The following is a 144,179-nucleotide window of genomic DNA, read 5'->3' as shown; positions in this document are numbered from 1 at the left end:
ATGGCAGTGAGTCAGTGAGCAATGTTGCTGAAAATGAGGTAAAGCAGAAGTTTTCTTGCAACATTCTCTTCACTATAAAGTGATTTAATCTTTTTTCTATCAAGTTTCTGTAATTTATTACTGTTATATGTTTCTTATTAGGAGGCCCATGCTTGACGCTTTAGGCCATAGAAGTTCATATTTTTTCTAGTCACCTTAAATATACTTGAGCCAAAATCATTTACCATTTTCATTTCAGACATTCACTACAATCCTCTGTTATAACAGGATATTCAGATTCTTTTGAACCAAAATAGAAAAGCTCAGTGAAAACGAGAATTTGTCCCTCTGGTATTTTGTGGACTTTAATGTTCTTTCCATTTAAATCTTAGAAAAATTGTAAAACTTTAATGCAGTTTATGTAACTATTTTTATTTTAAAAAATGTTTAACCTATTCATTACTAGATTCTTTATTACAAGTAAAGATGGGAAATAGAGGGCAACTCGAATAGTTACATATGTTCACATAGTAGTTAACTAGTATAATTCATGTACTGACAGCCTTAGGGAACTAAGTGTAAACTGGTTAAAATTTCAGGGCTCAAAATAGTCGCACGAGTCCTGTGGGCAGCTGCCTGCCAAGTCAGTGTTTGTAAGGCTGTAGATTGCTTCTGAGTTCAAGGGCTTGACAAGTGCAAACTGCTGATGAAAACTCCTGCTCCACCTGTAGGCTCCATTTCTACTGAAAAACAGTGCAAATGAGACATCCTCCTATGGGTCACAACTAAAGAATAAAATTTGGCATCCACTCAATGTGGCTCACCTTTAAGTCTATGCAGAATAGCTACTCTGCAAAAATTAAGAAGAGAATTCAATTCCATCGAGCATCTAATAGAGTTTCCAAAAATCTGAGAATTGAGAGAGAACCTGAGACTAGTAATTCCGGCAACACTTAGTTGCTCCAGGTCTTTCCCCTAGCCCTTTTGCCTGGGACACCAACACTTGGTTACCTACTTACTACTGGCTCTCTTCCATTTGGTTCAAGAGTCTGTTCTGAATTCCCAGGCAGCTAGTCCCACTGGGATGCACCACAGATACCATTAGTCCCTCTCCTCGATGATTAAAAAAATAAAAGCATCACTTCCCACAAATCCCAATCTAATTTTAACTCTTCCCCGGTCCTCTTCCTTGCACGCACATACACACGTACCCTTCTCCCTCCAAGTGACTCAAACTTGGGTAATGGAGTGTGTGGAGATCCTGGAAAGACCGTATCTCAGTATTAACCCCAACTGGGGCTCCCTACAGCAGCTTGGTCAGCAGCAGGTCAACAGCCGTGGCCCTCACCAAGGCTTGATGGTTTTCTCCTTCTCCCAGCAGTTTCTCAAAAAAGCAAAACAAAACAAAAAACAACCCCACCCCCAGCCTCAGCATCTGTTTCCCTGTGGCAGCTCTTGCCAGCACACAAGGGGTCTGGCTTGTTCATCAGTCTCTTGAGTTAACTCCTCAAGCATCCTGTCAACAATGTCAGTACCATTATTACCAGGAACTCAAAGTGCAGTACGTGTTCTAGTGAGAATTACAGTGGTGAAATTCTCTTAAAAAAGATAGAAAGTGTACTTGATCCTAGAGTTCTATTACACCATCACTCTTCCCAAAGTTTCCAGAAAAATTCCACTGATGACAGAGAGAGGATGTGTGACCTTTGAGGTTTTGAGGCTTACTATGAAGTTGTGTAGATTTATGAAATTTTGCAGGCACAAATGTTATGGTGTCTTATATATGAAGCCTCAAAATCAATAGGATTTAAAAAATTTATTTCATGATACATTTGTGTATTTTAATGAGAAATGTGTTTCTTCCCATCCCAACTCTTTGATCTTTTAGTAAAATTGACACTCCAGAAATAGATTTCTGTCTTAATGCTTTGCTGTCTTGGAAGACTTTACATTACAGTCCAGGAATGATGATGATGAAGAAGAAGAAGGAGAAGGAGAAGAGGAAGAAGAGGAAGAAGGAGGGGGGAGGAGAGGGGGAGGAGCTGATGATGATGGTGGTGGTGATGATAGTGATGATGAAGATTACAAAATCTATGATGACCACAAAATAGCTAGTTTTTATTGAGTGATTACTTTGTGTTAGAGATTGTTCAATGCCCCTGGCAAACATTATCTTATTTATTTCTTACAACAACTTTGTCAGTTACCAAGTATCCTCAGTTTGTAGATGATTAAATGAGGCACAAGGAAGTTAAACTATTTGTGCTTAGAAACTTTTAGCTGGAAAGTTGAGGATTCACAACATGAACCCCCACAATAATGGAAATTATTGATTCCTTTTTCTTATTCTTCACCAGGAAAAGGGACTAGCAGTTTCCTACCATGAATCCTAGTAGGGCGAGGTACCCAGAAATTCAGGGAGAACTCAAACCAATTAAGAGAAATGACCCAATGGTAAAGAGGCAACCAGTGTTATCAGAAGGGCTACTTAGGGACAGAACCAATTCCAAAATAAACTGTCTGTTAGATTCTTTTTCAACTCTCCAATATTTTCAGTTCTTACTGAGTACTTATTGAATGTTATTTCATGGATGACTTTTCTTTTGGACAGCTGTAGAGCAGGTATCTTCATTGGCTATAACAAGAGCCATATGCTCTGAGGCACATGTGCTTGGCAAGATTTAGTGTCATGCCCTGGCTGGTGTGGCTCAGTGGTCTGAGTGCTGGCCTGCAAACCAAAAGTGGCAGTTTGATTCCCAGTCAGGGCACGTGCCTGGGGCGCAGGCCAGGTCCCTGGTTGGGAGAACACAGGAGGCAACCGATTTATGTTTCTCTCACACATTGGTATTTCTCCCCCTCTCTTTCTCCATCCCTTTTCCTCTCTCTAAGAGTAAATACATAAAATCTTTAAAAAAATTTAGTGTCACACTTCATCATGGCCACTCAGGTCCCTTTTATTTATGGCCTAATGCATGATTCAGGTCCTTTCAGGTCTTTATATGTCTCCTATGTCTCAGAAGTAGCCTTTCCCCTTCAAGTTGCTCCCTCTACATTCATCAGCCTCCCCAGGCCACAGGTCAGCTTCAGGCAACTCAGGAAGTTGGCTAAAGCTAGGAGAGATCTTTACATTATCTCTTCATGGAACACTAGGGCACCTGTGCAAATCAGGTCTCGGGAATATTCCTGGACACTCTCTCTCAGGTCTCCTGGCTTCTTTACCTGGCTAAAACTTTCCTTACAGACCCATTTTAAGAATATGTTCTCTACACCTATAACAGGTCTCTGTAAAAAGTGTTCATGAGAGCAACACACCAGTGTCTTTTGTAAGGACTTGGGTGAAGCCCCAAGTCACTCTTTAAGACTTTACATGAGAGTCAGCCCAGGAAAATTAAAGTTTTAAATTCCATTCCAGAAATATGCCATCTCTAATTAAGTTTTATAAACTTCATTTAGAAAATAAAAACAATGTAACATGTTTCCCCTTCAAATTAGCTGCCAGAAACTTTGAACCCACTTTAATGTCCAAATGGGCTAATATGTTTATTTCAGGTGCTTGCTAACATCTATTTGAATATTGCAATTTCCTTTTGTAGCTCTCGAGCCTGGCTGAACATTAGAATCCTCTGTTCAAAAAATGCCGGTTGTCTGGGACAGAGGCCCACCCAGATCTAAGGTGGAGGCCAGGTACTGGAATATTTCAAATGCTCTCTGAAGTGAATCAAATGTGGAGGGAGAGCAGAGAACCATTTCTATGGATGCTGTAAGTTTGTAAGGGTTATTTTGTTCCAATTCTAATGGTCTTATTTATAAAATAACTTATTTCCCTTAACTCAAAATTTTTTTGAAAGAAAGGAATCATCATATATAAATACATATATCATCTATCTCACAATATTGAACAAGCCTACATCTAACTAATCTTTCTCAAGACTAGTTGTCTGTCAGTATCATGGAGCTGCTAAAAATCCTGGTGCCCGGACCATACCACAACCAACTAAACCACAGCCTCTGAGGAGCTTAACGAGGCATGGATCTTTTGTAAGCTCCTCGGGTGATTCGACTGTGCACCAAGTCTAAAAATAACAGATCCGTACTCTCTCTTCACTCATATCCGTATATTAAAACATTCATTGTTCATGGACAAGGTTATTGAACAAGTCGAGTTTATGTTTTGTTTCCAACCTAAGCTCTTTGTGGCCTTCCTCTCCTCTAGCTGGCCAGCATCTGGGTCGTGGTTTCGGTATTTCAAGCTCACCCCAGAGACACTTGCCCTCCTCACCCTGCATCTCCTCCTTTCTCACGGAGTACGTTCCCGACCCACAGAGGCGATGTTCTTTCAGTCCACCGAGGCCTGACCAGCTAGCGAAGGGCTGCTGGTGTGCAGGGAACACCTGCTTGTTGTAACAAATTAAAAACGGCAGTCCATGTCATCCGTCACTTTTCAATTGTCTTTTACCCCCATATTTGTAACTCTTTCTGATATCTTCTTGGAGAGCTTCTTGCACACCTCTTTTAACTAACTAAAATTTAATTGGCTGAACAATTTTGCTATTTAATTCATTTGTTGACTTCTTTATCAATTGTTTACTCAAAACTTTCTAAATTTTATAGCTAAATATTAAATTCATATTAAGAATCAACAATATGTTTTGACATTCTAAAACTAGTATTGACCCAATTGCATAAGATTTCTTTGAAATTTCTAACTGCTTCTAAACATCTACCTTAAAACAATTGATTGCTCTTCAAACTCTACCATCTCATTATGCAGTGATTTGTCATTGCTCTTATAGAAATTGAGCACAGATTAGTGTTTGCCTGGGCGTAAAAGGGAGGTGGAAGCTGGAGGAAAGTAAATATAGGTATAAAAGGGTAACATGTGAGATCTTTTTAGTGATGAGAATGTTCCGGATCTTGACTGTATGAATGTCAATATTTAGTTGCAATAGTGCATGACAGCTTTGCAAGATGTCACCAATAGGGGAAATTGGGTAAAGAACACAGAGGTCCAGGGGTTCCTAGTCAAAATGGCAGCAGGGGTAAACATGGTGTATGGAACCTCCCACAACCACATCAAAATTACAACTAAACTACAGAAAAAAAAAAAAACATCATCCAGAACTCCCTGAAATCTAGCTGAACAGATGTCCTATAACCAAGAATAAACAGAAGCCACTTGAAGACTGGAAGGAAGGGCCAAGACACAGAACAAACTAGCCCCACACCCATGTGTGCCACTTAAAAATTGGGAGCAACATCTCAGATGCAGAGGTCCTCCCTAAAAAGCCAGGGTTTCCAGCCTGACACCAGAACCCTCAGTCTAGGGTTCCAGTGCTGGGAAAAGATCTTCATGACTTCTGGCTGAGGAAGATGAAGGGCTCCTGGAGTCCCAGACAAGTTTTCTTAAAGGGCCAGCACCTGGACTTACTCAGGCTCACTCTCTCTGAGCTCCAGCAGTGGGACACCAGCTCAAAAGGCATGAGAGACATACAGGGAGACCCTGAATTATCTGGCTTTAGGATGAAGGCTAGAGGGGCAGCTTTCTCCCAAACAGAAGTACTGGCAGAGGCCATTGTTCCTTTGCTGACCTCCTCCTCCTGGCAGGTAGGCACCATATGTGAGTCTCCATCAACCTGGCTAATACTGTTCACCCCACCCTGGTGACTCCCTGAGACCCACTCCCATCCAACTTATGGGCCAACCCAAGACCCTTCCAATAGCTTTCATATAAACAGGTCATTCTGCCAAGTTTCCTAAAAACTCTCAAGCATCATCTGGTTTCTGCATATCCTCTACCTCTTAATAAGTGGTCTCAGGCCTGATACTAGTGGCAGTCAAATTTGGTTCATAGCTTGTCCTTTCCTAGGCACCTCCAAGCTCAGTGCATATAGCAGGCACCTGCACATTGCTTTGTAACTCATGCTGGGTAGTGACTGACATTTACCTGTACATCCCAGCAGGCCCCAAAGCCAGCACCCCCATGGACAGTTTCAGATTCACATGGAAGCACCACTCAACCACTTTCACAAGCAACACACTCAAGGGGTGGACTCTGCAGGTCCCTGAGTCCTGCTAAAGTAAGTTCTGCTCTGTGGAGTTGGCCTCTGAACAGCTGACCCTCCAGTTGTTATGCCAGTTCTTGAAGTTGTTAGGCTGAGAGTAAATCCCTCCCATCAACATGCCAACAGCATTCAAGGCTCAACTACAACAGGAGGGTGCAAACAACCCACATGGGAGGGCATACCTGGAGGACCCAGCTTAGGTGACCCAGGAGGCTGCACCACTGGGCCCTATAGGACACCTACTACCTAAGGCTATTCTATCGAGACTGGGAAGTGTAGTAGCTGTAACTACTACATAGAAAAAACAACAAAACAAAGGAAGCAGCCAAAATGAGAAGACAAAGAAACATGTCCCAATTTTTTTTAAAAAAGGAACAAAAACTCCCAAACAAAATGGAGATAAGCAATCTACTATGTGCAGATACAGAATTCAAAACAGTGATTATAAAGATGTCCAATGAATTTAGGAGAAAACTAGAAGAACTTAGTGAAAAGTTCAACAAAGAGATAGACAACATAAAAATGGAGAGAGAAAGCATAAAATAGAACCTGTCAGAAATGAAGTATACAATAACTGAAATGAAGAATACATTACAGAAAATCAACAGCAGAGTAGATGAAGCAAGGATCAAATAAGCAATTTGGAAGACAAGAAAGCACAAAACATCCAATCAGAACAATAACAACAAAAAATCTTAAAAAATGAGGATAGTGTAAGGAACCTCTGGGACAACTTCATATCTACCAACATTCACATTATGGGGCTGCTGGAGGGAAATAAGAGAGCACAAGAAATTGAAAACTTATTTGAAAAAAAATAATGATGAAATTTTTTTACCCTGGTGAAAGAAATAAACATACATGTCTAAGAAGCACAGAGAATCTCAAACAAGATTAAACCAAAGAGGACCACACCAAGAAAAATCATAATTAAAATGCCAGTGGTTAAAGGAGAGAATCTTAAAAGCTGTAAGACAAAAGCAGTTAGTTACATACAAGGGAGCTCCCATAAGACTGTCCACTGATTTCTCAGCAGAAACTTTGCAGACCAAAAGGGACTGGAAAGAAATATTCACAGTGATGAAAAACAAGGACCTACAACCAAGATTACTCTACCCAGCAAAACTATAATTTAGAATGGAAGGACAGATAAAGAGTTTCTCAAACAAGAAAAACCTAAAGGAGTTCATCACCACCAAACCAATAGTACAAGAAATGTTAAATGGTCTTATTTAAGAAGAAAAGGAAGAAGAAGAAAAGATCAAAATGTGAATAATAAAAGGCAATAAATGAATGTCTATCAACAATTACTTTATATGCAAATAGATTAAATGCTCCAATCAAAAAGACATATATTGACTGAATGAATAACAAAAAAAGACCCTGACTTATGCTGTCTATAAGAGACTTGCTTCATATTAAAAGACATACACAAACTGAAAGTAAAGGTATGAAAAAAGATATATGAAAATGGAAATAAAAAGCTGAAATAGCAATACTTATACCAAACAAAATATACTTTAAGACAAAGGTTATAACAAAAGCCAAAGAATTTCTCTTTGGGGTATTTATTTAAGAAAAAACACCACAAAACACTAAATTGAAAAGACATATATATTTATATGTTTGTTGCAGCATTATTTACAATAGCCAAAATATGAAAGCAACCTAGTGTCCATCAATCAATGAATGGACCAAGAAGATGTGGTGCGTATATACAATATACTACTACTCAGCCATAAAAAAAGAATGAAATTATGCCATCTGCAACGACATGGATGGACCTAGAGGGTACTGTGCTGAGTGAAAAGAGTCAGGCAGAGAAAGACAAATGCCAGATGATTTCATGTATATGTGGAATCTAAACAAACAAACAAACAAACAAACAAATAAGCAGAGCAGAAATAGACTCTTAGATACAGAGAACATTTTTATAGTTGCTAGATAGGAGGTGGGTTTGAGGGGATAGGTGAAAAAGTGAAGGGATTAAGAAGTACATGTTGATAGTTACAGAATAGTTATGGGGATGTACAGTACATCATAGGGAATATAGTTAATAATATTATAATAACTATGTATGGTGTCAGGTGAGTACTGGATTTAATGGGATAATCATGGAGTTGTATGCCTGAGTATAATATTGTAAATCAACTATAAAAAATATTTTTAAAATAAAATAAAGAATATACAGGTTCTCTCAGTATTATTTCTCACAAATGCACATGAATCTACAATTATCTCAAAATGAAAAAAATTTAAAAATCATCCCTATGGCTTACAAATCTCTACATGAACTAACACCATCTTATCCCCAGACCAACTTGGGCCTCTCTTTCCCTTCACTTTCTGGGTACACAATGTTCCAAGGAATGGAATATGTGTATAAATTGCACACACTCTCCCTGTGCTAAATAAGGGCACACATGTACCTCCCTCCCTCATCCCCATGTATCATTCAGCTCCCCTTTCAATGTCATGTACTCAGGAAGTGAGTCACTTCCCCGTGCCAAGGATAGCTAAGCCAGAGGATTGCTAGCACCAGCTGTACTGTGCCTAGCGCTAGCTTTCTCAAGACAACCAGGGCCCAGACTGGGGTCCAGAATATCCGTCTGGGCCTATGACTCCCTCGTTGTAAGTTTTCCCTCAGGACTCCATGTGTTTGTTTTTCACATTTCAGCCATTTTTTTCTTTTTAAATATTTTTTTTCTGCTGCTTGCTCTCTTCTCTCCTTTTGGTTCTCCCATTACATGGATGTTGGTAAACTGAATAGTGCCCCACATTTCTCTGAGAGTGGTAATGTTTCATTGTTTTTATCTGTGGCCTTCAGACTGCATATTCTCTATTGATCTATTTTCAAGGTATCTGAATCTTTTTTTCTGCCACTTCAAATCAACTTTTGAGCCTCTCTAATAAAGTTTTCATTTCAGGTATTATACTTTTCCACATTAGAATTTTTATGTGGTTCTGTTGTTTAAAATAACAATTTCTGTCTCTTTATGGTCTCTTTTTGAATATGAGACACAGTCATCACACTTTCCTTTATGCCATCAGACATGGTTTTCTTTTATTCTCGGGCCATTTCCATAATAGCCACATCTAAGTTTTTGTCTGCTAAGTCTGACATCTGAGCCCCCTCACAGGCAGTTTCTGTCTCCTGCTTTTCCCCTGTGTATGGGCATTTCAAATAAAATACTTTAACAAATGTATTGATTCCCTCTAGGCCATACTATTTTTTAAAAGATTTTACTTATTTAACTTTAGAGAGAGGGGAAGGGAGGGAGAAAGAGAGGGAGAGAAACATCAATGTGTGAGAGAAACATCAGCTGGCTGCCTCTCACACACAGCAGGGGATCAGCCCACAACCTAGGCATGTGCCCTGACCAGGAATCGAGCGGAGCCTGCAGCCCTTCACTCTGCAGGACAACACCCGATCAGCTGAGCCACACTGGTCAGGGCAAGGCTATATTATTGCTGCCGTTTATTATTTGTTTAATGATGGAGCTGTAGATTTTAACAGTGTCTCTTTCCACCACAGCCTAAAGTCCTGAATGTTGCTCCTTGGAGAGCACTGCCCTGGGCATGGCAGTAGTTTAACCGGGCTCATTTTGACTGTTTTTCCACTGATCTCTTTGTTAATCTGTCCGCCTCTCTTAGTATCGCAAGCACCTGTTGGGCTCCACTAATTGCTGACTGATTGCTCTGTTGTTTAGATTATGACTGGGGTATATGAAGTCTGTCCAGAAGGTACCTGTATGTAATATGATGTAATATGCAAAACAGACTTTTTTTGAAGAAGAAGATGCAAGATACAAGAAACATTGTACATGGGACAATGGTGCCTCAGTCCCCTTCCAACTAGGCACCTTGGGACCTCACACAGGTCTCCCAGTCAACATCAGCTGCACCCTAGTATTTTCCTGAATCTCATCAACAGTCTGAAATCTCTTCCCTTTCAAAGGTGATTTTAGTTTTGAGGAAAAGCCAGAAGTTGCAGGCACCAAATCTGGGCTATAGGAGGGGCTAAGTCACTTGAGTGATTTGAAGTTTTGGCAAAAATTCTGCACAAGACATGATACATGAGCAGGCATGTTGTCATGGTGAAGCTTCCAATCACCAGTTGCCTACAGCTGTGGTCTTCTGAATTATCTGAATAGTTTCCACGGAGGAACATTCAAACAATGCAAAATTTCATACAGATTCTTGATGCAGATTCATTGTTCTACTCGCTCAGTCATTTTGATACAACAGCCACACAGTACACATGTTCACTCATCCCTATTGACTAGGACAGTGAAGTCATCACTGTCCATGCATGTGCAATTCCAGTCCACTCTCCTTGGCTGCCAGGTTACATCAATGTCACGCCAACCATTCTTGTTCCATTAACAACAGCTAAACTTTTTCTGACAGAACTTGTAAACTCCTTCATAGCCTGATCTAATTAAAGGTTCCTTTGCAAAGGTGGTTTTTGAGGTCAGTCTTAGATTCATGCTGGCCTCTAGAGTTTTTTTTTATCTCTCTCTTTCTCTGGTTCTCTCTGATAGAGTAGCTATTGTCTCCATACTCCACCCATTCCTTTGGAGAGATTGTCAGTGCTCTTTGTTCAATGGCCTGCTTCTCCATTCTAGGTGAATCTGTGAGCCACTCCTTCAGGGTTGGAGGTAGGTATAGTGCCTCCTGCTGTCAGAGGGACACCTCTGCTGTACAATCAGGGCATTAGGAACAGACCGTACCCTCTGGTCTTCTCAGCTTCCCTCTCCTGGTGGAGCTCCTCCACCCCGTGAGCAAGCCTAGGCAAAGGTAACGGGGGCCCCGGTGCCCCCAGCTTGCTATGCCTGGTGCACAGCCTCCACCCAGCTGAATGGAGACTGAAGAGAGGAAGGTGAGCCTTCAACCTCTCAGCCAGAATGTCCCTTCTGCCACACAGAGCTGGGTAGAATAAAACTGCTGATGGCCTACCTCTCCTGAGGGAAATACAGTAGCCCTTGACTGAGGGCTGGGGTGATGGGGGTTGGAGGGGTGGGTAGAAGAAACCCTGTATTTTTGGCCACACCCATCCAGAGTGAGACTTCAATCCTCATGAGCTGGGGGGTGGAGGGGAGAGGGACTAGGTCATAATGCAAGTGGCACAGACTCTCTGTGCTAACTGAAATAGGAGATTTCCTTACATAAATTTGCCTTCATTTTCTGTATGACATTTACAACAATTTTCACATTTTTTCTACTAATTTTCACCAGTTATGATGTGTCCCAGGGGCACCATCCTGTGAACGTTCTCACACAACAATTCTAAAAGCAGTTCCTTTTAGGGCAATCCTGATTCATCAGAGAGTTCTAGCATGATCCTCAGAAGAGGAAGACTGAAGTTCTCGGACCTTTTCCATCCACGAAGTTTCTTAGACCTTTATGCAAATCTCCAGTACTTCGATACTATGTGGAGAAATGGCCTTTGTCCAACGCAAAGTATACTTTTCTGTTCTTCCCACAAGACAGTAAGTATGTACTCCAATTATAGCTATATAACCAAAAATTTACATTATCCCCATAACAAAGAAACTATAGAGGAAACTTGAAATTTTCACCACAAGTCGAAACTGGAAGGCAATAATTAAATGGAGGTTTTCCTAGCTTAATTTTTCTCATGTCCCACAGTATCAGTCATGCAACTGTATCAGACCAGCTACATTGATTTATCAGTCAGTCTTGCTATCTAGCATGTAAGCTCTATGGGGGTGGGAATCATTCTGTCCATAGCTCATATCATAGAACATCATACATGGCATATACCCAATAAATACTAGTTGAATAAACAAATATTGATTATAAGAATTGGAATCACAACACTGATGCACTTGAATATTTGGGAGAAAACTAACAATCCTGCTAGTTAACATTTTAATTTGAAAGTAGCTTACAGATGAGGTCATCCTTAAGAACGAAAACAAACTAAAATACCTTTGAGGGGTCTGACCTATTATGTCACTACTCCTGTCCCCCTCTTCATCTCCTCCCCTCCCTTCAAGTGAAACCAGACAACAGTTAACAGCAAAGTTAGTCCTGAAAAAAAAATATTCTATCACAGAAATCTGGGAAGAAAAAGAAAAATTCATCCGTTTGCCTTAGTGATAGTAAAAGCCCTATGGTTTGATGTGCATTTGACAAACTCATCTATTTTTAAACTATCTCCTGGCCCAACCCATTCCTTTTCATCATAAGCTCCCTTCTTTATCCAAATCTCAAGACCCTTAGCTTTGGATGAATTGAAGTTGAAAAACCAAAATTTTTACAAGGTTTGCTGTGCCTGCATGCTCTGTGTGGTCCGTTGTCAGAGGCACTGACTCTGTTTTTATCCCACCTGATTGATGGGAGAACAAATAGTCCTGCTCTGAGGGCAGCTGACATACCAGCTTATCAACACCGAGCCTTTGTTTTACAATCACTGTACTGAGAGCGCAGAATGGAATTTGTTTAGGAATTATTTCACTTCTCTCTCAACACTGAGACTCAGCGCAAGTCCCAGGAAGCTCATGATATATACCAGAAACAGTGTACATCATCCTCAGGGTTATTTTTATGTGGTTATATTTCTTAGTATCCAAATGGTAAAAACTGGAAACAAGAAAAGAAAGTAATAAATGGTAAAATATTAAAGAAGCAGTATAACATGTGGTATATATTTTATTATTAAATTTACTCAATTTCTAAAAATGTTGATCATCGCCACTTTAAAAAAAGTGAAAATATAGGTTCTTATGCTACCTACTAGATAAAATGAGAGGAAGGGAATGGAAATTTTCAAGTTAAATTGTGAAAAGGGAAGAAGAGACAAACACACAAGTCAGACACACCTGCCGATGCTCAAAATAATGGCTACAAATATTCTAATGGAATCTCTCTCCCAAAGGGTCATGAATCCCGTTTCACCACTCTAAGACATTTTATGTTGTTTTGATTTCTATTCTGATGCCAAAGCTACCGGCACGATATTGAACTAGCCGGTTACTGGTGTAATGTTAGGGAAATTCATCAATTGGTTTGACAGAACTAAGTGATGCATGTCCAAAAGCAAATGACCTGCCAGAAAAATCAGTTCTCAATTTACAGAAGCCTTAATAATGTCACCAATTAATGGTAACTCCCAACAAGAATACATGAATTTAAAAATGCATAAATAAGTTTCGTGTCTATAAAGATTTTTACAGTTTGGAAGGTACAATAAAAGTGATGTGTCTATTCTGGAAGCACCACAAATCACAGACAGACTACAGATTAGTTCCAAGGAAAATAGTGAGCAAAACAATTTCATTTTTAAAAAATGTATTCATCTCATCTTTTTTAGATTATTTTGGCATTTAGTAACTTCAAATTTTTATTGCTTTTAGCTCTAGGATACTAAACAATATTTTCTAAATTGTCCATTCCAAGTAAATTTTGTTTATTTATATTCTGAGATAATTAACAAATGACCAAAACAATAAGTGTTACTGAAAATTACATTACAAAAATTTGCTATGGAGAAATTATCTGTCAACACACAGCATATTGTTCACATCAAAATGACTTTAAAATTCAACCACCTAGTCTGACAAGACTTTACTCTTCCAGGAAACTCTTGTTCAGGAAAGCGCAGTTGCAAATAACTTAATTGCTTTTCAGAGGAACTTTTCAAAATTACATTTGCTTTCATAATAGGCTATTCAGCTGGTCCCCTTCAGAGCAAACACCCCTTCTCGGGAGACTGGATTGCTCCACTGAGCTTATCAACCAGTGGTTTACTCTTCAAGACTCACTTTAAAACCCTCACCTGTGTCCACCAATTCTAAACTATTTTATTATAAACTTTCTTCAGTCCCCACCAGCCCACTACCCGACACTGAAAGATGAACCCTCAAAATCCTATAAATATTTCACATATCCTTACTTTTCTGAGACACAACAAAGACTTTCAAGGTAGAAGTCTCCTTTACTGAGGTAATAAATACTTTGCTTTTGCATCATCAGCAACTTATTTTGGTAGTCTTTTCTGGGATTTATGGACTCAGTAATCAGCACTGTAAACTTTAATCCTACTTTATATTATAAAATGATTTATATTAATTTTGTCTATTATTCTCATTTATGTACTACATTTATTATTATAACTTTAGTAAGTGTTTTATTGGACCAAGTGGACAAATCTAACATAGAAGCTTAAAAAAATACTACATGAGAAAATAATCTAATTACTTTTTATAAGTTATAAAGTATTCCATAAAATCACTGGGGGCTCATTATGGTTTCAGCCCTGGTTTGTCTCATATACTATTCTTCTAACTTTTGTTACAATGCTATTAAAAAATCTGCAGCTTCTCTAACTTGATTAATTCATGATAGTGAGCAAATGTCCCTATGCTTACAGAAGGGGTACAGGGATTAGACTCACCCTACAAAACAATTCAACGCCTGGTAAAAACTTGTAGACATCTTCTGATGCAATGTAAATAGAGCTAGCTGCTCGTCTTCTAAAACTGAATGCCAAAAGACTTAACTAGATATTTCTGTTCTTCAGGGGTTGTTCTGTCATGTAAATTTATTCCGAAATCCTCAATTTCTATTAAGTCATTCCTGGAACACACTGTATTAATGGGTGTTAGAGCATGCCGCTGATAATTTATGTAGTTTCTTTTCTTGGGTCTAGTCTTCGAGGACTAATAAAATAACTCCACTTTTTCTCATCCACCTTCTGAGTCACGTGAGAGAGAGATGCAAGCGATGGAATTCACAGTATCATCTCTAGTACCGACAAAGCTCTCTGAAAACACAGCTTTAGATCTCTTGGTCCTGTGGACTTCACCAGCAATGCTTACCCTGAGGAGTAGTACTTACCCCTATAAAGTCTCTAAGATGAAAGCAGCTAACACCCCAGATCCTCAGGAAAAAAGGTTTGAACTATATTCCTTGTGAATTTTGTCTACTTTTTCTTCCAGTCTCCCCAGTCAAGTTAGTCCCTTCACCTCCCTTGGAGAGGCCTGAGTTTAGGGGTAGAGAAGACAGGAGGGTTTATTTCCAGTGGAAAACCTCCCTGTGCAAACACAAAGCCAAGGGAAAGCAGTGTGTCCCTCAGCAGAGACTACCTAGATGGTATGGTTAGAGAATGACTATAGGTAACTGCTCCTTATTGTTATACAAACTACTATTTCCTCTGCCATTTGGGGAGATGCCTGAGATCATCATCATATATAAATTTAAATTAAGTTAATATAGCTCCAGAAATTTCCTGTTCACTAGAAAATATATGTTAAAATATACCTTTTAAAGGGTAAAATTTCAACTCTACACAAAGATAAAATTAAAACATGTCAAAAAATTTCTTTAACTCTGTAATAAGATATAGCAACCAGTTCAAAAAAGGATTAAAAAACACACAAATATAGCAATCAGGAATGCTAAAATGAATGCATAAGTAGATTTAAAAAATGGTTAATACCCATAGGAAAATATTAAGTTGCATTTCCACTGATAAAATTTATTTGCATTTCTATGGGCAAAAGTTACTTACATCAGTATGAAATTTAGATTGTAAATTTGCTTAAAGACAATGAATGACATAAAAAAATCCAGAAGAATGCATAAGACAGGATACCCAGCAATTTTTTTTTGCTACATTTCAAAATCTCCCACAATATCCTCTGACATTTCTATGAATAAGAAAAGCTAGTAGACTATTAATCTCTTAATCTACATTATCACATTGGCATATACTATTTCACAGTAAAATAACGAGATGTAAACTGTCATCCTATTTTATAGTATACAGCACCATCACTTCCACATTTCCTCTGGATTCACATCAGTAGTATCCATTCCTACTAGTACCAGAAGAGTATCCTCACTCCCTAACCGGGGAGAAGGAGGGCAGGGCTGAATGTGCGATTCCTCCTTCACTCTTAAATTTTTTTGGCTCTATTTCCTATTTCTTTTTTAAAATATACTTTTAATTTATTGATTTTAGAGGGGGGGGAGAGAAACATCAATTCTGTTGTTCCACCTATCCATGCATTCCTTGTCTGAGTCTTGTATATGCCCTGACTGAGGATTGTACCCATAGCCTTGGCATATCAGGGCGATGCTCTAACCAGCTGAGCTGCAGCGCCAGGGCTCCTCCCTATCTCTTAGCTGCCCAAAAGCAGTTCTCAGAGACATTATGTCGCTCCTCACTGCTCTCTTCCAAAGACAGTCCTGAACCCATTAACTTTATTTTCTGATTCCCCCAAGGCTTTGCTCTTAATACTCAAAACCAAACTTTTACTACCCAAAAAACCTTGTGTCTATCGAAAAGCCTAGTTATTGAAAAATGAAAGGCCTTGGCATTCAAAATTTTCTTTGCTTTTAGTTCAAGGCAAATTTTAGTTCACTACTTTAAAACTGAAATGATGAATCCCAACAATTACTTTTTCTTGTCATCTCCACTACGACACTTATAACGCATCCAGGACAATGGATACACCTGTTGGAAAAGGAAGATATTTCTGTGCAAGAAAGTGTAAGACTTTATTCCAAGTACAGGATTGGATTTAAAAGGTATATAGTACTTGAAGATATACAAAATATATTATTTTATAATGACATAAAATCTAAGCCAAAGGTATTTAGAACTTGACCAATAAATATATAATATTAAAATAATTACAGAAAGAATAAACACTATGCTAATAATTATTTTTAAACCTGAAATAAAGTCTGTGCACTTGCCAATTCTTGCAGAGTATAATGTAGACAAATTAGGTCTGCTAACATAATAAGGGATAGTTTGTTACTCAGATAGATGTCAACTATATTAATGTGCTATATTGCCCTCCAAAGAGAAAGTCATTTATTCCTCTCTGAAAAATATGATTTCCAGGCTAGCCTCTCCTTTTTTCTTTTTAAATGGTTTGCATTTGCACTAACTGTGTTGCTGTTAGTAGACTTTGTTGGCTTTGGTTCCTAATATCACCCAGCGGCTATAACTCACAATGGTCACTACTGTCATTTACAAAAACTTCAGGCTTTCGAATTGCCATTATATCTAAGGCAGTTTGGGCAAAATAGTTAAGGTAAAACAGGAAGACAGGGTTTACAGTTAGCAGAAGCAACAGCTGTTGGATATCTGGGGAAGGGAATTAAGGACAAAACACAAACTTCTGTTAATCATACAGGCAAGCCAAGGAGATCATTGGCTCAGTGAAATGACTCACTTCATTTTAAAGTAAACTTGGTAGCTGTGGCTGCTCTACTACTGTGTTAAATATTTAAATTTACCTTTAATTATAGCTAAAGACTAAACATCAAAACCTAAATCATTCAGCCTGCTGCAGAGAAGACATTAAATGCTTTCTTCCAACAATGACTTTGTTAATTCTGTTAGTAAGACAGAGAGCTGGCCACTGTATCTGGTGGCCAGATCCCTTGAAAATAACTACTGCAGGGATCAAATCATCTAATTATTTTAGACAAGCTATAAATGAGTTTTAATGGGCCAAAACTTTAAAATTGTTGGAGGCACTGAATAGTTTTTGGGGGGAATCAAGTTGTTTTGTGTATATATGGCTGTTAATAATAGTATTTTATGTACTCAGATAAAGCTTGGAACTATACACAATATATGGTCAAAGAACTCTTAAAGTTGAAAAGAAAAATAAAGCAGTTATGATTAAGCACCTTCAAAATATTTTCATTTTTCTATTTTTGCATTAGCTTATTTTATTCTTCATTCAACCTTGAAAGCCTCCAAGCAAGAAAAAGAAGAACACGAGAATAGCAAGGAGGAGGGGGAAGGCTGGAAGAGGAGGAAATAGAAGGACGCGAAACAGAAAGGAAGTAGATGAATGGTCGATCAGCTGGACGCCATTGGATGTAAGCAATAAAAACTGAAAAAGTGAAATTATTGGAAGCATACGAGTAGTTTATAGAATAGCGGGTAAAGCTTAGAATCCAGGACTTTGAAAGGACAGGAATGAGGGCAGAAACTAGTGGCCACATTCTTCCAGAGGGAATGCATCAGTTCCAGTGATATGCTGTCCTTCCAACACCGTGCCCTGGACAGAAATACCAGCGCAAGAGGGGCTGACCAACCTGGTTTGAGCTAATGCCTGTCCCTTGGCTAACGGAGATGCAGGTGGACTGTCACCCTCCAAGACTGCTCCTGTTCAGTGAATGTAGAAAGGAGAGTAGAAGACAATGCGAAAAGAAGTAAGAGTGAGAAACAAGTAAATAACTATGAGCCTGAGGAAAACAAATACTGAATTATTTGAACGTGTACACATCATTAAACAAAAGCACATTTGTTGGGCTTTCACTTGTTTTGTGGAGGGATGAGGAGAGAAAGGGGTTAATGAGGATGACCAAAGGGTAGGAAGGGACTGATATATCTCAGAAAACACATCAGTAACTGCTTTTTCAGAATTTCTAAGTAGTAATGTGAATAAAATATACAACTTCAAATTGAAAATTCTGTCTTCATATTGATTTATATATGCTGGATACCAAAGCAATTTGTAAAATCAATATGAATTATAAAATTGTTTTAAAGAAAATCACTGTGTTTTGCTTATTTAAACATAGTAATTGAACTAAATGGCCAAAAAATCTGGAGTTTCTAGAACTCTGCTGTTTCTGTAACTCTATGTTTTTATTATTATAGTATTTAATAATATACAAATAATATACTTAAAATAGTTTATTCTCTCAAAAACTCCTATCAGCAATTTTCATTGCATTATTTATTCATTCATTTTTAAGAATCCAGAAAAAGTGAACTCCAACTCAACCTGGATGAAATTTCCATGCAGTTATAATTAGTAGAGTCCAAATTTCAAAGGTTTTATGTTATTTTAATATAATAACAATAGACTAACATTGCATTTAAATCTTTGCTTCTTTTCACACAGGTTTTAAATATTTTAGAAGCAATTCCAAATATTGGTTTCTTTTGAAAAACTTAGCTTCAAATATTTGAGCCTTTTAGTTTTTACTTATTTTTTGTAAATCTATCTTTTTGTATTTTTTAATTACCATTTCATCCTTTTTTATACCTCCCTCCCCCCTCCCCCCAGCAATCAGCACACTGCTGTCCACATCCATGAGTCAACAATTTCATGAACATAGGATCCCGATAAAACATGAAACAAAAAGCAAAATTATTTTGAATGACTCATATAACTAATGTCATTTAAATAGGAGCCACTTCAGTAAAGGACATCTGGGTATTAGAGGCAAGTGAAGGCAATGGGAATCACATTGACTGTCTAGCCATCACCCTACTGTTTCTGCTTCCTAGTGATGTGACCATATTATGCCATGTAATCTCTTCGAGCCTCAGTTTACTTACCAGTAAAGTGGGAATAATATCACTGCTTACCTTGTGGGTTTCCTGTGATGATTAGATAAATAAATGTAAAGTTTATATTGTGATGCCTGGCACATAGTAAGTATTGGATAGTTATTAAAATTACTAGTGTGGCACCACATAGATGAAAATTTATAGTCTGAACAAAAAGAAAAAAATGTCATCACTCCAGATATGAGGTAAAGATTTTCCAAACTATGGAACTGCATTTCTTATAACTAGGCAATTACTATTTATCATTGAGCTTTTATATAGTAAAGTCCAAGCACACCAAAGCATCACTGTAAAGTCCCCATCCTGTTCTCCTTATCTCGAATCTGGCAGATGGTGCTAGAATAAACACTGATGGCAGGGACAGGCCTTTCTCTGTTCGTCACCCACACGTGGTTGTATGAACTGCTTCCTGATGGGAACTGAGAACCCACAGGCCTCCTTCCCGGTCACTCCATGCTCAGTGATTGCACTGCACTTCTCCAACAGTTGAGTCTGTCTCCATTTTCATGACTGATTGCTAGCTCTTCCAAAACCCCCAGCTTCAAAGGCACTGCAGACAGTAACTCCAACCCCAAGTGTTCTGCTCAAAAGCAGCCGCCACCCAGGAGTGCTCCGCCTTGGTGGGCAGCTGGTTAGCTACTTGGGTGTCAGCTCTTTGGTGAGCACTGCACTGAGGCCACTTCTATCCGCTAAGCACCCTGGGCTCAGTGTCCAGGGCCAGAGAACTTGGCAAACCCTACAAAAATGTTTGTGACCTGGAAAAAACTTATGAACTCCAAAATGTAAAGAAAAAAAACAAAGTTGAATAATAAAGGTTTAAGTAAAGCCCTATTTCTCTTCCATTGCTATTTCTATTTAATTACTTGTGTAAAATAATATGCATAAAAATTTCATTATAGTTGCAAAACTTGCAGATTAGGTTTTTGTACTTTACATAACTTTCTGACAATTCACAATGATTGCCAAGAAATATCAACCAATCATATATTAAATGTTATAACCAAGTAACTTTAAACTCTGAAAAAAATTGTACAAGAAAAATAATTATTTCAGTGTGGAATATGGGTGCATTGAAATACATGTGCAATAATATAGCAAACATGACTCCAAAGTAGGTGCTTAGGAACCACTAAGGTCTGTTCTTCTGGCTAGTAGGCCTTGGGAATACAAGGACAAGATACCTCCTGCCCCCAAACTGGCACCAAGTCTAACACAAAAGACCGACAAAGAAACATGAAAGGTTCCACAACACAGGTCAGCACCAGTCGTGGGCCCGTGCATAAGAACCATGTGCACAGGGTATGCTCCCCCACACACACACTCACACTCACACTCACACTGGCAGGTGACGGGGATGGAAAGCATGATCCTCAAGCGACATCTTCATGGATCTAGCAATCCCAACTTTGAAAAGTGGAATTTTGGTCTAGTCAGGGAGCGTTAAATTGGTATTAACACGAATGTGGTTCAAGTATGATCAGGATACATGACAGAGCGGTCCTCCACATTTGGTTCTCATCCCACAGCACACGGATGATGACTTCTTGTGTTATTTTTTTATCAATGTATATTGAAAAAAAGCAAGCCTGTTCTAGGTATTAGGAATACCTATTTGGGACTTCCCTATGATTTTGAGGACATTCCTGCAAAATTTGGAAAATAAAGCTAATAGATCTGCAGACTTCTTTTTTGCATATGATATTGACAAAGCCACGGATTAGTAACTTGCTCTCAGTTTCAAGCATAGGTAAGATCAACTGTGAATTGTGGTCATGCTCTAGTTCTTGCTCCCCATTCAGAAAAACAAGAAAAAGCTGGTGACTGATAGAACATTAATCATTCTTTAATTGTAAATTATTTCCAAACATCTGGTCTAAGCTTATATTAGCAACACCAGACCCCAGAACACTTTTCCCTACTGCTTTCAATTACAAAAATGGTAACCGTTAGGTCAGAAAGGAATGTTGACAGGTCGTTTGACTAAGAGGAGGAGGGCAAGGACCTGTCCAGTCCCCAGGGCCACTGGCCATTTGAGTCTCAAGTATTCTGAAGGACTAAGTGATATTCAGTGTTCGTGGGAGTCATGGGGGGAATGTAGGGTTCCATTAGGAAAGAAAGAAAGGATGGAAAGCCAGAGAGGAAGGGAAGAAAAGAAATAAGGAAAGAGAGGAGGAAGAAGGCAAAGAAGGAAAGAGGCAGGTAAGAAAGGGATGCAGACATTATAGTGTGTCTGGGAACTCGGTGGCTCTGAAGTTTCCTACCCCACCGCTCCCCGTTTCTCCCCTCTACTGCTAGTTTTGCATTTTGAAACCAACAGCAAAAAGTCATAAATACTTTCTTCTCCCTCCAAGTTCTTGCTGATGATGTGAGAGCAAATGGGGTAACAAGTATCTCTAAGTGAACTGAATTCCTGGTCTGAGTTAAATCCAAAGCCTTTTTTCCCTCTGACCTTTCTCTTTCAATTTACTTAAAATATGGATTAAAAAGTGTATCCTCTTTAGTTCTTGGGAGTGAGTGCCATTTGCTATGATGAGTCGTAGTTTTGAGCCCAACAGCCACACGGAGAGTGTGGTTAGCATGGCTTTATAGAAAAGTGCTTGGCAATCATAAAGCAAATGCATTGCTAAATCAGAACAATAGGTACATGAATCCCCTGAATAAATTAGTATTAGATTCAGTATCCTAGATGGAAATGAACTAACAGGATATTTCTGTATTTGGCTTGGAAAGATGTAACTGAAAATGTAGCTTCAACTGGCAAAAGAAAGGGAGATACCATCCGGTTTTCTTTCTCAATGTTCCAGTGCTGTTTTGAGGTTGAAAAAAAGACATTCTTGTAATAATATGACCTTGTTAACCTTCCCAAAGAAGTTAAAGATTAACCAGAGGGGATATTACTTACAACAAAACATTAATAATATATAGTGCAATGAAACAGACGCAAAAGAAGCCAATAAGCCCACTCAAAACTAATTATTTAGTAGGCAAAACATTAAAACCGAGTGGAAAGATGTACCTGACACAAGTTTGCATTTGTGCCCAAGCCACTGGGGCCCAAAAGGATCATCGCATTAGCCCGCTGGCAGATGCATCCAAAGAACTGGCAGTGTTGTGTCTTGTCATCACAATGCTTCTTTCTGTTAAATGGCTTAAACTGTTTGACAAGCACATTACAAAGCTATCCAAGGAAACGCTTTCCTTCTAGGGATTAGATTCTTGCAGCCAACCATTAACACTGGCCTTTGTCAGTGATTCGGCCCACAGTGGGGGCAGGGCGGGCGGGAGCTTCTTACAGAGAGACTGGTGTCCAGGAGCCTCTGGGGAAACACTAAGGCTTTGTTACTGCTTCTTCACACGTTATTAATGGCGGTTTAACTGAGGCAAAGGGATTTTTCCTTGTCTTCAGCAGTTTGTCTTTTTTTTCCAAAGATTTTATTTATTTATTTTTAGAGAGGGAAGGGAGGGAGAAAGAGAGAGAAAGAGAAACATCAATGTGCGGTTGCTGGGGGCCATGGCCTGCAACCCAGGCATGTGCCCTGACTGGGAATCAAACCTGCGATGCTTTGGTTCGCAGCCTGCACTCAATCCACTGAGCTATGCCAGCCAGGGCAGCAATTTGTCTTTTTTAAAAATAATTATTCTAATCTTTATCATAGTTAGTAGTATAATCAGATGGCAATGAGACTAATCACTTGATTCCTAATTAAATGGAAAGAAATCATCAAACAAAATGATATTTTTCTCAAGTGTGCATACCTACCAAAAAAGCCTTTGGCCAAATTACTGTCAAGAACACTCAGAGCCATAGGAAACAAGGTCTGGCCCCAGATTAATATTTCTCTACACAATAGGGCAATGGTACGAGAATAAATTCCTAGACCAGCTCTCCTTTTCATTCAGTATTTATTACCAGGGAGTAGCTTGACTCTCACTTGGTTTGCAATTTGTTTTCATGGAGTCTTGTTTCTAATTAAAAATTGACCCTGTCTCATCATTTGTTAATGCTCTCAGGTCTTTTCATCTTCTTATTTTACTTCCCACCTCAGTTTCCAGAAATCATCGACTACACAGAGAAACTTCAGTAGCTCATCATCGTCCTCAAAAATGGTCCCCCCTCCCCACCCCGAAGGCAGACACGACCATGTTTCAGGTGGAAGTTGGCTACTTGACCTCACACATCTTTCCCTACATTCAATTCTAGAAGCACAGTGAAAAAGCACAGTTTCTTGCTCTAAATCACGTGCTCTGTTATCACCCCTAGTCCAATCTAAAGGCACATTATAGAGCCAGTACAATACCAGACATGCTATAGTTAGGTCATTTCCCCAGCCTCCACCCATGGGAATGTTTGGGGCTTTAGCACACGACCTTTACTGACTCGATGACACAACTGGGATTTATAGATGACACAACTGAATTGGAAAAGTCATTCAATGTAGGACATACATGTGTATATACAAACACATTGTGTTTTACCTTAATATTGCTGCACACTGATTCTTCAGTCTTCCGTTGTAGAACCAGGGTCTTTTGAATTTATTAACTTGGGTGGACTGATTGAATCTATTCTCTGCACAATTCCATTACAGACGTATCTATGAAGTTCAAGGCTATTTTTAAAATTCTTTTAAGCAAATTAGAATTTACCAGTGTTTGCAAAGAGCACACTTAATGAAAAATCACTAATTTTAATTTTTCTAATATTTGACAACTAATTCACCAATGTTTAATTCAATATAATTGTTAAAATGACTCTCTTTTGTGGTGTTTTTTCAACTTTCTGAACTCATTTTCCACATAAAATTTCTTTCTTCTCACATTTTGTTGCTTTAAATATTTAATTAATTATATAATTGTACAAGTGCAATAACAAGTGTATCTAAAACAAATAGTTTATGGAATATACACAACTAACATACAAATTTCTTAAATATGGCACAAAAAGCAAGATCCATTTTAAAATCTGATAAATTCAACTTTAAATTAAAATCTTATGCTCTCCAAATGACACTATTAAAGAAATGAAAAGATAAACCACAGACTGGGAGAAAGTATTTATAAATCACACATCTCATAAACCATATATATCCAGAATATATGGAGAATATTTATAACTCAATAGTTAGAAAACAAACAATCCAATTTAAAAATGGGCAAATTTTTGAATGTTTATTTCACCAAAAAAAGGGATATACCAAAGTTTAAGAAGCACATGAAAAATATAATTTATTAACATCCCCATTTCATGGATAAAGAAACTGAGTCAGATAGGAGCAAAGTACGTGTGAAGCCAGACCCAGACAATGTGATTTCAGATTCCGGTCTCTGAGGTGCTGCGTGTGTGCTGTCTCCCGACCAAATAGTCAGCCTGATTGCTTCATCTGGACTAAGTTTAATGAGATTTGGTGCCTTCTCTATATTTTCCTAGACTCCTGCTAACACAAGGTTCCTAACACCTTACGTATTCATGACCTCAAAAATGGCAGTTTCACGTGGTTCAATCACAACTTTATTTTTTTTCAAAAGTTTCTGAAACTAGAGCTCATAGGTAAGTACATGCTATTTTAGATTTTAAAACATTCTCATACGAAGGGAGACAGGCTAGGCAGAGCTGGGGAGAGGAATGGGGGAAAAATGGGGACAACTGTAATTGAACAACAATAAAAAATTTTTTTAAACATTCTCCTAAATAGATTCATGCATTACCTAATTCCTATTAGTACTAATTCCATAACGACTTTGGCTTTTTATATACAGTCACTACAGATTGTTCAATCTGTTAAAATCTATGACCCACACTATCACTGTCTACACAACCTCCTAGTGCTCATGTCTTGGTATTTGCTCTTTTTAGATTTTTTTCATTAGTATTCCTGAAGACATCTGCTTTGCCTGTTCTCATCGTTTTCAAGAGGAGTAGGTGGGTGATTGTTTACCAGAGGCAACCATGAAGACAACACCAGTAAGAATCTTTGTTTTCAATGACACAGCATTTGATCACCACTGTTTCTTGAAAATGTTGAAAATTACTTTATAAGCATAAAGTTCCACATGTATTCTCTTATTTCTGGATCTGTTTCTGTAAATTTCTAGATTCATGGTAAGTAAACAATCTTCTATTTTTTAGGTGCTTCCACAGAAGCATAGAGAAATATTGTCCTGTGTTCTATTATTGATAAACTGTTCGAAATCCTTTTCTAAATAAACAAGAAGGTACATTTTTCTCTTCTACCCTCAGATTTTTGGAACAAGCTTTTTAAACTTTTTGTTTCCTATTTCTATGGCACTTCCAAAAACACATAAGTATATAAAAAATAGTCCACTTTAAAATATGCAAATTTTATTGTCTAGTTGCATATTACCTATTATTTGTTTCACACCAAACTTATTCAATACGTAGGAAGATTCAATTTTGTTTGGTCAGGATCAGCACCCTGTTAGCACCACTGCTCACTCCTAGCTCAAGATGTAGACTCTTTAAAAAGAGGGTCTAGGTTTAGGCTGCCTCTTTTGTGGGAAGCTCTCTAAGAGCACCCCTGTTTGCCCTGTGGAACAGCCTGTCATTCTCCAAAGACTGGGGGTCTCTCCAGACATGTACGGCCCGGGACTGCAGCCATTAGCCACAGGAGGCTCCTGGGAACCTGCAATGTGTCTAGTCCAGATCACTATGTGCTATGAGTGTAAAACACTCACCCAATTTCAGAGAGTTGGCATGAAAAAGAATGTAAAATATTTCATCCATGGTTTTTATATGGATAACTTGTTGAAATAATATTTGGGACAGTTTTTGTATATGGCACCAACAAGTGTTCTGCAGTCTCATAACTCACAGCTTTGCATGCAGAGAAGAACCTGGCTCAGTTAAAAGATTCCAAAGAAAAATACCTATTGATCCACCTTAGGTCAACTGTTCTGCCCTCAGGACAAATCACTGTGGCAAGTAGACAGGGTTCTGGGATTGACACGCACGACCTGAAATACATGGATTGACAAAGCAAGATAGCTGTTCCTCAGAAGAATGGGGGTGCTGGGCAGACGAAAGTGTTCACAGCAATTGGAAATCTCTTTAATCAGGAAATTTTCATGAGTCAACCTTCCTGATCGTCTTCAGTATAATAAAAACAACAGCATATGTAAAACAGGAAACACCACTATATGCTCTTTTAAGCTCTGTACTAAAATGCAAGCAGGGGTGAGAAATTATAACAAAATGGCAAACCCTTAAGTAAGTAGGGTTTGCAACAACCCTAGGGGGTGATCGTTTTATTATTTCTAGTCTACAAATGAGCAACTTGAGTCCTAATTTATCAAGTCACTTAGTTACTAGCAGGTTTTGAAAAGCAGATAAGCTCTCAGGAAGCTTAATTCCAGAAGCTGTAGTTTAAACATTATAATATACATACAGTAAAAATATTCCAGGAGTCTTCTATATGTTGGCTCCTCTGATACTTAAAAAACAAAAACAAACTCCATGAGGACAACATTATTATTCCCACTTTATAGACAAGGAAATTTAGGCTCAGAAAGATTGTACAACTAACAAAGGGTAAGTGTTTGGGTGTAGATTCTTAATCAGCTCTGTCTGGCTCCAAGATTATTAGAGTGAATTCTGAACAGTGGTTGCCAAGGTGTGGAGATATGAATTGCTGGAGTGTTGGGGACCGTGAGCAGTTTGGTAAGGTGGGAGTACAGTGTGCACAGGAGAGAGCAACAGAGGGTGGGACTAGAGAAGCCGCACTAGGGTGGGGTGGATTGAGAGGTCATTTGTTTCATGCAAGAAAAGTTTTTAATTTATCCTGACAGCAATTTAATTTAAGCCAGAGATTAATACAGTCAATCAGATTAAAATTGAAGTGGTATATATGCTGTGAAGATTTTGACTGTAAGAAAAAGTTCACAGTAAGTTTTCTTTTTAGACTTGGGGATGAAGGGGAAGGCCTTGCTAATACCTGGACTTCATAAAAAGGGACTTCTTTTATCTTGGTGTCTAAGTTTACTTGCATCCCACAGTGCTTTCATATTTCAACTCGTACACAGATGTCAGTAACAACTGATCATTAGTTGATTATTATCCTTTGACTACTTATCAAGAATCATATTGTATTAGGTATCTTCTTTCCCAGTTATCCTCATTTGGGATAGTTATAAAATAGTGTGCTTAATTAAAGAAAAGAAAAAAAAACAGTGATACAGATGAGCCTGAACAGCTTCAGGTGTCAAATCCCAATGCAGATTTTACATCTAGTATTACAAACTGAAACAAAAGAATGTCCTCCCAAAATGCTGTTCCTAGATGATTATTGTTATTGTAACGACTTTATTATTATTATTGTAGCCAAAAACTGGCCTTGTGGCTTTTACTTTATTTAAGTCGCCATCCCTTTTATTAACTAACGGGTCTTAGGAGCAAAAAGGCAGGCAGACAGTGTTTGACTCTCTGCTGCCTTGCACAGTATCAGCACATGGTAGGTGCTCACCAAACACTTACTTAGTGAACCAGTGAGACTCAATGGGGGTCTTCACAGACACTGAGAATTTTGAGGATTTTTTTTTCGGTTACCGTTCTGGAAGTACAAAGATGGATAAGACATAGTCTTTATCGTCAGGCACAAATATTTATTGAAATACTAATTTGGTAAATGCAGTAACAGAGCACCACACAAGCATAGTTCAGCCACCGAGCCCTGGGGCATGAAAAGATCAGAAAAGATTGTTGGAAAACGTGAAGCATTAGCAGACTCTTAAAGAGAGGATCAGAGCTAGGAAACCAATGAGGGAGATGAAGACAGCAATACGTGACCAGTATTAAATTCTCTCAACACTCCAGGGATAAAAGTTGAACATAAATTCACTTGGAGGATGGGGCATACTTCACCTGCCAACGCCCGGAGACCACCGGTTCGGCCCTCAGTTACCTCCGCCCACTTCCGCTCCGCCTCCACAGTCACGGGCAGTCTTCAGGAATCACAAAGAAATTGCTGGCGTTGATGAGATTTAGTGTGAGAGTCAGGCGCATACAAAGCAAGCAAGGCCACTGGCCTGGAAAAGGCCTTTCTTCTCTGTGTGCTCTTCCTACCCGTCTCCTGTAGAAAACAGAGCTCCTTTGGATCAAAGAATCAAAGAATCCTGGAGCAAGAAAGAAAAGACTTACTTTTGTTTTTGTTCAAAACAGTTCCAGTAAACCAGCCCCAAGCTGCACATCTCCAAGTCATGAATAATTGCTGTGGTGTGCCGTAAAATGCTAGTGCCTGGCGCCGTCACTGGTGTCGGAGCAAGGGGAAAGATGGAAGTCTGCAAAAGAGGGGGCATAAACTTATCTAAGCATGGGAGAGTTTCTTGTGGATACAGCACCAACGGAGGACGATTAGGGAAAAGGGCAAGGACTTTGCAGTCAGATACAGGTGGGTGGAATCCTCCCTCTCCTGCATAAATAATTATGTGGTGTTGAGCAAATCACTTGACATTCTTGAACTTTAGGGTCCATATCTACAACATGAGAATACTAAAACCTTCCTTGCATGGTTGTTCTGCAGTTTAGTGAAAGTATACTTTAATTTTCAACACCAGGCCCAGCACCTCATAAGTAGTAACTGGGAACTATCACTGCAGCATGGCCCCAACTCCAGTGGCTCAATATACAAAGCTTTGGAGAGGAGGGTGCGGCACCAGAACCAACCCCGATCATGTTAACATGCTCAGGGTCACTGTCCAAGGCCAGACTTATCCCCCTTGCTAATTGTGAACTAATAAAACATCCAGCTAGACCTTAGAGGACATTCTCTTCTAGTCTTGCAAACCCCGATACAACACCCATGTGGCTTGTTTGACTGGATGTGACATCAGCTTTTCCTTGAGAACGACCCTTCTCCCTGACCAAATTGGCTACATCACAGCTCAAGGCCTTAGCCCAAAATCTGCAAAAAGGGATTGATAGAAATTTGGTATATTAGAACAAAAAAATGTTTTTAAAATCAATCATTAAATAAAATATAAAATAAAATAGAAAAAAAGGGCAATTAAAGTTGGTTTTTAAGTATTTTGTTTGGTTTTGTGTTTGCTTTTGTTTTACAGGGTGTAGAATTAATAGGCAAGGCACTTTCAAGGAAAAATTGCATTAATAAGAAGAGTAGTCACCTTCTAGATTACATGTTAAAACAGAATTTAAGCCCTTTTATGGGAAAGTAGCTTCAGTATTTACTTTAGTCTATCTTTTGCCCAATAAACATTTCTGTGTTTCTACAGTATCCTGTATATATATATATATATATAGAGAGAGAGACACACACACACTATGTGCACACACATATATGTATATATACACACAGATATATATATATATCTTTGGATGATATTTTTCTGTAACTTGATATATCACCTGGAATCTCTTGTGCACTGAATGTTTGTGAACAGATCCCAAAACTATAAAATAAATATTTGAGGGTTTTTTATACTCTATTACAATCCAGAAAAATCAAATTGTTTTTCTTCCAATTTGAATTTCTTCTTCTTTGGGAAGAAGAAAAAACACATTAATATTTTATTTATGTAATATAAAACAGTGGAAGAGTTCATCTATTTTACATTGTAGTAAACCAAGTTAGATACTTCAGAGTAAAAAATCTGTTCAGTCTATAAGAATCTGAGGTCTACATAAATGAAATTAAGCAGTTAATTGTCAGATCTGGAATTACTTTGTGTATTGGAAGCAATCTAAACACTGTGCTTAATAATTAAAACTTTTGCTGTTGTTTATGATGCTGGCCTTGTTCTCAAGCATAAAGCAGCACTGCAAAGGTTTACTTTGCGGAGCAAAGGATTTTTAATGATTGCAATACCCTTTTTCTTGTTCTCCAGACATTCCACCGTGCTGCGGTGTATGGCAGAGAGAGCGCTTCACCCTCACTTTTCTCAGTGGAGGGTTGTTACTCTAGAATGGCTGCCCTGCCAGAGACCACACTTCCCAAACCCTCCTTCTTTCATGTACATACGGACATATGACTGAGTGGCCCCATGGAATGGGAGCAGCAGAAATGTATGTCACTGCTCCAGTGGGGTAGTGACCACTCACTTTCCGTGGTAGATGTCAAAACCCAAAGAGACCTGGGATGTTGAGGATGGCTGCCATCTACTTGGCCCTTATATAGTTAAAGGAGGCAAAGCACCTCGTCTCCCCACCACACGCTCCTGCAGTGCAATGTGATGTGAACAAAAAGAAATCATTTGTCTGGTTAAGTGACTAGAATTTGAGGATCTGTTCATTACTGCAGCTAGCATTACCATTACTAATACATGGTAGATATGATTATTCAAACAAAGAAACTGAATTATACAGCAAGTAATTACACAATATACTTACTACAGATGTCAGTGCAAATAAAGAATTGGGAAACCTACCAAAATTAAATAACAATGTGTAAGAGGCCAGCTCACAAAAAGCTTCTTATTGTGTGGTATCTTAGTGGATTCATCAAACTATAACTTCTGGCGCTCTATATGGAGGGTGCAAAGTTAACTTTGCTCAGACGACTTAACATATATTAGCCAAACTCACAGGAGGTGAATATATAGGCCTGAACATCAATGTAGTCATTTACTATGATAACTGCATCTTTTGCACTGCCGTTGTTACTGGTGAAAAATGAGTTCTTGTGGTGTTGAGAGGAAAAGAATTTCCTGAGACCCGCACGGGAGGATGGGGCTCTGCGGTATGGTTTATCGATGATGTAAAATGAAGGGGTTTCCCCTCTTGACATCCCAGCATCCCATCCTCGTCGGCCTCACCATGGAAAAAGCTCAATCCTGTCTTCAGTAGGGCCACCACAAAAGCCAGTGTCCAGAGTTTCTGCTTCATGTTGCAGTCCAGTCCAGCCCAGTCCAGCTCCTGGCAAGCTTGGCTTGTGTTTCCAGCTGCAGTCCGTTGCTGCACTGCGGTCTTCCGGCTCCCTCCCGGAGCCTGCGTGTGGAGTCCCCACAGTCATGGGCCACACAGCTACTCGGGCCACATGGGTATGGAGAAAACGGGCAAGTGCACCATGTGCATGTGAGACATCAGGAGAGAGAGAGAGAGTTTAGTCTTTTTGGAGCCCAGCAGTTTGCCACAGGCCCCAAGGGCTGCTAGATGCACATGGTTGTGTGCTCCTGTGTGAGGGAAAGTGTGCGAATGTGTGGATGAGTGCATAACCAGGTGAGGAGAGGGAGAGAGAGAGAGAAAGAGAGAGAGAGAGAGCAAGCATGAGTGTGCTTCTTTGTTCCCCTGGGATTATATTCCCTTGGGCTTGGGACAGACAGTTGTCTTTTCAAAATGACCCATGAACTTCCCCAGTTTTCATGGGCTTTGGATGGGTTTCCATTGCCTAGTTAGACTATAGAGCCATCCGGAACAACCCCCTGAACCCCCAACAATCTGGTACCAGAGGAGGGGAGGGAGGAGTGTTAATCCCCCTGGTGGAGCAATGCTGTAACCCCCTGGGGTGTGGAGCTATAGCTTCCTGGGTACCAAGCATGCTTATGCTTCACATTTTATCAAACTCAATGTCTAATTCCCTTTGCAACCCTTTTCTAGCTAAATACTGACAGTAACATCTTGAGCATCTAGGGTAAATACTCCTAGAGACAGTCACCAATCTTAGTTTTACCCCAGATTATATACAGACCTCAATCCTGTTAACATAATTACTTTAAATCATCAAGTTATACCAGAAATGAGTAGATAAATGTAACAATATTCTCTCTGCAGATATATCTGGCTCACCTAGTAGAGACTTGGAAGTAATTTATATTGAAACAATTTCTTAAGATGGATTGCTACACAAATGATTATAGAAATCTTCTTTATGTGGATATTTGCTAGTTTTACTCTAAATGATTGACCATTTTCTCTGTTTGAAGGAACCCATAGAGGACAAGAAGTAGGAATAAGCAAGAGGATTGAACAATTGTGTTGTGAGAGATGAATGGCCCTGAAGAGAGATGCACACATCAAGTTTAAAAGGTATTTCTCGTGACGTCAGTACCTGGATCCATAGCCAAGAGAACTGAAGTAACTAAGTTACCTGCAGACTTGTTGTGCTTCTGTGTGTGGCATGCATTTGGCTATGCCGTCCCGCCTGCCTGAAGCTGATGAACCTCTAGCTTGTATTTGCAGAACACCTGCCCCACGTGCCATCCTTCCCGAGAGTCCAAATTTAAGTAAAAAAAAAAGTTCCATGAAAAAGAAAAATTTACTGGGCCAGGAAATTAGAAGGCCATTTTAAGTGGATAGATTTTTCAGAATAGGAGAAAAAGAGAAACCTTAAAATAAAAAAAAGTTCCTTTTAACATTAAATGTAGGTGATTCCCAGAGAATAGCATATACCTGTGAAAAACTTCTAAGTGTGCTAGAACTTATTGTAACATGAGAAATAGCTTACTACAAATCAAAGGTTGTAGACAGTGAAATGTATTTTAAAATCTGTGTTTTTAAGAAAATTCTGCACAGGGACTCTCTTCTACTATTCCACACCATAAAAATACTTGTTCTATCATTTTACTTCATTGTATTTATCTGGCCTTCCAGTTAAGACCCCCAGTCCGTGAAGTGGGGACTGCATCTTATTCTTCCTTTATCCCTTACAGCCGAGGCTCCAGAACAGAGACAAGGGCGGCAAGCAAGACAATCTCCTGGAATGCAGGAGTCAAAATATTTGAACTTCTATTAACTTCCTTAACTTCATTGTTCCACTTATCAAATGTTGTATAATATAACATAGTATTTTATTTATCAATAACAATTTGGGGGGCACACGCACAGAACTTCTTAATTAATAGTGGTATGGGACTAAAATTATATAAACCATTGCCATATGGAAACTAGCATAAGAAGAAAAAGAAAAAAAATTATTAAAATAATGTGCTGACTGGGCGCTTGCCATGCCAGGGGTGTAGCTGCAGAGGAAATGAAATGGATGCCCTTGAGATCGAATTCATTCTTTCATTTAGCAATTATGCATTGGGCATCTACTATATGCCAGAGGCTGTGTGGGGCAGCGGCCACCAGAGAAGCGATTGGGTTGTTAAAAATAGAGTTAAGTGACAGTAAATCCATGACCATTCTCCCCACTGGGGACCGGCTTTCCGTTTCCTGAGCAGTTCTCTGATCCCTCCTCTTCAGTTAAGGACATCCCTGGGGGGGCCCCCCCCGACCCTGTGTGGCTGAGGAGCTGTGATCTCCGGGGGTCACTCAGTGAATACTTCCTGACACACTGACAGTGGGCTTGCCAACACAGAAAAAAAAGATAAATTAATTCAATTATTTCAGTATTGCTCAGGATTTTCAAGTACATATACTTTTCAGTTATATGGGCCAGGATCCCAAGAGAGAAAATGTGATCCATACACAGTTGCCGTGAATGGCAGTTAATAATTTCTCACTATATTCTAACAACTGTACTAACAAATACTGAGGAGCCCGAGATGCTACATTCACATGTAACCATATAATTAAACAGATATAAAAACATACTCATAGAGCAAGACTGTAATGTAAGACCAACACTGTAGTGATCCCTGAGTTTAATATACAAAAGAGAAAAAGTCATAATTGACAAATCACACACATAAGGCATCCATATGATTTAGAATAATATGCTGCAAAAAAAGAAATATCTGACACACGTTTGTTTTTTCTTTTCTATTTTTTTTCTCGTTAAAGAACATTCACATGGCTTGCTTAGTCAAGTGATTTGCTGTCTTGAAGACATCTGGCTGAATACATCATAATGTTGTAATTCATTTTGTGTCTCTCAAAGAGCAGTGTTTCTCCTGAATTCAGTCCCTGTTTAAACAAAAGTGACATTTTCTCTCCATATTAAAATTAAGATCTAAAGAAGCCAACCAGCACTTTCCATGTGTATAAGTAAAAAACTTTATAGCAAGATGTGATCCTTCTTCAAAAGATCCATGGTACTCAAAGGAAGTGTGTTTATATGCAGATCACGATGACAAGACGTGGTTTATTTGATTACCTCAGTTGAGGGAAAAGGGGGAATCAGTCCACTCTCCTCAGACATGTAATGAATGGGGACTCACAGCTAAAGATCATTACCTTTCTCGGCTCACAGGATCTGCCGGAAACATTTTCTGCTATGATATATTAGGGGAACAAATAATTTTGAATGCCACTGACTTTTTATCCATTATCCTTTACTTAGTCTGTCTCACAGCAATTTTCAATAAATTCTTCAATAAAATTACCAAGCACTCTTATTCTATTTGATCCTTAGAAATGGGATTCAATCTGATTTAGATTTGTGTGTTAATATTCAAAGATATCATAATAATTTTTCCTATGGAAAGTAACTAAGAGTTAGCTATCAAATGAAAAAGAATATATTAGTGAAAACATAAACCTATTTCTCAAAAATTAAGCATACGTTTGAACATAGCTCCATGGATGTGTTTACTTAAAATGTGGGTGTGTGTGATGAAAATAATATAGACTATGCCTAAAGATATTTAGTCTTAAACTCTCAGAGTCACAAATTAAAAACCCTAGTAGACTCTCAACACAGTGTTGAAGGAAGGAACAGTGGAAGCAAGCCAGCTTGGGAACTGATTAAGCATTCAGCAGGGAGTTTTCTGTGGCTCTGTCAAAAGGCTCTGTCAGTGAATTTAACTGTCAGGACAAAAGGGTGTTGAAATCACACAAAGGACTGTCCCCATTCAAATGCTACAGATGAAATGATATTCACACAGAAGCACACCAGATCTTCAAAGCGTAATAAAGGCCACATCTACTCATGGTATGGCTTTAACTTACAAGTGGAGCAAGAAATTGAAATAAAAGGAGCATTAAAAAATCTCCTTAGGAATGGAATTCCTACTTTTGCCTTACATATTTACTCCCAAGTGCACGTTCAGGGAGAGGGCCAGTGCCAGGGTAGACACGAAGCGGCGTGAGCAGGTTCCTTTGCCCGAGAGCAGCATCCGTTTCTCTCAAGCCTGCAAAGCCTCATTATGTGAAAAGTGGGCAAACACTTTTGTGTTGGGACATTAGCAGAGAGAGACCTGCCATTTAGCAGAACAGTCTGACAACGCACATTCAAAGCAGCCACATATTCAAATTTGGATGAGGACTAAAAAGTAAACAAAACAACTTCATGTACTTAATGGCTCTTTGATAAAACTTCTTCGCTTTCATGGGTCAGTGGGTACGACAGCTTCCATCAGGATTAGCTCAACAATGAAGGGAGGAAAAAAGCAACACGTCAGATCGCCTCCACCAGGTGAGCCTGAGTTCTGTGACCTTCCCGTTACACTTCTGTGCTGGCCCTGTAGTTGAATCACATAGGGTCCAATTAGAAAGAACTCGGTAACATCTAAGGGAGAATTTCGGGAACTCTGCCCCACAGACTCCTGAGCTCCACAGGAGCTGGCAGGGAAAGAGTAAAAGGGTAGGGAAGCCATCAGGGCAGGAGCCCCAGCCTGGCCTCCGGGCAGCCAGAGCAGCTTTTGTTTTCTTTCTTAAACCACTTTATGGACATATGATCGACATGTGAAGAGCTGCACATATATCCACAACCTGACGGGTTGGGAGATAAGTATACATCCACTGAGAAACCATCAACCCAATCAAAGCCATAAACTTATCCATCATTTCCAAAAGTTTCCTTCTACCCCTTGAGTTTATTTGTTTTATTTTTAATTAATGAATTTAGTTTTACTTATTGATTTTAGATAGAGAGAGGAAGGGGGGAGAGAGAGACAGAGGGAGAGAAAGAAACATTTGTTGTTCCACTTATCTATGCATTCACTGTTTGATTCTTATATGTGCCCTGAGTGGGGATAGAACCCACAACCTTGGCCTATCTGGACGATGCTCTAACCAACTAAACTACCTGGCCAGGGCCTATCTGTTTCATTTTTAAAAAAATATTTTGTGTTGGTTTTGGTCCCAAGTAGGGTCAACCAATTGATGTTTTTCTCTCTTACATCAATGTCTCTTTCTCTCTCTCTCCCCACCGCTCCGCCCCTCCCACCACCTCTCACATCAACAAACATATCCTTTGGTGAGGATTTAAAAAAAATAAAACTAAGATGCAAGCAGCTACAGCATGATTGAATTAAAAATAAAATATTCTTCCCCCATTGGAATCTTAATTTGTCTTTCAACGACAGGATGCAGACTCAGAGTCTAGCCATCTTTCTGCATCTTGTTCCTGACTATGGTTGCAGAAAAACAAACTCTTCTGAAAATTCCTGACTGTCATTGACATGACTCAAGCATGTGGGAGTTATTATTATGTGTGACAGAATACAAAATATTTTCCTCAAGCTAAAGATCTTTACTGAACATCACTGCCAGGTTAAAACCACATACATTTTAACTGAAGCTGCAAAGAGCATATTTTGTCCCCAATCTGGCTGGTGGGAGGTGTGTGCACCTGCCCATTACTTAGAAGAAAATAAAGGAAAGAACTTCATTCAGACTGGATCACTCCTGCAAACAGCTGTTGACCAGGCTATAGAGCAGTAAGCTCCTGACTTATTAGGGAGGTGAATGGCTGGGCCCCAAATAATTCCCTGAATAAGATGCACTTTTAAAAAAGGAAACTAATTAATAGAAATCAAAATTACACAAAGGAGAGCTTAGTTTCAAAATGAAATGACTTTTTTGTATGAGTCCAGTACTTTAACATTTAAAACATTTATCAAACTAGCATTTTTCTTCAAACGCTTTCTCTTCTTAAGTGGAGTAGTAACCGATGACCAAAAGAAAGTGGCCAGGTCCTGGCAGGACCTGAGCCTGAAGAAACAGCACACATTGTTGCCCACAGGAGCAGTGTATTGTGTCTGAAGGAGGTTGCCCTTTGTAAATTACGATCAGGACTGAAGTGTCATAATCTCACCACTGACTCCTCAGGTTAAGCTAATATTCTGTCCACGAAACTACAGCCCTGCCCATGGCTAGAGAGAAAAACTTAGTCCATTTCACTTCTTCCTAAAGTTATCACTCAGCAACTATTGATAGATCAGTCAGGCCATCTAGGTTTTACCTTCTCAGACTACCTCACAGAAAACACCGATGCAGAGCCGTTTTTAGGACTCAGACTTACAATTAAAAAGATGCTAAACAAACTCTCAGTGTTGGGAGGTTTCAAGCAATTATGCAACTGGAGTTTTTCTTTGTCTTGCACATGACAGACGTGAGAAACCATTGTTCTATGTTGCTAAAAACATCATTTCCTATTTTAGCCACAGGTAATCAGCATATTGAGGAGTGTGAATACAGCAAAAGGCTCTTTTCATTTAGGAAACTGCCATCCGGTTATTCATAATCACTATAATCACTTGTACATCCTCGCCTGACTCCTTTAAATATTTTGTCTATCTCCACCCACTTCTCTGAGGCAGTGCAGGTTGGCTAGGTGACTTTTTAATTCCCATAAAATGGGAGTGAGCTGGCCACACGTCTCCTCTTGTTTTCATGTATGGCATGGGCTTGCCTAATGAAGTAGACATGCTAGGAAAGATGACAAGTTCCAACTGCGTGGCAATGTGGCCAAATCGGAACTGCAGGGGAAGATGTGAGGAGGTGGATGAATCAGTAAACTGGATGGGCAATTCGGAGTGAGCACTTTGCAAACACATCCTGCTAGACACTGAAACTCCAGAAGCACGGCGCGCGTGGAGAATGAAGAAGGGTGGCCGTGGAGAAGAATTAAGAATTGTGGATGAGTCCACTGGATGGAGACAGTTAACAGAGGGAATACACTGAAGTTTCCAAAGTGAGGACAACTGTCTTGTTAGCACTTAATTAGGATGATAGGTATATCCCTGGTACCCTATCAGGCTTCTTTTTTACTTTTAAATTGTAAGACTTGGGTTATTAGGCATGGTCTCTTTAATTACCTTTATATTCACTTGTCCAATAAAACTGATAACAGTCATAGTGTCCTTCAGACTCAACGCATTAACTCTACCAGCAGGCCAAATGAATAAGAGCGAGAGGACCCTGTTCACCTCTAATGGGGCTCTTCAGCCATCCCTCTCATCAGCCCTACAGCCTGCTTATTGCTGTGAGCCCTGAAGATTGGTAACAATTACATGAATGCTGGAAGGGATGCTTTACTTTGTGCCTCTTATGCCGATGCCCAGTCTCGCCCGACACAGCATGTGTAAGCTACTCAAGAGACTTCTAGAAAAAGAATACCTTGCTAGACCTGCATTCAGTATCTAACATTTAGTCTATTCCATAATATATGCCGTAAGTCAAAGTCATCAGTTCTTTTGGCAATCAGCATTATGGGGCTTCATTAATTGCCACATAATTCTGGAATCCAAGAACCAGAAGGGATCTTACTGCATCATCTAACTTAAAGTTCATTCCACAAGTACTGTCCTCCTCAACCATGTAAAATGGATGATGATTTATGCTCAACAATAAATGTACAAATAAATAGATAAAGATGCCATTTGTTTTTGTCAGCATTAGTGTCCTTAGTTTAGCCTTGACTTGATTATAAGTGTCTTTTGTAAGTCAGTTGTGAATAATATAAGTACCAAGCTCCTTACAAGATGCTCTGGGTAATTAAAGTGAAGACGTAACTGCTCACCTCAAGAAACTTGCTGTGGAGTGACAGAAACAGAACACATAGAGGCACACTGCATGTAAAAAGAGCTTGCGACCCTCGATGTTGTTTATGCTAAAGTGTTTATCCTGTGGCCAGGTGGCTACATTGAGCTTCTCCTCCCAACCTCTATTAACTGGTGTCTCAGTTGGCTTATCCGTCACATTTGCCCCTCGGAATGAACCCTGCCCCACCCCGCAACCATGCCTGACCCAGAAGAGTTCTTGAGATAAAAAAGATGCTCAGGATAGAAGAAATTCAGGCCGAGGGATCAGAGAGGAGCTGAGACAGCAGAGGTTTTTACCTCACATTATTTCCCCAGTGAAAATGAGTAAGCAGTACCTGTCACACCATAAAGTATTTATTAATTGACTGCTCAGTCCACTACTTTCATTTTACATTATCTTAATTCTTTTAAGGACCCCAGGAATTTCCCCTACTTCCAATGCTGTAGTCACTTTTAAACTTTAGGTCTTCCATACAACTCTAAATGTATAACAACACATTTTTATAGCATAAAAATAAAGTTCCAGCTCCTGTGTGCTATTAGAATTATAGTCATAATCTTAAATGATGAATGCATTGAGCTGGGTCATGTTTTGGTAAAGTCCAAGGATGTGCTGATCTGGAAATTTATTCGGTTAGGTTCCTGTCTATAACTATGTGAGGGAAACTCATTTTATTTGATTTAATAAGATGAATAACTTACTTACGCTAAACATGATGGAAAAATATTGGGTATGCCTATGCCTGCATGGAAATCTAAGACTTCAGTTTAAACAATTAGCACATTATTAAAAGTAAATATTTTAGTAATGTTTCCATGTCTATGTCACTATAAAATATGTCACTAAAAAGATCTTTAACCATCCTATCTGATGTCTGTATGGTGGTTACATCATCTATTAACCTTATGAGAAAATAACTAGAAATACTATTTACCTTGAACACAATGTAATACTCAAGGATACTCTCACCCTACATGTAAGAAATATAATCGTAGATCTGGGTGTTATGCTAAAGGACCTGAACTCTCACATTCTGGGACCTCTGATGGCAGGGAATGCTCTTCTCGAACCCTAGGCTCCTCCGGGCTGTGAGAGCTCACTGGAGATGAGGGAGGGCAGAGACCAGTCCCCATCTGTCCTCAGGACAACTGTAATAGCCAAGATCTCAGCAGGAAACAGAAGTCACTCCTCAGATTGTTCAGATGAAGAGACTTTAATAAGGGAAATAATTATAGAGGTGAGGGCAGGTTTAAGGGAACCAACAAGAGAAGTTCGGGCACTGAGATATTAGCAACAAAAGGAAGTCAGAGCTATCACTCTGGGTAAAAGAAAGAAGAGGAAGGAATAGAATTATCAGCGCACAGCGGCGACTGAAGCAACAGGAGAGGATCTGCCAGACAAGAGCTGTATTGCAGCCATTACCAAAGACAGACCACCAAAGGGAGGAAGTGGAGGAAAAATACCCTGATTATCTCCCTTCCAGCCCTTTCATCTCCTGCCAGTATTTGCCAATGGCTGGACCCAACCAGAATCCAGAGAAGCAGCAGTACCCAGGGATCAGTTTTGTGAGGCAAAAAGCAGGACAAAAAGGAAAATAGATTACAGGAAGGGCAAACAGAGAAGATCTGGTAGAACTACCAAAACCCAGCAAAACCCAAGATAAAGCAAAAATCTGTGCAAAGTCTCCCAGGCAGTCTTCTCCAAACTTTTAGAAACTTCAGAGTACATTACTAAGAAAACGATATCCCTACAGTTTTCACTAGAAAATTCATGGAGCCATTTCAAATGGCTCTGGCTTGTACATACCAGGAGAAAACAGCCACAAGAGGTGAGCAGAGAGTACTTGAGGATGTTGACCAGAGACCCTTGGGAACAGAGACAGTGATCAAATGTAGTCCTTTGGTGGCTGTGGCACAGAGCTCAGGCTCAAGAACACTGAACAGACAAGGACCCGGACGAAGATACATGTTGCCATACTTCAGGGACCTACCGAAACTCAGAAGACCAATTCTATATCGTCCTTGCTGAACCATCAGCATTTCAAACTCAATGTGTACAAAAAACATAATTTCTCCCTCTCCCTAAACTCTTCCATATCATTTTCAACCTAAGCCCACTACCAAACTTACACACAACTACCACCAACCAAAAACCCGTTCATCTTTCTATCTTCCTTATTTCTGGTAAAGTATTAGACTTTATATAGTATTATAAGGTCTAAGGAATCTATTTCTAATTTAACACCTTGGATTCCTCTCTGCCCACTGAATCTGGGGCCAACACCTCTAAGAGACAACCTGCCCTCACGTGAGCCCCCAACCAGAGTAAGCACCAAGCATTGTGTTTTGCTCACTCCATTGTTCTGATTCGCATTTGTTACTCTTATTCAAGTCTATTTTTACCCTTTCTTGCCTGCATTCAATTCATCTAATATTATAATGCTCTCATATGAAACATCAGTGAAGCTCAGCCGTGAACACTGAATTCATCCACGCAAATATCTCTTGTCTTCCCATGTCCTGTAGACGGTAGACAAAATTACTTAGCATAGTAGTCAAGTTCTGGCCTCCACTTAACTTTCCAACTTTTATTCTGTTTTGTCTTTCTTTCATCCACCTTAATTCCAGCCAAACTCATGTATAATTTATTTCTTAAATATACCATGTATTTCTGCCTCTAAGACTGTATTTCCTATAATGAGTATTCTACCATCTTTATATATCCAAGTAATTCTTTTTCATTATTCAAATCATTCATAGCCTTGATCAAAGGCCACTTCCTTTTCAAAATATTATCCAATACCCTCAGATTTCAAAAAGTTATAAAGTCACTGGAATACAGCAGGACATAAATTTGTATGCCCTATCCTACCACCTTTTCTTATTTGCAGAGTCAAAAGATATGATATGTTCCTCTTGTGAGAGTCATTACTTTCTAGCTTATATTATGGTTACTTATATATTTCATGTACTTCACAAGGTTATATTCATAAGAGAAAAAAGTAGATGTTACTCAATTTTGTATAGTCCACAACATCTAGAAGAGAAAAATTCTTAGTAAGTATACCTTCTACTTTGCAAGCACTGTCTCATTTAGGCTCCATAACAACAGCAACTGGTCCTAATGGCCCTGCTTTACAGATCAGAAAACTGAACCTCAGAGTGGTTGATTGACTCGCATAAATCAGAGTCAGGACTACAAACCCCATCAGGCTGTGAAAAAGCTCTTGTTCTGTTTAAGACCCTCTGCAGCATTATGCGGACAGCTCCTACATGGTGCCGTGATGAGTTCAACGGAAACTAAAGACCCTCTGGTCCGAAGGGCATTTCAGTTTAGTAGCCATCTGCAGCTATAGCTCACCACCAAAGAATTTAACAGTTTTAATGATCCCAATGCAAGCAATATCAAGAGATTTGCTTAAAACAGAAATCTAAGAACATTACAGATTTATAAGGACAATCTTTTTTAAAAAATGTTTATTCAAGTATAACATACATACAGAAAAAGGCACATATCATACATGTCCAGTTCCAAGTGACTCACCCACTTATCAGCGCCATGATCAAGAAACAGAATATAATCATGCCCCAGATCCACGCTGTGTCCACCTCCAGTCTCTCCTAGCATACTCGAGAATAACCACTCTCATGACTTCCACCACCGTACACTAGCTTCAACTACTCGAACTTTATGCAGATGGAAAGAGTATGCTCTCTTTTTTGATGGCTTTCTTCCACTCAACACCATGCTTCTGAAATTCACTTCTGTTGTCCCATGTAGATGCCGTGTATTCATTCTCATTGCTGGACAACAGCATTATATTACACAGAAATACTTCAACTTATTATTGATAATGCCATTGGTGAGCTACTGGAGAAATTTTCAGCTTGGGGCTAATATAAATAATGCCTCTATAAATAATTTTACACATGTCATTTCTTTGGAGACTATAAATAGAGGTGGAATTACTGGATCATTGGATATGCATATGGACATAGCAAATGTTTTTCCCAAGGTATCCCAGTGATTACTTCTACTTATATGCAACCAAGAGTGAACAAGAATTCTGGTTGCTTTACATCCTAAAGAGTACTTTGTATTTCTTGGGGGTTTTTTTCTTTTCTCATTTTAGTCATTCTAGTAGATATATATTAGGTCATTCCTCAGTTTTAATTTGCACTTTTCTGATGACTAATATTCATCTCATATACACTTTGACTGTTTAGATATTGCCTTTTGTGAGGTGCCTGGCCCAGTATTTTGCCCATTGTCCTATTGGTATTTATACTTATTTCCCATTAATTTTTAGGTGTTCTTACTATGTGATTGGAAATATTTTCTCCCACTCAGTGGATTGTCTTTTCTCTCCCTCAGTGGTGTCTTCTGATGAACAGAATTTGTTAACTTTAATATAATTCAGTTTATTCATTTCCCTTTTATGTTTTAGAGGTTTTTTTGTCCCTGGTTAAGACACTTACATCTGCTCCAAAATGATGAAGATGTAGCCCTACATTTTTTTCTAAAAGCTTCATTATTTATTTCAACTTGATGTGGAAATGGACTTTTTGGTATGATGGGAGATAGAGTCAAAGTTCGGCTTTTTTCATATGGGTATCAGGTTGACCCTGAAATATTTATTCAAAAGATCATCCTTTACCCATTATAGGGCAATGTCTCTTGTGTGATAAATCAGATGACTATATAGAAGTATATCTGTTTCTGAGCTCTATATCCAGTTCCATTGGTCCCTTTCTTTTCTTCCTTATGCCAGGAACACATCCTGTTAATTACCTTTGGAAAGCAGGATTTTTCAAATCTGAGAAAACTTAAAATGCCTTTTCTCTTAAACAGTGCAGACAAGACAAATGTGTATTTTCCCCCATAACTGTGAAATCTACATTCATTAATAAGTTTGTGAAGTCTGTGTTCAGGTATATTTACCTAAAGGTTAGCATAGAAGCATTACTGTTAAAAGTAGTGGTGGGCCAAAAAGATCTTGCTTCTCTTGGACAGAGTGATATTGACATGCTCAGTCAGTTTCTTTCTTTTTCTTTTAAAGAAGACATGTACATGAATACTCCCTGCAGTTATTCACTACAGCCAAGAAGCTGGAAACCGTCCAAATGTCCAATAACATGTTCATCTATTTTGACAGGAAACTAGCAATCCATCTACACATAACTCTGAAGAATAACCCTTCTAAAATTTCTAAGTTAAAGTAATTTTATGAGTTTCTTTTCTCTTATTTTAAACTATGAAGGTTAGAATCTGTACAAAGCTAGCACTTTCATCAAACAAATGAGTTTACTCTCACACCTCCCTCTGTGAGGCAGGTATTGCAGTGACATGAGACCTTTCTTCCGGTCAGTTGTTCTCAACCTGCATGACACCACCTGTGGAATATTAAAAAACAAATACCTGGGCCCCACACCCACAGATTCTGGTTCCCTTGTGCTGAGTAAGGTCTAAGTCACAGGTGGCAAACACAAGGCCCTCAGGTCAAATCCAGCCCTCCACCTTGTTTTATCCAGCCTGGCACCTTGTTTCTACCCAGCAGCAGCACCGAGCTCTCACTTAACTGTTAAGGAGTAGTTACATTTATACAGCCTTAAAGTTACATTCGGCCCTTTGAAGGCAACTGTGCGGCTGAGGCTGCTGTGGCCCCTGGTGAGAATGAGTTTGACACCCCTGGTCTAGGCAAAGGGACTTTAAAAAACTCCCTGCACCCGAAGGAGGTTCTGATGTGCAGCCAAGCTTAAGAGCTACTGTTGTAGGCTCAGCAAACATCTCTCTCTCTTGTACAGGTGGCGGGATCACTTAGAAGGATGCCTGGGACATTGGGGCAGTCAAGTAAGACCACACACATAAAACTGACTTACACAGTGAGTGGCACATGTTAGGTAGTCCACACATACTTTTATCCTATGCCCCTACTTACCTTCTCATTTGCCCCCTAAAATTGCCCATCTGTCTGAGGGAGGCCATGTTCTTTTTAGGTGACAGTGTCATTATCAAATAATACTTAGGCAAAAAACCAACTGCTAGAAACAAAAATCCTTAAGGGTTAAAGGAAGAGCAACAGCAAAAGTGAGAAGAGGCTTGTTCACAGGACAATGGATAGAGAGTGAAACTTGGGTTTGCCTAACGCAGACTTCTCACGGTTTCTTGTCAGTTCCTGCAAGGAAGCCGAAGTGTGATGCACAGACATTCTTCCCTAGCAGTCAGCTTTTTCCTGAGGATCCTACCATCACATACTTAACAATGGCCATTAATAGAAACATTTTTCTATTAAAGATTTTATTTATTTTTAGAGAGAGGTGAAAGGAGGGAGAGAGGGACAGAAACAGCGTGAGAGAGACACCTCCATCTGCACTCCCACAGGGCCTTACACCCGCCACCCAGGCATGGGCCCTGGCTGGGGATTGAACCCATGACCTTCCGCTTTGTGGGATGACACCCAACCCACAGAGCCACACAGGTCAGGGTGAATAGAAACATTTTTACATTGTCATTAAAAAGCACCAGAAGACCCTTTTTTCTGTTTCTTTCTCACCTGCCTGCTAAAGTCACCTTTCATGTACTAAGACTCAAATCAAATACCACATTTTCCAAGAAACCTGTCTACATCCTCTGGGGTAGAATTAATCTCTCCCATGACCTTATCATTGTAACTGCTTGTTTATGAACACAGTATGACATTATTAGAGAGGTTTATAAGTGACGGTCTCTGATAAACCATGATCCTAGAAGGCAGGGACCAGAACTGGTCATCTTTGTGATGATCTGTGTGCCACATAGGGTTCCCCTATGATGTGATATTTGCATTTCTAAAAATCATTGTGCTATGCAATGTCTTCGTATATACACATAGGGTGCATGGGAAAGTGGGAGGTTAGTGTACCACATTCATTAATGACACATAAAAGCAATATAGGAACTTGGTAAAAACAGTAGCACAGTTTTACGCATGTTAAGTGGTTAAGAAATGCTACAATAAATATGGCACTATACTCGAAAAAGACCTGAAGTTTGCTGGCAGAAGCAGAGTCTGGAAGGCTGGCAGCCTGTGAATCATTAGAAAGTGGTGAAAGGAGGGTTTTCTGAAATCGGAGGAAAAGTTGTACAGGCAGCTGTGGATGGGACTGATGCCTTAGGTCCCGATGACCAGATAGATGGTAGATATTTCAAGTATGTGGGGTTGACATTTATGTATTTCTATGCTGCTAGTGCCAGCTGAGTGTAATTCTCTGTGTTTGCCTATTGTTCCTGAGGACATAATTGCATCTACCTACAAATTTGAATTTCAGGCATGCACAAATCGTATCCTAATATGTCAGTCACACTGAAGCAAATTCACATTTCCCAAACAAGTGTTATAGCAGAACTAACTTATAATACTGCCTATACAGTGTAAAACATTATCAATTTGTATTTGAAAATAAGCAGAAAATGCTACATAAAGATTCCTTTTTTAATGCTTCTAAAGAAAGCGAAAGTATGAGGTTATGAGCCAAAAATATGGGTTATGATCTTCTTTTAGGATGTAATATAGGCAAATCACCTAGGCTTGCTCTGCCCTTCTTTTACATTCTCTAAAATGGGAATAATATGGCATCTCCTTACCAGACAGTTGTGGTGTGATGACTGGGTAATGTTCCACAGTCACGGAAGATGAAAGTCATTCTGATAAACTCTAAGAAACGAGCTTTTATAAACTTCACAACAAAGGTATGTTCTTTGCATATCAAAGAATGGGCTTTGTCAGCATATATGACCTGTAATCTCTAGAGGAAGTTCAGTAATCCAGTGAAAGTCAACATTTCCATATAAAGAGATACAACTTCAGGCCAGGATGGAGGCATATGTAGATACACTTTGCCTCCTCGCACAATCAAAAGAAGGACAACAACAATTTAAATACAAAAAAGAACTAGAACTGCCAGAAAATCGAACTGTATAGAAGTCCCACAACCAAGGAGTTAAAGTAGACACATTCATCCAGACCGATAGGAGGGGCAGAAATGGGCAGCTGGGCAGAGAGGACTTGTAGCAAAGTGGTGGCTGGAGGACCAGGCAAAGCAGTGGCTGGCAAACTGGCGGTCCCACATTCTCGTGCAGATAAACTGGGAGGAACAACTGGGGAGAGAGACAGACCGCACAACCCAAGGTCCCAGTGTGGGGGAAGAAAAGCTTCGAACCTCTGACTGAAAACACTTGTGGGGGTTGAAGCGGCGGAAGAAACTCCCAGCCTCACAGGAGAGTTCATTAGAGAGACCCACAGGGTCCTAGAATGTACACAAGCCCACCCACCCAGGAATCAGTGCCAGGAGGGCCCACTTTTCTTGTGGGAAATGGGGGAAGTGAGTGAAAGGCCGCTGAAAGATAAGCAAGCAGCACTGTTCCCTCTCGGACCCCTCCCCCACACACAGAGCCACAACACAGGGATGTGAGTTGCCCCACCCTGGTGAACACCTGAGGCTCCGCCCCTTACTATGTAACAGAGTGGCCAAGACAAAAAAAAATATGGCCCAAAGGAAAGCACAGATCAAAGCTCCAGAAAAAATACAACTAAATGATGAAGAAATAGCCAACCTATCAGATGCACAGTTGAAAACACTGGTAATCAGGATGCTCACAGAAATGGTTGAGTATGGTTGTGAAAAAGAGGAAAAAGGGAAGGCTATACAAGGTGAAAGAAGGAAAGTGTACAGAAAACCAACAGGGAAGGGAAGGAAACTGGGACTCAAATCAACAATCTGGACCAGAAGGAAGAAACAAGAATTCAAAAAAATAAGGAGAGGCATAGGAAGCTGCAGGACAACTTTAAACGTTCCAACATCCATGTCATAGGGGTGCCAGAAGGAGAAGACAAAGAGCAAGGAATTGAAAACATATTTGAAAAAATAATAAAGGAAAATTTCCCCAATCTGGCAAAGGAGGTAGACTTCCAGAAGGTCCAGGAAGCTCAGAGTCCCAAAGAAGTTGGACTCAAGGAAGGAAACACCAAGGCACATCATAATATTATTACCCAAGATTAAAGATAAGGAGAGAATCTTAAAAGCAGCAAGAGAAAAGAAACCAATTACCTACAAAGGAGTTCCCATAAGTCTATCAGTTGATTTCTCAAAAGAAATCATGCAGGCAAGAAGGGGCTGGAAAGAAGTATTCCAAGTCATGAAAGGCAAGGACCTACATCCAAGATTACTCTATGCAGAAAAGCTTTCATTTGGGATGGAAGAGCAAGTAAAGTGCTTCCCAGATAATGTCAAGTTAAAGGAGTTTATTATCACCAGGCCCTTATTATGTGAAATGTTAAAGAGACTTATTTAAGAAAAAGAAGATAAAAAATATGAAGAGTAAAATGACAACAAAATCACAACTCTCAACAACCAAGCCTAAAAAAAACAAAACAAACAAAAAAAAGAAACAAAAATTAACTAAGCAAACAACTAGAACAGGAACAGAATCACAGAAATGGAGATCACATGGAGGGTTATCAGCAGGGGCAAGAGGGAATAAGGGAAAAGGTACAGGGAATAAGTAGCATAAATGGTAGGTACAAAATAGACAAAGGGAGGTTATGAATAGTAGAGGTTGAATGGAGAAGTCGAAGAACTTATATGTATGACCCATGGACATGAACTAAGGAGGGTGAATGCAGGTGAGGGGGTGCAGGGTGGAGGGGAATAAAGGAGGAAAAATTGGACAACTGTAATATCATAATCAATAAAATATATTAAAAATAAAAACAATTCCATATAAAGTATAAAGATCCAGTGGCATCACTTAAAGACAGATTCTGGCCCTGGTTGGTGTGGCTCAGTGGACTGAGTACCAGTCTGTAAACCAAAGGGTTGCCTGTTCAATTCCCAGTCAGGGCACATGCCTGGGTTGTCAGCCAGGTCCCCAGTAAGGGGCATGTGAGAGGCCACCATACACTGATGCTTCTCTCCCCCCTCCCTCCCTTTCTCTCTCTCTCTAAAAAATTAATTAAATTAATAATTAAATAAATAAAGACCAAGTGCTGGTCACCTGTTCTGGAGTCAGTGTTGCTTATGTTATGTTGAAATGACCTGGAGCAGTTGGCTTCTCGAGCAGTAAAAAACTTACAGATTTGGATCATAGTTTAATATTAATTTTGCCTTTCCAGACAAGTGTCAAGGATACAACTTCATTTTTTAACTGTACTGAGGAAATAAACTGATGCCCCTCAAAAATAACTTAAGGTAAAAGACATTAATGGCTCTCCTATTCTCAGATCAGAAGAAAGTGGAGGACCACATGAATGCCACATGGGGTTAGCCAGTCATTTTCTGAGGTGCTGGTTTAGACTCATACGTAATAAAACAGGAAATAACTGTATTTTTTCTTTTATTCGGTATGATAAGAATATTTGTGTAACAAATTTTTATATGTATTTACCATCTACCAGGTAGCTATTTCCTACTGAAAGTATGAAGATTTTAATTTTTCTGCCTTCTACTCCTTGAAAAGTGAGTGTTCCCTTTGCTCTCTATTCATTTTGTATTTCTGATACACACACTCTGGACTTCCTAAACTAAGTTGGAAATTTTATATCAGTTCTCAAAATCACAAATTGATGTACCTTTCAAAAGTTATTAAGTTTGATACTTTAACCTGTTACCCAAAATCAATATATTTGCATTCTAATTTTCATATGACTCCTTACTGGTTTTATAGAGAGCTATAGTATTAATAGCAAATAATAACTTAGTGTTTACTAAGTATTGGATTTAATCTGCTCAGTCGCCCCACGTGTTGGGTAATTATTCCTATTTTACAAATGAGATAACTGAGGTATAAAGTAGTTAAGTAATTTGTTCAAAGTCCAAAAGTTAAAAGAGTTAGAACTGGTATTTGAAACTGCCATCTGGCTCCAGAATGTATGTATTGAACAACTCTGCTCTATTGCTTCCAGGTACATTATAATATAGTATATCTCATCAACCTGATTTTTAAAAAGTAATTTGTAGGTTTCTTTGTTGGCAATTCAGGATCTCAATCACGGTTTCAAATCAGCTCAAATTGCTTTTGCGTCAAAACCGACCTACCCTCATTCCTTCTTGCATAAAAACCTAAATACTCGCATCCTTTCTAAGTTTACGGCTCTTCTTTTCTCCACACTTTAGTTGGTTTTGGTGATTAAAGAGAATTGTTCATCTGCAACAAAAGCAAAGACATTTCTGCCGAAAGCAAAAAATGACGGCAGAAACAGCATTTAAAGTACATCTTGAATAAATGTTCAAAAGTATGGCCTCAGGGCAATTTCCTGTTTTACTGGAAAATCTACTTTGCTGGTGTCTGATAAAATTGTATGAACAGGGGAAGCTTAATACTCCAAGGCATGTTCTGTGAAGCATTTGACAGCTTATCTGATGAAATCCGCTCTACTACCAGTTCAGAGAGAACACGTGCCCCTCGTGAGGTAAGCCCAGTCTGAAGGGCTCTTGTAGCCTGGGGACGGAGGTCATTAGCTCCTAAATGAACTGGTTAGTGTTTCATTGACTTATTTCCCAGCAACTGTACATATGCTTGGTGCACCAAACATTTTCCATTTCGTATAATCAATCCACTGTGGAGAATGACTTTCTCGTGTGTAAAAATCTTATTGGGGCTATTTAGCATTTTGAACCATCCAGGTGATTCGATAAATTTAGACAAAATTAAATCACAAATGACATGAGATTGGATGAAGTGTCAGTTCAAGCCCACAATTAAATGTTCCACTTTTGGGAACTATTGCAAGAATAAACAGTCATTCATAAACGGAGTGCCAAGTGGATGGCCCCAGTGGACCTACTCTAAAATACTCCCACTGCGTAAGTTAATAATACATTAACGTTAATCACTGGAAATTCAAGTACAGTTCCTTAAGACTTTCTACCGCAGATCCAACGATAAACATCAGGGCTACTGGACTACCCTGAGCTCCATTAACTGCCAAAGTTTATGATGGCATACACGACCAGCATCAGAGTCTTTGCACTCCAGGTAGTTGACAGAAGTTACGTGTGTGTATGTGTGTGTACGTGTGTGTATCTCACTCTCCTTGCATCAAATGCTAATTGGTACTGATTAGCTTGATTAGAGAGATCAATATTCGTGAGCTGATATAAACCTGATCCTTTAAAAATGTTTTGGTTTAAAATGTATCCTTTTGGTTAAGCCATCCCAGAGCCAAGCTGGACAACTGAACAATATTATTTTGGGGTCCCCATAGAACTTCTTTTGGGTTCCTTATAGAATTACCTCTTACTTAGATGTTGGTGTGGTGTCATGTTATAAGGGATAAACAAAACTTTTGGCTATATTTACCATATAAATACTGTGGAAAAATTATTTCTCATATCACATAGTGTCCTCTTTGTGAGAACAGCCAAGTATACTTCTCTGGGGTCTCAGAATTGTTCTACTTTTGATTCACTGGTTAGTTTTGCCTTATTAACAGTGTGAAGAATGTAATTGGTCTTTCTCTTCCGCACAATGTAAACTCAAAGTTGCAGATCACCCTTAGAACAGGCACCAGAGCTTCTGATGAACATTGTACATATTGATCTCATTGTGCTTCATCCTACAATTTGAATCTCATCAACTCTTGAGATGCTTTTCCTCTTTTACTTATTTGGCCATGCACAGTGTCTACCTTCAGGGTATATTTCTACCTTTAGGGTTCTGAGACACCTGAAATTTTTCAAGAGCATGTCCAGGTATGAATAAATGAATGAGTAAATATTTTAGGACTAAGCACATCAGCTGTTCACACTCAAAGGTGATTATTGTGATAGTATGTTAAGGATGAAGATGAGAATAAAGACACAGTTATGGAAAATCATAAAAATCTGACAAATACATTTTCATAGAAAATTTATTTGCTGTCTCTGTATCACTAAAGAAATTACCTAACTTCCCTGAGTCAGATAATATTCTATATGGCTGTTATGAATGTTTTATGAGGTAATTCACTTATTTGTTCAACCAGTACAGTAGCTACCATACTATATTTGGTATATACATATGTATAAAATATACTAGTATAGTACATGTGTGTATACACATAACAGACACATGTATGTACATGTGTGTGTATGTATACATTATATATACATTACACACACACACATATATAAAACAAACTGTTCTATATGCTGGGACAGAGCAGAAAAGATAGGTAAGGTTCCTTCTCTCCACAAGTGTGTATTCTCCTCAGGGGAGGCAGAAAAATCAATACATAAACCAATGAACAGAGTAATTTCAGATGACAGTAAATGCTCTGAATGCTGTGATAGAGAAGTTGGCCATACTAGTCTTCTTGAGCAGCTTAAATCGAGCTCAGTCCCCAGGCATGGAAAGCATTAATTTTATAAAGCAGGGAGAGGAGCATTTCAAAAGGACTTTGGGTAAAGGCATCCACAAGTTCAAAGCAAGCTCTGCAGGATGGCAGCACATCGGTCCCCAGCGGCGGACAGGAGGAGGACGGCCGTGCCGAGGGCGGGGAGTGAGGACGGCAGGGTGGAGGAGGAAGGGAGTGTGTGGGGCGCTTCCTCTGTGCTTGGCATGTCTTCTTATCTACAGTCTACCAATTTCCAGTACAGTGAGGCAGCATTTTAAAGCGAAGGGGGAAACCATAGATTGCTTAAAGTTACTTGCTATTGCAGGGAGAAAAAAATTACTTCATTTAGTGCCACCAGGAGCCAGGACATACAGCGGAAAACAAGAAAGGTGACGGATCACGTGGGGCAACGTTAGCTCCTGAAGAGGCAGCGGGTTCATTGCCTGAGCCAGAGCATACAGCAGGGCCTGTGTACAGGCACCAAGGGTGTCACCGGCATACCCCAGAATCCACTCAAAGCCCTGACTCCTTCTTGAGGAGGACACCAAACCAGGACTGACAGCGGAGGTGGGTTTGTCCTCAGCCCACTCCCTTCTGTACTGACTGATTCTCTAGCCAACTCAGCTTCACGCCCCCTTCTGATAAGGGCAGTGAGAGAGAACCATAGTGATGTAGCCTCTGCTTTCCTGGTGCCTCTTAGCTACTCAGACAAGACGTGCACAGGAAAAAAATGAAGTGATTATGACTTTCTGCAAAAGCTGATTCATAGTACGCAGTATGGGCCCAGTGTTACTAACACTCTAACTCTGAAGTAGGTACACAGGAAAAAAAGTCTGGAAATTCCGTATAAAAGAATCCTTTAGAAAAGCAACAGCTATTTATTACATTAATTAACACAATTGGAAGGGAGCTTTGGGAGAACGTGAAGCCTTTTGATTATTTTAAACCACTTAAACTATAGCACGCATCTTGAATAGCCTTGAACTCTCAACTGGCTTTTCTTTGTTAAATGAGAAAAGTCTAGTAGTCAAACCCACAAAGCTGAACTATCAGAGGCATCTAGAATTGGGTCAAATCCTTTTTTTCTGCCATGAACAGGGTGGGCTCTCCCAGTGGTGAGTATGCTCTGTGTTAGAAAACTTCTGATCTCAACCCAGAAAAGCAAAGCAACGATTACAGTGCCACAGCTCACATAGGCTTCCACTTCAGCCTGCAGAAGCCAGAAAGCCCAGGGAACTTCCTTGCAGAGGGCACTCCCAGCCCCCTCCCCGCAGCAGTGTCTCGGGGACCAAGACAAGCATTTGCTGCTGGTGTTTAGCAGAACAGAGTGCTTTTCACCAGCCACCATACTGCAACCTCATGAGAAAATATTGCAGGATTCCCCTCCGTTCCTAGGAGTAGGTACAGATATGGAAGGAAGGATGGTAATTATTTCCCACTGTAGGAAAAATATACAGGAAAGTGGTGAAGACAGGACAAACAACACACCTGCTGATGTGGCTTCTGGATATCTACGTGTGTTTTTATGAGATAAGAACCATCTCGGAATTGTCAGACAGTTGAGTTCGGGATTTTGGTCTTATTTCTCTGCTGTTGTTACTGCTGTTGTTCATTTTATGTAGAAAAATAGGAGCCAGGGTGGCCCTTGAGATCTTGCTTATAACATTCTCCTCTAGAACCTCAGGACTTAAACGTGAGGCCATAAAGTTGATTTATCATGGGGCTCTGAAGACAGTCAAGCCTTTGCTGATTAGCATTCTGTAGAGCTGAGTGAATTTGCTACTGATATTAAAAAGAACACCAAACCTAGCCTTGAAACTTTGTGTAACTCAGTGATTAACCTAGAACAACAAACACATTCATTTGGCTTTATTACTGGGTAGGGCAAAAGTAGGTTTACAGTTGGGAATATGCAAAACACAGAGTTTATTCTTGTATTAGTTTTTAGGTATTGTATTATCTTTCATGTGAATAACTGTGAACCTACTTTTGTCCTACCCTGTACAAAATGCTGAGAAGCTAACACCTGCAGATTTATGTCTGTAAAAGGCTAACTTTTTTACAATTCACAGTATTTCCATTAGTTATAATTTGTTGTGGGAATAAAAAAAGTAAGTTATTTCTTTCAAACACACAATTTACTTTGTAAAGATGAGTTTTTCTAATAGGACTTGATTGAAATTCACATTTGCCACTTGGGGCAGCATTTGCCCCGCTGCTCAAGCTGATATGAGCTCTAGAATCTAGTAATGTTGATGGGTGTCCGTGGTTAATGTAACAGATCCTTCTTTTCAAAGCACAGATGGAAGATGAAATGCAGGTAGACAGGACTTTAGTTCTTAAATTTCTCCCATCCCAATCTGTTCCCTATCAGAGAACTTCAACATTGGCTCTGAGTACATGTTTCTCCAACTTCATATCTTCTGCATTTAAAACAACTCAGAAGAAGAAAAAAAAACAACTCCAAGCAATTATACATCAACTTACATCATTTGGTTTTCAAGCAGCCTTCTCAAGTAAGATCAAAATCTCCCCCACAGGCTAAACTGAAAGTTTGCTTCCCAAACTTGGGCAAGATTCAAAATATAAATCACAGATGCTTGTCAAGTCCTCGTAAGCACGTGGCGGCTTCCCGGGAACTCGTGCACAGGAAACCGGTGTGGTTTCAGGTGGCAGAAAAAGCCCAGTCCTGGTCAGCACGTGGGTTCCGTTTGCTTCCGCACCTCTCCTCGGTGCTCAGCCAAACCCGCCTGCTCCCTCTTCACAGAGCGACAGCCGAGTGTGACAAACACAACTTGGTCAAAAACAAGATCTATAACCCTGTTGAAGGTTCATCTTGGAGCACATCTTACCTCTACATTTTCACCAACCTCCACGAAACAATAAACAAACAAGTCAGCCCAACCCACAGCTCTCTCAGGAGAGGAATCACTTCCCCAAGTGCTCTAGGACTCAACTGTCTGAAATGTCACCACTTGTCACTGGAGGTCTTCTACCTTCCAGGTGGTGACTGTGGAGTAACAGAGCAAGGCCACAGCGCCAGCTCTTTGAAAGTGTCACTGAGCCACAGTGGAGGACTCTCAGGGCTAAACAACACCCTGGTAAATCAGGCAAGAAGGATAGGAATTCAAAAGCTCCACAAATTGTTAGCAACTCAAATGCCACAACTAGCAAAAACAGAAAAGCGGCGAGGAAAAGGGAGAAGATTGAAAGAGACCACAGAATTATGTTTCATGGAAGTTCCACAGAGGTCTTTTATCATGTTTAGTCACGATCTACTGAATGGAAACAGGTAAATTCTCCCTGCATTCAACCCTGTGAAGCAGAAGCAGCCAGAGGAGAGTCAAGAAGTCACATGGTGGGAAATTTTTAGAAAAAAATTACCTGACAATGCCATCTTTGGTTTGAACCATCTCATTTTCCCCCTAAAATCAATAGATATTATTTGTGAAATCAGAAAATAAAAGAAAGTAGGAATCAGGAAGGAACCAAAAGAGAAATGTACAGAAGGATTAAGAGAAAGAAGTATGAAAGAAAGAGAAAGAGAAAGAGAAAGAGAGAGAGAGAGAGAGAGAGAGAGAGAGAGAGAGAGAGAGAAAGAGAAAGAGAAAGAGAGAGAGAAAGAGAGAGAGGGAGACAGAGAGGGGGGACAGAGAGGGGGGACAGAGAGGGGGGAGAGAGAGAGAGAGGAAAGGAGAGAGGGAGGGAGGGAGGGGGAGAGAGAGAGAGAGAGGGAGGGTGAGAGGGAGAGAGAGACTGACTCTTTAAAAACCCAGCCCTGGCTGATGTGGCTCAGTGGATTAAGTGCTGGTCTGAGAATCACAGGGTACCCTGTTGGATTCCCAGTCAGGGCACATGCCTGGGTTGTGGGCCAAGTCCTCAGTTGGGGGCGCATAAGAGGCAACCATATGTTGATGTTTCTCTCCCTCTCTTCATTCCTTCCCCTCTGTCTAAAAAATAAAATCTTTAAAAAAACTAAATAAGGAGAACACAGTAGTACAGCCCCCTTCTAGGAAGAGTTGCCTGCACAGTGACTGCTAACTTTGCCCACACTTGGATGAAGCTGAAACTTAGATTTGTAATGAAACTACTTTTATTTCTCCAGGATAAAGAAGTCAAGGACATGAAAGTCCTCTTTGGCATGAGCTTCAGCATCGGGGACATAGCTGGAGCATTGGAGAGGCTTTTCGATAGCCCTTCAGGGAAGGGAGCTAAGTGGCTGTGCCACTAGTCCCTTTGCTTATGTTATTCCAGTAAACTCTAGCTGTCATTTATCGACATAGTCAACATTATTCCCACTTCACGCAAAGAAAACAAAACTCAAGAGGCTGACTGAGTGAAGCTCGCACAGCTGGAAGGGCAAGGATTTGAACTCAGACCATGTGGCCCTGGAAGCTGTGTACACTCTGTCTACCCCACATGGCCTGTGAGCGTGAGCACCTGTATCTCAAGAACCCACTTCCTGTATTTTATAAACTCAACTTTCATGCAACCTAACACAGACCTTAAACTCTGGCAACCACAGCTATTTTCATCTTAACACTAGTACATTGCTAACATAGGAATATTGGGGCTTATTTTTTTGCATTCAGTATATTTCTTAGCCAGCTGCTACATTCCTAATAACATCAATTTGTTTAATTGAATCCCACCACTACACTTCAGTTGCTCTTGTCATTCCAATTGTCAAGTGAGGTGAGGACCATCTTCCGCTCCACCAAGCCCCCACCAGCTCCCCCAGCCAATCCCCCCACCATTGTCCCTGTCCTTGGGTCATACACAGATTGCACAGATGTTCTTCGGCTAATCCCTTCACCTTCTTTAAACCAGTCTCCACCTCACCCCACCACCCCTTACAGCTGGATTGATGGCAATTGACGATTAATTATTTCCTCCATTTTGAAAGTCTTTATTCACTTGATTTTCAGAGCATTGAACTGTCCAATTTTCCTTCTGCCTCGCTAATGATCCTCTATAGTCTCCTTTGTAAGCTATTTCTCTTCTTCCCTCTTATTAATCTACATCAATTCCCTCATCCCTCATTGATTTTATCTATTGTTTCAGCTTCATGTTCCATCTAGATACCCCATGAGCTCCACAATTGCCCTGACATCTTCCAAAAGACAACTAACAGGCAGCTCAGGCTTCACATATCCAAAGCAAAACCCTTGCTGTCTCCTCAGATCATGACCCACCATCAATCCTTCCAATTCTGGTAAATGCAACCTCCATTTATCTGGTGGCTCTGGCTAAAAATTCAGTGGCCATTCTTAAGTTTTTTCCACCTCACACACTGCATCAAACCCAACAGTAATACTCTGGCTCAACCTTAAAATTTTTTTTTCTACAATCCAAACACTTCTCCAGTGTCTGCTGCCATTTTCCTATCTCAGATGCCATCACCTCTCACATATACAACTGCAGCAATCTCCACGTCCCACCACAGCTTCTTCTCTTACGCGTGCAGAGTCTACTTCTAACACACACAGGGTGAGATCCAGCTCCTTGCCTACAAGTTCTTACATGAGCTTATTTGGCCTCCCTCTATGATCTTACCCCCAATGCTCCCTCCCACATTCCTTTCCACTAGCACTCCCCTTCCTGTTGTCCATCAACTCACAAACTCATTTCTACCTTAAAGCCTTTGCTTTGTTTTTGTTTGTTTTTTTTAAAGATTTTATTTATTTATTTTTAGAGAGGGAAGGGAGAGAGATAGAGAGAGAGAGAGAAACATCAATGTGCGGTTGCTGGGGGTTATGGCCTGCAACCCAGGCATGTACCCTGGCTGGGAATCAAACCTGGGACACTTTGGTTCTCAGCCCGTGCTCCATCCACCGAGCTATGACAGCCAGGGCTCAGCCTTTGCTTTGTTATTCCCTTTGCCTGAAGTGCTCTTCCACCACATTTCATGAGTCATCCTCTAATTTCAACGATCCCCTTAAAGAGATCTCCCCTATCCACCCAAATCAATGATATCTTCCTCCATCTTTGCTCTACAGTGTCTGTTGCATTTGATTTTACTGAATGCATTCCTAATATATTCCATGTTGTTTTATTTATCATCTAATTCCCACTAGGATACCAATTCTACATGGGCCAAGACTTTGCTGCACTTGTTCTCAGTGGTAAATCAGTGTACAGAACAGTGCCTAATACACATTAGTCTCCTAAAATATTTATCAAGTGAAAAAATGAATCAGTAACTAAGAGTAAGCAAAAGAAAATTGGTGAGAGGTAACATGCAAAGGTAGACAAGGGTCAAGGGACCGTGGGTCTTGAAGGCCACAACAAGTAGTTTGGATTCTCTCCAAATGCTACATAAAACCTGTGCAGGCTGGGTGGAGGTGGGCCAAGGGGGTAGAATGGGAGACATCCTTAATAGTGTCAACAATAAAAATTTTTTTAACCTACATAGGATTTTTTTCTTTTTTATTGAATTTATTGGGGTGACATTGGTTCATAAAATCAAATAGGTTTCAGGTGCATAATTGTATAATATACCATCTGTATATGGTGTTGTGGGTTCACCACCCCAAGTCAAGTCTCCTTCCATCACCATTTATCCCCACCCCCTTTATCTTCTTCTAACTTTCTCCACCCCCTTCCCTCTGATTTCTCTCTGGTGATCACCATACTACTGTCTGTGTCTACGAGTTGTTTTTTTCTTAACCCCTTTACCTTTTTCACCCAGCCCCTCAACCCTCCTCCCCTCTGACAACAATAAGTTTGTTTTCTGTGTCTATAAGTCTCTTTCTATTTTGTTTGTTAGTTATTTTGTTCATCAGAGTCTACATATGAGTGAAATCATATGGTTTTTTGTCTTTCTCTGACTGGTTTATTTCACTTAGCATAATCATCTAATGTTTTGGGGTTTTTAAAGATTTTATTTATTTATTTTTAGAGAGGGAAGGGAGGGAGAAAGAGAGAGAGAGAAAAACATCAATGTGCAGTTGCTGGGAGTCATGGCCTGCAACCCAGGCATGTGCCCTGACTGGGGATCGAACCTGCGACACTTTGGTTCGCAGTCCATGCTCAATCCACTGAGCTATGCCAGCCAGGGCTTCATCTAATGTTTTAAGAGATGACTAACTGCTTTGTGGAGAATGATATATGACTTTACGAAATTTCTTCAAAATCTGTGTGCAAATAAGATTTCAGTACATTAAATAATAGTCTTAAGATGTTATAGTAGCCTTAATTTTATAAAATAAAGACTCCATGGTCAGTGAAACTGCTATTTGATGGGAACAGGTTTTCCTATTAGGGTGGAATAAGAGCAGAAACGATTACAGCTATGAACTAAGCAGATTTAAAAGAAAACAAATCTTAGTATAGAGGAAGAAGAGTTATCCCTTATTTCTATTCCCTGCAAACTTGTGGACCTAGACCTTTTTTATTGCTTATTTGAAAAAGAAGAAAAATATTGCCTCACTGTCAGACTTTTTTTAACTTTTAAAAACATTTTATTTATTTTTAGAGAGAGGGGAAGGGGGAGAGAAAGAGAAGGAGAGAAACATCAATATATGGTTGCCCCTCACATGCCCCCAACTGAGGAACTGACCCAAAACCCAGGCATGTGCTGTGACTAGGAATTGAACCTGTGACCTTTCCATTCACAGGCTGGCACTCAATGCACTGAACCACACTGGCCAGGGTTCTCTCAAGGTACTTTCACCTCAAGCTGGTGGAAAGTAATGTACAAATATAGGAGCAAAATATAGTGTGAAAAAAACAAGAAAGAAAATTGTAAGACAAAAGCAGTTATCTTCACAAGCTGGACTCATTTAAGCTTATTTTTTTTCCTCATCAGAACAATATAACTTCTCCCAGAATAAGAGTGAAGGCCTGCAGCTGGTTAATAAATTCAAAACAAACACTGAAGTACACAGAAGATACAGAAAACCTTACATGTTCTTGCTCTGCTTCATGGGAGTGGGGAGCCATATTTTGCGATATTCCACAACCTTGAAAGTGATTTAAACAGAAATAGTGATGCTCCATGCCTGTTGACATAGCCCCTTTCCCATCTCTAACATCTGTGAAATGAACAGAGCTGCTCCCCTAAGGGAATCCTCAGGATTGGGAAACCGAGGCCAAAGCCTGCCTGAGTAGCTTGGGAAGCCCAGACAATTACCAACAAAAAGAGGCCTCAAACCCCAGGTCCTTGCCTTCCTTTGCCCCGTTCATGTTTTCTTTAAAAATGTTTATACGTAGAAGATGGATTCGATTAAGGTAATGCAAGAGACCAATTCAACCCCATGAGTCTTGCACGCAGAAATGTGGAACAGATGAGTTCATTTACAGCCAGTTGTATGTCAACAAACAGAAAGAGGAACACCCCCACCCCCCCCAACACACACACACAAAAGGACGGGTGGGTTGGAGGCAGACTTCCTAATTAAAGACTAGCAAACCCAAACCAAAGGTAATACATCCCTCTGGGGTGGGGAGTGTTGGGGGGAGAAGAAGGAGAAGAGGAAATGGGGGTGACACGTGAGTGATAAAAAATGAGTTTGGAAGACACATGAGCAGCAATGACAACATTTGTACACAGAGACAAAGTGGAGCAGAGAATGAAGAATACAGTTTTAAATTAAGAGGAAAATAGAAAATGAAAATGTGCGTTTTTAAAAAAATAGCTTCTCCTCTACTTAATTGAATAACAACCTCAAAGTTAAATGTTGCTATACGGACTGCAAGCTCCTGAAGACAGAAACTATGTCTTACCCCCTTTTTTTCTTGAATATCAGGAAATCATTCAATATTAAATAATAATAATTGAAGAAGAGAAATAAAGAAGGAGGAAGAAGTGAAGAAAAACAATCAACATTCTTATCCAAGGCCTTTTCGCTATCTTGCAAGAAGAAGCAAATAGGCAAACATAGATCCACACAGTTTGGGAGCTTTCTTCATTTAAATAATTGACCTAAATTGCTAAGTCAAAATCATTCTGTTTATAGTAAGGACGACTGTCTAAATCAAAACAAATATTTAAAGTGCACATTCCAAGTGCAGTTTTGCAAACTGGCACAGGATCCTTCCACATCTCATCAGAATTAGGTCTTTGGTATGAGCTTGCAGACCTGGGTGAGGTAGGAGGAGGAGAAGGGATCCCTACCAATATCCCGGCTCCTCCTTTTTCTGGCCCTCCGTCTCCCCAAAACTCTGCAAGGTGGACAGAAGGGAGCTGTTCCTATGACTTCTGGAAGCATTTCACTCATCCCCAAGATGCTTTCTATACTGCTAAGAATATGACCAGGAGGAATTATTGATCTCTGTAAGAGAAAGACGGTCCCCTTTCCCTGGATCTCAGTGCTTAAACAGGGCATGGCACTGTAGCCTGCCAGACGGGAGAATCATTCTGGCTTCTGCTTTTAAACACAGATAAATGCACTCTTCCATAGAGCGTCTGGATGCTTTTGATGGTAATAATCACTCCGAGTGATTTGGTTAAGCTAGAATAATAATTCTATCCAATTTAGCATCGCTCGTGTCAGGAGAGACAGGACTGATCAAAAGACTCTGAAAGCAGGAATCTGGTTCGTCAAGGGAGCCTGACAGTCCCTGCAAGTCCGGGCAAGCTCTGCCCAAGACACGTGGCCAGCGGGCTTATGAGGAAGACAGGCTAAATCGTAGAGCCACGGGATATACCTGAAGTGAGTTCCGTGCAAGCAAGGGGGTCCCACAATCTGGGTTGATGTCCTCAGGCAGGGGTTTCCACCGAAGGAAACCAGATTAAATAAATGCATTTACCTCTGGCGACCACTAAGCTCTAAAATTTAGAATAAAAGTAATACAATTAACAAAAACAAAAGAGAATTGTATGTGCCACTACGTCAATAACATTTTAGAAGATGGAAATTCCAAGCACTAGTTTCAACAAATTCAATGGAGTCCAAAAGGCAGGCTCCCATCTGCTGAAATTAATTTGCAGCTCGGGTCCCAGCCAGCCAGAAGGGGATCGGGGAGGGGGGGCAGTATTGAGTCATTCAGTCATTACAGGGAACAGGGAACATTCCAGATCCAGTCCCTGACTCTTTTAGCTGGTTGACTGTCCCCCAACTCAGACAAGAGGCAGGAGGTGTATTCTCTGGTGAATTGGACCAAAAAGGTTCTCCCAGGGCAAGGATGAAGCACTTCACCAAAAACAGGATCATATCACATTTTCCGTGTTTAATGTTAATGTTCTGCTGTGTGAGTGAACAAAAGTCCCCAAGTCTGTGGTTGCAGCCTGAGGAGATGGGAGGACAGGAGTTCATAGGCACCAGCAGATACAAATTATCCTGTGGGCAGAGGGCTCTGTCTTCTCAGGAATCACAGTGGAGCCATCACACCTCATTGCTCTTAGTCAGTAATTAAATAAAATGAGAGGAAAATGGGAAAGCCAAAACTTTTTAGCATGCAATCTTTAAATAAACACTGCTGTAGCAGAGAATTCAAACATATACAGAAGTAAAAAAATTGTGCGATGAACCCATTACCCACATCCAGCAACTATGAACTTCAGCAATGGCTAACTTACGGCCTGTCATGTTTCACGTTCACTCCCTTCCTTCCTCGGCACTCCTTTTTATCCCTTATTACTTAGGAGCAAATCTTACTCATCACGTCATTTTTTCCACAAAGAGGTCAGTGTGTTTCTCCAAAAAAGTAGAGGTATGTTAAAACTTCACAGACCTAGAACTCGCATGTAGGTACACACAACCATCAACGGCTGAGTTTAGTGGTTGAGTTTTCTGCACTGATTTCTTTTGAATTACAAAAATAGGAAGGTAAACCCCAGAGTCAGGATGTCACGATGTTAGAAAGCTATTTAGAGATATCATCTAAATGCTCTTAGTTAGCCAGTGCAATACCTGAAGGTCAGGGTGTTTCAGTGACCTCCCTCAGGTGAGGTGCTAGTTGGAGGTGAAGTCCAGACTAGCACCCAAGCGTCCCTGGAATCAATGAGCTTCAGGTTAGGGCTGTGTGGATTGTGGAGTTTAGTAAAGTCTGCGACCTGCTATGATGACTCGGTATTATGTCAAATCACCTAAGTGGGGACTACGTTTCCTCACACGGTGTGAGTCAGGACTAGCCAAAATGAAAGTTTGCCCAAGATTTACAAGGTAGGAGGCACGCAGCAGCCATGTCTGCACCGGGAAGGTCTGTTGCGAGTCAGGTGCTGAGCTCACACCACACACAGTGCTGCCGATGCGCTGGGTCGCCTCGTTGGCCTGGGGCCACATCCAGGCCCCGGTTCTTCCAGCAGCTCCCAGATCTCCTGCTTAGCTTCTCCATGGCACAGCGCAGCAGCTCTGCTGCAGTCACCCGTACCATCCAAGTAGGACGCTTAGAAGCAAAGACTGCCTGGAAGTCCAGTGAGACACAGACCCAAGTCCCAGCACCCCCTCACAGTTCTCACTGTATCGCTGACCTCCCACACCTCACTGGCTTTTCCCCTTTCCAACCTCTCCCAGCCGAGTTCGGCCCAGCACTGGCACTGGGGGGACGTATTTATGTAATGTCACACCCACTCCCATAATGGCGTGAAGTCAAATCTCTAAAACAAATTCCTTTTATTACTCAGTGTGGTTTTCATTGAACCCTCATTTACACACCCACATGACCAACGGCACTCAAATCAATTAATGATGTATGGTTTAGATGCACTTGAAAATCGTTATCGGCTACCATGTTTTATCAGGGTGGTGTCTTTTAAGACAGCACATTTCTCCAAATCATGAAAGAAAGAAAATGTCTCTGAAATAAACGTGCAATTTTAATCTGTACAACACCTTAAACTTTGTCTAGCCTGCTCACCTTCATTATTTAACTTCATCAATTCATAAGAAAATGTAGGCATTTTGCAAAGGAAGTTTTGGGGGGCTTCTCATTAATAATTGTGAACAAGTTTAATTGAATGGAAGTCAGAAAAACTGTTTTGTTAGCAGTTTAGAATGGCAGGGCTGTTCGGCTGAGTTTCCTGTTCTTCTGCAGAGGCATCGTGAACCCTTACTTTGAAGTTAACTAGTTGATCCGAAGGCTGTGGGTTAGTGTTAAGCTGATTAACACAGTTATGTAAGTAAGGGTCAGTTTTCTGTGTGGTGTATGGCGGGCGTGTGAGGCCGGGTTGAAGGATTACCTAAAAATCTCCTGGAGATAAATACATCTTGGGAGATGAATAAGTGATGGAAGAAGTAGTGGCAAAAATTAATCATGACTTCATTTATTTATTCAGTCCTTTGTCCACAAATATTTATTGAAAACAGCCCTGAAAATATTTATTTTCAATAAATATTTCAATATTTATTGAAAAACTATTTATTGAAAATAGTAATTCTCCATAGAATTACTATTGAGAATAGTAATTCTCTGAATATAAAGTAGTGAACAAGACAAATGAAATTCTGCCTGCATGGAGCGCGTTCTTGTGGGAATGTGGATGTGACTGAATAAGTAAATGGAAGATCAATAAGCAAGCAGAAAACGGCATAAATACTATACATGACATAAATACAAAGGGTAATAAGTGCTATAAAACTGATAAAATAGGATAATGGCAGAAGAGCAGGCCCCGGGGGCGTCCGCTGTGGCAAGTGGCCAGGGAAGACGTCTCTGAGGAAGTGACGTTTGTCCTAAGTCATGGGCGGTAACACCGAGCCACACAGCTCTCCTGGGGAAAACACTCCGGCCGAGGAACCAGCACGTAGAAGTGAGTAGGGAAGTCCAATGAGCCCGAAGCACGGGGAAGGCCAGGAGGGGGAAGAGGCACAGCTCGATCGTGCAGAGCCTTATGAGCCCTAGTTATTGCTCTGGGAAACGGCGAGAGATTAGAGGCAGAGAAGAAATCTAGTCTGATTGATGTGATGCAGAATCCCTCCGGCTAGAAAATGAGAGCTGGAGGAGGAAGACCAGCTACAGAACGAGCCATCTTGTTGAAGGCATTTTCCATGATGTGGTGAACCGTTGCAACGATTAGAAAGGACTAGATTCCAAAGGGTAGTTAGTTTTCCCTCAAGGTCATCCAAGCCAAAAGCGAGGTAATAACCTGTGGGCTTCCTTCCACAGCCAGGGAGTGGCCACCGGGCCAGCCCCACGGCCGCCCAACACCAGGCAGCGACCAGGTGCCAGTGCCGCGTCTCGCTGAGCCGAGTGGGCAGTGCGAGGGGGCCTTCCCCGACGGGGGTCAGAGAGGACTGCGGAGAGCCTGAGCCGTAGGGAGCAGCACTGCAAGGTCACGGGGGTCAGAGAGGGCAGCCGAGAGCCTGTGCCGTCTGGAGTGGCACTGCAAGGTCACGGCCGCACTGAGCATTCTCCTCTGTCCTGAAGGGGTTGGGAAAGCTGTTGGGACTCACAGGAAGAACTGGGCTGGCCAGGCAAGGTGCGTCATCATTTCAGAAACATCTTAGTTGTGACTGATTTCTCTCGTCAGTAGCCTGTTTTGTTATCCTGTGTGTTTCAAATATTTGGACCTCAAGTTTTACTGCTTTGGAAGACTTCAGACAAAACCCTTATGGTTTTCCTTGCAAGGCATGCTGGGGACTCCAAATGAGCTGTCAGAGAAAGGGGCCTGAGGGTGACCCTGCAGTGAACGTGAGTCTAACCTAGAAGTGGGATTAGGCCTTTCTGGAACGTCTGGCAGCCCAGAGCACAGTGTCTGAGGGCAGGCAGAAACGCAGCTGTAATTCATCCGGGCTGCTTTGGCTGCTGAAGTGTCAGAGCTGGTAGGTTAAGTAGGGCACTGCTTCAGATCCCCGAGTGGCGGAATCATGGTGCTGGAGAGCTCTGAGTGAGGAAGAAAAGAACACACCATCGGAACAGGACATTTTCAGGTGTAAGGGCAGGTAGAGGTTGAAAAGTTATCCCAACCCTAGATGACTATGCTGTGGTTAGAACTGTACTCCAGTGGGACAGCAGAAGCCAGGACCCCGGGCGGTCCTGGAATTGCTCCAGGAACCGCCTGCTGGTGGGGGCAAGGCCACATGGGTCTGAATTGATGGAGGCACCAAGCAAGACTGAGCTCAGTCTTAAATTTAAGACAGCTTAAATCCTGCAGCTTCTGCAGCTCCTGCAGCTGAGTGAAAATTGGAGGAGGCATGCCCGAGAGCCACCAGGGAGTTTAATGCTGGCTGTTATGGAAAGCACCCTTTGTTTTGTTCATTATTACACATTTTCCTCTGATTTTTCCATGCAAATTTTTTTTGCCTGCTCATCAGAACCTCTTTGGCACGGAACAGGCTGAAAAGATGCAGGATTCTAGGTAACAAGACAGCGATCACTACCCAAAAGTTTATGTATGCTCGTTGAGGTGAGATAGTAGGCACTAGCTACTTCTAGGCCAAACAGTGGTAAAATATCAATTTTTGTTTAAAGAAAAAGCCTTTGCTTCAGAACTTATATTGACTACTTCTCCTTCACGGTCTAAGTCAGGGGGTAGCAAACTTTTCTGTCAAAGGCAACACGGGAGACACTTTAGGCTTTGTAGGGCGCACAGTCTCTGTCGCAGTTCAACTCAGCTGCAGACCACAGGTCAACAAATGGGCGTAGCCATGTTACATTAAGCTTCATCTAGAAATCAGGTGATGAATTGGGTCCAAGGGTTGTTTATCTTGACCCCTGGTCTATATCAGCATTCTCCACACTTTTTTAGTCATGTATCTTATAGATGCCTACAAACATGCAAATGCACACACATACATAGACACATGCGTTATATCTGATATAAATAATATATGTAACTTACAGTCTATATGAAGCAACAGGTACACAAAGCAGTAATTTTAAAAGCTGTGATGAAAACATAAATGAAAGGCCCAAGTGGCCGGCCCGTGTACACAGTGGGGTATGGGCACCCCGCCATGGGCATCCCTTATGCTAACACAATGAAAGCACGTGAGCGGACGTGTGTATTATGTTTCTGCACACAGATGTTCTCACTTGCCATATAACCCACTTCATGGTCCAAATGTTGAAGAGCAAAGTGAAATAGCTTTGAAGCCAACCACAAACCTGGATTTAATTCTGTCTCCTCCGTTTTACTAGACGTGTGACCTTGAGGAAGTCAATTTCTCCCTGCTTGGTTTCTTCCTCTAAAAAACTCATGTAATAATATCCAACTACATGTTTGACAAGTGGAGTTAAAGCTTCCTTTTAAATGCTTAGTGAAGTCCCTAGAAAGTAGTGAGAGTCCCAGGAACAAGTCTTTCCACCCAAGTCAAAAGACACGTCGGACTCAAACATTGTGTCCATAGCCGTGAGCAGCAGCAGAGCTGCCCATCCTCCTCCTCTTCCCCGTGCTCTCGCTTCTTCCTTCCCAGCCACTCGCCCACCAGGCCGCCCGCCTGACCTCATCCCTCGGGCAGAAACCACACAGCCGCGCTTCCACTGGAAGGGCTCTGGGGTTCCTCTCGTCCTTCCTGCCTCCTTAGCTACGTCTACGTCTACGTCTACGTCTCCGGTCCCCACAGAGACAACTCCCCGCATCATAACTTGCTACCTGCTAAATGAAGCGATGAACTGATGTCTTTATTCTCTTCGCACTCTTCAGAGTTGTTTTTCTGGGTGGGGTAGGGGGCTGGCCCAGTGTGGAACTCACATCCACCTGACCACCACTGAGCAGCCCCAAAAAGCGATAAAACTTACATTTTAATTAATATCCAGGGTGTTTTCTTTATCTTCTGGAAAAAAACTAAAGAGCCATTGGCTGTGAGTCACAGACAGCTATCAGGAGTTAGGAAGGTAATGGCAGGAAGATCTCTGGGGACTAAACAAAACAAACTGTGCTGTGCTCACGGGCTCACTAAGCGCCAGGCTATGATGTAAATAATCAACTCGAGCAGGACAGGGCTGATGCTGTGATGTCTTTTTCTTCTCTTGCCTGCAGAGAATGGCCACTTGGGCCCAGTGAGCACTGACTTTTAGTTTTTCTGTATCACGGTGATGCAGCTCTTCTGTCTTTCACTCAGAAATGACTTCCCTCCATAAACCAAGACTTACGGACAGGACCTGTGGAGACTCCCAGGAACCCGATGGCCGGCTCTGAGAGAAAGCATGCTAAGGCCGTGTCACAGTCAGAAGTATCGAATGCAAGTTCCTTTCTGTCAACTCCAATGGAGAAACACATTGCCACTGTGCTCGATATCTCTCCAGCCTATCCTCTCTCAGCAGCACTTCCCAGGTCATCTCTCTGAAACCAAGCCTTTCTGGCCCCATACTGAACAGGACGAGACCACTGTGACCTGGCCACGAGTGCTGGTCATGTGATCTGAATCAGACTCCCAGGACCCCAGCACATGGAGGAATCCACGTGAACCGGCTCTGAGCTGGTCAGTAGAACAACTTCAAGTTTCATTATTGATATTTTTCAGCTGCCTTTGGGCTCCAAGCACTTGGCTGGATCTGCTGGGTTGGTACCAGGAGATCAAAGACTATCCTTCGCTTCAAAGAGGCCCCATCCCGGAGGAAATGAAAACCTCCTGGTAGCCGGAGACTCGTGTTTGTTCGCACTCGCTCTCCCCAGCAGCTTCTCCGCTCCTCCGGTGATGGGTGATGTCACGGCGCCCACAACGTCGGTTCCCCCTCCTCAGTGACCTCAGTGACCTCAGTGATGGGGGTCTCTGTCTGCAAGGGCTGATGAGCTGAGTCTTTTTTGCAAATAGTGCTTCCTTGAGGTTAATTTTTAGAGGCTTACATTCACATGTCTCTGTAATTTTATTTCTAAATTTCAAAGCTAACAAAAAGAACAAAATATAATACAATACATATCTGTGTATCCACCCCAAACAATCAATAAATTTTAACATTTTGCCACATTGGCTTCAGAATCGCATTTTAAAAATATATAACATTAGAGTTTCAGCTACAATCTCCATCCCCATCTCCTTCTCCTCTGACCCCCCAGAAAATCAGTATCCTCATTTGGGGGTTCATCCTTCTTTGCAAGGATTTACAAGTTTTGTTTCAACATTACCATTTATATAAATGTTGTCATGTTGTCATTTGCTTTATTCACTATTATGTTTTCATTATGTCAGTTATGTCTCAACAAACCTGAAAAAATAATGTTTTTAAAACTTTTCCTCAGTATTCCACATAATTTAGCTCATCCAGTTGACCCGTTGCACAGCTTGCCACTGTGCCCAGGACTTTCACCCATCTCCCCACTGATGCCGCCCACATTATTTCCCATTTCACCACCATAAAAAATGTCTCAGTGAGCACTCTCACTGAGCGCTCATTTCATCCATCATACGTATATATGCCTTGCTCTTCAGATATTTGTTTTATCAGTCTTCTCCTTGTAGGTATATGAAAAACAAAATAAAAAGGAAATTGAAAGGGAAAACGTCCAGCTCACCCCTCATCCTCGTGTTCACATGTGCACCTGTAACAGCAACTTTCTGTGCTTCCCCGGCGCCTGTTCTGAGTTAACAAAGACTTAGCCAGTTTGTTTTCAGCAACTGCTGCATCACCGGCGATGGCAGCACAGTGACTCAGCGTGTATCTGCTAACTTCCTAAGGGTTGTTTCTTTTTCCCTAAGGGTTTGCTATTCCATGACCAATGGGACAATATGTGCACAGTTTCCCTTCTGTAGGAGAGAAACTACCCAGTTTCCAGAATATGGCTCATTTCTGAGTTTCAGTTCAGAAGAGAGCTGTTTTCCAGGGGATCTTGAAACTGTGCTTTAAAATGGTTGATGCTGGGGTCCCTAACTGTAGAAATGCATGTCATTCTGTGATCTGCTCTTCTTCTAACATAGACCACAGCTCTAGCAAATGTGTAGTTTGGGGGTTTTCCACCAGTGTGTTACTGCTCTTCTCCAGAATGTGAGGCTCCTCATCTCCAGGGCCCAGGTCAGGCGCTCCTGGCCCAGAGCCCGAGTCCTCTCTGCTCTTCCAACGCCCCCTCCTGCCCCGTGCGGATCAGCCGGCAGGCCTCCTGTGCTCCTCGTGGTCACAGCACCAGAAGAATGGACTCTGACCTGAAGACTTGTTTCCTGTCCCTCCCAGAACCGAAGCATTCAGCTGGATTTGCAACTCAGACCTCCCAACATATCTGTCAGACTCTGGGCATGTCCATCATCAGCTTACTTCTCATTCCCCACAATTTACTGACCTCATCTCATCCCGTGTTGGACACTTCTCCCATGCAAACACATTGGATCCCCTGTCTGCCTGCCATGCTGGCAACTTCCTGGATACAAGTCCACTGACTTATCTATCAATTACTTTCTCTGTCAACTCAAGGTCAAGAACACCATCAGCCATTAGTCTGATTCTGTTTATATGAAAAATTTAGTGTGGCCTGCCAGGCACCAAGTCAGGTCTGGGAAGAGAGCACAGCCCTGGTCTTAAAGGGGTTCAGTCTACTGCACAGGTGGCCAACACAAGGCCCGAGGGCCGAATCCGGCCCTCCACTTTGCTTCATCTGGCCCGGCTTGTGTCTACCCAGCGGCAGCGCCGAGCTCTCTCTTAATTGTTAAGGAGTAGTTACATTTATACAGTCCTAAAGTTACATTTGGCCCTTTGAAGGCAACCTCAAGGCTGATGTGGCCCCCGGTGAAAATGAACTTGACACCCTTGGTCTACTGAGAAAGGCTGACAAGTCAACAGGCACCTCCAGTGCTACACGATGAGGGGCCACAAGACACCCCAGCCACAGACCAGGCTTCCCAGAATCAACCTCAGGGCACTCCTGAAGCAGGGAGTGAAGGCAAGGAAAGGGCTGTGGGGACATTATTTTGAGCAGAGCAAGCAACCAACACAGAGGCCCAAAGACAAGAGAAGGCAGGTCAACTGAGAAACCTCTCTGAGAGACACACTGGCAAGTAGAACACTATGAAAGCCGAGTAGGGAGCTATACTCAGCTGACTTTAGGCTCTTTGAAAAGGTAGAGAAACTCAGCTGGTTAACCCAGCCCCTCCCAAAGTAGAATCATCTGAAACAAATACACACAGCAGGTCAGCGTTACCACCTGTGACAACACGGGGCTAAGGAAAACAAAGGGAAGGGAATTCACTCCATATCTAAGCACAACATTTGGGTGCTCTTGCCCATTTCCCCTTGATGAGTCACAGGGCGATGTTAAATCAGTCCATGATTTTAAGGTGGGATTGCAGTGGGTCCAGAGTGAAGGAGAGAAGAAGGGATTCAAAACAGTACAATTCCTTCTATATCCATGATTAGAGTTAAGTCCTGAAGGGCCTAATAGTGCACGAACCCTTGATGAGGCATCGGGACGCATCTCCAGGCAGGAGGCCCTCTCACACCAGTAAAGAGAGTGGTATCGTTCCGCACAGGGACCTGCCCAGAGAGGGACCACCTCAGGCTGGCCTGTGGTGCGTGGGTTCTTGACATCCCATAGGAAAGATGTCACAGCAGGAGCCCAGGTGACTGTGAGAGCATGTTTACTAAAGCTGGGGACAGTGAAGCAAAGGGAGGACTCAGGGTTGAAGACGTAACAGGAGAGAGCCTAGGCCGTGCTCTGCTTTGTCTCCCTAGAAACGTTATAGGAAAGGTGTGAGCCCAGACCGGCTGTTCTTAGGTCACTGGGAAGGGAAGGTCACAGAAGGTCACAGTGACAGAAGTGAGCCAAGGTGGGGCTGCTGTTAGCTCACTGGGACGTCAGAGAAGAGCGGGCCTTGGAGATGGGATCGGGGTAAGCCTGAGACGAGCTGCCGCTGCCCACTGCTCCCCTGGCCGCAAGTCTCGAGGGGACTCTTGGAGTTTAGGAAGCAATAAGAAGCTCATGCCCACAAAGGCGCATGGCCGTGCTCTAGGGCAAGCCTGAACTGAGTCTTTGTCCTAAGGGTGTTTTATCTTATGTTTTTCTTGCGGGCAAGAATCTTAGGGGAAGGTTTCAGCCAAACATTCATCAGCTTTCTAGGTGTACTTTTATATCCGGATGCATCAAAATGAGCATATGGGGTGGTGGGGGCGTAGATTATTCTTTGATCTGCTGCACTGTTTTACTTCTATCTTGGGTCTGTCTGTCTCTAATGGGGCTTTTGTTACATGCTCCCCTGACTTCGCCTGTCCTCGGGTTTGGCTGGCACACGTGGCACTAATTAGACCTGTTCTCTGTTTCCCAGAGCAGGGAGATGTAAGCTACGTGTCCTTCGGTTAGAGAGGGGAGGTAGAAACTGCCTGCTCTCAAGTGTCCTCGATTAGGAAAGATAAGGTCTTGTGACCCACCAGCTGGCTGTAAATTCCTCAAATTGTTTGGCCTTGTTTAATTTTTTGTCTCGGTTTCCCTACTCCACTTGCCCAGAAGTTTTCCCAGCTTCCTACTCTCCTGTCATAGTGTCAGTTCACAAAAGCGACACCGCAAGAGCCGCTGGTTAGCACAGATAGCAAGAGAGGTAGGCGGCAGAGGTCACGTTCGGTGTGGGAACAGTGACTTCACAGTGAACCGAATGTTGATGACCGCCATTTTCCCCAGGGCCTGTGGCTATTTGGCCTTACGTGGACCACCAGCGTGAGAACTAGGCATGAGAGGGACAGGACGGACCAAAAAATGATAATAATAGTAGTAGTAGGGAAAAAGAAAAAGGAAATGGAGTGGAAAAAATGCAAGAGGAAAGAAGAAATAAAATAATTCAGTTAATTCTCCTGGATCAGACAAAAAGTAAATCATGGCTCTTTTGCTTTTGATGGGGCCAGTTCACAATTATCAAGCATAAACCCTTTTTGCTTATGCTAGTACACGATGAATAATTCACTTAACCAGAATTCGTGCTCTCTGGAAGACAGCGTGGTTAAGTGAAGCCTAAAATATTCCTAGAGCAGATGCTGCCCTCCTGTGGACTACAATGGTATTGCTAGTTGTCCTGTGATGATTTTAACTGGGAGAATATGCATTTGTGGACCCATCTGCGCCTATAATTTAGCCTATATTAATTTATTCTGATATAATTACTTGTGCACAAATATATTTGAGTGATGTTTTTCTATAAATAAAAATCTTTTATATTAGTAATTAAAATAAAATTTGTCCCTTAAGACTTTGTTTTTTAAATCATGGATCAAGAAATCCATTTTGTGAAATTTCGTTTTGTAAGTCATGATCAGCTTTCTTTTTAAAAGTCATAAAATACAACAGAAGATAACAGATAGAAAATATTAGAAAGGATTGCACAGATCCTTAGCAAGACCCCTGCACATGAAGAATTGGTCATCGTGAAGTGTAAATGGCATAAGCCCCAGCTGATGGGAGTAATGTGACAAATGCATGTCTTAGCTAGAGAAGATCACTTAACCTTTTTCTCACTAGTATGTCGCCTTATTTCCTGGCCTGTGATAGTTCATTTCACCGTCTACGCAATGGGCCAATGTGGTAGGCATAATTCTAACTTGCACCCCCCAAGACTACTGACTGCCCCCTAGTGTACAGTCTGTGTAATTCCCTCTTGTGGGCATTCTGACCAGCTGTATAAAGTGGAGCATCCACATCACCGACCTGTTGCCTTCTGAGCTAATCGATAGGAAGATTATTCAGGTGAGTCAAATCTAACCAAAGCAGCCCTTAAAGGCATCCTGGCCTCTCCAGAAGGAGATTTGAGGCAAAAAGAGAAAACTGGGTGACAAAGTGGGGTGTTTAGGAACTGAGGTGGACCCCAAACAGACACCCTGAACAGCAGTGGACCCAGTCCTACAACTGTAAGCATGTGAACTCAGCCAACAGCGTGAATGATCGTGGAAGAAGGCCCCACGTTTCAGAAGGGAAGCCTGGCCAGGGGATATCTGGATTTCAGCCTGAGAAACCCTGAGCAGAGAACCTGGACCTCGGTGAGATAATAAACGTGTGTTGTTCCAAGCCCCTGAGTTAATAGCAACTTGTTGTGCAGCAGTTGAAAACTAATACAGTAAATGGTCCCAAGTTTAATTTTATATTTTACAATTAACTGTGAAGCAAAGCGCAACATAACTTTGCCTGCTGGCTGCAAAAACGTCAGGACTTTCTTCCCACTGAGTTTGGGTCACAAACTTTCAGGGCACCTGTCACGACGAGCCCTAAAGTCCTGGCAGTTCTAAACTCTTCGTGATAATTATCCAACTGTGCTTCAAACTGAGAGCTTGTGCTCACAAGGTTTAAAGAACAATGATGAGCAAAATACAGAGATGGTCAGGTCAGGCTTAGCTGCTGGATTTAAAGGTATAAAATTTGCATTATAAGAAGAATGTTAACTGTAATCAGAAAACTTTGATTTCATTTGAGTCTCATGAAAAGGTAAAAAGGGCAGGATTTTGAAGTCCCTCATATTTGTTTTATTAATTATGCAATAAAAATAACCTGGGAGGTATAATCTTTAAAACAGTCTTAAATCTGAAATCTTATACTTCTCAAAATTAACCAGATACCTGGAAACACAAAATGTGAATTTATTACTGAGTCCCTTGTATATTATTTTTTTAAAAAGAATACTAATAAAGTTATTGGAACTATTGTTTGCCATTCTATAGCTATTAATTAGAAAGCCTCAAATTTCTCATATTTACATGTATATCATGCAGTAAAAGGAGGAGGAGCAGTTAGCAAAATAAAGTTCTGATATGTTTTATATGACTTTTCATGCTAAATAAGCTAATATATTGAAAAGCCATATCTCCATATTTTATGGTATTTTACTTATTTATTTTACCTTTTGACCACCTTCACCTGTTTCTCCCTCTTCCCACTCCATGCCTCTGGCGACCACCAGCCAATCTGTTCTCTGTATCTGTATGAGCTTTTCCCCCCTTAGAGCAACTTATAGAGCCGTGGGCGCAGTCGGGAAGAGTACAGAAGTACATAAAGAAAACTGTTCTAAGGTGTTAGTAAGGGTGGAACTTGCTGGTGCAATGGGGAAGCACTGCTAGCCACCACGCTGCACTTTACATCCCCATGACTTATGTAAACTGAAAGTTTGTACCTTTGACCCCTTTGCTCATTTCACCCACATCGCAACTCCTAACCCCACCTCTGGCAGCCGCCAGTCTGTGCTCTGCGTCTCTGAGCTCAGCTGTCATTAGTGTTGTTGTTGTTTGTTTTTCAGATTCTACATATAAGGAAAATCATATATTTGCCCTTTTCTGACTTATTTCACTTACTGTAATGCCCTCAAGGTACATGTTGTTGCAAACGGCAAGATTTCATTATTTTTTATGGGTGGATAAAATCATATATATATGTATAATTTATTTTCCTTATATAAAAATATTTTCCTTACCCATTCATCTGTTGATGAACGCTTTGATTGTTGCCGTGTCTTGGCTATTGTAAATAGCTATGTAATGAACATAGAGGTGCATATATCTTTTTGAATGGATGTTTTCCTTTTCTTTGGATGAACACACAGACGTGGAATTTCTGGATCATATGATAGTTGTATTTCTAATTTCTTGAAAATCATCTGTGCCGAAGCTTATGGGTTTGATGGATAGTCCCACTTGTTTATTTTTGCTATTACCTATCCCCTTTGCTTTTGGGGTCAAATCCAAAAATCATTGCCAAGACTGATGTCAAGTTCCTACCCACCTAAGTTTTCTTCTAGGAGTTTTTTTATGATTTCAAGTCTTACATTCAAATCTTTAATTCATTTTTGAGTTATTTTTTTTGTATGGTATAAGATAAAGCTCCAGTTTCATTCTTCTGCACGTGACTCTCCAGTTTTCTCCACACGATTAGATGATTTTTCCCCGTTGCACAGAGTGGGGCACAGGTAAGTTTGCGGCTGTGGACACAGAACAGTTCATTCTCATACTATTATTTATGAATTGTTGTATTCTTTTCCACATGGACAATGTAAGCTGACTTTCCTGCACCCTGTGTTCTTGTTGTAAGTTAACCGAGCATGTATATGTGGGTTTACTTCTAGGCCCTCCACTTTGTTTCATTGATCTATGTGCCTGTTTTTATGCTAATACCATGTAATTTGATTACTATAACTTTGTGATAGAGTTTAAATCAGGGAGCATAATGTATCCAGTTTTGTTCTTCTCAAGTTTGCTTTGACTATTTCGGGTCTTCTGTGGTTCTGTACAAATTTTAGTATGGTTTGTTCCATTTCTGAGAAAAATGCCATGAAATTTTGATAGAATTTGCATTGAATCTGTAGATTGCTATGGGTAGTATGGACATTGTAACCATGTAAATTCTTCCAATCCATGAGCCTGGAATATCTTTTCATTTTTTTGTGTTTTCTTCAATTTCTTTCACTAATGTTTTGCCAGTTTAACAGGTATTATTTTGAAGCACTTATAAATGAGATTGTTTCCTTAAATTTTCTTGCTGATAGTTCATTATTAGTATATAAAAATGAAACTGATATTTGTATATTAATTTTTGTATCTTACAAATTTATTGAATTCATTTATTCTAAGTTTTGGAAGGAGTCTATATATAGAGAGATTATTTGCATATATATATATATATATATATATATATATATATATATATATATATATCTGCAAATAGTGACAGTTTTACTTCCCAATTTGAATGCCTTTATTTCTTCCCCCCCTCCCCACTCCCCTAATTACTTTGGTTGACTTCCAATATTGATGTGTTGAATAAAAATGGCAAGAATAGGCATCCAAGTACCATTTCTGATCTTAGAGGAAAGGGTTTGTCTTTACACTACTGAGTATGGTGTTAGCTGTGGTTTATCATATGTGGCCTTTATTATGGTGAAGTATGTTCCCTCTATACCCACTTAGTTAAGAGGGTTTTTTTTTTATCATAAATGGAAGTTGAATTTTGTCAAGTGCTTCTCTATGATCATCCATTAAGATGATCGTAGGATTTTTATCACTTATCTTGCTAATGTGGTATGTCCAATTGACTGATTTGCATTCTTGTAGCCCTGCAGTAAATCACACTTTATTGGCATGTGTTATCCTTTTAATGTATGTCTGAATTTGGTTTGCTAACATTTTGTTAAGAATTTTGGCATATGTTCATCAGGGATATTGACCTATAATTTTCTTCTCTGGAGTCTCCCCCTTTGGTTTTGGTATCGGAAGAATGCTGGCATCGGGACATGTGTTTGGAAGTGTTTCCTCCCCTTCTGTTTCTTGGAAGAAGTTGAGAAGGATTGGTATGAACTCTTCCTTAAATGTTCAGTAGAATCCACCGATGAAGGTGTTCGGTTCCGGACTCTTGTTTGTTGGGAGGTTCTTGATGACTGACTCAGTCTCCTCACCAGAAACTGGTCTGTCCAGATTTTCTATTTCTTCATGTTTCAGTCTCATTAGGTTGTATCGTCCTAGGAATTCATCCATTTCTTCTATTTGCCTAACTTTTTATTGTACAGTTGTTCATAGTCTCTGACGATCCTGTGTTTTTCTGTGGTATCAGTTGAAATGTCTCCTCTTTCATTTTGACTTTGAATTCTTTTCTCCTTCTTGGTGAGTCTTTCTAAAAGTTTGTCATTTTATCTTTTCAAAGAACCAACTCTTATTTCATTGACCTTTTCTGTTGTCTTTTTAGTCTTAATTTCATTTATTTATGCTCTTTGTTTTTTTCTTCTTCTAACTTTGGGTTTTTTTTTCTTCTAACTTTGGGTTTTATCTGTTCTTTTTCTAGTTCCTTGCAGTGTCAAGTTAGGTTTTTTCCTTTTATTGAGACTTTCCTTGTTTCTGATGTGGGTATGTCTTTCTGTGAACTTCCCTTCTAGAACTGCTTTTGCCACATTCTCTAAGTTTCAGTACATTGTATTTCCACGTCATTTGTCTCAAGGTATTTTTTTCTCTTTCAATTTCTTTGATTCATGGGTTGTTTAGTAACATGTTTAATCCCCACATACTTGTGAATTTTCCAGTTTTCTTCATGTAATTGATTTCTAAGTTTTATACAATTGTAGCCAGAAAAGGTGCTTGATATCATTTCAACCTTATATTACTATGATTTATTTTGTGGCCTAACACATGATCTATACTGGAAATTTTTCCATGTGCATTCGAGAAGAATGTGCATTTTATTCATCTGGGATGAAATATTATGCAATAGCTGTTAAATTCATCTGCTCTAATGTGTCATTGAAGGCCAATGTTCCCCTATCGATTCCCTGCCTGGATGATTTATCCATTGAGGAAAGTGGAGTATTAAGGTCCCCCGCTATTGTATTGCTCTCCATTTCTCCCTTTAGGACTGTCAGTGCGTGCTTTATAGTCTATTAGGTGCTTCTGTGGTGGGTGCATAAATATTTATAGATGTCTATCCTCTCGTTGGGTTGACTTCTTTATCATAATGTAATTTCTTATGTCTTTAAAATTTTAAATCTATTTGACATACAACGCTGCATAAATTAAAGGTGTACAGTGTGTGGATTTGATACATTTATGTAGCCTTCTTTGCTGCAAGGTTTACAGATGTGCTCAAGGGACCCTGCGGTGAAAGAGGGCGGTTCGGGGGCATCTGAGGTTTTGACTGGTAAGCACAGCCGTGGGAGCATTGGTTTCGTTCTGAAGGAATCACCGGCAGAGATCCCCTTGTCTGTCTACCACATTCAGTGGTAGGACACATGGGGCCTGTGGCCTGTCCCCTCAGTTGGTGCAGATCTGGAGGGCATGGTGACACAGTCTGGAGGCGGCAGTGTCCTGACCCCTGGGCCCCAGCTGTGGGACAGTGTGTTAGTGAGGTTCAGAGTCCCTGGGGCAGCTTCCCATCCCCCACTTCCTTGTTTCTGGCAACGTTAGCAGGTCTCCTGGTCTGCGGTGGAGTACGAGGAGCTGCTCTCAGAGGCCCATCCGGCCCACCTGTCCTCCCGACAATCTTGTACGCACTAATTCCCTCCACTCACCTCTTTCTCCATCAAAACCATGGCAATCTTGCCTTCAAGTCTTCCCCCAGAGAGATTCAGCTCCCCATTCTCATTTTGCATGGGCTACAAGACCTTTCCAAAATTAGATCCTTCCCATGCCTTCAGCTTACTTTAAGATTTTATTTTTAGAGAGAGAGAGAGGAAGAGAAACATCAATGTGTGGTTGCCTCTGCCATGCCCCCCACTGGGGACCTGGCCCGCAACCCAGGCATGTGCCCTGACTGGGAATCGAACCAGTGACCCTTTGGTTCGCAGGCCGGTGCTCAATCCACTGAGACACACCAGGCAGGACTCCCTTGCACCCTGCAATGCAGGCAGACGAAACAATCCCGAATTCATGAAGCAATTTAACGTCTGTTCTTTGCATATATTATTTATATTTACTGCTCCCTCTGTAAGGAACCCCGCCCCTTGCGCTTCCTTCCATCCTTGACTTTCTTTAACCCATTATCCATATACAGTGTATTTTAAATTCACATTTGTTGAAGTTACTGCTTTGGGGTTAAAAGCCTGAGTTCAGATCCAGGCTTGGGCACTTAATAGCTCTGTGACCTTGGGCATGTTGTTTAACCTCTCTGTACCTGAATTTCCTCATCTTTAAAATGGGGATAATAGAGAAAAAGACAAACAGCATTTCACACTTATGTGTAATATAACAACAAAAACAAGAAAAAAAAAGACTCATAGAGGCAGATGAACAGATCTCTGTTTCTCAGAGAAAGGGGGTGGGGGAGGGAAAGTGGGTAATGGGGGTTAACTGTACAGTGATGTGTGCCAACTACACCTTTGGTGGTGAGTACGATACAGTGTGTACAGACGTGAACTTTAAATGTTGCGTACCTGATTTCCATCTCGCTGGCAATTACTCTTCCCATTTGCTCACTCTGAGGAAACAAGTCATTGTGTTGCAAGTGCCCGAGGAGAGGTCCAGTGGCAAGAAACTGAGGGCAGCTTCTGGCCGATTGCACGCAAGGAAATCCATCCTGCCACCCACCACGTGGGTGAGCTTGGAAACATTCTTCCCCGGGCGAGTCTCTGCAGTCCCCGCCAACACACTGACTGCAGCTTGTGAGAGACTCTGAGCAGGGGACCCAGCTAGGCTGTGGCCAAATTCCAGGCCCATAGATACTGTGAGATTATACCCTTTGAAACCCCTGAATTTTGTGGGGCTGCCAGGCAGCAATAGCTAACCAATCAAACGTAAGCCACACCAGGCTGTTGTGTTAACCCAGCCCCGCCACTCCTTTCCATGTCTGAGAGGCTGCTCAGGATCTCTCCTGTGTGGGTCCCAGTTTGTCACCAGCATGCGGAACTAACATAAGGCAGACAGTGTCCGTGCCCCAGGTCGCAGTCCGGAGCCCTCTTTATCTGCCTAAACTCACCTTGGCGGTCTCAGCCAGAATAAGAGTTCTCCAACCTACTCCACCACAGCCTTGCCCATCCTATGGGAGAAACTCCATCCGTCTAACTGCCAGCCCAAAATGTTTGGAATTTTTGATTTTCGAATCCATAAAGAAGTCCTGATGGCTCTACTTTTAGTCCGTATCCTGAAGCTGACCATGTTTTGCTCTCTCCACGGCTGTCCTTCTATTCCGATTCGTCACCTTTTGCCTAGTTTAATCTACATTTGCCATCTTACCGTCCCTTCTCACCAAGTCCCAGGGTGATACTTTTAAAAATAAGTCAAACAACGAACTCTGCTGTTTAAAACCATGAACAGCTAGCTCCCAGTCCAGAGTAAGACTGGTTCTATTGTGACCCCAATGCCCTGCACAATCTGGCCCCTTTCTTGACCCCATGTCTTCTACGTCCTTGCTCCCTCCGCTCGTAGCCACACCGGTCTCTTTGCTCTTCTTCAGACACACCCAGCATGCTTTGCGCTAAGCCTTTGCATAGGCGGTTCCCTCCTTTCCAGCAGCTGTCGCAAAGGGGGCTCTGCAAGTCACTTGGAGGGCTGGTTTAGTAAGTCTGGGGAGGGCTTGGGAATCTGCACTTCTGTGAAGTTCCCAGGAGACGCGGACGCTGCTGAGGTGGGGACTACTGAGACCGGCTACCCTGGGGCATCCGTGGTCTCCCCATAATGAGTTCTCTGCGGTGCAGCTAGAGAGACTGCTAACCGCCATCCCGGGGGGGCGGGGGGGCGGGGGACGGGACTGTGAAAACACTAACACCATGTGTGTTCCCTAGAACTCCAGGGAAAGGAGGCCGTGCCAGAGCTCCAGGCCTAACTCCCTCTCTCTGGCTCCAAGTCTTTGTTCAAGTGTCAGCTCCCTCATGAGCTCTGCCCGCCGGACCCTGCGTGTCAGCGTGATCTCCCCGCACTCCAGTCTCTCAGCTTTTCCTTAACCTCCCTTCCCCTTTCTGGCATGGCTCTTAGGCCCAGCAGACTGTGGTTTACTGGCTTGTTTATGGTTTAACTGAACAGTTGAACTGTCAAGTCTAAAATGTGGTGATTTGTTTATTCCAAGGACTAAACAGTTTTTGAAATATAAATTAAACATTTGATTGAAAATGAACTGAATCCTTTAATTTCCTCAGCAGAATATAAACTCATTTAAAAAAATGTACTAACCTAACTGCACATGTTCCTAGGAAGAGAGCACAAGAGAGGGAAAAGGAGACCCTTGAGCTCAGGCAAACCTGGATTCGGGAGTCAGCCTCACTGTCCACTGGCTAAACATGCGCACGAGGTGAGTGCCCCATCTCCTGGGCTCAGGCCCTTTAAACTGTGGTAACAGCACATGATTGTCAGAGCTAGATGACTGTGCACAGAGCGCCTAGCACAAGTCCTGTCCCTGAAGAAGTGCATCTTAAACACTGCTTCCTCTGTGACCTCTCTCCTCCTCCCGCTCACATTTCACTTCAAGTACAATGAAAGGTACTTGAAAGCCAGTCTTTTAGATAGAATTCTATATCAAGGCACACTTTTAAAAATACAAGTCTCCACTGACCTTAGGCAGAACTCTTTCCTTAAGCTTAGCATGAAAACCTTTGCATAACCTTTCCGTGACTGTACCTTCAGCTGAAAAGCTTTCCACCAACATCACATACAATGTGGAATAAAGATACTATTCTGCTATTGTACTGACACTGAGGAAGTATTTCAAGTTAAACCCCTACAACATACGGAAATCATCTTCGACGGTGTTCATCCGTAAGGGTTTCAGGGCCACGAGCCACTTGTGAGCTCCAGCAGCCCTTCCAACTGGAACTAAAACTGAACCTCACAAGTATTTTAGAGAAAGAAACAGTCTCTACAAACGTGGATATTCTATCTGCCTGCTTTGGACATAAATGCCCTGGTGAGAATGTAGCAACCACCACCACTTTCACAACTGTAGAGAAACATTTGTTTATGCTGCACATTCGTGCACGACCTGGTATTGCTGAAATAGTCTTTATTTCTGAACATTCCAAAACAGCATGTACACAGTAACAAATATTAGGTCATATACCATAAGAAAAGCATTCATTAGTGCAAATGGGTTTTGTAAAAGGTCTATCAAAAAGATTTATTTGCTTGAAAATGCCTTCATTTCCAGAAGCATTGTTAATTAATAAAACATTACAGTTTCGTCCTCTGTAATAAAGGATTGAAAATTAGCTGTGGTACAGTAGCAAAATTGCAGATATTAAGTGCAATGAGTTTGTGATGCCTTTTGTAAATACGAAACCCATGTATGACAATGAATTTAACAATGAAAAAGACAAGACCACTTAACTCGCTGTCTGGCTGTCTCCTCGCAATGCCTCCGATTACACTGTGCTCGTTCAACATAAAATTATGTCTCTCAAATTGTATGGTGGATTGTTGTTGATATTATCCCTAGAGCTAAAAAAATAGTACCTTACCACAAAAATATTTTTATGGCACAAAATTTAAGTTGTTTCATAGTGGTTCACAGAGGTGTAAAAAGAAATAGGCACAAAAAATAAAATTCCTGTAAACTATAAAAAAGTAAATTTCCAAACATACATTGATAAAACATATTTGTAAATATGCAATGTATTAAAATACAGAACACGTAATGGGAAGATGTTTAGAACACGTAAGTAAAGTGAACAAGTTACTTTAAAAACCTCATATGGCAAAGAAAGCATTACTGATACATCTCGATTCTCTCCAAGAGTGTCCAGGTACGTAGCAGTTCTACAAAAACGTCTAGGTCTAAGGGTCCCCGACTGCAGGCATGGATCCGAGAGCACTGCAGTATCTCCAGCGAATGCTTAAGTGCAATAGTTAGTCTCTGGTGATTGGTCCGTTGAAAAACAATGCAGTAGGTATGTTAAGATGCAAAGGGGAAAGAATATCCCAACATCCACTGTTACCTAGCCAGCTAGGTAATACGTACAACCCTCATTTCCACTTTTCCCCATTCTTCAAGGGCACACAAACTGCATCAGTAGCAACCATCTCTCCAGTTTCCATCCCTCAGAGTGCTGAGTGACGATAGAGGCTTTGGAGGCTGGAGGAAACTGTAAGGGTAGGAAAGGAGGAAAGAGGCCGTTAATCGCCCTGTGAGTCCCATCACTCACTTCCCTCCGTCTCTCGGCAGCGGCAGCCTGTGGGCACGCCCCCCAGCGCACCTCGTGCTCCACACTCCGGAGCGCTGCAGCACGCCCCCTGCTGGAAACCAGCTCTCAGCACAGTGCCAGGCACACTGTATGGGCATTAAGTGAAAAATGATTAACACCCTTACTGTATTGTATAGAAAAACTCAACAAAAATTGGTCCCAAAGAAATGGTCACTTCATTGAATACAAACAGCAAATTAACATGAAAAAAATTTAAAAGAATAATTCCCAGTGTTTGCTTACTTTTGAGAAAATATCTTCCCATAGAGTTTGGCAGTGACAACCTTCCCAGGTGTTGGGGACATGTAGCCAAGGACGAATAGATGGTCCTATTTACCTCTGTGTCACATAACTGTCCGGCCACACACAAAACACAGCTCTGCGTGTACCGGAGGAGGGTAACCCAGAACTGACGAGACCGACTGTTGGGAACGGCCCTGCCTGGTATCAGAAGCTGTAACTCCCGCCTAGGCTAAGGGAACGCCCTTGGAACCATAAGCCAGCAAGGAGACAATAGCTTATCTCCCTGGCAGGAGCGCTGCTTCTGCTGCTTCATTCATAACTGAACCCCAAAGCTTGGTCGGTTAGCCAAAGACAGTAAGATTCCCCAAGGGGGGAACCACCTAAGACAGGCACGATCACGTGGGAGGCCCCCCAAAGAAGGATTTTGGGGGCTACAGCAAAAGGGGGTGATGGATCCTCGCTCCTCGGCTTTGACATAGCCTGAGTTCTCATGTCTGGGAGAAAATCTCCTTATCTCTTGGTTGCCTTAGTTCCCTTGCTCCACCTAAGCCTGAAACAATGACAGAGTGGTGCAGCTCTATGCTGAAAAGGGCCGATTCCCTGGGTGATCAGGCCTAAGAAAGAACATGTAAATTACTGTGAAACCTTCTTTGTTTAGAATGCTCTCAGTTGAATGAGAAAGGTCCAAGGAGGAAGTTAGTTTGTTCCTCAAAGTCTTAAAGCTCTTTGACCCTGACTCAAAATAGACCTGCAGAGTTCCTTGTTATCTATTGTTCCTTACTTCCTCGTAATGAGTAAGTAAGTACTTTACCTGAATTATTATGCAAAACGAGCCCTATAAAAGCTGGTTTGGACGGTAAATCGGCTTGCTCCCCACTAGAGGGGGTGGCCATTCCGTCCCTACTTCTCCACAGAAACTAGTCTGTCTCTGTGCATGTTTTTTCTCTCATTTCGTTGAGCCATCCGCAGCGTTCCATGATCACTGCTGGCCAGTGACCCACGCATCAACAGACACGCACCGAAGTTGTCTCTATCTGGGGAGTAGGGGTACAAGCCAGCCTTTATCTTCTTTGTTTTTCAATAGTTTCTGGATTTGTTTTTGAGCACCTATTACTTCTACTAAGAAAATAAAACTATTTATACATACCAATGCATGGAAAAAAATTACTTGCTCCCAAACCCCTTTCAAATGTTTCCTACGGTTCCCACCCTCTCCTCCTTGATGCCTTCACTTCCTGTAACAGCTGTCTGTGCTACTGCCTCCACTGTCGCACCTTCTGTGTTCCCCTCAGCCCACACTCACAGAGCATCTCTTTGACCATAAACATTCCAGGATACCTAGGTTCAAGAAGGGTATCTCAGGACCACGATCTTATCTAAAATGTGCCTACAAGTACTCTAGAATTTTGAAAAACAAAATGTTACTTGAACCGTAACCCACTCACCTACATAAGCTAACAAAACCCAGCTAAGTATCATAAGATGCTTTTTAAACCATGAATGTGATGGAAATGTGCACGCACACGCACATATGCCTCACACAGTTTTGCTCATTTTGATAGGAAAATTACTGATTCAAACACCATCTGCAATCCTACCCTGTGCGGGACATACAGCAATGACACAAAGATGAGCCAGCCCCCTTCGGGAACATGCATTCTAGTGAGGAGAATCAGGGCACGTAAAACAGTAAGTAGAATATGGAGCCAACTGATGATGACAATTGCTACAGACAGAACACGGAGAAGGGGAAGGAGGAGGCAAAACTCAGAGGAGCTGCAATTTTGGACAGAAGGAGGGGGTTCTAGCTATGCAAAGGAAAGAAAATGCAAGTGTTCTGGGAGTGGAGCTTCCCTGGTAAAGCAAAGCCAATGCAAACAGGTTATCAGGAGTCAAGTGAGGAGGGAGGGTGGGGATGAGATCAGAGATGGGGGGACCTGACCACACAGGGACACCCGCGCCCCATCACCTTCCACAGGAAGAGGGACACAAGTCAGGCCCTAGAGGGTAGTGTGGCCTGCTGTTAGGGTCCGGCTGGACCGAGGAAAGGACGAAATGGAGCCAGAAGCGATTTCTGATTTCAAACTGCAAGTGAAGCCATCTAGACCAAGGAGCAAAGTTTCTTACCTTCTAACAGGTTGTGCAATTTTGCTTCGAGGCAGGTTACTCCCATTTATTGCCAGGGAAGGTCTTGGAAGGGCGCTGCGGCCCATCACCCCGGAAGTGGCGGCTTTGTTTGGCGTGGGGATCCCGGTGCTGGAGTACAACTGCAGGCCGTTGGACACAGGCATGCTGCTGCTGCCTTGGACGGTCGGGCTCACATAGGCGGTAGCTTTAAGAGGCTGTCGGACAGACACGGGGAAATGCCCCACGCTGTGGATTCTGTGTTGGAGCTGACCTGGGGACGGGACTGGAAGAGAAAATGAGGAATGACATGCAAGTGAGAGAGAATCCATCGCTGCCCAACTTAGGAAATGCTACGTTCAAAACACCTATACTGTCTGAAAGATGTGTGAATATATAAATGAAATTATTAATATATACTTTATATTACTGTATTTCATTCTACAGTGTTGCCAATTGACAGAATAGAAGACTCTCTTGTTAAGAATTAGAATTTTCTAATACTTCACACATCATTTAGTATTGGAAAATTCTAATTTTTTTCTAAGATTTTATATTTGTTTGTTTATTTTTAGAGAGAGGAGAAGGGATGGGGAGAGACATCAATGTGAAAGAGAAACATTATCAGTTGCCTTTCGTAGGTCCCCTGACCTGGGGGATGAACCCGCAACCCAGGTATGTGCCCTGACTAGGAATTGAACCCGTGACCTTTCACTTTATGGGACAACACCCAACCAACTTAGCCACACCAGGTGTGGCAAAAGTTCTAGTTTTTGACAAGAGAATCTTCTATTCTGTCAATGGGCAACAATTTTGAGTGCCTAACTATAATATAATAATATAATATATTATTATGATATGTTATTATACTATATATTATATATAAGATATATAAGATATAAGATATATAATATATGTAATATATTATAATAATGTATTATAATATATTATAATATATTCTTAGAACCACCTCCTTTCCTTAAACAAATTTAAATTCTCACAGGACAATTTCTTCCCTGCTTGCTTGGAAGACGTTAGGATTTCCTGATGGTTACTTTGGGGTGATTTTACAAAAACGAAACAAGGGACCACTGAGCTGTAATTATACACAGGAAGACAGAGGTGAACCAGTAAGTACAAAGTACAGCTTATCACAGACACGCTTCCTAAGGAGCTTCCCTCGGGCCGTTTACCCACCGCACAGGGTCGGTGGGCAGACTGAGTGAGTTCATCCACGTGCAGCCTTACGAGAGCACACGGCACGCAGTGACCACTCGGCTGGGCTAGCCTGTCATTACCGTGATCACGAGAGCAAAAACAAAGGGAGCTCTGGGTGAGACACACACTTCACCCAGGCACGGGCCCAACATTATGTATCGTTTCACATTAAGAAGCACAAACTGAATTCTCTGATGCGTTTCTCCAAGAGATAACTGAAGCCCTATTTAACGGGGCCTCTCGCATGCAGCCCCGCGCGGTGTTTTTGTGCGCTATTCCGGGCCTTCACTGCCTGGCACCCACCGCTCAGTTGACCGGGACGTACCCTGCTTTCCAAAAACAGTTTAGCTGATTTTGAACTTAAGTACAGAACATGCAATATCTTTTTGAAATAAAAATAGGGGAGAAAAATGTCTACAGTTTAATATATCTCTTGAAAATATTTTCTTAAATTATATAGTAAGTGAAATCTATACGTAGGAATGCTGATGTACATGGACAGTAGTCAAAGTCAATAAAAAATAAGGTCTAGAAGAAGGCAAAAATAAGGATTTTGCTATAGTTCTGTTGCAATCAAGTTTGGGGGCACAATAATCTGTTTCTGGCTGGCAAGTCATCTCTAAGATCCTTTGCAACCAACTCTACAACTCAATTCAGTAGCTTCTAACCGTGAATAGGTCAATACACTGGCTTATCCATTGTTACCACTATACCACACGAATGCAATATATTATTAATAGGGGAAACTGGCAGGGTGGGTAAGGGGGGTCATGGGAAGATGTATGGGGACTCTATACCTCTCGTTCAGTTTTTCTGTAAACCTAAAAACTGCTAAAAAAATAATTTAAAAAAAATTAATATATGAATTTGTCCCTATGTCTTATGAAACAAAATACACAAAGTACATACTCGTTAAGTACAAGGAAATCTCAAACTGAACACACTCATGTAACCACTACTCACATCACGGTACCAAACATGACCGGCATCTCAGAAGGCTCTCTCATGTCCCTTCCCCAGTCCACAGCCCCGCAAAGGTAACTACAGGGTCGGCCAAAAGGCTGTTAAGTTTTTTCCATATGATGGCTCTCCTAGTCCTTAGCTGTCTTTACCTTCATTCGAAACAATTTTGTTAGATCGTATTGTGACAGCTTTCATGTCAGCATGCATTAAAAAGCATCAAAATCGGTGAGTTTTTGTGCAGCCATTTTAATATCAAAGATGGAAGAAAAATACACATTTTAGGCATATTATGCTTTATTATTTCAAGAAAGTTAAAAATGCAACTGAAACACGAAAAGTTTGTGTAGTGCATGGAAAAGGTGCTGTGACTGATGGAACATGTCAAAAGTGGTTTGTGAAGATTCTTGGTACTATTGACATTTTGGCCAAATAATTCTGTGCTGTGGGGCTGTCTCATGCCTTGGAAGATGTTTAGCAGCACCCCTGGCCTCTACCCACAAGAAGCCAATAGCCAGAGATAGCTGACATTCTCAAAATATCCAAATTAATCAAGTTTTTGGTGAAAATGAAAAATGAGTCTCTTATTTTACAGAAAAACTAAATGGACTTTTTGGCCAACCCAATATTATTGTCACTTTCATCAGCACAGACTGGACATTCCTACTTCGAACCTCACACAAGTGCAATTACATGGTGTGTTCTCTTGTGTGTCTGGCTGCTTCCACTGACCGTGTTTCTGAGATTCACCTGTATTATATGAATGTTACAACCTATTCTGACGATGATGGAAAGCTGGGTTACTTCTGGTTTGGAGTTTTACAAACATTTGCGAATATGTGTTGCTGTTTACATTCACTCATTCTGTTGGGTATATTCCAAATTTAAACACTATCAGGATACATGAAGTTAGCAAAGTCACCAATACAACATTAAAATACAAAAAGCAACTGCATTTCTAAACACCAGGATACTCATAGAAACTAAAGTTAGAAAAAACATTTAAAAAATCAAATACGTAAGAATAAATTTAAATATAGATTTATGAAACCTCTATACAGAAAGCCACAAAACTTTCCTGAAACATGAAAAGACTGAAATAAATGAAGATATGTTCTATTTTAATGAATTATAAGACTTATTATTGAGATACCAATACTCCTGAAATTTATCTACAGGTTCAGTGAAATCCCAATCAGTACCATTTGAAATATTACAGCAGTTATTTAGGAAATAGTCCTATTAATCCTATTAACTCTCCAATACACAATGGATAACCACCCTAGTTTTTTAAAAAAAGAAGCGGTACTTCTAAAACTGTAAGGCACTGAAGTGAAAAAGATACAGATAAGTGGGAGGCTATCCCGTGTTTATGGATAGGAAGAATTTCCATCATTATAATGCCCATACTATGACCTAAAATAATCTATGGATTCAGTGCAATTCCTATCGAAATACCATCAGCATTTTCCACAGAACTAGAACAAATAAAACTAAAGTTTATTTGGAACCACAAAAGACCTTGAATAGCCACAGAAATCTTGAGAAAGAAGAACAAAGTTGGAGGAATCACACTATCTGATATTAAACTGTACAAGGCCATCATAATGAAAACACCATACACTGGGCATAAAAACGGACACATTGATCAACTGAACAGAAAAGAGAGCCCAGAAATAAGTCCATGCCTATGTGGTCAATTAATTTATTACAAAGAAGGCGAGAATGTATTATACAATGGAATAAAGGCAGTCTCTTCAATCCATGCTGTTGGAAAAAACTGAACACATACATGCACAGGAACAAAACTTACCACTTTCCTACAACATATAACAGAATAAACTCAAAATGGTTAAAGACATAAATGTAAGATCTGAAACTATAAAATGCCTAGAACAAAATACAAGCAATAAACTTTGTGACATCACTCTTAGCAATATTTTTTTGGATGTGTCTCCTCAGGTGAGGAAAACAAAAAAACAATAAACAATTGGGACTATATCAAACTAAAGAGTTTATCAAAGGAAACCATCAACAAAACAAAAAAAAACTATTAAATAGAAGATAATCACCAATGATACATCTGATGAAGGATTAATGTCCAAATTATATAAAGAACTCATATAACTTAACACCAAAAAAAAAAAAAAAAAACCACAACAAACCCAATCTGATTTAAAAAAGTGGACAAAGGACCTGAATAGTCATTTCTCTAAAGAGGACATACAGACGGCCAACAGACACGTGAAAAGATACTCAATATCAATAATTATCAGGGAAAATCAAAACAAGAGACCACCTCACACCTATCAGAAAGACTATCACAAAAAAAAATCAACACATGGAGATTTTCCATGAGAAAAGCAAGGTATAGAGAAGAAAAGCAAGGATAAAAAATCATTAATATAACCAAAGACACTGAAATAGAGGACAGGCTGACAGTGTCCACAGGAGAGAGAAGAGGGAATTTCAAGGGACATTGGGAAGGGTTCACGGGAACAAACTTAAAGGACACATGGTCAAAAACTAGGGGGAGGGTGGTAATGGGAGGGAAGTGGGGAGGGTTGGGGGGGGCTGGATTGCGGGTAAAAGGGAGAAAACTGTATTTGAACAATGATTAAAATTTAAAAAAAGGATAAAAAATCAGCAAACACGTGTTGGAGAGGACAAGGAGACAAGGGGACCCTCAGACACGTGATGGGAGTGTGGACTGGTGCAGTCACCAGGGAAAAGAGTATGGAGTTGCCTCAAAAAATTAAAAATAGAACTACCTTATGACCCAGCAATTACACTTCCGGGTATTTATCCAAAAAAAAAAAAATCCAAAACACTAATTCGAGAAGATGTGTACACTCTTATGTTCTCTGAAGCATTATTCACAAAAGCAAAGACATGGAAGCAACCTGAGTGTCTGTCAGCAGACAAACGGATAAATAAGAGATGGTGCATGTATGCAATGGAATATCACTCAGCCACAAAAAGAATGAAATCTTGCCATTTGCAACCACAGGGATGGACCTAAAAGATATTATGCTAAGAGAAATAAGTCAGACAGACAAAGACAAATAGTATATATGATTTCACTTCTTTTTGGAATCTAAAAAACAAAACAGATGAACAATCAAAACAAAAACGAACTCATAGACATAAAGCCTCCTGACACCTGCCTGATGGGAGGGGAATTGGAGGACTGCACGAAAGGGTGAAGGGATTAGAAGTACAGTTACCGATTATAAAAATAGTCGTGGGGATGTAAAGACCAGCATAGGGAGTGTAGTTAATAATATTGTAGTGTCGACATGTAGTGTCAGATGGGAACCAGACCTATCCAGGGAATCAGTAAGTTATATAAATGTCTGATCACTATGCTATGTACCTGAAACTATTGTATGTCAACCATAATAAAAAATAATTAACATATAGAGAAACTAGTTAAATTATTAGACATAATCCTAATTTTACAAGTGAGAAAGAAAGAATCAAAAAGAACACGTAACTTGTGATTAAGATCCAAACTCAAACGCTGCACACTAGTAATCCAGCGTGACTCCTTCTGCATCACGCGGCCTTTCCAGCTTCTCTCTGTTCCACCGTGCTCCTTCCGGAAAGTAAAATGGTCCAGAACTAGGGATCTTCATTAGGTAAACGTGGGACTCAGAGAGAATTCTGCTCTGAATGCTTAGAAATAAAAGTAACTGAGGGCAGAATCCTCGGATCTGAGTCAAGTGTATGACTGACCTTCTTCTACACGTCAACTCTCTTCTCGGGTTTTCTTTCCTCTCGTTATGACGCTTGGCTAACAATGATTTTCCTACTTTCTCTCATTTACCGTTGTCAATTGGAATTCTAATGTAAAGAATAGTTTTCCCTATTCTCCATTGACTTACTCAATTAAATATAAACCCATGGTTATTTATTTTAATCTATGGGTTATAATCCTTTAATGTAATTATTTATTCTGTGGCTCAAACTGCTCCAGGTTTCGTCCCCGGGGGCTCGTGCGAGTTGCTCCCTGTGCCCCCCTGCCACGCCCCCACCGTTTCTGAGCACCGCAACCCCGGCCGCTCTTTGCAGAGGGTGCTCTGCTGTATTTCAGGTTACACCCATGTTCCGGCACTCAAATCCTGTTACCGGCCCCCACTGACTGAGAGTTGGCAGAAACTCCTAATCATCCCCATACTTGCTACTGTCAAACCCTATTTTCCCATCCTACATTTACACACTTTACTTTTGTAAACTGTCAACATGAAGCATAAAACTGCGTGTTTATCTCGGACACCATCATGGTCTACTTGGCCCCTTGCCCTAACCTCCCGACATAAAATCAGTCAGTAGTCCTTTCTGTGTCCCACATTAGCAAAGTGCACAGATTGTCTTCAGTGTCCTCATGCAAGGCATTAATTCAAATACTAACAAATCAAGCCTGGCGATAAACCCTATAGCATTCTTGTCTTCATTCATTCAAACACTTACTAAGAACTCATTATGTACCAGGCACTGGGGTCAGAAAATCAGATAAACTATGGCCCAAGCCCAGGGGGAGGTGACAGTCAGTACACAAGATGAAAACAGTGAAGTATGACACAAGGAAGAACAGAGGTCAGCACCAAGCACCTAACCCAGTCTAGATATGTCGTGGGGGCCCCCCTGGGACAGTCGGGGTCACCAACGGGACCTTTTCACAGGGAGTGGTGTCCGGGCTGTATTTTACAGGCAGTAAGAGGAAACTGGTTGAAGTGGAGAGAAGAACAGCGTGCGGGAGGCAGAGTATCAGAGTAGTCAGAAGCATAAACTCTGGGTAATCAGAACTGTTTCCACGTCCGCCCCTTCACCTGTGTGGCCTTGTGCAAACTGGCTCCAACCTATCTAAAATGGTCTCCTCATCTGCAAAATGGGAACGACAGCAGCAACGACCCCACAGGATCATTGGCAGAACTGAAGAAAATAATGAATATAAACCAGCTGGCACAGTTGCTTGTGCAAAATAAATGTCACTTTGTCTTTAGGAATTAAGACAAAGAAAGGAAAGACCATCACACGCTAGGAAAATACCACTTGAGCCCCAAAACTGGATGCGAGGGAGAAGGGCGACGACACACCCTGGGAGCAGACTCAGACATCTGGTTGGTGACTCGGGCAACGCACGCTGAACACATTTCAGGCCTCCCAGGGCACATCAGGGCTACGACTGAGTCTGCGCCCCGGGGTCAGCCTCAAACTTGACCCCAACCACCCACACAGACAGCATGACCTTGGGGCCAGGGGGAACCACCACTGCCCCACACAAAAAGTGAAAACATGAACACCAGACTGAATGCTCACTTATCTGTCTGCCGCTGGGTAAGACACAGAAAATGATTGACAGACTGTGGGGCAAGCTGAAATGGAGTAGATACACACTACTTTAGACACACTAACATGTAACTTTATTTTGGGGGGAAAGGCTGTGAACTGGAGAAAAACACCACCAAAGTAACAACAAGATGGAATAAAGTGTACTTTCTTCAGAGTAAAGGCACCAAGTAAACAGAAAGAAGCAGATCCATAAAGAAAACCGATTTTGTATAATAAGTAGACAGACTAACGACACTTACTGCTTTTACTGCCATCCTTGGGTACAAAGGATTACATATAATTTACTAATTATTAATTGGTAACATAGGCACCAGTAAAAGTACTACTCAATTTTAATGGTTGGGGGGGCAGGTGTCACAAAGCAAGGACAGAAGTGTTCTATAGTGTTCCCAAGAGAGAAAAAAGAAATGGAATAGTGTATTTGCCTAAGCACATTACAACCAATTAAAAATTACCAAAAACTAGGCACTGTTGCACTTACTACAAGACTGTATCCTTGAAAGCCCATTCCCTGCTCCGTGCAAGCTGGAGTCGAAGCTCTGGCTGTTCCGCACGGTGACGGGGGAGCCCACGCCGCTGCTGACGGCGGTGGTGCTCGGCATCCGCGCTAAGTTGGGCATGCTTCTTCTGAGCTTGTCTGGAAGAGGACACAGTTTTACAAAATGTTAAAACCACAAATTGTGTGCTTATTAAAATACTAGTTTTTGAAAGTAAATACAAATATAAGGCATGTTTTGCTCAATAACAAATAAAAATGATCATGTATGTCATGAATTCTAACAAGCTAGTGGAATTAACCTTCTGTATAGGAAACACAGTATCTCCAGAAAGGTTCCAGCAAATAGACTGTTAAAAGAAACATGAGTTCTATAAAAAGCGGCAGGGACTTAGCAATTATGTATTGGTTCATATACATTAAGTGAATAAAAATGTGTCTAAGTGAGGTTAGAAAATAATCTTACAGCCATTTAGTTAAAAAAAAAGAAAAAAAACACATGCATTGTTACAACCTAGAAGAGTGAAAACCAACTCTGGATGTTTTCCTCGAAGTATCATAATGGAAAAAATTATTAAAATTCAAACGAGATGTTTTGAGAAATCCACTGATCACATCAACACAACCATGTAACCTCTGAAACGTTTTAATTGTCATGAGCATGCCACCAAGCCTTGGGGGCCTTGAAAAAGAGAAGGCATCCATTTCTTTCTCCTTGCTAAGTACATCTTCTGCCACTGAGGGGCAGCAGAGAGTCACACACGCATCTCAGAGCTGCTGAGATGATGAGCCACAAGACTGCAACTCTACACATTAGTTTTCCCTTTATTAATTAATACAGACCCCACCAAGAAAAACACACTAAAATGCACAGGTCACTCAAGCTCAGCAAAGTATACATTAAAATACTAAGCCAAAACCCACCCTAGTACAAAAGCGGATTCATTTCCGTTCCACACGCAGGCCCTTCTACGTTACTTAGATCTGTTGAGTCTATAGAGCCCTGCCCCAAAGTCACCTAGTCCAGGAATCTGGAGAATCTCCTCAGATTCGCTTCCCTTCCTCACCCTTGACTCCACGTCCTCACAATTCTGCCTCATAAATATTCAGTGAATCTTCCACTACCACCACCTAGTTCAGACCTCATTATTTATCACTCACATTTTCACAAAATCCTCTTAATTGGTCTCCACGCTCCGTCTTGTTCCTCTGACCCATCTTCCCCCAGCCAGTTCCATTCTTCCTGGAGCACATCTAGTCCCCTTCTTAGAACCCTCCAATTACTTCCCTGCACCACCATCTCCACGCCCAGGCGCCTGGGCGTGGTCCAGAAGAGACCCTCTAAGGTGTCAGCTCTGCACACACACTCCTCCAGCTTCATCTCCTGCTACCGGCCCCTCAGCCCACGAATAAAGTTCCCAAATACTCCCTATTCTTGTACCTGTGAGCATGTCGGCCCCTCCACTTGGAACCCCTGCCCCATTTCCAATGAATGAACAAGCAGGGAACAAGCATCCACCCTGCATATACTGCGTGCCAGGCACCCCAGAAGACGCTGGGGACAGCGCAGCGGCTAAGACGGCTACCGTCCCCAGCACGCACTGAGCTCACAGTCTAGACCAGTGCCGCCGCTCAACCCGTTTTTCCGTATGGATCCTCAGGGGGACAACTAAAATGCAATTAATGTTAAGTTTAGTTTTTCCCAAATAAGAAATGATATTTTGTAAGATGGGGCTGAACATTGGGGAACCACAAGCAACTGCACTATCTCATGTTTATTTCACACCTCCCACGCTGCCGGGTGTGTTTATGTTAATGTGCGCTCTAAAAACACTAGTCAGGGCACTCAGGTTTGTGGTCAACTTTGAGGAGCCATCTCTTTCAAACCTAGACAGTGTAGAGGCTACAGAAGCAATGAACAAATAATGTGTTTCTGGTTTATTTTTAATTATTTTAAAATGCATCGATGACTTAATTATTTTCTCTAATGTTATTTGGTATGTTAGAAAAATATTTGACAGATCAGTTTCAATGTTACTGTTTCTATTTCACAGTTTTGTTCAAACAATATTCCACAAATGAAGAGTCTGATATCTGAGTCATATGTTAACAAAATTTGTTTTGTTTTTTTAAAGGCAGTGGCTGGGGGAGAGGGACAGAGAGAGACATTTATTCACTTTCTTCAGCACTTTATTTACTACTGGCAAGGTAACTAACCAACAGTCCTTTCATTTTTTCCTTAGGTTGGGAGAATATATAGCAGATGGTGTGATGAAAATATACCTAAGTTTTCTAAGAAAGAGGTATTTTGTTCACAATTTATAACCATGAAATTCGATGAATGGTTCAAGCCACAAGAAATCTGTGAAAGCAACGAGCGGTGGGCGGGACTGGAACTCAGGTCCCCTGGACTTCAGAGCCTGAGCTTGGGACCACTGGGCGATGAGTCAGCAGCAAAGTGCTGCTGTGCTCCACTTCCTCGCAGGGACCCCGGGCCTTTCAGGGACCACCGCCTGCCGCAGCCGGACGCTAGGCTGTGACACGGCTCCCTACCCTACCAGGAATCATCAGGGCACAGGTTCAGGGAAATGGAATCCCTTTCATAGCGGTGTTTAACGTAAGTCAGAACCACTTTTCTAAGGTAAGACAATGATCTCATTTGACAAAGCTAATCAAGACACAGAGCTAGCACCTGCTTGACAGCTAGGATATGATGTCCTGGGCGCCTGACAAAAGAGCCCTTAGAGAAACAATTCGGGTGCCCCCGCCCTCACCTGTAACATAAAGTGCATTCCATATGCACTAAGCATATGGAATACAGCCTTTCTGGTAGGATGAGCATTTAGAAATTAGTCACCACGACATTCTCTAGCTGCCACTATTTGCTTTTAAATTTAAAATCTAAAGGTACAAAAAGAAATTATGACTAAAATTTTCATTGCTTTCAACTTCTCTCTCAATTAGCATTAATGGTACAAGCACACAGGAAGAAAAACATAGGAACAGACCAGCACAAACAGAATTTATATTTGGCTTTGCAGTGTTGCAAAGTTGCCTCCTGGAGCATTCCTGTCCCCAGCTGTGGGAAACGGGCTGTGTGATTAAAAGCTGTACCTGTATAAACATGGCTCGTTTCTCCGTAGTATGTGGACTGTATGTAACTGATCATTAGTACAAAAACATACACCAGACTTAAGAGTACTACACGACTGTTTTCCCTATCATTTGCTGGATCAAGGAGGGCAACTCCTGGGATTGCAGAAGCCAAGACAAGCGATGAAGAGGAAGGCAGAAGAGAACACGAGAGAATGACCCGTGTTCCAACCCGCCATGCTGGCACCAGGGCAGATCGACTCCCCACTAACATGCCAAACACCAGCCCCCGTTTTCCTGCCGCCACACAGATCTGCATTCTGGAGGTCACCCTCAGAGGGAAAGACACATCCCAACGTCCCCCACACCTGGATGCGACCAGCAGCGCCCTCCCCAAGCACCATCGTCCAGGCTAATCACACCACTACTCTGTGCCAGGAACAGGCAGTGAGAGGCTGACGGCTGTGCGAAAGGTGAGGAAAGGCACCTCGGCACCTCGGGCTCTGTGGAGATCCACGACATACTCCACAACTCACCTGAGCCGCCCACCCCACAGCTGACCTGGCAGCCACAAAGACATGCTCCCGTTTATGACCCAGTCTGTGCCAGCGATGTTACAGGGATGCTCCTGAAGCTCTACACCCATAAACCTGGGACACGTAATCCGACACGTAAGTCGGTCGATTACAGATTTAAATTCAGATCACACTGAGAAGGTCTTGAGAACGTACTTAATATATTCAGGAAATACTTACCTATTATCGACATTGACCTTAAAAACCATTTCTTGAGCATAGCAAATCCCGAAAGGGCAACATGGCCTACCTCCGTTGGTCCTGCTGGGCTGCTGCTCTGCAGTCTGGGCTTGGGGCGAGTAACACTGCTGCTGCTGGTAACCGTTGGAAGGGAAACACTGGGCGCTGGGGCTCCGCCTGCACTCCCGGATGCTGGAGAAAGTCTGCGAGTGGGGGATTCCTCTTTGGAAAGGCGAACACCTGGGAAGACGAGGCTGAGGTGGCGGCAGGTGGTCGAATTCTTCCTCATCCTCTAGGCTAAACCGATCATATTCTTGGTCACTACATGTCCCTTTTTTTCCTGAATTTAACGAGACGCTGGAACTATGTCTTGACACAGATGCTGAAGTGGAAGCATAATCTTGCCTGAGACCTATAAAACCATAAGAAATAGGACTGTCATAAGAGACATTTAAATCTAGCAAATACTAAGTTCAACTGTTAGTGGAAAATTTGTGCCAAATGATTCCAATGGAGATCCAATATCTTGTTCTTAGTTTATTACATCCCAAGAAAACAGATATATTGGTTTACCAAACAGATGTTTAATATTAGACTACTCTGTTTTGCAAAAGGACTGCCCCAATCACAGTGAAGATTAAATATAATACTGCTATATTCACCAAATGTCCATTTCCCCAAAGGATCCCTTCTGAACTCTGGACAGATACTGAGGAATTGCTGCTTGGGAAATACCATTATAAATACCATTCATCATCATTATAAATCATTTGCTGTGAGTCAAACAATTAAAATAACCAAATCTCTGCCCAAGTAGGAACTCTTCCTGATCCTTACCCCAACTCTCAAAGTCAAAGGGAAGTTCAAAACCTGCGGTCCAAGTCTTTTCTAACAAGGTTGCCTCTCTTTTGTTCTTTGTGACTAACATTATCCTCTTCAAAGCACACTGACATGTCGATACTGCAGTCATTCTGGGTCACCCTAAATGACAACCATCTAAAAAGAGTCAAACTGTAAGTTTCTAGTCATTCGTCTCGTTGTCAATACCATGATTTTGTAGAGCAGCCTGACTACTTACCTTCTGAAAGCTGGCATCCAATCTTTTAGCCATGCAGATTTAGACAGAGTTACTGTTAGTTTACTGTTACTAAATAATAACAAAGAGTAATCACTTTTTCCCTTAAAAATGTAGCTTATTAAATTCTGCATAAGCATCACCATGTTTCTCATGGCGGCCTTGGCAGACTCTGAAAACAGGAAATTGTTACATTTAAATGACACCTGAGTGTTTCTACTCATATCGGCCTGAGAAGACAACCCCAAGGCCGGCCCAGTTCTGTGATTTACGTGGTACTGTGCCTCTGTGTGCCATTAACGTCCTCGAAGTGTCCATTCCCAGACTAGTCAGTGTGACTTTATTGCAGAACCGAGGAAAATTTTCTTGTTTCCAATGATCTTCTCCACTATAATCATTTATCCTGAAGAGTATATCAGTGCTTTTTAATTGAATTTTTATTAAGAGAACCACCTGCAGTTCTAGGAAATAATACAGAGAGAGTTCCCTGGTGCACTTTGCCCAGTTTCCCCCAGTGGGGTAACACTGCAGAATTACAGAGTAATGTGGCAACCCGGATACCAGCAGGGATACAAACCCATCTCCGGTGTTCCCAGTGTTCCCGTGTATGCATATAAGTATTAACCTTGATGCAACTTTATCACCCATAGGATCAAGTGTCCACCATCAGTGTCAAAATACTAAGTAGACAGTTCCAAACCCCACAGAAATCCCCTGTGTTGCACTTTGTAACCACACCCACCTCCCTGCTGAGACCCCCCCCACCCTATCCCTACCCTGTAGCAACCAATCGCTAGTCTGTCTACTTCTAAAACTGTCCTTCCAAAGTGTTATATAAACGGAATCAGAATGCACAATCTCGAGATGATCTTTTTCACCGAACATAATTCCCTGGAGACTTATCCAAGAAGCTGCATGAATCAATAGCTCGTTCCTTTTCACCAGTGCATAGCACTCCGCAATATGGAGGTAGCGCCATCTGAGTAACCGCCCACCTATGGGGAGACATCTGGCTATCACGGACAAAGCTGCTCTGCACACCTGTGTGCAGGTTTCTGTGCAGACGCAGATTTCCACTGCTCTGCAATAAACGCCCAGAGCGAAACTTGCTGGGCCTGGTGGAAGCTGCATGTTTGGCTTCTAAGAAACCGACACACTGTTTCCACAGTGGCTACACGGCAATGGTCTTTATAGCAAAGTATTTTGATCAGAGTGTGTCCTAACACCTTACGATGCTCATGGGAATGTGAGACATGTTAACCACTCCACCTACGAAGTAGGACAGCATGAGAGAAAGAAACTGCCCATTACCTGGGGAGAAATACCTGAAATCTCCCCACACCCAGACGGTTCAAGTAGAAGCCTCCAGTTTAAGAAGTTTTCTAGTATAAAAAGAACGTACTTTCTTCTTGCAGACGAGCCATAATCTGCACGTCAGTGAGGTCCTGTAACTTATATCCCATGGAGATGGAATCATCCTCCAATTCGGAAGTACTCAGCTCACTGTCTATAGAGGACTGGGGGCTGAGCGGGGAGCTCCTGGACGTGTAACCTGAAACACAAAGGAGATATGTTTACTGTTTAGTCGGAAGAACCGGTATCTATTTATGCTCTACAGTCCATGCTGTCAACAACGGGCAGTTTCTGTCCTGTGTCCGTAAGATCAACAAAAAGCGAGCTACACGTCCCCACTTAATGGTGAGATAATACACATATTTCCACAAGTTTATAACTTATATACAAAATCATCTGTTTCCCGTTTCTTCAAACTCAATGTTTACAATTTTTAAAAAAATCACTCTGAGCTAGACTAGAAAAACTGTAAAGAAGATCAATCTCATGTTAAGTTTTTTACCACAATAAGAAAAAAATATCATTAATGCTAAAATCTGCATCCCACTAAAGAAGCATGTATCGAAAGGTATCGTATAAAAATAGATGTTCATGTTCACTTTCAACTAACAATCAGATAGCCTAGTCTGTGGCAGTGATCCGTATGTACTCTAAAACTAAATCTTACCCTGGTCCATTTTTTAAGCAGATGCAAACAACAGCGAGACAAGTGATCAAAGACATCACATGTAAAAGGCACAGCTACACAGACAGAAGCATGAACAAGCCCTCAGAAACTGAGAGCACAGCGGCCACAGGAGCCTGGTCATCACTCATGAACATGCAAGAGCAAGGGCTTGAGATAAGGGAACCAAGGTGGAAAGGACCCAGAGGGAAAACTAGGAATGGAATCACACCAACGTGAAACAAATAAGGAAATGGCCAGTCCTTGGCCTCACAAAAAGCTATGGTGTATATCTATTTTCTATGTAGCCCTGGCTGCATAAAAAGCTAGCAGAAAAATAAAATTTAAAACAGTAAGATTTAAAAGCCTTCTATTCTCCAATCATAATAAAAAGTACTTGAATTGTGTTTGCCACTTAATTCTAAAGGCACAGGAGGCATTTGGAAACACGTTAACCATACACACACACTGTTGCTAACGGGGGAGATCGCCTGCTGCACACAGCCCAGGGGCAGACTAATGGTGTCACGGCACAAAGGAACACGAGCCTCTTCTGCGTCCACAGTAAGTGCGCAGCACAAACCCCATCGTGGTAAGACACCCTCGAGCTTTTCAGGGAAAGCTGGATATTTACACTGTGTTTAGTACCTAAATGACAAAGCAAGCAGCTAGTCAAGAAGTTGAAATATTACCTGTTCTTTCAGGTGTTAGTATTGCTTTATTTGAGGTTTTAGAGAAGCTGGGAGTATTAATGCCATTGCTATAAGGGCTGAGTCTTGCAACAGGACTATAAGGAAAAGCCAGGGAGACATGTGAAGAGAAGAGACTCCGCCACCGGCCAGCTGTCACGGAAGCAGAAAAGAGAGAGCAGCAGTTAGGGTTAAGAAGCAGATGCTGACTTGTCAGAGGGAGGGAGGGAAGCGGTTAAAAAATGAGAAGACAAAGCAACTTTCATAAGAATATCTTAACTGGCTTCCATTTATCTAGGGGAAAAAGACATTTTTAAAAAAGGCAATTTGTCAATTAGGGTCATATTTATTTATACCTCTAAGAAAAAGCAAATCGGTCTCACCTTGATTTAAGCCAATATGCCTGTATAACAATGAAAATTTGGTTTGAAAAAGTCAAAGAAACTTATTGTACAACCTTTAGAAATTGTGGGAAACATTCTTAATATTAACTATACAGTCCTATATTTTTCCCAAGATTAATTTTCAACCCATTTAATATCAAAAAATATTGATTAGAATTTTTATAGAAACTGTTCTTAAACTATGAAAGAAATTTAAAGTGACTACTGTGTTTCTGAATGGCCTTGAATCCAAAACAAGATTTATGCAAAAATGATAAAAAATCACCAGAAGGGTATATACACCAAAATTTAATGGCAGCTACTTTTGATGACAAGTATGGAGACTAATTGGTGATCTACTGGATTTCTTCTTTTTATAAAAATATTTTCCAAATTTCCATATTGAATATATATTATTCCAATAATATTTAAAGGTAGGATTATATATATTACTTTAATACTATAAAACAAATAAAAGAATTTTACCTGCAATAGACTGATAATATAATTCTTACATTATCTCAGCCAACTAATTAATGTTTTTCTCTCCTCCAAAATTACCAAGCCCTTACTATTTCTAAGTTCTTGGGATCATGAAAAAGACCCCAAACTGTAAAAACTTAAGTTAGTCACACCAAACATCACTTCCTCTCCCTTCAAGGGTTACAAATTACTGCACTAGCCAAAAATCCACTTTCCCAAAGGACAATCATTTAAACCTATACAAAGCAGGATGAGAATAAATAAATAAATACTATAAATTAGGTTAAACTTTACATTTAAGTAATAAATAGGTTCATATTTGCTGGAAATTGGGCACAACTTGAAGAAAAACATATAGAAGGACTGCTTTGAAATGCATTCCCCAAATCACTTAACAAGCAATACTAACAAACAAACAGTTGAAAAGTGTTTAAAAATGGGCAACAGGGTGGGAGGAAAGAAACGATGTAGTTTGTCAAGAACAATCAGCTCCAAAATTTGGATCTTTAAGACCCTTGCAAAGTATCACCAAGGTTTTTTAAAAGAACAAAATGTTTCCTTTTACTTTGGCAAGCAGTCTCCAGACTTAACTACCACCCCATTACAAAAACTAAAATAAAAAAACATTTTCCCCACGTAGGTGAAAGAACCAGGCGAGGCAGCCTCTGCATTCACAGTGATCGCACTTTGAGAATTCGTAAGCTTTCCAAAGCGGGCTCTGCCGCAAAGCCTGGTTCCTGACTGGCACCAGCCAGTCACTCCCTCTGATGTGCAGTCACGGTGGTTAAGCAGCCCTTCAATCCAAGCCAAGGCAGAGCCACGCAGAGCCAGCACTCCTGGCTCCTCAACCTCTGGTTGTGTAAACCTGACCCCAACACACACCGGAAAACAGGGGTTAAAATGCAGCACACTTGGGGGCTGCTCTCACATCTTCGATCTCTATTACTCGAAATTTCTCATGAAAAATTCCGTGTTAAAACAATCAATAGTTCTTTGTGACTGCTAACTCTCTGAACAGATAATGTTATTCTACACCAGTCTGACCACTTGCCATGCAGATTACAGTGGTGGCGTGTTCTCACCCACAGATGCAGGCAACAGCGCACCCTGAGTAAACAGCCTTCATCCCCCAGCGTGGTGACTATGCGGCCCGCCTCCTGGCACAATGGCACAGTGACTGCGGCTATGACAGCAAGATCCCAACTAAGCACACAATCAGCATCTATTCTAAGGAAGAATACTCCGCGTTGTCCTTTGGCAAGGAGGCTTTTAAGAGGAGGGAGGAGGATATTTGCGGAGGGAGCCAACGAAACAAGGATGCCACATCGGTGTCTGAGGCTGGGGTGGAGGAGAGCAGAAGGAAGTGGAAGCCATCACATCCTACTTACTCCTCACTATGTGGCTGAAGAGTTGTTACAAGGAAGCATTTTCTTAGAGAAGAAAACAAAAAGAACTTTTTATAGGGTTAATTTCATGTTTTTTAATCAACTTAATATTTTTTAATGTAAGCATGTTGAATTATTTGAGAGGCTCCATGATGATCTAAATGATTGTAACAAAGAAGTCAAGACAACTTTACTAAGAGAAAATGGGTGATAAACTTCTGAACAACACTTACGCTTTCCAACTACTCCCAAGGTCTAGCTACAAGTAAAGGACTTCTCATACTTGGAGGTGGCATAGACTATGCATTTTTCATTTAGTTGCAACTCCTAGAATAGCAGAGTTGGGCCCAAACATAACGATACATTGATTAAACTTTGTATCGCACTTGGCAAGGTTATCTTTCCAAAATGCTTCAAGTTAAACTGCCACCAAGAACATTGCCTTCTGCACACTCGGTTCTGCTTCAGCTTCCCTGAAACCCTGGCCACCTCTCACCGGGTCACGGCAATCTGCTCCTCAGCAGACTCTCCGCCAACAGCACGGCCCTCAACAAGCCTGTTCTGAGCATCGCTACCAAAGTTGTGTTAGTCACGTGCTACTGGAACTCTGCACTTTCGTCCCTTCAAGCACCGCAGTGGCTTTTCATCAAATACAAGATCTGACAGGTCAGGTCCTGCAGAATGTCTCACGTGCACCCTTATCCACACGCATCCCATGTCCACCTGTAGTGTTCCCAGAGCTTCCTTGTTAGGAACTATACTCCTATAGGCTGAACAACTTCTTCACCTCCCTTGTCCAATGAGCATTTTCTATTAAGGTAAATGTTATAAATTACTAAGATGTGGACTGGTCCCTCATCTTTCTGCAAAAAAGTAACTTGAGAGTATCTAAAGGTCTATTCATTTTTTTTATCTTCAAGTTGCCTGACATGAAAAATAACATCCCTATGTAGTTATTTTTGTACTTCATTAAGCAAAGTACTAACCACCAAAATTGATTTGATATATGTTCCAGTGACGATAATATCACTAATGAAAAATCACAAAGGACAGGTGACATGATAGATTTAAGAAAGAGTCTAAATTTCTCTAGTTCTCCACACTGAAAATTATTTTTGGGGGTCCACAAAAAAAGTTCCAAGAAATAATGACATTCCTACCATGCCCTGATCATCTTTGCCTAGACTCACTGTAAAAACAATTAATACTCAAATTGTGTTGAATATGTAAGTGCCTACATTTAATCAAAATCAAATTTAAGAAAGCAGGATGTGCTATGTACCCCAATGTTCATAGCAGCACAATTTACAATAGCCAAGTGCTGGAAGCAACCTAGGTGCCCATCAGTAAATGAATGGATCAAAAAACTGTGGTACATTTACACAATGACATTCTATGCAGCAGAAAGAAAGAAGGAGCTCCTACCCTTTGCAACAGCATGGGTGGAACTGGAAAGCATTATGCTAAGCAAAATAAGCCAGGCGGTGAAACACAAATACCATATGATCTCACCTTTAACAGGAACCTAAACAACAAAACAAGCAAGCAAAATATAACCAAAAACACTGAAATGGAGGACAGGCTGACAGTGACCAGAGGGAGAGAGGAGGGAATTTCAGGGGAAAAGGGGAAGGGTTTGCAGGAACAAGTATAAAGGACACATGGACGAAAACTAGGGGTAGATGGAAATGGGAGGGAGGTGGGGAGGGATGGGGGTGGTGGTCTGGGATGGGAGTAAAAGGCAGAAAACTGTACTTGAACAATTAAAATTTTAAAAAGCAGGATGTGGTAATTCATATAGAAGGCAAAAATAACTGATCTAATGAAAATCTGCATCTAATAAGATGCAGAGCTGATCTTATAAACACTCTGCACTGCATCAAGCTAAAAGAGTTCAAAAATAAAGCAACACTATGTAATAAAGGGTCTGACAGAAGCAAGGTCTACTTGAGTGTGGTTAGTGAGATAATGATATGGGTGTAATAATGTATAGTTTTAATTTAAATATTTTGCCTAAACTGTCATATGGTATGCTTGAGTGTGACACTATAATGTTACAGAATTACATGCTTATGATTTTATAATAAAAGATTTTGTAATATAAAGGGGACATTATTTGTACTGCAACCTGTATATTCTGGAAATCATTGTTTTCACTCTTCTTAGTATAAAAGTAGCCCCTTCAATACCTAACTAACACACCATCTGGCACATAGTATACAATCAATAATGTTCAATGTTGTCAGAATCTCGACTATTTCACTAGTACATCTTTACTTCAAACCATTCTACCATTCCTACCCTGACACCTAAATGATTTTGCCCAATTTCTTAAACCTATTATAACTGATTCAGTAGATCTTTGAAGACAAAGGTGAGTCTAGACATTTCAGCCCAGTCAGAGGCTCAATGAAGAAATGTACTAACTACTACGTCATTGGCCCTTATGTGTGTGAATCATCTGGCTTCTAGCTCAATGACTGCATCCTACCGATGGCTAGAACCTGCAATGGGGGTGGACCGAGGCACCCAGACTAAACAGGAGTCCCCACCTGGGATGAGCTAGTTCCTGCAATGCTGGCCACAGTTAAAGTGAAAGGCTGTGCCAAGAACATCAGTTGGTGGTAAACCATGCAGGAGGACAACACATTTTCCTCAATGTTGTGAAATGCAACCATTTCTTACAATCAAAGAAACCACTCACAAAAGAGCTGAAAGTGTGTTTAGGGGAATTTCTATAAACCTTAGTGTCAATCATGTAGCATCCAAGTTGGGCTGAGTCAAGTAAGGAAGTCCTGGAGGGCGGGACTCTTCCTCCTCCTCTTCCTCATGGCTCCTAACACTATGGCCACACTTCTAAATCAGGGTACTACTCTCTAAATGTTTGGGTCCTTCAAAATTGTAAGTTAAAATGCTAATGCCCAAAGATGACAGTATTTAGAGGTGAGTCCATCAGGAGGTGCTTAAGTCATGATGGTGGAACCCTCATGAACGGGATGAGTGCCCTTATAAAGAGGCTCCACAGAGCTCCACAGGCCCTTCCACCATGTGAGGACAACACAGACGTCTACAACCTAGATGAGGACCCTCACCAGGCCATGGGGGCACCCTGATTTCAGACATCTGGCCTCCAGAGCTGTGCACAGTACATCACTGCTCTTTATAAGCCAACCAGTCCATGGTACTTAGTGACAGCAGCCGAAGCAGACTAAGACACAGGGAAGTTATGCCAGAAAACAAGCCCTACTTTGTGCCTATCCTCTTCTCCTTTCTTACGTTAAGACTCTGCAAGGCAAAACTGCAGCTCGCAGAGACTATGACTCACTCACACTCCCGTGCTCTACCTACTGCCTGTCTCTCACCCAGGGCAGCTGATCGGGGGACGGAGGGGTGGAATGGTCCTGGCAGTGAGAAGAAACCAGTCTAAAGGAGCCCTGTGTTCTTGCTTCAGTTTTAAGTCTGATGAAAACTCACAAACAGCAAGTTTTAGATTTGTTTTACTAAAATCCACATAAGTGTCTAAATAAGCCATAGTTTTATATCGCCTTGCTCCTGGCTCTGTTCTTGGCTACCCAAACTCATACTCTTCTCCAGCATTCCCTACCCCAGGTTCTGCCTTAAGGAACTGGCCACCAATCATTTAAATCTTCCAGGGCAAAACCTCATGTACCCCTGAGCCAAAGAAAAAGTGAAGTACTCCAGAGGGATTCAGAAACTCAACACTTCAGACCGCATGTGGTCATTCCTTCATTCAACCCTTGCCAACAGACACCAAAACAAGAAAAAAAAAATTAAAAGCCAGTCTCCAGCAGTTCTCCCAATAGCATTCATAGATGCACACAGCACAGCTATTTCCCTGCTCCAGTCATTCCGGGATATCTGCCCGGCCCTATGCTCCCACCTGCTTTTTAAGATTCATTTCTCTACTCATTTCGTAAGCACCCACCGCAGTGGCAACAGATTACCAAATGCTGCAGATACTGAGATGTGTAAAATATGGTTACTCTTCCCATTCCAATTTCTAAAGACCGGCCAGTGCAGAAGACAGGCAAGTAAGATGTGAGTAGAACATCACATGGTAAGTGCAACAAAAGCCCCACGGAGTACACTCAGAGCGAAGGGAAAACAATGATTAATTTTGAGGGAATCCAGACACTGTCCTAGAAGATGTGATGTTTAACACGGTCCTCGGAGGCTGAGGAGCCTACCTCGCAGACACAATGTGACATTCTAGACATAAACGATGGCGAAGGCACGGAGGTGTGAAAGAGCAGTGTGTATTCAGGGAAAGGCAGATGTACGGGGACTGAAGCATGAGAAGGGCTACGGCTGGAGGGGTTGGTAAAATCAGCCTCTCGCACTGGCATCTACAGTATAATATTCAGTTGTGTTTGACTTTGAGAAGGAGAAAAGCATGACCAGAGAAGTATTCTACGAAGACATAGATAGGCATGTAGACAATGGACTAATTGGGTAGAGGCTGATGATTGGGAGACCAGTTAGAGGGCTTCACAGCAGAGCTGATGAGACATCACAGGACACTGAACTAAAAATATTAGAACATCCGGTGTGAGCATATTACGCCACATCTGAGCTCAAGTGAAGACATCTGGTGACCTAATGAATGCAAGACGGGGAGAAGATAAGCAATCCAAAGCTAACACCACACTCTCTAGGACACTGATGCCATTCACTAATGTTCACAGGGAACATGAAATAAACATGCTTGAAGAAAATGAGTTGAATTCAAGATGGTTATAAAACATGCCTATTGCTGATGTCTGTAAGGAGTTAAGGGTTCAGAGGAGAGGATTAAGGAGAAAGAGATTAGGACACATCAACGAAGAGGTGTCAACTGAAGTCATGGGCATCCATGAAGTCGCCCAGCAATGATAACAATAAAGGGAAAGAAAAGGGGGACCTAAGGCAGAAACATTTAAGAGTGCGGAAAGGGAGACCAAGGCAGGTCATAAAGAGAGAGAGAATTCAGGAGGTTCAAGGGTGGGTGGACCCCAAAAAGAAAAAAGATACTGAAGAGTTTGCTATGAGAGTGACAGTTAATAGGGGGAATTACTGCAGAGAGATGCTACAGGATGAGGGCTTAAAAAAGACCACTGGCAGGGGTGTCCAACCTTTTGGCATCTCTGCGCCACACTGGAAGAACAGTTGTCTTGGGCCACACAGTAAATACAATGTGACACATAATCACAAAAAATATCCCATAATAGTTTAAGTAAATTTACTGTTTTGTGTTGGGCTGCATTGACGGCCACCCTGGGCCACAGGCGGCCCGCAGGCTGGACACCCCTGGGACTGGAGACAACTGGGTCACTGGGAGCAGATTCAACAGAGGAGCCAAAGCAGAAACCAGTGTTAATAGGTCAGGCAGATACAAGACAAGAAAAAAATGACTCTTTTTAGAGGGATTTGGCTCTAAGAAGTAAGAAATAGGGTTGCAGATTGAGTATGAAACTGAAGGGAGGACAGTTTTCAGGATACAGGAGACCAGCATATTTCTACAATGAGGAGAAAATAAGGGTCCACAGAAAAGAGGAGGTAAGATCCTGGAGCTCGGAGGAAATGGGACAGAGGGAAGAGGGAAGGCAGAGGGAAGCAGAGGGTGACTGCTCCTCCGAATCGGGAGAGTGAGGGCATGGAGAATGCAGAGGATGAAGGTGGGCTGCAGGGCCCCTCATCTGGACATCAGCAGGCAGGACACGTGCTGTGCAGGCAGGGGCTGGAGCAAAGAACTTGTGCGGTGGGAGGGCCTGGCCCCCATAGCACAGGAACAAGTGATTGCCCGGGGAGGGCTGGACAGCACGTCTCTGTAACAGTGCTGGGCCTAAAAAGAAAAGTGAAGATGTCAGCAAGTGTCTGTTTTACATAATTCTGTAAAGGACATTCATGTCTTAAGGGTTCAGGTTCAGATAGTTGAAGTGTGGTGGCCATGTTGTTTAGAGAGATGTCAAAGTGATCAATGCTGTCATAAATAATCTTTAAAAAAAACCCCACAGTGACTGAAGGTTACTTGCCACTAGGGAAATCAGAAATCTAGGATAAGATCTTGGTTTAAAAAAAAAGTTAGGGAGGGGTCTGGAAGGGTTAGATGGCCGTATTCAATGCCAGTGAAAATCAAAGACCACGGCAACAGGCTCACACAAGAGTCGGCCAGGGGTTTCAGTAACAGGGCAGCGAGGACTCACGTCAGGCTCTGCGGGCCACGTGGCCTCTGTTCAGCAGCTACACAACTGTGTCAGCAGAGCACTGAAGCAACCACAGACAATACACAAATGAATAGACATGGCTATGCCACAGTAAGACTTTATTTATACACAGTAAGAGTTGAATTTCATATAAGTTACCGGACATGAAATATTTTTCTTTTGATTTTATGTTTAAACACCATTTAAACACGTGAAAGGGGCCACACAGGAAGAGGCAGAAAGCCAGAGATGGCCAGTTTGCTACCCCCCGAGCTAGTATATGGGCCGGTTTTATACCACTCACTCTGAAACGTGCGCAGGAGTAGAATTCTCCCACAAGGGCATGCCAGCTGTGGAGACACAACAGCGGTGGCTGACGGCATACTTCTTGAGTGTGAGTGTCACAACCTACTGTAATAAAGCCCACGAGCAGACTACCAGGACAGTGGACTACAAATCTAGATGACAGAGCTCCAGTCTCCATCCCAAGAGCTGAGCATGACAAGGTGACACCTTAGTGTGTTGGCGTACTCAACAGAAAGAAGGGGCGTGTCAGAGGGCACCAGGCAGGGCTGTCGCGCGTGTAAGGCAAAGCTTGGCTGTGTGCTCCCTCAAGCCATGAAGCAGTTTTAAACAACTACTGGAATGTTATAAATTGTAGCAAAACATTCCATAAATGCTGAGGAAAAAGTGTTCTAGAAGCCACATGGGAAAGAGCAGAATGCAGACATTTTCCACTCTTTCATTTTTACTAATTCTTAGGCAGTTTAACCTGTCCTCTCAAAAAAATGGGCACGCTTTATCCATTATGTTCTTTTTCCCAATTACAGCCGGCCTGCAATATTAGTTTCAGGTGTTCGGCACAGTGGTCAGACATTTACGTAACTTACAGTAACTTACAAAGTAGTCTGCCGATAACTCGAGTGCCCACCTGGCACCACACAGAGTCACTGCTGTATCACTGCCTGTATTCCCTGTGCTATGCTTTGCATGCCCACAGCTGTTTCCTAACCACCAACTTGTACTTCTTAATCCCTTCACCCTTTTCACCCATCCCCCTGACCCCTCTCCCCTCTGGCAACAGCCAGTCTGTTCTCTGTATCTATGTGTCTATTTCTGTTTTATTTGCTCATTTATTTTGTTCTTCAGATTCCACATATAAGTGAAATCATATGGTATTGGTGTTTCTCTGACTGACTGACTTCACTTAGCATAATCTAGGTCCATCCATCCAGGTGGTCACAAATGGTTAAGATGTCATTCTTGGTTATAGTCAGGTGATATTCCATTTGCATATGTGTACCACATCCTCTTTATCCAATCATCTACTGATAAGTGTTTAGGTTGCTTCCATATCTTGGCTACTGTGAAAAATGCTGCGATGAACACAGAGGTGCATGTATCTTATCTAGACAATTTCATGGACTTAGTCTTTCCTCAGACATTACCAACTCAGAGACAAAGTACTGAACTTTGAGCTTTCCAAAACTTGATCAGACAAGGTCAACTGTTCTCATTTATTTACACAAAGACTATTTCAGGGGAAACAAATGTTCCAAATGCCACATTTTTAAGAACTATGGTTTCTTCAAAACCACAAGCTGATGTCATATCTTTGATTCTTTACCAGAGTCCTAGAAAATAAGGGAAAAGGAAGCAAGGAGAGAGTAACAAACATTCACTGCTTCTGCTTTTATCCTTTCTTTATGCAACAGGCAGGCAGCCTTCAGTTCTAAGTCAAACAATTACAGGATTTCAGCTACATGGCCCTTTACTCACACTAGTTACAGAGTGGTCCGAGATCAGTAAAGAGATGGGGGACATCAGCTCTTTTAAGACTTTTTATTCTTCTTTACATAGGTAGGAAGTATAATCCAGACTATAGCATTCTGACCTAAACCCACAAACCACCAAGGCAGGAAGACCTTACTTTTCACAACCAGCCTTTCTACTATAAACTTCCTGGGTAATCATACTACATCTTTACATACCTGGAACCTACAGAGATGCTTGGACATAGATGCATTCAGATGTTTGGGCTAAGCTTAAACAAAGGACTTAAGGACCTCAGACAGAGATAGTATTTCACTGGTTCACTCTCAAACTCTGCACAGACTGAGGCATAGGTTTTCTGGAGAGGCTACACATTTACATTAAGTAAGCACTACTGACTGGGCTCCAACCTGAGCAAGCCCCGTTAACAGTAACATATGGCTGGCAGCTTATCTGATCCACTATTTTTACTGGGTAAACCTGAGTAGCATTAATTTCTCCCCAGCTCTCCATGACCTGATAAATAAGCATATGGGATCTAGGAAGTCCTGCTATTACTTTGAAACAGGTGTTCATAGTGTTCTTTCCCAGGTATACACAAAGTAAAGAGGATTTAACTGTGATGCATTTGCCAGAACATTCATACCAGGAAAAGAGCTGAGGAACTAGTAAATGATATTCCTAACTGGCATACTTAGGGAGTATTTAATCAGGATAAGTTAGTCATAACCCCCAAGTCTCTCAATCCTCAAACTACAGCTAGAAAAATCTATTGGGTTAACGTGCATCTTTTCCCACAGTTCTGGCACATTCAACTTATGATGACAAACGTCATGATGTAAAATTAGTAGCAATGATATATATTCATTTACAGCCCCTTAACACTGTAGATACTCAATAATTCAACTCTGAGTTACATTCAAAATGTAATAATTTGTAAAAATATGGCTTCATACCACTTTTAAGAAACATCTAGTAAAAGAGTTCATATATCCATTTGAATAATACCTAGAGCTAATCAAGAAAGTCACTTTCAACATTAGGATTAAGTTTTAAAATATATTAAGTTTGAAAGTAACTCAGGGATTATATACCTCCAATGACTGGCAGATAAATGAATTCTTTGTTCAGTGAAAGTTACAAAATTGCACCACGAAGAGTACTGCTTAATAACATTTATTCCACAGGGATCAGAGGTTTATAGTAGTTCTTAATCTGAATTTAATGTGTCAAATACTTCCTAGATCTTACTTAACAAAGCAGTCTTGCTGGTGAAAGCATCTAGTCAACATAACTAAAGCATTAAACCTCTTCTACTTCTCAGACCTTAACCAGCCCCGAGGCCACATGCCGAAAGCTCTTCTCCCACGGCTGGGTCCTTCTGCGGGTCTTCTCTAACCAGGACAATGGTCTAAAAGTGAAGTTGAAAAGTGAGAGTTGGAAAGGGGAAAACTCCCTGGACTGTCAACTGATTTTTACTTAATCGCCGGTCAAATGAAGAAAAGCTGTGACCCCACGGACCAAATACCATGGTGTCCAGGAGCAGAGTGATCTCTACAGCGTCACCTGGCTCATCATCCGACTTCCCACCTGCGGTCAATAAGGGAAATTAAAAAGTACTTTAGTAGTAATTATACTTCAAAAGCATGCTTAAAAATTCCCTTTTATAGAAGCAACTTTTCCCTTAGGCCTGACTGCTAATGTTTAAATCAAATTTAAGGACAGTAAAAAAATAGCCACAAATGTGACAAGAATGTGTGAAAGTAATGACTTAACCGAAAGGAACAAGGGAAGAGTGACCTGATAACCCATCAACCACGTGATGTGCTCATGCAGGTTCTAGACGGCTGCTTTCAATGAGACTCCAGCCACAATGCAAACTGGGACAACCAGCTAGAATAATTTCCAAGTTCTACATTGCAAGACCGGGATCAGTTAAGAAAGATGCTACAGAATTTAATTCTATGAAGAAACAGGCTAGATGATATTGTGCCTACAAGTAGTAGGTCCCCCCTCCCCACCTCCAGAAACTAAGGATAGACTAGATAACCACTAAGAGTCCCCTGACCTTGACCATGTATGCTGTGATGGAAAATCCAAGCCCAGTGCGCCATCAGGTTGCACCAGAAGTTACTCAATAGAAGAGTGATAGAAATGAAATGTGGACAATACTTTCTATAACACTCTTCTTTCAGTAAGGGACACAACACATGTGCTTATATCCTAGTGGCAGAAAAGGCCTCTGACCCACTAATCTTAAAAGGTAGTAGAAAGTAAACATAAATTTAAGAGTTTTGACCAAAAAAAAAGACACCTTTCTTGGGGGCAGAAAGCCTAAAACTAACTACTTTCATGATTTTATTATAATACCTGCACAGAGAAGAACATTAAACTATACATAAAAGTCTGAAACAGCCAGACCCACTTTCCGGAGTTGTCTTAGAATTGGGAGGCAATTACATAAGCAGCGCCTATAACTTTAAGGAGATAACCTCGGCAGCCGACTTCCTGCAGTGAAAAGATCAGACCATTAGTACACACATACTCTCCTTCCTGCCACCTCATCTCTAGAACTTGACAATTCTATTTTCACATCATCAAGGCCTATTGCATTTCCATTCCATTCTACAGTTGTGATTATGGCAATTTTAAAGCGATCCTGAGATGGCGCACCACACAAATGTGGCTTTTCAGTGTTTTTGATGCAATGAGTATCACGAACAAAGCACTGGATGCTGGAAAAGGACCAAGGGGAAGAAAAGCCATTGCTGGCACTGCACCCTCATCGCCAGTGAGGAGCATCACAGGCCTGCAGCTCCCACTCGCTTTCTTCCTCCATCTCTCCTCGCCCCTCCTGGGTCATCTGGGGGCCAACATTCTCTAGACCTCGTGGGTCTTTTCCCTTATACTTTTCCGCCATCAAGATAGGGACACAAAGTAAATCTTTGCAGAACCAAAAACCCCTGCCATTTGCTCCACAACTTATAACTTGCCTACGTACAAAACTATAGTTTGAAAATAAATTTCCTTCAAAACTTTGAAGAAAATACTCATTTTTCATCTAGCATCCGGTATTGCTTACGAAATATCTGAGGTCCATCACCATTGTAGATAGCCTCTTTCTTCCTTTGAACATTTTTAGGATTTTCTCTTTAACTTCAGAAAATCTGAAACTCAACCAGGAGGTCTAGGTGCAGGTCTTTTTCTCATCTATTCTATTTCATGCTGAGGACTTGCCTTTCTTCAGCTCAGAGAAGTCTTCTTGTTATTTATTCGTACTTCCTTCCTCCCAACTATCTGTTCCTGCTTCTAAACCTGTTTAAAATGAGAGGTTCTGGATGTGTCCTCTGTCCCCTAGCTTCTCTATTTTCTCTCTCCTCTTTTGGGGAGATTCCTTTGCCTAAATCAGGTGAGCAGCTTGGTTTTTAGCCCTGTTCATTTTTTAAGGGTTTCCAGCAAGTTAAAAGTGACTTAAAAATTATTTGACTGCTTATTTTCCCAGCAACCCGTTCTTGTTTTAAAAGTGTATCACTGCCCTGGCCGGTGTGGCTCAGTTGGTTGGAACGTCATCCCATACACCAGAAGGTCACAGGTTCAATCCCCGGTCAGGGCACATGCCTGGGTTGCAGGTTCCGTTCCCAGTCAGGATGTGTGCAAGAGGCAACTAACGGATTTTTCTCTCCTTCCCTTTCTCCCTCCCCTCCCCTCTAAAATCAGTAAGCATGTCCTTGGTGCAGATTTAAAAAGTGTATTACTGTCCTAACTCTGAGCACATAATTTCTCTATACTCCCAGGTACTCATTTCCTACAAAGTCTGTTGCTATTTATTTATTTATTTATTTATTGCTGTTATATTTTTCCCCCAAAAGTCAGATTTTGTTGCTGGTTTATATTTATGAGTAAAAACTAAGTTCATCTTAGAGGTAACGAGCTTGCATGGCCTCTGCGCCGACACAGGTATTACCCCCATGGGCCTCGACCTCTAAGGAGAAAGCTGACACGGGCACAATGTACGGGGTGGGTGAGTCCACAGCACGCTTTCCACGTGCGGGTGCGGGTGTGGGCCGCAGCGGAGTGGCTGAGGACCTCCCCAGTGCAGAGGAAGGAGGCCTTTATCCCCGGGGCGGGCTGCTGTAGAAGCCCATCTACCCCTCCTCCCAGCCCCTGCTCAGTCCAATGTGGGTATCTGCAGTTACCGTGAGCTCTGCTTCGCAGTCAGGGGTAGAAATCTCACACTCAGATCTCTCCTCATAGATAGGTGTCTCCGCCCTGGCCTGATAGCTCCGTCGGTCAGTCAGATCATTGTGCCATACACCAAAAGGTTATGGTTTCATCCCCAGTCAGGGGACATATGGGAGACAACTGATTGAAGTTTCTTTCTCCCACCCCCCACACACTCCTTTCTCTCTCTCTAAATCAATAAACATATCCTTGGGTGACGATAAAAAAAAACAAAACGTTATCTCGTCCTATCCTCAAACTAGACATCTCCACCACCTGCAGTCATCATCTGTGGCACATGTTAGCAGCTCCCACTGCTTAGCATATCCTTCTACTGATCCTGCATTCCTTGCCTGAAAATGAAGATCACAATCACACAGCATGTACTATACACACACATGCACATGAACACACACACACCACCACTATAAATCTGAATTTCCAAAGACATGTTTTATACCACACACCCTCCATACACCGGCCCCCCGCCCCCGCCACACACACAAGTCATTCCTTGAAATGCAATCTTACAGCTATGACAGTGGGAAAAAATTAAACTCACAAATAGAAACTGACAACAGCTCCAACTCAAATACATGAAACATGTTACTATATAAAGTTTTAAAGCTCCATGTATTCTAAATAAATGAGAATATAAAAGCCTTATGAATCATGGAGAGTCTGGCCACATTTTAAGCTACCACTTCTCACACTGAGTCACCCAAGAAATTCAGAATATTGCCCTGACCGGTGTAGCTCAGTTGGTTGAGCGTCATCCCACAAAGTGAAGGTCACCAGTTCAATTCCTGGTCCGGGTACATGATTGGGTGGCAGGTTCAGACCCCAGTTGGGGCACATAAGAGCAGCAACCAATCGATGTTTCTCTCCCTTTCTTTCTCCTTCCCTTCCCCTAGCAAGGAAGAAAGGAGGGCGGGAGGGAGGGAGGGATGGAAGAAATTCAAAATATTACTGAGAAAAGCAGAAGGAAGTATTTCCAAGTTTATATAAATTAAAGAATCCCCCTAAAATGCTAAAAGTTTAACTTTACTCACATTCCAAAGAATTTCTAAAATCACTATTTCACTCTCCACATATTTCCATATTTCAACAAAGGCTCCACCACATAAGACAATTCAGGCAATACCCTGTATCTTTCCTGTCTAGAATCATGTCATTTCTTTGCTTAAATCCATTCACAGGGCTCCCAACCATCTTAAGATAAAATCCAGAATCCTTAACCACTTTGAAAATCCTGTATACTTCTCTAGTTTCATTTAGAGCCACTCAGTTCATGCTTTCCCCCTCCATTAAACTCCCTCCACAGTAGTCTGCCAGTTCCTCTCACGTCATGAGTCTCGTCCCATCTCGGGGCCTTTGCACACGCTGGTCCTGTGCTCAGGACTGCTCTCCCACCCCGCGCCCACAGAAGCACCTGCTGATCTCTTCCTGACTCGCTGACATGTCATTCCTGGCCACAGCCCTCAGACTCAGGTGCATTAGCATCACGCTTGTTTAAGGGGAAGGGGAAAAAAAGAACAAGAGCTGCTCTATTTACAATGTTTCTTGACTCCACTGCATACTCCAAAATCAGATTGGAATCTGTCTCGCCACTGTACCTGTGGTGTGCAACGCTGTGCCTGCACCAGCAAGCACTCCATACATTCACTGCAAGATCTAGCATGGGAATCGTCTTTGATCAGGGCCCCATATTTCAGAAAAGGGCAGTCTATAAATTCTTACACAAGCTGACTGATTCTCTTTCAGACACGTACGTCCCAAGTAACAGGCATGATCTACCAAAATAAATTTTCACTGCCATGGAGGGGAATTTAATCAGCCATCAGAGTAGCATACAAAAGCAGTTAACAACTACTTTGGGAGAATCTCTATTGCTTTATTTTTCCTTACTGAGGAAGGTAACAAAGTAGCATGTCAATTATACATTCATTATAACAAACATTATGCACTGTCACAAGTTATTGCTTATTTTAATAAACACCTTCCTAATCATGGTAAAAAGACAAAACAAACACAACTACATTGAAACATATAAAACAGAAACTGTAAATTTCATAGGAACACAATCTCAATTATTTGTCACTCTCTGTACTAAAGAACATTTCCGATAGTGAAACAAATGCATTGGGACTATTCTGAATGTAAGAGCAAAGAAAACATGTGATAGAAGCTCACGGCCATGAAAACGTGTCTTCGATTTCCAGGACATGCAAACAGCAGCAAATGTCAAGAGACCACATCTCTACACAAACATTTCGGTATGGTTCCAGGCCATCTTTCCGCTGAGAAAGGGAATCCTTTACAAAGCTCACCTAAAATGAACTGCACAGACTGAGTTTTAATTTTGTGTTCCAAATTTGACAGAGCACCTCAAGACTGGAAACATGAACTGATGAAGATAGCATCTCGGGCCACGCAAGGAGAGACTGGACAGGTTCCAGGAGACAAGACACTTAAGCAAGCTTCTTAATGTCTCAGTTCAATCTGTGGCTTTTACAAATGAAAAGGCCACCTTCAGAGCATGAATTAGTCAACAACTCTCTTCTTCGTTGGCTAAATTTAGAGAGAAACACTCCATCATAACAACCAAGACAAGAATGGAAAACTGGTATCATATGAAGATAAAGAAAAACCCAATAATGAAGTAGCATCTACTCACATTTGCTGAGCGTGATCCCAGAGGACACGAGACAGTCACAGAGAAACATGACCCAAGACAGCGATTGTGCAGGGCTACACTATTTGTGAAAACTACACCCACACTCCCCAAATGTGACCTGTCCTGATTCAATAGTTACGGACATTCAAGTATCTTAAGGTGAGATAAGCTTTTATTAACTGGCCCCAAATTAACTGAGCCACATATTGGGTGTTTCAAATTACTTAGATAAGCTTTTGATCATTATTTGGTTATTTAACATCCCAGCCTCATGACCTGGACTTTAGCAAAGACTCTAGATTATTAGTCTTATTCCAATTTAGGGTATCGTGTGAGTTAATGCTATCCATGAAAGTTCTGTGGGTGTTTGTTACTTATAATCTAAAGAGGGGAGGAAAAGTGGGGAAGAATACAGAAAAGCATGTCAGAAATGGAACACATACAGATCTGAGAACAGAAGAGACAGACTAACGAGGTTGTCTTGAATTTTCTACTATTCTTGAATAAACTTCACTCATAAAACTTTTCAATTTGAGACTCCTAACTCCAACAAATATATTTATAGGTAGAGAAAATAGATAACCCCTGAAGAAAAAAATGCTATTAGTTTTCTATCAAGTATAAATAGCTAAACAAAGATGATTCCCTGTATTTTTGGTTTCATTTCTAAATAAAGAGCTGTATATTAGGGACTCTGGCTGGGCAGCTCAGTTAGTTAGAGCGTCCTCCTGACAGGCCAAGATCGCAGGTTTGATCCCCAGTCAGAGCATGTACAAGCATCAACCAATGACTGTATAAATAAGTGGAACAACAAATCAATATTTCTCTTTCTCTCCCCCCCCAACTTTCTGTCTCTAAAATCAAATAAATTTTAAAAATATAATTTGAAAAAGAACAGCAGCCCTGACTGGTGTTGCCCAGTGGGTTGGGCACCATCCTGCAAACCCAGAGGTCCCTGTATCAATTTCCGTTCAGGGCACACGCCAGGTCCCAGGTTGTGGGGTGGGCGTGTGAGAGGCAGCCAATTAATGCTTCCCCTGGCACTGACAGTCTCTTCCTTTTTCTCTCCCTTCCCCTCTCTCTAAAAAAAATAATGAAGCCTTTAAAAAATAAAATATAAAAGAACTGTATATCAGAAATGTGTCTCTGTTTATAGCACTTCACATTCTTCAAAGTATGTAATTTCACATTTGACATTTCCTGAAATCTTTACAATAGCTCTGTGAAATCTGTTAAATGTGCCCACTTACTAAGCAAAACACTGGAAACAAGTTGGCATGTTCCTAATTGCACAGTGAAGTCGGCATGAGGCATTATGGGCACCAAGTCGAACTGCTAGACCAACAACTCTTCCACCATATTGGTTCACTGGATAATTAGCATTCAACACCTACAGGGTGAGAGGAACTATTCCAGGCACTGGGAATAGTGCTGGGAAGGGGAGAGCAATACGCAAGCCCCCACCCTCAGAACTAATATTTTAATGAGCGCTGCCATGTGATTCTTTTTCCTGGCTTGCCTACTCGGATGCCATTTACAACACCAAATGTTCAATGACTTTCTTTGCTCTTGAGTCTAAGGAACTGAAATGTAGTCAAATTAATAAATCACAAAAAAAACAAACGTTCACAACTTAAAACACGTTTGGCAGCAATTCAAAATGAAATTAAGGTACAGGCCCCTATCCTCAGGGGCTTCCAAACGGAAAATATCAAATGTTGTTAGGACCATTTTCAAGAGAGAAGAAACAACCAAGATATTGAGTTTTGTCTAGCATTGCATATTCACATGAGGGTTTAGTGCTGGGGGGAAAAAAACTATCGTTCTGAACTTCCTTAATTAATTTTAAACCAATAGGCTACAGATTTAGAAGTACCAGAATATTTAACTTTCAGCAATTATTTTACTTTTAATGTTACTTTCTGTATATTATCCAAAAAAGCCAATTACTTTTTTCAAATATATTAGGAAAGAGACCTAAAATTTAAGCCTTTACTATGTCTACTTTGTAAACACCTTTATTTAATCTCTTAAAACTCTAAATATAAATGTAAAAGAGAAAAAGCTTAAGTGATTTACCTGCTTTGACTATTTGATATGTAAGACTTTATAAATTATGAAACTTGGAATTAAAAAACCAGTTTGGAAAAGGGAAAATAATGTTGGGATGCACAGTAAAGTTTTCAGTTAATTTAGTTAATATTCAATTAATTTCCCTATGAGAATTTAAGGGTATTAAACACATATACCAGTCATCTGTAAGGATATACACCTCATATCCCTTACACAAAAAATAACTAACTTACACACACATTTAACCAATTTGCAAAATTGTAGCTCTGAAGACAAAGCACTTCTCTTAGCAATACCTTTCAACAGTCATAACACCTGTACTATCTCCCTATTAAAATTAAATCTCACAAAACATCACTTACTTCCCCTGTCTTCAGAAAAATAAACTTTCAGAAAAGCAGGGTTTTAATAAGCCTGTTCTCACAACCTCAAGACAAAACACTTCCCATACGCTCCCCCATAACTTGCCAAGTTTTGTTACCTAGAGCCCAGTCACAGTCGTCAGGGGCAACATGAAGGCTCTGAGGACCTCCCAAATCAAAAATGGAGGCAGCAAGAAGAGAGCCAGAGGTCCTTCCAGAAGTTACAATCCAGAAGAGCTCATCAGCAGCCACACCACTAGAGGCACCCTTGAGAGAAATGCTGCCGGGTCTACCTACTGAAACTGAGCCTGACAAATTCTTACTCAGGTGCGGTCCTGCAGGGGCCTCCTCCTCAAGCAGGAAGGAGCTCATTTGTAACCAGGAAAACAGCAGAGGCCAAGTTCCTGGGGTATAAGAGGGAATAAGAAGAGGATTTAAGACCAGGGAGCCAGAGGGTATATATATATATATATACACACACACAAGGTCCACCCACCAGATACACTTGGGCTCCTCACAGCCATGGCCCCTCTCCACATGTTCTACAGGGAATTAATCTTTAATTTATGAGTAATTTTCACCCTCAAAACATCAGGGTCAAAAATAGAAACCGAATATCTGGACTATTTGTTCTCTAGAAGCAGCACCTTATCTGAAGCCCAGGCTACCGTGGAGGAACACTGCCCTGCCCCTTCGGTAAAAGAGTGAGTGTGTGAGCGAGACAGAGCAGGACAGGATGACTGGACCCTTCTTCGACTCTAAGCCCTAAGCGCTCCTTGTCATGGTGGCAGGTGGTCTTACCAAACAGTCTATACATGCACGGAATGTATACAACCACTGATCATTCTGCAACAAAGTGCAGTAAAGTAAGTAAGAACTGTTATTTTACATTAAACATTGTGAAAGGGAAAGCAATGTTCGAAGCTGATACTTCAAGCCATGCCCATCTGTCTTCTGGAAGAAAAAGATGGCTAGTAAGGAGAGTGGTGCAAAGACTCCGCCTCACTTAAAATATTGGAAACTCAAACTGAAATGATAACAGTAGGTACTGTGACACTGGGTTCAGAAAGAATTAAATATTCATTTATTTTAGCAACAACACATATGACAGGCCAGGTGCCCTTCTAGCTGGTGTGACCAACAAAACAGAGTCCCTGTCCTTGGGTACAAACGTATACACCAGTGAAGGGAAACAGACCCGGTCTCAAAGAAAATGCTCAAAAATAGTTATTTTCTGAAAATGCTGAGTGTTCAAGAGAGAAATGAAGTCTACATAAAAAAGAAAATGCTTTACTATAGTTACTTGAAACTTCTAAAATACAGAATGTGCACATTGTTCCAATTAAATATTTATGCTGTGAGTAAAGTTTAAGTTAAAATTGTAATTTTAATGTATGTTAATTAGCTATCTTTGACAAAGGACCCCCTTAATTGGGAGCCAGTATGAATTCTTCAATATGGAGGACTAAATAAGAATTCGTGTCTATTCTCTTACAAGCCCACGCTAGAATGGCAGCTAAACTTAAAGTCCTATAAACCCAAGTGAAGTCTGAATAGGAGAGGAGACCCTAACAAACTAAGTCAAGTCATTTCACTCATAAATGAAAAGACAGGTAAACACTAAGTAACAGAGTTGGGTTTCAGCATTCACTGCTCCAAGGGCCACAGTGGGGGATAAGCCGACAAAAACCCAGAAAGGCTGCAGAGTTGAAGGTGCAATGGGTGACAGAGGGGAGGAGGGACTCCACAGTGAAGCCAAACAGGACGACTGTTTCAAAGTTGGCTGGGTTTCAATGCCCTTGGGCTCCCTCCCCTGCCCAAGCAGCCCTCCTCTCCTGCTTTTCTCAAAGACAGGTTTCATTACTTAAACTGAAACAGAAAGCTGCAAGATTTGACACTTTACCCAAATAAGTGCACCCTGCAAAACAACAGGAGGTGTAAGTGAGAAGTCAGTACATACTAGAGGGTCGACTCAGTGAGGGCAGGGACTTAACATCTGTTTGGACCACTACTGTATCTCCATTACCACAATGGTGCCAGGCACAAAGGAGGTACTTAATAAATATGCAACAAAGGAGTTTAGAACTACAAGGGTTTTTTAAATCTCCAAGTAAGTAGAACATCAAAAAAAATCAAAAAGAAAAGAAAAGAGAAAAATAATAACTGAGAACATGGAGCCAGGAGATTTGACGTCTGACTAAAAGGAGAACCTGGAAAGAGAGAACAAAGAACACTGGAGTGGAGGGGAGAATTACAAAGAAAAACTGCTTGAAATTTTGCAAAGCTTAGGTTTCGAGGTTGCCTACTAATGGTCTAGCACAGAAATGAAATTTCAAAATACCAGGGAGAAAAGATTCTAAAATACCTCCAGAGTTAATAAAAAAAGTCACAAGAATCAGAAACGAGAATGAAATGGGACTTCAAAAGCAAGCCTAAAGCTAAAATATAATGGGAAAAAATGCCTTCTAAACTCTGTTGGAAATGGTTTCTAACCTAGAATTCCATACCTCGTCCAAAAGACAAGCAAGTGTAAGAGTGAGGGTACAATAAAGGCACTTTCAGACATAATGGGGTTCTCAAAGTTTGCCTCCCACATATCCTGTATCCTCTCCTACTTCCCCAAAAGCAACAGGAGAATGTATTCTATAGAAGAAGGAATATAAAGAAAAGGAAGTCTCTGCCTCTAGGAAACAGGTGAGACAACACTGAAGAGAGAATAGGAGAATTCCTAAAATAAGAGCAAACGGAAGTCCCGCCATGACAGCTGAGCAGGGGCCCTCGGAGAACCTATTCAGAGGGCACTGCCAGGACGACTAGTTAAAAAAAAAAAAAGCCTTGATGGCTTTATATATGAAAAGATGATTTGCTTGGAGAGTGTGGGAATAAATTAAGTAAGCGTAATTTTACAATTAACTCTAGGAAAAACAAAAAGACAAACATTGTGTGGCTTAGATATGACTATTTCTATCATAATCAATACATCTTAAAATTAGTCAAAAGCTGCAGGGGGTGTTATAAAAAAATTAAGCCTTCACCATCCAAATCAGAGAGCTAATGGATAATGCTTTAAACTGACAATCCAAGTGATAGCCATATAGATACGGCATTTATAGGTAGAGGCAAATGACAGTATCAAAACAAATGGCTCATTCCCTGGCTGGCGTAGCTCAGTGGATTGAGTGCAGGCTTCAAACCAAAGCATCGCAGGTTCGATTCCCAGTCAGGGCACATGCCCGGGTTGCAGGCCACGGCCCCCAGCAACCGCACATTGATATTTCTTTCTTTCTCTCCCTCTCCCTCCCTCTCTCTCTCTCTCTCTCTCTCTCTCTCTCTCTCTCTCTCTCTCTCTCTCTCCCCCCCTCCCTCCCTCTTCCCCTTCCCTTCCCTCTCTAAAAATAAATAAATAAAATCTTTAAAAAATCATTAAAAAATGGCTCTTGTGAAACAATTACATCTGGGTAATAAAATGGGCATGGGAGGATGGGGGAGGAGCTTGCTATTTTCCTTATAGTATCAGGAAGACTAACACTTCCTAAGCTATAGCCATATTGCTTTATAAAAGATACATTTCAAAAAAATCATCCAGTGAATAAACTGATCCGCTGGGTACTTCTTGTCTCATATTGGGATTATGGATCTTTGGAATAAAAGCATTATTCTCACCGCAAGAGGATTTAGATTTCTATACAAATTTAGCAAAGGACTAATTTTGGCTTTGAAATGCTAGTTCTCTGCTTAACATCTCTTATATGAAATTTAAATAAATTAAATCATGAATAAAACACAGCAACTTGTCAATTCATTTCCTCGGAATCTCACAATTCTGCTATAGCCCCCTGTCAATGAAGGTAAAAACAGATAATAAGGCACTTAGCCTAAAATCTCAAAAGCCACCACAATTAGGATTATTTACATCCAATTTAACAAAAGCCTCTCCTCTATTTTTTTTTAAATCAACCTTCCACGTCAGTGTGCCCTGTATGCAAATGAACTAAAGCAAGGGTCAGCAAAGGGGGCTTGAGTGCCCAGATCCAACTGCCCCTATTTTTGTAACACCCACCAGCTAAGAACGGATTTTACATTTTTTAATCCTTTGTAACACATGAAAATAAAAAAAATCACATCCTGGCTGGCGTAGCTCACTGGATTGAGTGCGGGCTGCGAACCAAAGTGTCACAGGTTTGATTCCCAGTCAGGGTACATGCCTAGGTTGCAGGCCATAACCCCCAGCAACTGCACATTGATGTTTCTCTCTATCTCCCTCCATTCCCTCTCTAAAAATAAATAAATAAATAAAATCTTTAAAAAGAAAGTGAAATGTTTAAAAAAATCACATGAAATTCAAATCTCAATGTCTGCAGATAAAGATTTATTATCGAACACAGGCTTGTTCATTCATGTCTGCATCTGGGGCTGCTCTCCAGTGACGGCAGAGATTACGCATGGCCTGCAAAGTCTAAACTCTTACTATCTGGTCCCTTGTGTTGACCCCTGAGCTAAAGAACTGCAGTTCTAAATTTCATTTGAATTTTAAATAAAATTAAGCCAAATCAATATATTTAAAAAAATGTACATATAAAAAGGCCTTGAATCCAGGAGTGCATGCATAAGAAACCTGGGGATGGTCCACACGACCTTGGAAGAGAGGCGTCCAGAGGGCTTACGTGGCTTGCTGAGGGCCGCCCGGGAAAGAGGGAGTAGCTTCAGGACTGGAGTCTCCGGACTCAGAGACGGTAGTTCTCCCAGGGCAGCACCTGCTGCCCAAGTCTTAACCCACATACTCCTTTGTTCCTAACTCCAGTCTTCGACTTTGTTGCTAAATAACTGACTTGAATCAAAATGTTAATAAAACATGCTTTTTGGATTTGATCTTCCCCAAATATCTAAAACAGATTTCTTGTGAAATTTACTTATGACTGTGCCAAAAAAAAAAAAAATAGCAGAAGAGGATGCAGGGGCTATGGAGAGTCTTCGTCACCCCAGAGACCCAGGCTCGTCTTGGCTCCACCCCCCGGGTTTCACTCTGGCCTCAGAATCCTCTAAATTTCTCTAAACCTCACTTTTCTCACCTCTAAAAGCGAGCCTAGTACCTATCTCAGATGAGGGTGGTGAGACCAAATAAAATGAAGGCCATCAAAAACCTAACATACTGACTGTCACAGAATTAAGGCCTCAAGAAATGTGACCTATCATGCTTTGTCTTATCATGTCCAAACACTTCATAATCAGTCGTGACCCTGAAGAGCTTCACAGGCAGTGTTCTCGAACTTCAGCGTCCGTAAGAGCCACACCGGTGACCCTGCCAGTGCAGTCCCCTTGGCCCTGCTCCCAGCTACCTGCTATTTAATCTGGAAGGGGCAGGAATCTGCATTTTCACACCTAAGTGACATGTGGATAGGGGCAGTCCGTGGAACAGAAACCGTGTCCTAGGTGATGAAACAGACACCGTGAGGTTAGCAGGCAAGCAGAGCCCAACTCCAGCATTTTGCCGTGTATAATGCACACTTTTTGCCCAAATGTTTGAAGGAAAAATAAGGATTAGTACTACATGTAAAGCACACATGGGTAGTACTAATTCCGTATCTACTACAGAAATGTTTTTAATTCTTTTATTTATCCTTATGCATTAAAAGTGTTACTACAGAAAGCAATAACGATATCTGTATGGAAAATACTGCCCTGGAATACAATTAATCAGTTTTCGTTGTTTCTGAATATAAAAAAAATAATTGAGTTAAAAAATTAATATGAAAGATTTTTTTCCTGAAACTTTAAGCCAAAAATGTGGGTGCACACTATACACAAGAGTGCAGTGTACCCAGGAGCACAGTACACACAGCAAAATATGGTAAATGCTGCTTTATTAAGTAGTCTACATAACCGGAATAGCAAGGAGCTGAGCACTAATCATTCCTTTCTGCTGTGTTTCCTTGTTATAGTCTCATTTTTTTAACTTAAACTTTTGTTGAGCTCCATAAGTTAACTTATGTTACACACAATACAAGATTATTTCCCAATTTATAAATGACTTTAGAACTTGCAGTTTTACATCCAGCTAAACATTTAAAGAATTCAAAATGGTCAGTACCTGGGTCCCAATGGAACCTCAGTTTCCTGTCTTGAAACTCAGCCACACAACCTCGTTACCATCCCCAGAGAATTTAAAACGGACCCATCATGCTTAAGGTCTATTTGCACACAGGAAGAAAAAAAGAAACAGAAAAACAATACGTACTCCTACCTTATAATGCAAACTAGAACAAGCTGAAAATATGGCTGAAAACAAGCACAAAACAAAATTCACTCTGTATGAAGAACCCCTGCCGTGTAATACATGTAACGTGAATCACATGCAATAGCCACGCCTCAGGGTGAGGTTTTCCCACGACGTGTCTACTCCAAAACCAGCAAAAACAGTGGACCCTGGCAGGAGTCCGAGGATGTAAACGGGTAGGGGGTAGGCGGGCGAGCGATTACCTTGCTCCAGCCTGAGGCACAGGGAGCGCCTCGCCGCTTCCATCTCCGGCGTCGGGTTATCCAGGACGTGCCTGCACCACTGCAAAGGGCTCAGGGATTTCTCTGACGCGGAGAGTGTCTTTGAAGAGCCAACGTACAACCTTTAAGAGAGAAATCTACATTATAGGTATTATACAGGTTTATAGAGATTACCGGCCTTCTAGAGAAAAGTAACATGTATTTAACAATTTCTACCAAAACAGAACTCACATTTGATTAGTTCAAATACCAAAATTACTTTAACAGGCAAACATCCCCAAGTAGAATTTGACACTTTCTGTAGCTTGGTGGGAAGGATTCCAAAAAACTAGGAAAGTGTGTCTGAGAGCCAGAGATTGGAGGCTTTTGTTACTGAACTAACCTTGAACAGATACCATGACGACCTGACCACCTCACTCACATTTCTAGAAATGAAAATTCTCATCTCCTTCTTGGCTACAGAATCTTACATGAACTTGGGCTAATGTATGTAAACATGACAGAGCAAACAAAGCAAATCTCATGTGCTTTTTAAAAGTGAAAAGTTGTCTGTTGATTCTCTCAACATTCAAATAATGAGATATTTCTCTAGTCAAAGTCTATACTAAATTTGGTAAGTGCTTGTTTCTCATTAAAGCCAGACAAGCAGCTCTGAAAGATATGTTTTAGGATGAACTGACTTCCAGCATTACATAATAATGGGTAGGATTCAAAATAACCACAAGGCCATGTAAGTTAAAACATAGATTTCTGCCCTGGCTGGTGTGGCTCAGTGGATTGAGTGCCAGTCTGGCAACCAAAGGGTCGCTTGTTTGATTCCCAGTCAGGGCACACGCCTGGGTTGCAGGCCAGGTCCCCAGTTGGGGACATGCTAGAGGCAACCACACATTGATGTTTCTCTACTCCTCCTCCCTCCCTTCCCCTCTCTCTAAAAATAAATATTTTTAAAAAACATTTCCTTTCATTGATATATAGTTCTAAGGTAAATTTTAGAATTTCAGTGACAGAGTTGTATAAAAAGGCTTATCTTCAGGATTAACCAACAGTTAAGTAAAAAAAAAATAGGAAAAAAGGAAATTATAATCACTGGTTCTAGTAATTGACCTTACTTTATAAAGCTGTATTCTAATTACAAATCTCATTAGAGTAATACTCATCCTTTTTTTATTTCACTTTTTCTTAAAGATTTTTTTACTTTTAGAGAGGGAAGGGAGGAAGATAGAGAGAGAGAGAAACATCAATGTGCAGTTGCTGGGGGTTATGGCCTGCAACCTAGGCATGTACCCTGGCTGGGAATCGAACCTGCGACACTTTTGGTTCACAGCCCGTGCTCAATCCACTGAGCTACACCAGCCAGGGCAGAGTAATACTCTTTCAGCAAAGTTACCGTAATTCTAGTGGGTGCACTTTCTTGGAAGTACCATCCTTCGTTATTCACTCTTTTACTGTTTATAGTCAGGAGTCCCACCTCTTTGGTAAATTATTTTAAGTCAGGGGTTGACAAACTTCTGTAAAGGGCCAGCTAGTAAGTATTTAGGGTTTGTGGGCCACAGTCTCTGCCTCAACCACTCGATTCTACTATTGCCACCCAAAACCACCACAGATGATTTGTACATGTATAAGTTCCTATAAACTTTACCTATAGACATTAACAGTTGAATTTCCTGTAATTTTCACATGTCATGAAATAGTATTCTTTTGATTTTTTTGATAATTTAAAATTAAAAAATCTAGCTGACCAGTCATACAAACCAGGCCCAATGCACCCATAGGATACAATTTGCTAATTCCTACTTCAGATGAAGACTAAAATATCCAGTTGGCTGATTTAATAGTAATCCTAATATAGCATCACTCCCTGAGAGTATGGACATAGTCCTGCCCTCATCAAGAGTATATTGATTAGAATATAAAAATTTATATTCCTGGGCCCCACCTCGGTCTACTAGGACAAGATTATCACCTACCTATGTACATCCATCCCTTTCACCCCACCCTGCTGAAGGCCCCGGTGTACTGTCCATTCCTAGGTAGCTCTCTAGACCCCCAACGAAAGGTTAGTCTAGGCCAGTTGTTCGCAATCTGTGATGCATCAAAATCTCTTAGAGGGCCTAATGAAACAACAACTGCAAACACCTGATTTACAGGCGGGTTTGCGGTGGGGGGCAGGGTGTCAAAGAACCTGCATGTCTAAAGGTTCCCAGATGACACCTGGAGACCACACCTGAGGACAGATGCCCCGGTCTAGCCAATGCTAGTAATCCCATTGTTCCTGTTTGCCCAGTGTCTGGTGTGGACACAAGCCCTGTATACAATCCTAACCAATAAAAACTTGGGAGAAAAATTCTGATGGGCATGTGAACGAGTCTCTCCATATTTTTAATGGAGTCACAAAAGGCCCAGTTACATGCTCCCGACAACATATATACTTTAAATGCAAACATATAGGTTAAAAGGATGGAAATTATTTTTTTAAAAAACTACCTACAAGAAAAATCCAGACCCAGAAGGTTTCAGCACTTGATTATACCAAATATTTAAAGCATACCAATTCTTCACAAACTCTTCCAGAGAAACAGAAGAGGAAGAAACACATCTGAAGACATCCTATGATGCCGGTGTTACCGATACAAAAACCAGACACAGACATTACAGGGAAAGAAATTAAAGATCAATATCCCTTATGAACACAGAAATGAAAAGTCTAAATATTTTAGCAAATTGAGTCCAACTATATAGAAAAGATATACTGCACCATTACCAAGGGGAGTTTTTCCCAGGAAGAAAAGGTTGGCTTGCCATTCAAACATCAGTGTAACTTAGTATATATACTAAAATAGAAAAACCATATAATAATCTCAATGGACAAAGAATAAAGCATAGAGGATGCGTCAGTTTGTCATAGCAACTGCCAACAAGTTAGGAACAGGAGGAAACATCCTCGATCTCACTAAAACGCATCTACAAAAACAGCATCCGTGACAGTGAAAGACTACAAATGCTTTTCCCCGATGGCAGCAACAAGACAGCGACTGGGCGCTCCAGCCAGGGCCATCGGGCAGTTAAACAAAAACAGTTACACTGGAAAGAAAGCAGCAAATCTGTCTTCATGCACAAATGACATCATAATCTATGTAAAAAAAAATCTGAGGAATCTACAAAAATATTACCAGAAAAGAGAGTTTTCAAGCAAGATTGTAAGATACCAGATCAATGTATGAGTTCATTGTATTTTTATATATTAGCAAAAACCAGTGTTTCTGAAATTTCACTTTCCACTTATAATAGCATTAAAAAAAATGCCTAAGGATAAATCTGACTAAAAATGTCAAGGTCTATACACTAAAAACTACAAAATATTCTAAGAAAAATTAAGGAAGACAGAAATAAATAGACAATATTCATGGGTCAGAAGATGAACTATCATTAAGATGTCTATTATTTCTAGATGGCTCTATTTAACAAAATCCCAATCAAAATCTCAGCAGGCTTTTTGTAGAAATGTAGAAGCTGCTTCTGAATTTCACATGGAAATGCAAAGAACACCCTTTAGGCAACTACAAAATGGGAGAGCTACTGCTGACTGAGACTCATTACAAAGCTGTACCGACAGCTTCCTGGGGCATAAAGGTAAATAGACCGATGGGCAAATAGAGCCGGTCCAGAGGCAGAACTACACCTATAGGGGACGCTGATTCTTTGCACATTACAAAGACGATGCATGAAGAAAAGACAGCCTTTGGAACAAATGGGGCCAGAACAAGTGGAAATCCATATGCAAAAGGTAAAGCTGCATCTACACTTCCCACAATATCCAAAGTGAACACAGAACAGATGACAGACGAAAATATAAAACCTGAAACTACAAAATTTTTAGGAGAAACCACAAGTGAAAGTCTTTGTACCTATGAGTTGGCAAATATTTCTTAGATACAATTTCTTAATACCAAAAGCATAACCCCTAAAAAAGAATTATCGATTAAACTTCAAAGAAAAAAGTTTTCCCTTTGATGAACAACACTATTAAGAGAATGAATGATGAACCACAGATTGGAAGAAAATATTTGCAAATCATGTATCTTATAAAAGAACTTGTATGTATTGTAGAATATATATGTGTGTGTGTATCTATACAATAAATTCTATTGTATGTTCTGCAAACAATAATAAGCAACCCAATTTTTTAAAACAAACAAAAGGTTTGAGCAAATATTTCACCAAAGGAAATTTAGGGATGACAGGCAGAAAACATGCTCCTCATGAGTCACCAGGGAATTATAAACAACAGTGAGAAACCACCACACGTCCATCAGAGCAACTACAAGTGCAAAGACTGGCCGCAGCGCATCTTGGTGATGACGTGGAGCAAACGAAACCCACACACTGCCGGTGAAAATATAAAATGGCATAACCACTTCAGAAAAGATTACAGCAGCTTCCTGAAAAGTTAACATACACCTACTCACTGTTCCAGGCATTCAAAAGTCATTAAATATTTAGCCTAAAGATATGAATACATGAGTCCACAACAAAGACTTACTTGTAATAGCCAAAAATTGAAAACAACCCAAGTGTTCATGAGAAGATGAATAGATAAACAAGTTCATTGTTATGGCCATACAATCAAATAGCTCTCACAACGAAAGGGAACGAACTATTGATTCATGTAACAACACGGATGAATTTCAAAATAATTATCTTGATTGTAAGAAGCCAGACCAAAACAAATAAATGAAAAAGAGTACATACTATATGATTTTGTTGCTCTGAGAGTATAGAAAAGGAAAACTCATCCAGACTGAAAGAGAACAGCTCACAGGTTGGCGGGCTGGCAGCAGGTGGGATGAGGAGACGGGACGTGAAGGGCCACCAGGAAGCTCTGAGCACAGGGACACACACAGCCACAGTCTGGGTCGTGGTGCCAGTTTCATGGGTGGATGGATGCACATGTCAAAGCCTATCAAAAAGGACACTTTAAATATACAGTTATAGTCCACTTATACCTTAATAAAGCTTTAAAATGAAAGTCACAAGACAGGAACTTCCCCTCAGTGCTCCTAAGGCCTGCAAGCTGCCTGCCACCTACCACACAGGCGACTCAGAGAGACAGAGGTGCCGGAGCCCTGGCATAAATGAGCCAAGCCACTCAACTAGTCAACCGAGAAGCCTCCTCATCTTTAGACTTCAGGCAAGTTCCCTCACTGTTTAACACACATACGTGTCACGGCACCGCCTGAGCCTTTGCTTTCTCGCAAATCACTCTCCACTGCCATGTGAAGCTGCCGTCTGAAGCACGGCTCTGCCCACCACCTTTAGCACCACAAGGGACAACTGCTCATATCTGCTGCTGCTGCTGGGAAGCTTCCAGCTTCCACCAACCCGCTAGTCTCAGGATTTCAGAAGCTCACACCTATTTTCTGTCAGTAGAGTTTACTGCTTTTTGCTTACAGGGGAACTCCACAGGAAGATTGCCTTAATCTCTCAGAGCCCATGTAACCTGGTTCTTCCATTTGACCACACAGACTCAGGGCACATTCAAAAGCACCGCTCACTTCCCACAGGCACCTCGGATTACTCCGTGACTCACTGCCCCACATTTATGAATGGGGATTTCTCTCCTTCATACTCCATGCCCATCTGTGCTGTTTGGTACAAGAGTATGTCTCCCGCCCACCCCGAAGTTCATAGAACATGAGGATGATCGTGCAACTGAAAGCAGGAAATTCAGTTGAAAGTAGGCATAAGGGACAACTGGAACCCCAAGTCCCTCCTCTACCCCATAACAACCAGTCCCACCACCCCTTCTCTGTGACAACCTAAGACCAGATAGGCTGACTAGGAAAAGCTCTGGCTTCAGGCATGCTGAATTTAGTTCAAGGAAGGATAAAGAACCTTACTGAACCAGAGAAATTAAATAAAACTCTACCTGCTGACTGGTTAGGTGTGTCAGGGTTCCCCAGCACATTTCACCTTTGACATTCCGAGAACTGACTACCTTATTTACACCTCCCAGGAGTATGCAAGTTCAAGAGAAGACCCAGAGATGCGAAACTTGAACTGCTACCCACTCAATGACTTAGTAAAGTGCATCAGCCAAAACACTCTACCCACACAGAATTTTAGATCATCTTCAATCAATGATACCAGGCATTTGGAATGTTCCTTTTAAATAAAACCCTGAGACTAAAAGTAGAGGGGTGGGGGGAAAGAACTGAGGATAAAAACAATGCAGAAAACAAATGAAAAATCCAAGACAACTATAAAATATCACCTGAGAGAAAATGTTGCACTCATAAAACAAAAACAGGATATTGAAAAGAAACAGTTTCTTCACTCTTGGAAAATGAAACTATTATACCAGAAACAAAATATTTAATAAGTGAGTTTGGAAAATCAAACTGAAGTAGTCTCCCAGAAGCAAAACAGACACAGATTTATAATGTGAGATAAGAAAATTAAATGACTGCACCAGGCAGGCCTATATCTGATTCCAAATTCTAAAATACACACACACAGAAAAGGTTATGTTAAAAAAGAAAAAAAAAGCAGACAATTTCTGAGAGTTAAAGGCAGTCGACTGAGTTCTAGAGTGAAAGCACCAACAACATCCAACACAATAAACGAATAGAGAAGCCCACGCTAAGGTCCACCGTGTCACATACTAATGTGACACCGGAGAACACTAGGGATAAAGAAATCTAAAGAAAAGGCCAGGAAGAATTATATATCCAAACTACAGTGTACTTTAATATCCAGAAAATAATAAAAATTAAAATAAAATGGAACAATGCCCTCAAACATGAGGGGAAATGATTGACCAGCCTTTTATACCCAGCCCAACTCTGAATCCTGTAGGAGGAGAGAATAAAGACATTTTCAAATATGCAGGATTTCACGGTGCACTTCTTGTACATGTGCCTCTACTCAAAAAGCTAATGGGGGCTGTGCCCCACCTACAAGAACAAAGGAAATAGGAAGACAAAGAAGAAATAGGAGATCCTAGATAGGCAAAGAACCTAAGGAACTCCCTTGACACCAGCACTGGCCATCCAGCCTAAGGAGCAAACAGTAAAGACTAGAGCAAGGGGCTCCAGGGCTCCAGAAGGAATGGCACCACAAAATACATTTTTAAAGACAGGTGTAAGAGATTATCAATGTGTTTGGCCTTCTGGCTCAAGTAGTGTTTGGATAAACAGTAATAAGAGATCAAAGAGAGTGAGGGGCGGGAGGGGAAAAGAGACCGTTATTAACTCTCGGAGGAACAAAGGGATTAGAGAAAACAAATGTAACATACAATTAACAGGGCTCAGCTAATAACAGTTATAATCATTATGCAGGCATGACAACGATTTAATACAAAAATTATGAAAAAGATAAGAAGGGAAAGGAGACATGATGGTTTGGGAGTGAGGGGAAGAGAGCTCAGTCTTCGCTTTCCAAAACAAGTCTACAGATGCTCGAGTTCACACTGTGTAGACTACTGAGAAATAGCAAAAGAAACAGCTAGGGGAGCATAAAGCGATGCCTGTGTGGAAGGAAGACTTGGAGACAGGAGAGCGTGGAGGACTGCTGCTTTCTGTAGTAAGTGCTACAGATGAGTGTTTGAGCTATGGATGTCCTGTTTATTACACTACTTTGATAGAGCTTTTGAAGCACTGTGCAAACATATGGTATTAAGACAAGTTTCAGAGCCAGTGTCTAAACAATGTACCTCAGACAGCCTTGAGCCTGCTATTTCTATGGCTAAGACCTGCAGCCAAACTTAAAGAAAGAAGGCAGTTAGAGAGATCATGTAGCTACAAACTCCTTGAGTACATACAACATAGCTCTAAAATTTGATAAGCAAAGAAAAACCACCTGTGTTTCTCCTAAATGGTGCTAATCTTCTAAAAAGGCATTAGTCACCTTATGCGTTATCATTACAATGTCGGAGACATTTACAATATCCTATTCTGCCAGCATTAATACAACACAGTGTACTTCCTAGTGACTTACAAAACCACTCTTTCAACCTCTATGGCTTAACTGATGGTGTGTTAGAATCTGGCAAGAATATTTGAAAATGCCCCACTCTGATTTTTAACTTTTCTCCAATATCTTCCAAAAACACATGACAGGAGAAACTCATCCTGCTCATAGAATCTCTTCTTTTCCATGTAGTTCTTATTTTGGACCCCTTAATCCAGGTGCTAACAATAGGAGGTCAGAAATAATGCAAAGCCCACCCAGGGTGCATAATCACCCTGAATATTTCAGATGAAGTGTGACAGAGGTCTAGAAAAAATATCAATTATTCTCAAGCAAATGTTTGGGTCTAAAGTCATCCTTCTGCAGATAATACAAAGACAAATTATTCAGCACTATCTGCCTATACATATGTATATTATACATGCACCTGTCACTAAAAAGTAATAAGTAGCAATTTTCAAGAAATTTTAAGAGACTTCAATCACTGCAGGTTTCACTTTAAGGGACACTAAAACATCACTAATAAGCAAAATCATTCTCTAGTCAAACTAAACAATGTTCAATTAACTAGCACCTGGCTAGGGTCAAACTGGTCAGCCACTGCAAAAGAAACTTCACCACCACTGAGCTATTACAAGGATATAGGAAGTCCAAATTTCAGTACTGAACTGTCCTATAGAGGCCTCTCCCCTCTCCTCCACAGTCAGATCTAAACTGCTCATTCTGGGTCTCCCTGCGGTGTTTCCAAGTTACCCATTTTAAAGACACAGCAGCACATGCTTCACTCAGTTCCTCTGGCTCCTAGAAAACACTGCTGTTTTCAATTAGCATTGTCAGAAAGTGAAGCACCCTCTGGTCTTTTCACTGAAAATCAATTATGCAAAAGAACAGTTTAGGTGGTCTAATTCAGCTGTGCCATATGTATAGTACAAGGTGTTCAACAGCTTTGATGAAGAATTGGCAAGGACTTCAGCCAGCTGTCCAGGGTCTTAGTGTTGCACATGGAAGATGAATATTCATTCATTAAATTTTCTTTAATTTGTAAACATCACAGTTTTTTCTTATGTAATTATGAACTTTCCTCCTGTCCTTTCCAGTTGGGCAAGTTTCAAATCCCTGCCACCTCCCTTTACACAAGTCTCAATATTCTGCTAATTGCCACTCCACTAAAATAAAGGTCTCCTTATATAACTGCATTTTACACCTTAACTGGCATGTTTCTATCTTGGCATCTTCTGAACACAGACTCGGTTTTCTGGCTGAGGTGTGGAAGACCTGGCTTTCCCCAGTGCAACAGACACTATATTGAGAGAGCTGGGCTTTCCCATCTTTTTTCTATAAGTCCATTTTGTTTGCAAACAGTATAAATTGGAGTTTTTCTAACTTTGACCGCAATGCAAAAACACATTTACTATTTCAGCCAGGGTCACACACAGGTGAAACTTAGGAAGTTTACCCAAAACAAGTTTGTATTGTAAAATATAATGCACTCTGATTTTAAAATCTGCACTTCATCTTTTGAAAAAGAAAATGTTGATCAATCCACTAAACTAACTTTCCAACCCACCAATGGGCTATAAACAGGGGTCACAGCAAAGCTAAGGAAAAACATTAATGGTGTAAACACTTCTGAATCTGTGTACACATCTGGATTTTGGTCTCAGTTCTTCCACTAAGTAACTGAGGGACTTACACAAGTCATTTCACCTGGGAACTCCAGGCCCTTATCAGTGAAATAAGGGAGCTGCAATGTCAATGCTATGGGGTTATAGGAACTGGACTTAAGAATGAAGGTCCTGGAACCACGATCAACTTCAATTTTCTGAGACATCTGATTCTGGCAGCACTGTGCTAAGACAACCAGGTTCTATTTTAGCAAAATAAAGACTTTAAATCCAATTGAGAAATAAGATAATTGTTTTGTTTCAAAGCTTTCATCAAAATGAAAAGCAAAACACATCATTCTTCTAACATCAATTGTTTTGTTTTGTTGTAGACAGAAGATACTTACAGGTTAAATAATTCTTTGGAAAAAAAGACCTAAGAGACCTTCTAGATCATTCATTAACCAATGAGGTATGATCAAGCAAATACCGACTCTCCAAATTCACTGTTGTTCCTCATTGTTCTTGAACCAAGTGCTGTCCAGGTTGTTACTAAGAGGTGAATAGTTACACTCTAAAATTTTATTAGAAAAAATTGACTTACATGATAGAACATCTAAAATGTTCATGACTAATCTGTATCTGTGAACTTTTTCCCTGAAGACAGGACATCTTAGCATCCTGTCTTAGTATTCTTCTAAATACTTAATAGTATTTTTAAATACTATTCTAAATAAATGATCAAATATCAATTTTGTTTAACTCACTAGGATAAAATCATGACAAAAATACATGAAAAATTGTGCATAATAGTTAATAGTAACTTGGTCCTTAATACTGTAACCGTAATGTAATTCTTACAGGAAGACAAAGATATCCAAGATAGTTCAATAAAACTATAAAAAAAACTAATGTCTATATTTGCATATTGATTTGTATCATTATGTTTTTATTTTGAAGGACCTACAGAATGTTAACAAGGTTAACTTAGTCATGCTAGTAGACTGAGGATTAGGAGGGAAAACACAACTTTATACTCACTTCTGTGCTTTGTCTTTTTAAACAAAAATAAAAAACTTATTTTTAACTATTTTTAAAATAATCAGGTACAAATTATCCACTACAGTTGTTTCCTAGTAAACAATAAAAACAAGCTGCCTTCCTGCAAACATACCAGGGAGTCCAAATGAAAAGGACCCTGCTGGTGAGACCACAACAAGAGGACAGACAGTCTGCAGAGAGGAAGGAACTTCAGAGGCTGTGCAAGGACTAAGGAGCGGGTTAAACCCTGGCAGTTACTTGTTCCTCAATAAGCCAAAATATTTCATTACAAAAATAGCTCAGTGCATAAAATGCTATGATAGGAAGTTTTCTGGAAGTCAGGGGACCTTAAAAAATGTTTCAGTCCATCCTACTGAGATTAATAATCTCTCCCTGTTTTTCCACCTGGGATTCTATTCCTAGGTTTGTTTTGAGAAAGAATCAGTGCTCTATAAATACTGTGCCATTTGCCTGTAGGAACATCGGTAAAGTGTCCAGGCAATGATTTACTCATTCGCCTATGCACTTAATGAGTAAAGTCAGTAGAACCTGCTACAATTTAGATGTGCTTCAAACCATGTAAAGTGCTAATATGCTAATCAAACTAAGCAGGTGATTTTTAAAGGTATTTCAATGCTATTTTGATTAAAAATAAATACAAAAGAGCAGTCTAGATATCAAATATCAGCAATAGTTGGATAACTAAATATGGTAGTTCATTCAAAAGAAATTAAAACTATATAGCTATGTATGTACTATCACCAATCTAATATACTTATAAAATAGTAATAGTATCATAATGTTTAAATGCTAATATTGTAAAGCACAAAATTGAGTCCCATGAAAATACAAACAGGTTTTCTTTATTACTTAAGTAAACATCTTCACAAAAAGCCACTACTGTGGTGGGGGTGGGGGTGGGGGTAAGTCAATCTAAAATACTACGAGTGGTGTAAGGGCCTCCAGTGAGTGACTGCCTATGAACCGCCAGGTCAGCATTTTCCAGGACCATATGCAGGCTGAAACTCAGTACAATACAGCCTGGGTTCCACAAAAATAAAGGCATAGCTTCCAAAGAGAATGGCTTAAAGTTCCAGTAAGTGGTGAGTTGTTTTGATTTTTACAATTTGAGCCAACAAGCTCAACAAGGAGGATGTACCAACAAGGAGGATGAATGCCTTAAGTGTGAATATGCTCCATACATTCTGATTCTCAGAATCAAACCAATTAGTTAATGCACCTTACAGTCACAGCACTCTGGTAAGAGTGGAAGGGGAAAGGAACAGCACCATTCCCAACAGGAAACCAGTAACGTTCTGCATGTCCATTTCCCTCCTGTGCAATCATGCAATAGGAACATAAAGGAAGTGAGGATAACCCAGCTTGCAAAAATAGGAAGGGTCCAAAACGAAAGAACCCAAGTTACAAGAGGGACTACACCTACTCTTCTTGTCACTGCTATGCAGAGTGGAATGCTGATCATTTCCCCTCCCCCGCAAGAACCTAAATTCCATCCTATCTGAAGCCTCTACTCACCTGACCATATCCCACTACCTCTAGTGACTGAAGAAAGCATGTTATTACTCCATAAGCAAGTAGCATGAAAAATAAATAATAAAATAATTAGAACCCCTTCCAAAACTACTCGCTGACGGAAATTAGAAGGAACTGTACATACATCAACTGAATAAACGCTACCAGCTTCAAATTTTCTGATACCTTAAAGTTTCTGAAAAATGAAAAGTTCCTCTCATCTCGCTTTTTTCAATCACCAGTTTAATTTTAAACTGGTTCCTAGGCCTTCAGGTGCCCACTCCATTACCTGAAAAGCCCCCGATTTTGATAACATTACGGATAGCCAAGCAAGTAAGTGAGGTCAGCACATTTAAAAAAAAAATAAGTCAAGAGTCTGAAATGAGAAGCTATCAATGAAAATGCAGGGCACGAGGACGCTGGACTGCACAACTCAAAGTGCAAGAAAGAATCTCTAAGGAGAGATCCATCACTAAGCAGCGTGGTTCGCCACGGGAGGAGGGTCAAACAAGCAAATCCCGTCCAGCCTTCGTTTGGGAGGAAAGCAGAAACAGTCGCAGACGGAGGCCAACCTCTATCCACCCCCGGTCACTACCAAAGAAGACTGGGAAAAAGAGCACTGAGTTACAAAAACGCAAGATAGCATGGAATTTTCAGTTAATGCTAATCAAGGAGCGTGGGGCCCAATAATGAGGCGAGAGCGGAGTACAAGGAAAAGAAGCGGACCAGTTCATCCCCAATCCGGTCAGCCTGAGCTATTAGAAGCAGGTTTCTGCCCTCATGAAGCTTCTGCTCAGCGCCCAACTTTGCACCTGCCAAAGGTCACCACGTCCGGGGGCTATGGCGAGCCCCCCCCCCCCCGCTTCTTCCTGCCCACGCCCTCCCGCCATCCTCGGGGCCTCCGAGGTCAGGGACCTAGAGCAGGGACCGGAGCTCGGCAATACCAGGTGTAGTCGTCCTCGTCCCTCCAGGAGGCCAGGCTCTCCAGGTCCAGCGGCTCCACCTCGTCCAGCAGCGTGGGGGGCGGCGAGGGCAGCGCGGGGGGTCCCCCCGGAGGCGTTCCCGCGCCCCCCGGGTCCGGCCCGCTGCCGCCGGCGCCGAAGAAGCCCGAGGCCGGCTTGAAGTAGACGAAAGGCGCCTCGGGGGGCTGCGCCAGGCTGCAGAGAAGGGAGGGCGCGGGGCTGGGCAGGCAGTAGGTCCCGGGGAACGCGGGACTGGTGCCGGCGCTGCTACTGCCGCTGCCCCCGGTGCCCAGCGCCAGCCCCAGCCCTAGGCCCCCGGAGGCGGAGGCGGTGGCTGGGGGGCTCCGCGGACCCAACGGGCTGCAGGCCCCGGCGGGGGGCGGCGCGGCGGGCTGAGGCGGCGGCAGCAGCAGCAGGTGCGGCGCGGCTGCCGCGCTGGCCGCTCGGCTCCGCAGCTGCTCATTCTGCTTCTCCAGCTTCCGCACGAGCTCCTGCAGCTTCTTCACCTCCAGCTCCGCGTTGACCACCGGCCCGGAGCCCGCTCCGGAGCCGCCCCCCGCCGAGGCGCATTTCACCTGCTCCGCCATCATCCTGGGCCCCGAAGGCGCCGCGGCTGCCGAGGGCTGCGCACGGTCGTGCCGGCTGCCCGGGCCGCGGCGAGGCTACGGCTCCTTCCCTGCTTCCCCGGCCGGGAGGGCTGACCACGCTGGGGCTGAGGTCGAGTCGGATGCTCGCATCAGCACCAGGGCCCAGCCTCCGACCGAAGGAGCAGCGACCGAGCTGCTCTGCACATGCTCAGAGCGCCTCTCCAGTCCCCTGGGCGCCAAGGCGGCTCCGGGTTTTAGCCGCGGCCCCAGGGCGGGGCGGGGCGCGGGAGCCGAGTGGGCGGGGCCTGGGTGGAGGCCGGCCTAGGGGTGCGACGCCTCAAAGGGGCGGGGCGGGTGCCCCGCCCAAGCTACCTAATCCCAGGTGCCTGATTGGACCGTGACGGAACTTTCCCGCCACCCGCACATCCTCCCGCTGCTGCGGAGAAGGCCAACTGCGCGCACCTCCGGACCAGGGCTGGGGTTTCCTAGAAGCCGCTGCTGCAGGTCCCGCCAGCCTGGGAGAAGCTCACCTTGCGCCCCTTCCAGAAACACTCCTGAGCTTAACACATTCTCTGCTAGCTGATGAAACCCATAGAAAACCAAAAGGCAAGGGAACGTTATCCCAAGAACCGAAAAGTAAATGCAGGGAACAGAAAGACTTTGAAACAAAGCTATAAATCCGATAACTGGTGATACAGAAACAAAGTGGTGGGAGAAAGGAGGCTGAGGAGAAACAAGAAATCCTCCTCCCCACACACTGAGAGGGAAAGTGGCCGGTGGCTAAAGAGCCCAAGTTCACTTCTGTTTATTCAAAAGTACTCTAGTTTATACTATTCTATACCACCAGTGTTTGCCCCAATAAAACGATCACTTTTCCATACTATCTATATACCCATATATTCATTAAATAAGACTTTGAGCACCGAACTCTTTGCCTGACACCTTTCTAGGACTTGGCCGTGCAAGTAGTGAGTAAAACAAACAAAAGTCATTATGGGAGACACGTGAGTAAAATTGTGTAGGGCTCCACCTGTTGAATAATTTATAAACTATTAAAGTCAGACTTGCTGGGGGACAAAAGAAAAACAGGAAACCTGGGAACTCTACCCCAAAACCCCTCATTTCACCTGCAAACCTGTTTATTACATCTTCTGGAAAACAGCAAATCTGCTTTAAGATGGGGGAGGAGTGGCTTTTAAGCAAGAATTGAATCAAATTTTGTTCATTACTATTGACTTAGAATTTTAAATGTGAACACAATCAGAAGCAAGTCTTCGACTTTATCATGAGAAAAGTCCACACAACTGTTTCTCATCCTCAGATGATACAGTATCTAGTGAAAGGCCCTGCATGGCTCCGGAACTGCTAGCACATTGTATCAGTTGGTTTTACATATGGCTCAGTGCCTACCTGCTTCGAAACACTTCTGTCTTCTCAGTTGTCAGTCTGTATCTCTGGCTTCCGCATGAAGTGGGTGTTCTGTACTTAAATTACCTGGTGAGAGCTTCAATAAATTAGGTCAGTATGTGTGATAACTACACTGACCCTCACTCCAGCTTGCTAGACCGCCACCTAACCACCTGTGTCACCCATCACCTTTCCAAGTTTCGGTCTATCTTCTGGATATTCTGGTTAGTACTAAAACCTGGAGAAGTGGAGTAATACTACTGAAAAGTCCTAAGTAAAGAATCTATTGAAGGATTTTTCCGCATGCTCAGTGGCAGATGCGGGTAGCAGTATCCCTGCAACACAAAGAAAGGGAGAGGACAGGCACAATGAGAACAAAGAGCTGCTCGTTTCCACATTACCAAAAGAAATTGGGAATAGGCACAGGCTAGTGAAGGCAACAAGAATTAAGATGTAAAGAAAAGCAATCACTTCACTGCAAAATTTATACATGCTAGAGGAAGAGAAACAAACAGCCCTTTCCTCCCCCACTTACCCAGCATGGTCTCTATAGATTACATGCAAGCAACCAGTAGTCGAGCTTTAGAACTGAGTCTTGAAAGTAACACCGATTATCAAAATCTCTGTTGCTTAGAAAGAAAGCATTCATTGAAATGTAGCCATAAAGTAGTGAGTGATAAAACATTCTGGCCTAAATTTTTATTCTTTACTCTTTTTCTGAAAGGACAAATTTGCCCTCTTCTGAACTGTTTTAAAAGTGTGAAATGATTCATGTCTTGAGAAATTTAAATCATTTATTTTCATTCTATTAAAGCACCTCTTTTTTACTCCTTCTGTGAATTACACACGTACACACACCAGAGATACTCAAAATGCACACTGATTTTAAGTCCCTATCCCCAGGGCTCCAGTCACTTTAATGCGCAATTAGAGGTTGATGGTGTCGAGGTTTTAATTAAGCAGTCTTCATTTTTTATTTTGATGCAAATTTGGAGGCTTTGTGTTTTGAAAGAAACTTCATGCATAGTGGCTCAATTTTAATATTTTTTACTTTAAATGAAATACACAAGGTGATTTCAGAGGTTTACAAAGATATGAAAAATGAAAGTGCATGTCTCAAAAACTTCATGCTTTACAGGTACATTTGAAACACCATAAACTGACGAGAAACATCTATATACCACACATTCTTTTAAGAGACAAAGTAAACTTATTTTGATTTTCATTTTTAACATATACCTCCAATAAATCTATGGACATCAGACTGATTCA

General features: G+C 41.3%; 1 protein-coding gene across 2 annotated transcripts; it reads right to left on the bottom strand.

Annotated features, from left to right (window-relative positions):
• Positions 1–82,541: 82,541 nt before the first annotated feature.
• On the bottom strand, positions 82,542–141,724 carry SLAIN1 (SLAIN motif family member 1). 2 transcript variants are annotated; one of them, XM_045839108.1, is made up of 8 exons: positions 140,896–141,724; positions 127,788–127,927; positions 101,754–101,903; positions 100,447–100,596; positions 98,040–98,381; positions 94,107–94,262; positions 86,096–86,378; positions 82,542–83,626 (listed from the first exon to the last, which is right to left on the bottom strand). In XM_045839108.1, the coding sequence occupies exons 1-8, from the start codon at positions 141,501–141,503 to the stop codon at positions 83,551–83,553; spliced, it is 1,905 nt and encodes a 634-aa protein (XP_045695064.1). In that variant the 5' UTR covers positions 141,504–141,724; the 3' UTR covers positions 82,542–83,550. The 2 variants fall into 2 exon arrangements, with proteins under 2 accessions (XP_045695064.1, XP_045695065.1); XM_045839109.1 differs by lacking the exon at positions 101,754–101,903.
• Positions 141,725–144,179: the final 2,455 nt, after the last annotated feature.

This window comes from Phyllostomus hastatus, unplaced genomic scaffold (assembly GCF_019186645.2).
Source record: "Phyllostomus hastatus isolate PE091 unplaced genomic scaffold, TTU_PhHast_1.1 phas_contig_29, whole genome shotgun sequence".
NCBI classification, from domain to species: domain Eukaryota; kingdom Metazoa; phylum Chordata; class Mammalia; order Chiroptera; family Phyllostomidae; genus Phyllostomus; species Phyllostomus hastatus.
This window is presented reverse-complemented; position numbering and strand designations above follow the sequence as displayed.

What these genes read in the sequence shown, in the direction of transcription:
- SLAIN1 (XM_045839108.1), bottom strand. Translation starts at nt 141,503, where the DNA reads ATGATGGCGGAGCAGGTGAAATGCGCCTCGGCGGGGGGCGGCTCCGGA. An exon ending in TTCAAGGATACAGTCTTGTA is followed by an intron (nt 86,379 to 94,106) that starts GTAAGTGCAACA and finishes TTTCTCTTCCAG; the next exon opens with TCCCGTCCCCAGGTCAGCTC. An exon ending in ATTGCACAACCTGTTAGAAG is followed by an intron (nt 83,627 to 86,095) that starts GTAAGAAACTTT and finishes CTACCCTTACAG; the next exon opens with TTTCCTCCAGCCTCCAAAGC.